Source organism: Talpa occidentalis, unplaced genomic scaffold (assembly GCF_014898055.3).
Source record: "Talpa occidentalis isolate TD23 unplaced genomic scaffold, MPIMG_talOcc4v2.1 talOcc4.8, whole genome shotgun sequence".
Classification (NCBI taxonomy): domain Eukaryota; kingdom Metazoa; phylum Chordata; class Mammalia; order Eulipotyphla; family Talpidae; genus Talpa; species Talpa occidentalis.
Window position 1 is genome coordinate 63,383,190 of NW_023605194.1, and position 142,690 is coordinate 63,525,879.

At 47.3% G+C, this 142,690-nt stretch overlaps 3 protein-coding genes across 12 annotated transcripts in view; 1 reads left to right on the top strand and 2 right to left on the bottom strand.

Moving 5' to 3' along the window:
- Window positions 1-3,303: 3,303 nt before the first annotated feature.
- RASGEF1A (RasGEF domain family member 1A) lies at window positions 3,304-35,787 on the top strand. 3 transcript variants are annotated; one of them, XM_054690304.1, is made up of 14 exons: window positions 20,147-20,439; window positions 20,704-20,941; window positions 25,508-25,708; window positions 27,909-28,031; window positions 29,789-29,926; window positions 30,646-30,867; window positions 31,414-31,488; window positions 31,806-31,898; window positions 32,308-32,410; window positions 32,501-32,580; window positions 33,285-33,476; window positions 34,230-34,353; window positions 34,784-34,856; window positions 35,116-35,787. In XM_054690304.1, the coding sequence occupies exons 3-14, from the start codon at window positions 25,514-25,516 to the stop codon at window positions 35,138-35,140; spliced, it is 1,443 nt and encodes a 480-aa protein (XP_054546279.1). In that variant the 5' UTR covers window positions 20,147-20,439; window positions 20,704-20,941; window positions 25,508-25,513; the 3' UTR covers window positions 35,141-35,787. The 3 variants fall into 3 exon arrangements, with proteins under 3 accessions (XP_037352597.1, XP_054546279.1, XP_037352598.1); XM_037496700.2 differs by lacking the exons at window positions 20,147-20,439; window positions 20,704-20,941 and adding an exon at window positions 3,304-3,395; XM_037496701.2 differs by having other exon boundaries at window positions 20,147-20,941.
- Window positions 35,788-45,604: 9,817 nt separating this feature from the next.
- CSGALNACT2 (chondroitin sulfate N-acetylgalactosaminyltransferase 2) lies at window positions 45,605-83,970 on the bottom strand. Of its 7 annotated transcripts, none has more exons than XM_037495923.2 (8): window positions 83,909-83,970; window positions 73,331-74,260; window positions 70,827-71,043; window positions 69,227-69,328; window positions 65,408-65,586; window positions 63,774-63,868; window positions 54,032-54,113; window positions 45,605-48,542 (listed from the first exon to the last, which is right to left on the bottom strand). In XM_037495923.2, the coding sequence occupies exons 2-8, from the start codon at window positions 73,989-73,991 to the stop codon at window positions 48,250-48,252; spliced, it is 1,629 nt and encodes a 542-aa protein (XP_037351820.1). In that variant the 5' UTR covers window positions 73,992-74,260; window positions 83,909-83,970; the 3' UTR covers window positions 45,605-48,249. The 7 variants fall into 7 exon arrangements, with proteins under 7 accessions (XP_037351820.1, XP_054546056.1, XP_037351822.1 ...); XM_054690081.1 differs by lacking the exon at window positions 45,605-48,542 and adding an exon at window positions 49,313-49,429; XM_037495925.2 differs by lacking the exons at window positions 45,605-48,542; window positions 65,408-65,586 and having other exon boundaries at window positions 54,036-54,113; window positions 69,223-69,328.
- Window positions 83,971-94,346: 10,376 nt separating this feature from the next.
- Window positions 94,347-142,690, bottom strand: part of RET (ret proto-oncogene) — a 53,916-nt gene continuing 5,572 nt past the window's right edge. Inside the window, exons 2-20 of one of the 2 annotated variants that reach the window (XM_037496533.2) lie at window positions 120,321-120,584; window positions 118,468-118,755; window positions 116,187-116,425; window positions 114,776-114,971; window positions 113,451-113,650; window positions 111,504-111,762; window positions 110,701-110,826; window positions 109,389-109,499; window positions 108,716-108,838; window positions 107,591-107,847; window positions 106,202-106,349; window positions 105,009-105,116; window positions 103,846-104,060; window positions 103,629-103,751; window positions 101,823-101,893; window positions 100,470-100,607; window positions 99,274-99,373; window positions 97,653-97,800; window positions 94,347-96,309 (exon numbers count right to left, since the gene is read on the bottom strand). In XM_037496533.2, coding sequence (XP_037352430.2) covers window positions 96,152-96,309; window positions 97,653-97,800; window positions 99,274-99,373; window positions 100,470-100,607; window positions 101,823-101,893; window positions 103,629-103,751; window positions 103,846-104,060; window positions 105,009-105,116; window positions 106,202-106,349; window positions 107,591-107,847; window positions 108,716-108,838; window positions 109,389-109,499; window positions 110,701-110,826; window positions 111,504-111,762; window positions 113,451-113,650; window positions 114,776-114,971; window positions 116,187-116,425; window positions 118,468-118,755; window positions 120,321-120,584 — 3,272 coding nt within the window. In that variant the 3' untranslated portion in view covers window positions 94,347-96,151. Of the gene's footprint in view, window positions 96,310-97,553; window positions 97,801-99,273; window positions 99,374-100,469; window positions 100,608-101,822; window positions 101,894-103,628; window positions 103,752-103,845; window positions 104,061-105,008; window positions 105,117-106,201; window positions 106,350-107,590; window positions 107,848-108,715; window positions 108,839-109,388; window positions 109,500-110,700; window positions 110,827-111,503; window positions 111,763-113,450; window positions 113,651-114,775; window positions 114,972-116,186; window positions 116,426-118,467; window positions 118,756-120,320; window positions 120,585-142,690 lie in introns of those variants that run through there. The other variant, XM_054690138.1, reaches the window with a different exon arrangement.

Consider the following 142,690-nt stretch of genomic DNA (forward strand, 5'->3'; position numbering starts at 1 on the left):
GGCTGCCAGCCTGTTGAATGGAGAGCTATGATGGGGCCTGGCTGCTGTGAGCAGTCACCCTTCCAGGTGTCTGTGCAGTGAGTTACCAACAGTTAGCCACACACTTGTGGTCAGTTTCACATCTGGGAGGACAGCTAGCTCTCCCCAGCTCTGTTATCATGTCAGGACTAAGGGGAGAGGGCAAGTTGAATGTGGGGAGAAGACCATGGAGCTTCCTGTCCTAATGGGGGTTGTTTATTAGGCAGTGATATGAGGGGGCACTTGAAGAGTTAGCTGTTCCCCCATTTGTTCACCACCCTTTCTGCTCCAGTGCTACCTAAAACCATCAGTGATTAATTTGCTTATAGTATTATTCTCCAAAAAGAAGCATTAATGGGAGTATTAATTCTCCAGAAGGGATTACTAACCCACCTACAGTGTTAGGTTGAATGGAGGCAGAGGCCTGGATAGGTCTCCCAGTGGTCTCCTGAGGGCAGGCATGGAGACTCCAGTCAACTTAAGCCCTGGGAATTAGAAACGGGAATTTCCAGTAATCACCAAGTGATTTGGTTTCTATCATGTCTTGCCAACCACTCTGTGAGGTAGGCATCATGGATCTAGCCTCACACCGGGAAGCTCAGAGAGGCACAGGCCTCACCCACCACCCTCAGGGTTGGAGCTGCAGTCCTGTCTGCATGGCTTCCCTGGGTGAGGAAGCACCCATGGGGTGCTCCTAGCTGGACAGTGAGTCACAGGGGCTCGGTGCAGGAAGCAGAGCCCACTGTCCTCGCTCCTGTGAGGTCCCAGAGCCCATTCATTTCCCCTTGGGTCTGCTGGCAGCCTGGTCTCCTCACCCTGGACCTAAGCCTCCGAGGGCTGCACCTCCGCAGGGTCCCTGTCATGCTCTTGCCAGAACCACCTGTGAGGACACTGGCACTCCTGCTTCCTGTGTCACCCTGCCTTAGCCCACTTTCCATCTTTCAAACCCAAAACTTTGCAGGCTCTTTCCTTTTAAAGGAGAGAGCAGGTCTGGGAAGGAGGTGAGGAGAGGGACCTGAGACACCTGGCATCCCTATAATGCTCCTTCCCCCAAGTCTTCTCTCAGGAATGGCCCACAGCTATCCTAGGACTTGGACAGCTTTGCCTGCCCTGCTGGGATATTATTTCTCTTTTTCTTTTTTTCCTCTTAACTTATTAAACATCAATTGTTTTGAAGTATAATGTTCACACAGAAAAGTGCAGGAGTCATAAATGTGTAGGGCAGGGATTTCTCCTGGGTGAATACTAAGAAACCAGCTCCTTCATCTTTGAGCTCAGCCTCCGGCCCCCTCCACAGTTTCCAGTAGTTCAACAATCTGGCAGGGGTCAGAGCTGGCACCTGGACCTCCTGTCTCCTTGGGCACCAGGGAGAATGGAGAGGTAGTCTAGCACACACACGGAGGCTGAGGCCACACCTATGAGCAAGGCGAGTACCTCCATGCCTGGGAGGACACCCCCTTGTAGAGACAGAGGGCAGAGGGGCCCTCCTTCCTCTGGGGATGCATCTACCTCATCCAAGTCCTGGAGGATGCGGGTGAAATCTGTGGGTGTGCACTCATGGGAAACAGCTCTGTGATGGGAAGGTGGCACCATGGGGCTGCATATGGGCTGCATATGAGCCACCTCCTAGGACCATAACATCTAGAAAGGCAGAGGGGTCAGCTTGCCCTGGATGGAGGTGGCAGCAAGTTGTTTACTGTACACGTGGACGTCCTGAGACAATACTGTGGCCATCTTAGGTCTAGATGTCCCACAGAGCTTTGGGACAGGGCTGAGCATAGAAGGGACAAGGGCCTGGCAGGCAGATAGGACCCCAGACCTCAACCTTCTTGGTGATTGGGAACCACCTGGTGGGCTGGAGTGACCATGCAGGCCGGGGACCCAAGAGCACAAACTTGTCCTGTTGTCACAGGTCCCCTGCAGAGGCCACTGTGAGCTTGGCAGTCTCTGGCTGACCTAAAAGGAGATACAGAAGCAGCAGGAGGACAGCGTGAAAGCTGGGTGGCTGATGTGCCAGGGGTCTGCAGTCCTCGCCATTTCTTCTGGGTTGCAGTCCTAGTAGAGATAGGGGAGCAGAGCTTCAAGAGAAGAACCCCTGCGTTCTTTTGGAGATGGGTGATTGGACCCAGCAGAGCCCTTAAATCCTCAACACAAATGGGCTCAGCCTGGTGGCTGATCTTCCTGCTGGTCAGAGAGCAAACCAAAAAGAAAGAACAGCTGGGAGGAGAGATGCTGGTCTCATGTGGCTGCTGGGCAGAGGGTGGGCATCCTGGGGCCTGCCTGGACACTCACAGGGTTACCCTCTCCCGTCTAGGACCCGGCGGCTTGTTCATTAGCTGTCGGGGGCTTATCTCACCCTCTCTCTGGACATTCCCTGTCCCTCCTTGTATGGAGGAAGCTGAGAATGTCCCGTCCCTCTGGAGCAATGACTTCCCCCAGAATTCCACTCCCGCTCGCTCTGCCTGCGCGGCTTTTTGGCTCCAGTTGCGCATATCCCCGGGAGGGCGCCCCAGAGTCAGTCCATCTTTCCCCCCAGACTCCGCGCCCGGGATGGGGGCCACCCCTGGAACCGGTTACCTAGTAGGATTCCTCCCGAGCGCGAGGGTTCCTGGGCGGAGCGCCGCCCCGCCGTGTGTGTGCCGGGCCCGCCCCACCCGAGTCTCGGAGGAGTCCTCCCGCAAGAGCAGCTGCCGTGCCGGGTCCCCCGTGCTCACGAAAGGAAATGGGAGGGCGGAGAGTTCAGTGTGATGCCGGCGGCCAGCGCCGTGCGGAGTGAGCGGCGCGTGAGGGGGAGCATTCAAGCCAAACGCCGGCCGCGCACCTGCCGCAGCTCCTTGTGGGCGTGTGCGATGAGGTGAGGGGAGGTCGGGGAGGGAAGGCAGGCTGGGGGAGCCGAGGGGGACGCAGGGACTCGCCGTCCCACGCCGACCCCCCTTTCCTCGGGGCGCGGGTTGCCGCGCGCATCCGGCACCGGCACTTGCCTGCCTCGCCCTGCGCGCCCAGCGCCCTCTCCGCGCCCCGAGCCCGGCCCCGGCCTGCCGCCCGCCCGCGGCGCCCCGCCCCGCCCCTTCGGGCCTTGCCCCGCCCCGCCCCGCGGCGTCGCTCCCCACTTGGACCCCGCCCAGGGTCGGACCCTGCTGCTTCTTCCGTCCGGCGTCCCTCGGCCCCACCCGGCCCCCAAATCGGTCCCACCCAGCCTCCCGCGCCACCCTCGTCTCGCGGCTCCGACCCGGGGCGGGGGGAAGGGGCGCGCCCGGGGCGGGCGTGGGGAAGCGGCTCCGCGCGCGCGGGCAGGAGAGGAGCGGCCGCCCGCAGGACGCCCGCGGCGTGGGGGGCAGCGCTGGGGACAGGCGGCCAGGATGTTTCTGGAGCCCCAGGTAGGGCTGCGGCGCGTGGCAGGTGTGGGGTGGCGGTCCGAAGAAGACGGTGAACGCGCAGGGTAACTCCTTGGTTGCGGCAGCGCCAGGGGGTTTCAGCGGCTCCGAGCCCGGGAAGGGGTGTTGCCCCCACAGAAAAGAACCTCTGGCCAGGCCCGGGGGATCCTACCCTGGGGAACAGCTCCGGCTGTGTTGCCCCTGGTAGGGCACTTGCTACCAGGTGGGCGGGGTCCAGGACTCCAAATAGGTGGGCGGTGGCAGGCTGCCCCTGCGCTCCCTGGCGTGGCCAAAAAGCCAGTGATCACCGTGGTGGGCTGCTCCTGCGGACTCTGTAGGGACCCCTGTGGGATGAACGTGGCCAGGGGAAGCAGGAGAAGCAGCCCCAGAGGCAGGATCACCCTGAAGGTGGCCACCACCGACAGGCACAGTCAGGTTTGTAAGAGCCGAAAGGACCCTGGATCCTTTCCCAGACTGGAAGGGCACAGAACCACCTGTTTGCCCTGGAGGAGGAGGGGCGGCAGGAGGTCTGTGAAGTGGGCATGTGGGAGGTGTGTATGTGTGCTGTGTGGGCGGGAGTGAGAGTGTGTGAAAATGCCGTGTGCTTTTGTAAGGGGTGTGTGAAAGGGAGAGGCTTGTGGGGGGCCAGGATTGTGCCTGTGTGGGTCCACAAGTGCCGGAAGGTCCAGAATGCGGGGTGCTGTAGGGGGTACTCAGCTTTTTATCTACTGGAAGGGAGAGAGCCCATCGGATTATTTCTAGACATGAGGCAGTTTTGCATTTCCATGGCTCTTTATTAAAACCTTCCTTTTGAGACCAAGCCCACAGTGTGCTTCAGCATGGAGTCCCCAGCCCAGACCCACACCGCAGGCCCTGTGCAGGTGGGGCGCCAGAGAGGCTGTCAGCTGGGGCGCCAGCCGTGGCTGTACAGAGAAGCTGGACTCATTTGTTCCTCCCTTTGCTTTCCAGCACACATTTACCGAGCGCCTGCTGTACACAGGCACTGTGGATTCAGCAGGAAAACAAATGGACCATAGTCAGGAAAAAGAGCACAATCCATAGGTAAAATATGGAATGGTGCATGACGATAAAGGCTACAGAGAAAAAGGAGAGCAGGAAAGAGGAATAGGGCACGTCCAGGGTGCCTCAGTCAGGATGGTTTAGGTTACTGTGCTGTAACAAAACAAGCCCCAGACCTAGCGGCTTATGACAGCACCATGTCATGGTCTCCTGTGTGCGTGTCTCCTGTGTGGGTCAGCTGGGCCCTGCTCCAGGCTTCCTCACTCAAGAACCAGGGCTGACAAATCCCATGGCAGAGCAGAGGAGGACACGCGGACTGACATTTTCATGCCCCAGCTCAGAGTGGCATGTGTCACTTGTACTCAAATGGCACTTGAGCCAGTGAGTCTCATGTGGAACATGGCCCCCGTCAGTCTCACAAGGAACCAGTAGTGAGAGTGTGAGAGTCTCGCTCCCCCGGCGCGCAGGGCTCTGACATGTTTGGTGCTCAGTGGACTGACTAAGTGTGCGGGTTGCATATGGGGTAGGTGGTTGGGGAGGCTCACCGTGTGTGACACATGCAGGAGGATGAGGCAGAGTTTGGGAGAGGAGCCCACCTGTGTGTCAGGGTCAGACTGGAGGCTGATGTCAGGAGCAGAGGGGGGCAGTGTGGTGGGGGAGGCAGTGAAGTGGTCATGGGCTCAGACCCATTTGGATACGTTTTGAAGGCAAAGCAGAAGTCCTTGCTGATGGCAGGTGGGTTGCTGAGATGGAGCGGAGGCCCGCTCCGGGAAGTGGGATAGCCCTCAGTAGAGATGGGGAGATGCAGGGGGAGCACGAGGTGGTGGTGGGAGGTGGGGACAGTCGATGTCTCCAGGAAGATGTCTCTTGGTAGTGGGTGGAGGGGAGGTAGTGGGTGGTGTGGAGTTTGGGAAGAGGTTGGGCCTAGAGCCCCACTTACTCCATCCTGTGTGCTCATTGCCACCTCCTGACCACACTGCCTACACCGGCCCCTGCCAGCTTGCCTGGCCCTGGACCCAGCCTGCTTCTGCCACCGTCAGTCAGAACATGGCCCCTGTCAGTCTCACAAGTGCTCCCATCTTGCTGCGCCTGCCTGTTTGGGGTCCTCTTCATGTGAACTTCTTCAGTGGAGGCAGAGAGAGTTGAGGGAGCCACAATGTCTTGTGTCTGCTGACTGCTGTGGTCTGACTGCTGTGGTCTGCAGGTCATATGCCCACCAGCCACAGAGACCATGCAGTACAGTCTTTGGGGACGGGTGGCCTGGGGAAAGTCACATGTTGGACTTAGAATGGATGGGGTTTGACTTGGGCCTGATATAGTCTGTGCTGGAACTTGTGGAAGCTGCCTGACCCCCACTCTGGGCTCCTTGGGCCTCACCCCTGGGGAAGTTCCTGTGAGAGACCAGAGGGAGACTGGGTCTGTGGGACTGCCCTGTGAGCAGGGTTCTGTTAGCTCTCTCTTCTTCCTCCTCCTAACCCCCTGGAAAACTGGTCATCATTTAAAGTCCATCTCAAAATCATCTCCTCCGGGAAGCCCTTCGTGACTACTCCCTACAGTTAGTATTCCCATACCCACTCTTCATCGCCCAGCACAGACCCCGAATCTCAGAGAGCTCACGCTGCACTGTGGGGTCTGTCTCCTATGACAAAAGTGAGGGTTAAAAGGATTAAAGGTTAAAAGGATCGTCTTCTTCTATGGCAAAAGTGAGGGATGGAAATGGCCCACAGATCCTGCCTAGTTCTGCCTTCTTGTTTAACACATGGGGAAGCAGGTCCCCAGGGGCAGTGGTGGCTGAATCAGTGAGGAGGTCAGCGGTCAGAGCTGGCTCCCAGACAAGGACGCCTCTGCTCTGCCAGGTTCTGGGCTGGCTGAGTCTTATCCTGAGCTCCAGCATAAGAGTGAGCTCAGAGGCGAACAGATCGAGGGGCCCTGGTGTGAGCAGTCAGGTGGGCGTGTATGGGTGACGGCACCGGGTATCTACCACCATCCGTAGTGCAGCCCCCATGACCTCATGGTAGCTGGCTGGTCAGCGGAGTTTCTCTGGCAAGTCTCAGCTCCCCGGAATAACCCCGCCCCCGCGTTCCCACTCACGCCTGCCAAGCCGCATTTCCCAAATGTCAATGTGGCTGTCGCGCAGGCGCCCCCTGCCCTTCAGTGGGGTGGATGTGAGTCAGAGGACCTGGGGGCAAGCCCACAGGTGCCCGATCCTTTTAACCCTCACGCGGTCGCTGTTTCCGTGACCAGGAGGCAGCAGAGGCTTCTAGGTGTAAGGCTGCGGCAGCGCCTGGAGCAGGAGGCGGGCACATGCATTCCGGGGCTGGCTCACCCCAGAGCTGGCCTTCCTGGGGGGACTGGAGCCACATGCAGCATCCTCAGAAGAGGGACAGCGTGTTCCCAGAGGAGGCTAGAAGCTGGCCGGGTCCCCCTGGCAGCGTCAGGGTGTGCGGCCAGGGGAGGGGGCTGCAGGCTGGGTGGCAGCCCCGCAGGGGACATTGTGTCCCTGGCCAGTGTCTGGGAGGCGGGAAGACCTGTGCCCTCCCGCGCACACGGATGTGCACACCCCGCCCCTCACTGCTGCTGGGGTGGGCATCGCAGCCCCTGCCCCACGTGGACCTGAAAGGATGTCTTCAGGCATGAGGATGCCTGTATCCAGGGGAGGTAGACAGGTGAGCTCATTTTTAAAAAATGAATGTTGTCAGGTGATTGGTAATTGAAGTCTTACGAGTTTGGGACAGATTTTCAGTTTGGCTTCCTGGATAACCCTCCAAATGGATCATACCTGTACATGAGGAACAGTTGACCTCTTCATTTCTAGTGTTTTCTTGTCTTACTGTGTTTTCTAAAAGATACAAACAACATTAGATAATAACAGTTGTCCTTGGCTTGATCTCCATTTTAATGAAAAAGTCTCTAATGTTTTAGTAAGTCTGAAATTGGCTCTAAATTTCAAGCAGATATTCTTCATCCTGAGCGGTACGTTTCATTCCTACATTAATTGCCAAGAGTGTTCATCAAGAAAGGATATTCAATTTCATCAAAGGCTTTCCTATATCTAGCAAAATCATCAAATTCCTTTCCTCCTTGGACCTATTAATATGTTGACTTACTAGCTTCTCTGAGCTAAATTATCCTCATGCTTCTGGAATAAATCCCACTGGACCAGGCTCAATTGTGCTTTAAAAATGCTGCTGGGTTCATTCCACTGATGTGTTGCTTAAGATATTTTTCATCTATATTCGTAGGTAAGAATTTATATATATTTTTCTATTAGGGCACACATTTGTCATATTTATAAATCATGGTTATGTTAGCGTCATAAAATGAATAGGAAAGGTTTTCAAAATGAATTGTGTAGTTGAAATAGTTTAAATATCATATAAGGTTATTTTATTCTCCAAGACTTGAAATAATTCATTTGAGGCAGCACCTCAGCCAGGACTTGCTTTTATTTTTCTCTGAGGTTCACTTGACTGTCAACTTAGGTAAAGTGTACTATGGTTATTGGTCTTTTTGGGTTTTAAACATTTTTGGTCTACCTTGGTTACTTATATTTTCTACATACTATCCCAGTTCAAACGGCTTTCAGGTGTTTTAGCAGAGATTTACATAGTTTTTAAAAGTTTCTTTTCCATATCTTTGATTATATTTCCTATTTTATTCCTGATAGCCTTGTTTTTGTGTTCCTTCCCTCCCTCCTTCCCTTGATTAGAATTGTTAAAGGTTTTTTCTTTTTAATCTGTGTTTTCAAAGATCAGCTTCTGAATTTAATTGGCAAGTTCCACTCTTTTCTCTTTCATTAAATCCACTAATGCATCTTTCAGTAATTCTTCCAGTTTGCTTTGCTGTAGGTCTGCTTTCTTTAGATGCACTTTTTAACTTTTTAAATCAAGTGTTTAGTTCAATTATTTTCATTTGTCCTTCTATATTTAAAATACGGGTATCCTCCACTTTCCAAAAGTTCGTGTTATGGCACTTCCTTTTTCTGAATGACCTACATTAGTACACCTCTTTTTGCTACCTGAAAGAAATCAAAGAGGACTTTCACTTTTACAACAAAAGCAAAAATAGTGTTCAGCTTCTATGCTCCATGTCATTCAGCTTAGGAATGTTTTCATAGACATGCTCTTTTTTTGGTCATTTTTTATTTATTTATTTATTTATTTTAAAAAAAGATTTATTTATTTATTTATACAGTCAGAAGAAGCATGGGAGAGTGAGAGAATTCACCAGAGCCAGAGGGGAGAGCAGAGCAGGCAGACTGACGAAGTACACTGTTGAGGGGAGCAGCGGGTGGCAGGAGAGGTCTGCGCCATGTGGGACCCTCGCCCGCGGCTGGGGATTGAACCGGCGCTGCGGAGGCTGCCGGAAGCTTTGCAACCCAGCGCTCAACCGCTGCGCCACCGGGGAGACCCTCATTTTTATTTATATGTCTTTACATCATTCATTTTTGTACAATGTTTGATTTTTCCTCTCAGGTGTTGTCCCCATAAAATTACCACCACCAAGGCACCCGTGAACCATCACTTTAGATTCCGTGCTCTTCCTTCCGTTTTGATCCTTTTCCCTGCCCCCCCCACCCCCCACTTGCTGAATATCTCTGATTTGTAGTTTGCCTGCTAGTTTTGTCTTTTTTTTTCCTAATCCCATTGTATGGTTTTCATATGTTCCTCCTATAAGTGAAACCATCCGATATTTTTCTTTTTCCTTCTGACTTACTTCACTGAGCATAATCCCTTCCAGCTCCATCCATGTTGCTGCGAATGGCATAAGTTTATCTTAAGTTTATCTTTTTTGATTGCTGAGTAATATTCCATTGTGTATATGTACCACATCTTCTTGATCCTGTCATCTATTTTTTTGGCATTTGGGTTGTTTCCATAGCTTAGCTATTGTAAATAGTGCTGCAGTGCACATAGAAGGGCAGGTTTCCTTTTGAATTAATGATTTTGTGTCCTTTGAGTAGATTCCTAGGAGTGGAATTCCTAGGAGTGGAGTTGCTGGGTCATAGGGTAGCTCCATTTTTAATAATTTGAGGGTCCTCCACACAGCTTTCCATAGTGGTTGGACCAGTTTGCATTCCCACCAGCAATGTAAAAGGGTTCCATTTTCTCCACATCCTCGCCAGCCTTTGTTGCTAGTTTTTTTTTAATGTGGGCCGTTTTTACTGGTGGGAGGTGATATCTCATCGTGGTTTTGATTTCCCTGATTATAAGTGATGTTGAGCATTTTTTTTTCATGTGCCTGTTGGCCCTCTGCAAGAAATGCTGTATTTTTGGATAGTGGCAGAGACCTGTGTATTGAAGCCTATGAATTTTTCTCCGAGTACAGCTTTGGCCATATCAAATTTCGTAAGTTTTCATTTTTATAAAAAAAAGGATTCAAGCTTTTATTTTCATTCTTACAAAACACTATAGAAATGAACCTAAACTAAACAGATACATACATGGAAATATGCACAAAATTTTACTTCTGGAAAAGAATCTATAAAAGTAGATGGTTAAAAAAAAAACAAACTTAAAAGGATTTAAAACCAGTGTTATGAAACTTATTTCTCAAAGTAATAGTAATTTTAAGTTCCTGTTTGTAGTTGGTCTTCTAGGCTTATTTACATATCTTATATATCTTATTGGAGTAAGATATATAAAGGAGTATTTTTTACAAGGGTTATTTTTCTGATTTGTCTGTAATTGGAGTTTTGATTGCTTCTTTAACACAGACATGATTTGGGGAAGTTTTCCTTTTTATCAAGTGGGTGAAATTTTTTGGTTCACTATTTATTAATATTTGAGTTGTGTTAAGTTGTGTAAGAGTCACTGTCACCTGTACATAGTTGTGGGGATGCTTTGTGTTTCATTGGTGATGTGTGAATAGTGTGGATGAGTGCTCTGGGTGGAAAAGTACCTTGTTTTTAGGGTATGGTAATGCATGTATTTGTCCTTTGTTTCCCTTCCCCAGTTTTGAGAGAACACACTGCAATGCAGTATTTTCATCCCTTTAGACTGGTGTCTCTGGCTATCTGTTTTTCAGGAATTATAGAAAGTTCTATCTATTCTCCTGCTTGTCTCTCTGGTTCATGAAGAGGCGCTCGCTGCACCACAGCAAGCTTGGGCGCCTGGCACAGCAGGATGTGCATGTCAGGAGCTGGCCCTTCATTTATCGCCCTTGGCAGAAAGCAGCAGCCTGCACGCAGGTGATCTGGGCTAGGCTCCCAGCTCTGCTCTGCTGAACTGTGGGGCCTCAGGTTATCCTTAGCCCCCCTGGGTTGTACCTCAGATGGAAAATACTGTGGGAATGTGTAGGCTGGCCCTGTAGGTGGAAAGCCCTCTGTGAATGTCACTCATTGTCAGGAGCCTGCTGGGTTATGTCAGCAAAAGGGCTCAGGCCTGGCTGCAGGGGCCCATGGGGATCTCAAGTACAGATGGCCCTTGAACCCTAAACTGACTCCCTGCTGGTTGTGCTCATGGGCCCACCCTGCACACTCCAAGCAGCTGCTCCTTTTGTGCCAGGCCTTGTCCATCTCCAAGGGCCCAGGCCTGTGTCTGGCACCTGCTCTCCCTTCTCCTGATTCCAAGCTGATGGCTCTGGGTTTTGTGTCAGATAGTGGTGGTCATACCAGGGTTCAAATCCTAGCTTCTCTACTTTTAGAGTTGTGAGGCCTTGGGCTGATGACAGCCTTTTGGGCTTTTGTTCCCTTGTCGGGAAAATACAATGGTGGCTTCTATTCCAGCAGGGGGATGTGTGTGGACGCATGCTGCTGTGGGGAGGGAAGGAAGTGGCTGTGCATTGCTACATCTGGGGGCTGGCTGGGTACTGACCACCAGGTTATGAGCCACCAGGTGTGTGGCAGGGGAGCTGTGTGACAGGGCATGGGGAATGGGAGACACCTTTGTTGGAGGGTCAAGACCCATGTCCTGTTCCTAGTTCCAAGAGGCTATGGTCCTTGGATAAGGCTGTGGCTGTGGATGTGTTACATGGATAAGCCCAGAGGGGAGCTGGGCACCCCTTCCTCTCCAACCTGTGACTGTTACACAGAAACCTGCTCCTGCAGCACAGTGGGGTCCCAGGGGTGCCCTTCTGGGCATCTGCCAGGAGGATGACAATTCAAGCAAAGGAAATGGATTTTTATTTGTTTTTAAACACAAAGGAATAGAGTTGCTCAGCCTAATTGGAAACTAATTTTCATTTAAAAATAAAAGAACCGTACATCCCCGCCCCCCCGCCCCCCCCACCCCTCCATATTCTTTTTTTCTATACTGACACTCCCAAGCAGCCTAGGGGTTTGGGGGCTGCCACTGAGTGCTGTAAGGCCTGAGCTGTGGCCTATCCCCCACCCTACTAGCATTCCTAGGGGCCCAGTTCCCCAGGGACCCTCTGCTCAAACCCAGCCCCCTCCTTGTTGTGCTTGCTCACGGTCATGGCTTCTGGCTAGCACAGCCAACGCAGGGGAGCCTGAGCAAGACCCTTCCTCCTAGACCCTGGGGTCTCCCTACTTGAGAGAGGGGGAACTAATAGCCAAATCAGACTCTGAGTAGCAGCAGAGTGCTTTGCCCTAGAAACCTGAAGTGGGTGCCCCAAATTGGAAGGGGACCCCAGAGGCGTGAGTTCAGTTGAGGTAGGGATGTGTACCTTACCCCCCTCCTGTCCCCTCACTGCCCGCCCCCCACCCCCGTGGCACCTGAGGGGACTCCCAGAAGTGATGGGACTGACTCCAAGTTCGTCTCAGTTTGTACACCCTCCTGTGCAACCCCCGCCTCCGGGAGAGCTACCCGCCCGCCCGTGTGCAGGATGGCTTGGTGACCCGGGTGGAATCTGCTGGCATCAACCCAAAAGGGACTCTCCCCCAGAGGAGAGGGGGAGGGGGAGGCCCAGGCGCCTGAGTGGGAGGCCCGCATGCCAGCCTCCAGTCTGCTGGGAAAGGGCAGGGATTCTCTGAATCCCACCTGCTCCACCCTTGGCTCTCAATAATGGGATGGTTCTTGGTGGACAATGTCATTTTGTCCCCCGAGCAGCTGCCAAAAGAGGCTGACTGGACAGAAAGGGAGAAAAGAAAGAGGCAAAAGAGAAGATGAAAAATCCAGACTTGGCAGAATTTGTATTTAGGAGTGTGAAGAGGAGACGGCAAGATTCTTTCGGTCCACTCAAATTGCATTTGGTAATAGGAAGGAATTCAGAATTTAAAAAAGGAAGTCTGTAACAAAGCTTTAACTACCAGTGTGGCTCCTGGGCAGGGCCTTTGTGGAGAAGGCGCTGGAGGTGCTGCTCTGCTGGGGTTCCCATGGCAGCCGCCACAGCCCTCTGCCAGGCCCGGGACTGCCCCGCCAGCCTACAGGGTCCACCCAGGTAGATATGGCCTTTCCTCCCATTTGAAAATATGACTTCTTGGAGCTTGACTTCAGTGAAAAACATCACCCCTCACCATCTGGTCCTGACGCCCATCCAGCTGGAGGATGGAGAGCGGGAGCTGCAGGGTGCTCCTCCCAAGGACTGCCCTACTGGCTGGACCACAGCGTGGGAGAAGGAAGAGGGGTGAAGACCAAAGAGGCCTATCCATAGAGGCATGTTGTCCTGCTACTCCCCACTCCAGAAGCAGCCAGCCCTAGTCTAGACCACTTCTGGGCCCCCATGCCAGGGCTGGGCAGTGCAACCAGGTCAGCGGATCTGCTTGTCTGGAAGCTGGAGGGAGTTTCTCTCCACTTCTCTTTATCTGCAGGGAGCTCCCCCAAGCAGGAAAGGGTCCTGGCTGTCCCGAGCATGGGGAGGTGAGAGGATCTAGAGCGGGATCAGGTAGAGGAAGGTAGCAGGTGACCTTCTGTGTCCTGCAGCTCTCATCGTACCCAGGCAGCAGATGCTAAGCCAGGTGGCTTCATTGCATGCACTTTACCACCTGGGATGCAGCTGCTGGAGATAGCATTACCCAGAGGAAGCCACTGACTCCCAGCTGGTGGGGTGGCAGATCCTCAGTCCCAGCCTGCTGGAACTCTAGCCCATGCTTGCAGCCAGATCCCAAATATCCTGCGTGCGTGGTCCCAGCAGATAGGACCAGGGCCTCTGGGGCTTAAGAGAAACACATTTCAGCTCCAAGATAGGAAGATCTGAGAGCTGGGGTTTGGGAAGGGGAATGATGGTCCCCCTGGAAGGGAGCTTCCTGCCTTCAAAGAACCTGAATTCAGGTTGGCTGCATGTGCCCTTCCCTTGTTGGGGATCTTTGGGGAGGGCCTTTCATCCTTAGGGATGATGGAGCTGGAGTGGGTGGGCAGCAGGACTGGGGAAGGCAGCTCCCCAGTGGCCCAGGATTAGCCCCCATCTGAGCGCAAGGCAGGCCTAGGGCTCCTGGTGAGGGGCGGGGGGTGGGGTGGGGTGCTCAAAGGCAAAGTCTGGCTCTTGAACTTCTTGTCCCTACCAGAATGTCTGGAAATAATAAAGAGTTAAACACACACTCTCAAGCAGATGTTACTCTATCTACCTGCACCCATGCAGACGACACCTAGGGGCCCCCATCTGGAGATGTGTGGACCCCAGGTCAACACAACTGGTGCTAAGCCACAGCCTGAATGCCAAGAAAACAACAGGCCTGGGAGTGGGAAGGAAGAGGGGGTGTAAAGGAGGCCATAGAGTGAGGGACACTGAGCTAGCACCCACAGCCATATTAGAAAAGTGGGGAGAGGAAGGAGGACCCAGCAGGCTCTAGGGGGCCCTTCCTAGACCCCTGGCCTATTCCAGCCTGACACCAGTGCCCTGCTGTTCCCAGTGACCCTGGGATCTCCTGTACCCAATTAGTGGGATCCAGGAAGTGGGGTGGGTTGGGTGGCCTGCCCTAGGGGCAGGACGCCAGAAGGCATGGTCCACCGCCAGCCTGGGGAACAGCAGGGTCACAAGACAGGGAAGATTAGTGAGATGCTGGGGAGACTAAGCAGGGCAGCTACCTCTGGCTGCCTCACCTGGCCTGCTTGGGGGTGAGGCCTTATTCTTGCCACCTGCAGGGGGGATGGGAGGCCCCCACATGCTGACCATGCCTTGTCCTGCAGGAAATGCAGGCACAGGCCAAGGTCACCTCTCTGGGCTGAGAATCCCTGAGATACCAGACCCTTCCCCTCACCCCTCCCAATAGGTGGTGGAGTCAGTGGTGAGGAAAGCCCGTTGGCACACACCAGACACCCAATTTCTGCTCTCCTTTTTCTTCCCTGCACCCCTCTGAGGACAGATTCTGATTTCATTTTGTCACAGAGGTCCAGAGAGTTGGGACCACCCTGATGACTTTCTCCCAGCAGTGTGGGGAGCAGGGGGAGGAGGAGGAGGACATCTTACCTCCCCCATACTGGAGGGGAGCAGGGGGCAACCTCTCACCTCCCCTGCCCTGCTTCTCTGGAGCAACACGCACTCCAGATAGTGTATCTGGGAGAGAGAGAGTATAATGCTGGACCCAAATCCTCACTGGTGCAAAGGACCCATCAAGGTTTAGCAACCGGTTTTGCATTTGCAGGAGCAATCTTGTAACTGTGGTGCCTGCTTCCCCTCCCGCTCCGTGCATTTAACAAGCATTTCATTTACAAATTTGATTTCCCTTGCAACCTCCTGATTAGCGTTCCCTGCTGTGTAAAGTGAGGGTCCCCACAGCCAGTTCCTCTTCCGGAGACTGCCCCCCACGGTGGTGACCTGCTGGATCCGGCAAAGACTGCTGAGCTTCTGGATGGACGCTTCATCCGGGACGGCTAGGGGCGCCCACCGGGAGACACGCGCCGGCGCAGACTCGGGGCGCACCGGAGGCGGGCGACCCGCCCTTTGCAGTGCCCCGCGGTGGAGGGAGGTGGCGGGCGGCGCTCCCTGCACGATCTGGCTGGAGGCGGTTATGGCCTAGGGTGGTCAGGGGCAAGCTCGCCCTCATCCAGGTTTAGCAGAGGTGACACGTAGATAATCAGGAAATATTTGTTTCGGAGTGAGTGACATGCGAGGGCGTGCTCGGGAAGACGGCAGAGCAAAAGGGATGGAAGACTCCCGGCCCTAGGGTTCAGGGGCAGCGGTGCCAGCCCTTCCCTTTGCTCACAGCTCTTCCTTTTCCAGAAGTCTCCTTCAGGTCTCACCTTCTCAGGGACACCAAACTCTCCACCTGGTTAAGGTGGCTGTCAGCTCTGCCCTGACAGCTGTCTTCTTCTAGAGCAGGGATCCCCTTCTATCAGCATGTCCCTATCTGTGGGGTTGCCCTGTGAGCCAGCCACAGCCTGCTGAGTGGGACAGCCCTGTTTGCTTCGTTGGTGCATCTCCAGTGTCTAGGCACGTCTTGTTAACACAGTGAGGAATGAGAGAAACAGCAGTGAGTAAGGGCTCTGTGGGAGCACCCTACCTCCTAACCCTTCACAGTGCATACAATTCCAGAGAATTGGAGTTCGCCCTGGAAGGGTGACTGGAGTCCATTTGGCAGCTTGGGGCGCAGGACAGGCTGCCCCAGGATCTCCAGCAGAGATGGGCTGGCATGTTGCTGACTCTGGTCCAAGCAGCCAGCTGGGTTTTTCTCTTAGTTGTGGCCCCTGAGGGCCAATGGGCCACCTGCCCTGCTCCCACGAAGGCTGGATTTTCCAGGAACTAGAGTGAAACGTAAGATGAAACAGGAGGCAATTCCATGAAGTCACCCATTCTGAGACCTCTGCCAATGGCTGCCCTCCTGGCTAAGTGGCCCTGGGGCTGGGGCCCAGGGCTGGCACCCAGCCCCCTCCAGCAGCACTTTCTCTTCCCCAGCCGGCAGAGGGGAGACTGGCAAGATGTGTAATTTTCAGTTGCTAATTGTGATGCCCTGCAGCTTGCTGAACTAAAAATAGTATCAAATTTTGTTGAGTAGGTTAAAAAATAGAAGCCCATGTGCTGCCTGAGAAAGAAGCTCCCCTTGCAAAGCCTGGCAGAGATGGCTGGCTGGTCCCCTCCTCCACCTCACGGCGGATCTCTGGGGACTCGTGCCAGATGGGCCCTAAGGGCCATTTTTGCCCCACTTTTCCAGGAAGCTGGGATTCTTAATGTGGCATCCATGGATGAGCTTCTGGGAGCCCCTCAACACCCGGGATCACATGCAGAATGCTTATGGGGGTGTGCATTTATCCACGTGTCCAGGTCGAGGGCCCTGGCCTTTCTCTGATGCTCAGAGGGTCATGACCCAGCACCCAGCTGGGCACACTGTGGAGAACTGATGGTCAGGAGCAAGGCTGGGGCAGGCCTGGGCAGGCCTGTTCACTGCTGCCCACCTGAGCAGCCTTATCCAAGGCCTGTGAACCTGGCGTCCTCATTCAAGAATTGGCATCTTGATGCTGCCTTCCTGGGTCCCCAGGTGTTCCAGGAAGTGAGTTGAGGTGTGTAGTACCACAGGACTGGGCTCCATCCAACTCATGATAAATATTTGAGGTGTAAGGTTAGTGGAAAGAAAATGTAACCCCGCTTTTGTGTCTCTTAGGAGTTCGTAGAATTGCAGATTCTAGGATCTGGAAGGGGTCCGAAAATTCCGAATGTGTCTTGGGCACCTGCCCCAGATAGTTCCTTCCTCTCAGTCTCTTCTCTGTACTCTGTGACCAGTTGTATAGGAGCTTGTCCCTTCCTGAAGCTCTTGTTTCCACTCTCAGCTGAGGCAGAGTTGGCTGTGTCTGAGGCCAGCTAGTCACTCCGGTGCTGCCTTAATGCAGTCCTCCCTCACTCCCTGTGGTACTGAGACTTGCCCTGTCCCATGCCCCAGGGCAGAGTGAGTGGACCAGCTCCCCTTCCCCAGGACATGCCCTGGAGGCAGAGTGCAGGTAGCTGGGCATTAGAGGCCTGGAAGCCCAAAGGACCAGAGTGTCCACAGGTAGGGCAGGCCATGGCCTCTCCCAGGTGACTCCTAAGGACAAGGCCCTGCCCCACCTGATGCGCTGAGTCCATTCCTGCTCTCCTTTCCCTTCTGCCTGGAGTCCAGGATGGTAAAGCCCATGTGGAATAAGACTGTGAGCTGGAGGCCCACAGGCCATGCTCCCAAGCAGGGACCCCCACCTTCTAGGGCTAGGAGGCAAGAAATGAGGGTTGTCCCCGTGAGTGGAGAACCGGGGCATGGAGATGTGCCGAGCTCCCCCAGATGGCAGCTCCACTCCTCACACTATACCGCAGTCACTGGTGTTTCCTGGTCTCAGTATCATTTCTATTCCTTTCCAGTAAACTGTTTGTGACAACTTCAGCTATGGCAGCCTTTGACAAAACCATCAGGCAGTGTCAGGCCTCCCCAAGGCCTTGCTAGATCTCCATAGAGGAAGCAGGAGAAGCAGGCATGTCAGGAAGGAATGGAATCCTTACCCTGGCCTGGGCAAATGCAAGAGTAGACGTGAAGAGGTGGCCACAGGCGTTTGGTCTCCACAGCTTGCTGGTCATTGTAGTGAGGCTGGTGTTCCTGGCCCAGAAGGATCTGGGCCTCTGTCATACCTGTAGCTCCCAGGGGCCCAGGAATCTCCTGTAGTGATGAGTGGGGCGCAACGTCTCTGGAGGCCGTCTTGGGCCCAGCTGGAGTTTGTGAGGGGAAGGACTGTGCCCAGGTCACAAAAGGTGTGAGGTGTAAACCTGCACAGCTGCCCTCCCAGGTTTTGTACACAGTGACCAGAGCAGGTGCCCTTTGCCCCTCCTTATGTGGCTTGATGAAAGGGCACGGCACCTGTAGGCCCAGGTTCCACTAGGGCCATGTTAGAAATCATGTGGCCTGAGTGGCACTCAGATCTCTAAAGTCTCTTGAAGAGACTGCAAAAGAAAATTTCATCATTTCCTCCAAAAAAGTTTTCCCAAACCTTCTTGTCCTGCCTCTCCCAGCATCTCTCCCCGCACCTGGGCTGCCTAGGGTCTCTTCCCTCACTGTCTCAGAGGGCCCCGAAGTCTCAGGCCCTCATGCCCCCACCATGCTTCCCCTTCCTCCTCCTCGGCCTGCAGGCCAGCAGCTTCCGTGTTCTTCATGCTTCGGTTCAGTGCGGCCTCAGAAGGGGGTGGAAGGGCAGCTACAAATACTCAGAAGCTCAAGCTGAGTCGCCTTTTAAAAGGGGACTGAACTATGTTGACACAGAACTCAAGACTGTACCCAGGAAAGGACTGGTGATCAAGGACCAGGTTGAAGCAGCCCCTCAGCTGGCTGAGCATAACCTGGAGAGCTGTGTTCACTGCGTGTCACACGCCAAGTGTGGCAGCACTTGTTCCCGGACGGAGGCCTCGCTCCGTGCTTCCCCCCCCTGTATTCCCACACCCACGCTGCGAAGGTCAAGGGACTGACACACCGGAGCCTGATACAGATGGAGTCACTGTCCCCAGACTGACAGTGGAGGCTCAGGTGTAGGCCCAGGTCTGCTCGGTTCCCCTCTCCTCAGCCTCCGGGCACTTGGGAGCCATCAGTGTGTGTGTTTCCAGATACGGGAGACTCACAGAAACAAGCCAGAAGCCTGCTTTTCTCTGAGCCAGCTTCTCTAGAGATCAGAGCCTGAGGCTAAAGCTTACGTGTGCAAGCTTTATCTAGGAATGTGGTCCCAGGGACGCAGGAGGGAGGGTAGGAGAGCGAATCAATAGAAGGGATGCCTTCCAACATGAGTCAGTCTCACCAGACCTCTTTGGAGAGGCTCTGAAATGCCTTTGTCCATGTGGGGAGAGCAAGGGGCCAGCGGCCCACTGATCCAAAGCTGCCCAGGGTGTTTATTGGTCCACTCTGACTCCTGGGTTGTGCACACGGGCCTAGATACATCCGGAGTCTCAGGCCTCAGCAAGAACTCACAGCCTGGGGCAGGAAATGTGGGGTGTATTAATGGCCAGGAGGTCCTCTGTCAGGAGCTGTGGGTGAGAAGCAGTAGTGGCAGCTAGAACCAGGCCACTCAGGTGCCATGGCTACAAGGCACAGATGTGGGTGGCACATCTGGCATCTGCTATGGCTCCCACATTTGCTTCCATTTTCTCATCTAACCCTCATCACAGTCCTGCAAGGGAGGTTGGGCAAGAAACCCTATACCTGATTTACAACTGAAGAAACTGAGGCTTAGAGCAGCTGAGGCTTCCCCACCCACGCCAAGATAGTATCTGTCGCCATCTGGATTCTCACCGTAGATGCAGACCCAGACCTGAAACCACAAGAAAAGACTTGGCAGGATGGATGTGATGGTCAAAGGTGGCATATGGAGAAGTAGCATTAAAGGGATGAGCTGCAGGAGGCAGGGGCTGCCCACGGCTTGTTGCCTGCGCTAGACCAGGAAGGGGGAGCAGATGGGATCCTGAAGTAGAGGTCGCTGCAGGCTCACACAGCAGCCATGTTGTATTTGGGAGCAGCAGGAGGTGGCCAGTGGATCATCTCAGCCAAGCCTGGACATCTCTGCACTCAGAGGTGGTGGGTTGGGGGTTATAGGGGAGAGGAGAGGAGAGGACAACAGCGTAGCTGCACAAAGCTCTTAGACCTCGTTGCTTTGCTCACCTCGCCCACCTCCCCCAGGGCCAGCTTGCTTCACACTGCTGGCAGCATCTCATCCAGTCAGGTAGCAAAGGGCCCCTTGGACTCAGCCCCTGCCAGGCCTGCCCTCCTGCCCACCCACCCTATCCCTCCCCCAGTCCCCACAGCCTGCCCGTGCAGTGGGTGTGGTCTTCTCACCTGGCATCCTGGCACCCTTTGGGGCTCAACCAGGAGGACTGGGGCCCAGATGCAGCCAGGACCCCCTTCCTCAACAGAGCCCCCAAAGAGCCAAATAGGATCAGATATGAAACAGACAAGTGCTGGCACATGGTCACTGCCTCGGAACTGAGAGCCAGCACCTCTGAGCAGGCAGGAGGGCCCATCCCACCTGCACCTGCCCTGCATTGGAGGAGGGAAGCTTTCAAGGTCTGGCTTCTAGAAGCCTGTGAATCATTTTCACCTGCCTTGCTGTGAACCAATTGCCACTATAATTAGAAGGTGTTTGCCTTCCTGCCTGAATAGAGGAGGAGCTGCAAGGAGACTGAGGGTCAGGCTGGGTGCAAGTCTGTCCCCCATACCTCCAAGAGGGCTGCTGCTCTGTCCAGGCCAGGCCAGCCCCAGGTGACTTGGGGGAGTCCAGGGCCCCACAGGGCCCAATCCTCTGGCCTCAAGGAAGCTGGTGCAGGCAATTGGTCTGCTTGGTGTCAGGAGCTCACTGCCAATTGTCCGCACCATTGAAATAGGCCTGGGTGCAGCCAGGAGCCGCAGAGGCAGGAGAGAGACTTCCTGCTCCTATTTTCACCTTGAAAACCTTAAAAAACGCCAGTGACCAGGCCAGTTATCAGAATAACTGGGGTGGAAGCCCTGAAAAGGTTTTTTTTTAAGACTCCCCAGGTGATTCTGGTGTGCCGACACAGCCAGGGGGCTCGGCCCTTGGTGAAGTGGGCTTTCCTCAACTGGAGGCTACAACCCTCAAAGGGACAAGCGTGTCCAGCTAAGATACTGGCCTGACCTCCCAGCCTGAGCTAGCACTCGGGGGCCTGCGTTTCAAGACGACCAGGTGGCGGCGCTGCTGCTCGGGGTCACACGGGAGCTTGGGGAGAGGATATAAAGCTCCAGACTGGTGAGTCCTCACTTGGAAGGCTCACTGCCCCAGGGCCCAGGTGGTGCTGGCGATGTGGCTCCCACACCACGCCCTTTAAGAGCAGCCATGCCCAGCTTGGCCCTCGGCGGTCATTGCCTGCGTGTCCTCTATAACCCAGTGCTTCTGTGTCTGCGTGTCCATGTGGCCTATAGGGAGCACCCAGCAGCATGTCTGTGGGAGTCGGCCCCTCAGGGGGAGGTGAGTCCCTTTGCCTTACACATAGGGCTCACTTAATTCTCCCAGGGAGTCTCTGAAGTAATGCTCCCTGAGCCCACTGCACAGATGAGGAAACTGAGGCTCTGAGAAAGCCACAGACCCAGGCCTCCCTGACGGCCGCCTCTGCTGTCCTGCCCTGCTGTGATGTGGACGTGTGACCCGCGGCATTTGCTCAGCCTGCCTGTGCCTCGTCCTCATCTGTGGCTTGTGGAGATTAACGGTTTCTCTCTTGGGGCCACTGTGAGGCTTGACGAGACAATTCAGCTCTAGCATCAATGTCACTGACCTCAGGTACCAAGTGCGCCGAGTCTTAGCTCTTGTTTTCTTGCCCTGCTTGCTTTCTTGCTGGGTTCCTTCCGGGGACAGGAGCTCAGAGTTCCCTGGCTGCTCAGCTCTGAGAGGCCCCTCCCTGAGAAGGACCAGTTGGGGGTGGTAGATGCACAGGTTCTGTTCTTGCTGGATGGCAGAGGGGGGCCCCACTTGCAAAAGCAGAGAGGACCATGGGGCCCAGTGGAGGATGATGGAAGAGGGGCCAGGCAGGGAGCTCAACAGGGGTAAGCGCATTAACAGCTGGGGAAATTTAGGCTGGCTGAGCTTGTCTGGGGTCAGGAGCTGTTCTGTTATGGAGCTGTGACTTGAACCCAAGGATGCTCTAAATTCCCAGGAGGACACACTGGGGAAACTGCTTCCTCCCTGTGGCTCAGCCTGGAGAATATCTCTGAGGTACTGGTGGCCTGGCAGTGGGTGGGCTCTGTTAGGGACTGAGGGGAGCCAAGGAAGGGGCTCTGGGAAGTCTCCAGGGCCCTAAGGGCAGGTGCACAGGTGAGCCTGGAGAGGAGGGCTTATGGGAGGACACCAGGTCAGGGAGACCCTGCCCCAGGCAGCATCTCAGTGGCCCTGTGGGCTCTGCCCATTCTCTGAGGGGGTTTTGGCTAAGCCTACCTCCCAGGTGACATGCTAGATGGAGTCCAGGGGCCTAGCCCTGGGCCTTTAGCCTCTTTAATGTGGTTTTACAAAAAGTGCTGATCTTGAAACTCAGACTCTTTGGAGTTAAAAGTTATTTTAAAAATAACAGATGTGCTGCTTAGAAAAGTTACCAAATAGTTTACAAATATGTGGAATGGAAAGTGAAAGCCTCCATTCCGTCAGCTCCCCGGAAGTCAAGTCTGTCGTCAGTACGACTGGTCACGTGTCTTCTGTGCAATGATATTGGTGCCATTTAAAATGACCAGTATGAGATCTTGTGCATCTGGGGAGTCCAGTTGTAGGGTCCTTGCCCCAAGCTGAAAGCTATTGCCTCTTGTGTACTGGCAGGATATGGGTGGGACACAAATCCCCTCATGTCATTGGGAAGCCTGGGGAAGGAACGGAGCAGTGAGTCCTGGGCTGGTCAAGGTCAGGTGGGAAGGAGTGCAGCTCTGTGGCTGCCCAGGACATGTGAGTGGGGGCCTGACCTTTTGGGATGGGTAACTGGACCCTGAGCATGTGTCCCCCACTTGGCCATGGATATAGTGAGTGCTGAGGCTACCAGGGTACAGCTGCAGGCCAATGCCCAGCACAGAGCTGGCACATCCTGCTGGCTTGCCCATCCATCGTGGGCAGCAGAGCATGAGAATGAATCTCCAGGCTCCTCTCCTCTGGTTCCTGGACAACTTCCCTGACACTGGGGCAGGTTTCCCTGCTGGCTGGGCACAGGGTGGCCTGGGCATGTGGGGGATGGGGCAAAGGCTATGAGAGTTAGTGGGAGTGTTTTGAGGCCTGCTGTGGTAGCTCCAGGCCAGAGCAGCCTGCAGCTTCTGCAGCCGGAGAGGCTAGGGGCTTGGAAAATGCCAACTCTGGTAACCAAGCACTTGAGGCCAGAAGGGCCAGCTGACAAAGGTTATCATCCTATAGTCCCCATTTGAACCCATAATTCCCTGTAGCACATGAGCCTCAGATGACCTGCTGGGACTCTGGTCCCTGTACATGTCAGTGGTTACACAGCAGTTTACCTGCAGGTGCTGAGGTACTCAGGGTACTCACCTTTGTTATTTCATCCCACAAATACTCACTGAACTGCCGTGGGCTGGAGGAATGGCCCTGTGGGTTTGGGGATTAACCCAGGAAGGCTTCCTGGAGGTGGTGACTTCCTGCTCTTGAAAATCCTAGGATTTTCTTAGTTGATTTCCTTCCTGCTGAAGCTCCATTTCATCATCTGAAAAAGGAAGGGTTTGGTCAAGTAGGGATTCTCTTATTTGAGTAGCATCAGAAACTCCAGGAGGGCCTGTTAAAGCACAGAGGACCTGCCCTGCCCTGCCATATTCCTAACGTGTTGGGGCCTGAGAATGTGCAGAGGGGAATGTTCTATGAATCCAACCCCTGGTCCTATGTGATAGAGATGGTCAACCCATAGCTGTAGGAGCACCCAGACATCCAAAAGGGAGTTCCAGATCTTTCTCCAAACCCTGCTTACTCTTTTCATGCCATCAGTTCATCAGACCCAAGACAATCTTTCACAGTCCAGAGTTGGCTGTGCACCACCTGACTCCAGCTCCCTCTCCTTGGGTTGAACCTGGGACTTTCCCATCTCAGCCTTGCCCTGGGAACTTTCCTTGAGCTCTTGCCTTTCTTGCAAAGGATTTTTGGAGAATTCTAAGGTGATTTTCAGGTGTTTGTCAGGGGAGTCTGTGTTGTTTTGGCTGGTTGCCCTTTTCCCTCCTGGAAGGCTCAGTGATGTGCTGTGGGTGAGAGTTGGCTCTGCTTGTGAAGTGTTGGCTCCAAACAAAAGTAACCACAAACAGGGCTCAATCGGAAGCAGAACAACAGAAGAGCGCAGATAGGAGAGAGCATTCACGGTGAGACCCAGGGCACTCCTGGAATCCAAAGCTAACCACCCCCGTATAACCTGTGGAGGACCCGTTCTCAGCCCCGGTGGAGCCAGAAACAGTATCTTGTCTCATGGGATATGCAAAGCTTATTGGGCCCAGTAGTTTGCTGAGGTGTGCATGCGTGGGTATTCTCTTTCTAGCCTTCTGACCTCATTTAAATAGGGTTCTGAATATTAGTGTTCAGAGAAGGAAGCCCTTGGAGAGCAAAGGCCTGGGTCCTCTCAAGGCAATAAAGGAATCACGGCTACTGTTTGCTTGGCACAATGGAAAATAGGCCTGTATGGCTCAGAGGCTCACCCCTGTCCCAGTCTGAGAGCAGACTGGGGAGGCAGGTGCCAGGGCAGTGGCCTTTGCTTGCCAGTGCCCAGAGGAGGCAGCCTGGCATGGTCCTGCCGCAGCAGGAAGACCCAGTTCCTTCATCCTGACCTCAGTTGCCTGCGCTCCAGGTGGGAAAGGTGGGCAGACCTTACCTGACCACCATGAGCACTAGCCTTGGGCTGGCCAATGTGTCCCCCTGATCCTGTCCAGTCCCTCTCAGGAGAGCTGGTTGCCTCAGGCAAAGGGGAAATGAAGCCTAGAGGGCTGCAGATTCTCTAGGTCTCGGGAAAGTATCCAGCCCAGCTGGGTGAGGTGGGAATGCTCAGCCCCTGCCACACTGCCAGGACACTTGTGGGCAGCCCCAGCTGTGGGGGCTCTGAGCCTTACATCTCCAGCTAACAGGCATTTCAAATCCAGCATATCTAAAAGCAAGTTCCAGATCTTTCCCCACATCCCACGAGCACACACACTCTTCTCTGTGCTGTCAACTCAGACCCAAACCACCCTTCCCAGGGTTCAGAGTTGCCCTGCCCCCTCCTCTGCTACTACCTGACTCTACCGTGGCTCCCTGGGTTATGCAAAACCCCTAGTTGGCTTTCAGATCCTTGCTGGGTCTCTGCACAGCACCCTGGGGACCTTCGCCCTGAGTCAGGTCACTGCTGCGCTCAGGGGCACATCACTGCACGCTGGCTCCTTGACCGGCCCTCCCTGCTCCTCTCAGGCGCGCTGGCTCAGGAGCCCGGCAAATGCCTTGTGCCTGCGGTGCTCCTCTGTCATCCCAGGGAGCTGCGTGGCTAATGCTGTTTGTTCTGGTGCATCTTAATCGCAGCTCCCTTGCTCCCTTGTGTTCTTGGTGCTCCCCCCGCACTGTTTTCCTTTATAGTTTCTCTGCTCCTACTGGGGTGTAACCCAGACAATGCTCTGTTTGTCCAGTCCCCTTGGGGGAGGCCTGCGGTACACAAACCAGGTGCTGAAGAAACTTTCACCAGGCTGCAGCTGTTGTGGGACCACAAGGAGTCCGTTCCCTCCGGCACCTCAGGGAGTCCCCCTCCCAAGCCTGCTGGGGCTCTCACAGGGCACCTGCGTGCAACATAGCCCAGGCTGCCTGATGGGGCGCCCTTGACACCTACTTCTTATCTCCCAGGAAACTATGCCCCAGACATCTGTGGTCTTCTCCAGCATCCTCGGGCCCAGCTGTAGCGGACACGTGCAGCCTGGCATGGGGGAGCGAGGCGGAGGGGCCGGCGGCACTGGGGACCTCATCTTCCAGGATGGACGCCTTGTCTCGGGGTCCCTAGAGGCCTTGATGGAGCACCTGGTCCCCAAAGTGGACTATTACCCCGATGTGAGTACTGGGGGCCTAGAGAGGGTGTGACTGCTGGAGCCATCTGGGCTCCAGGGGCGGTCACTCTGGGATGGGGATGAGGCTGACAGAGGGGACAGCGGGAGCTGAATGGGGAGCTGGACAAAGGAGCTGCCTTCCTTGCTTCCCGCTCTGCACCCCACCCCCAGCCTGCTGTGACTTTCCTGCGGCCCCCAGGCAGGGGAGAGAGAGCTCCAGTGACACAAGGAAGCAGACATTGGGGGGTCTGCATTCTGGGCAAGACCAGGGTTCTGATGAGGGTCCACCCAGCATGTGTCCTGTCTCTGAGCTGGGAAGTTCACTCTGTGCACTAACTGCAAGAGTCCAGCATGATGAGGGCAGCCCCTCACACCAGGAGGCAAGCAGACCCACGCGCAGGCCTGGCCTCAACACATCCGCACGGGCAGGCCTGGCCTCAACAGCAACTTAGTCATCCTTCATCATCTCAAGGTAACACTGGTGCATTCTTAGAACAGAGAGAAAGTTCCTTGTCGTGTGTGGATACCCTCCTGCCTGCAGCAGTGGTATGGGCAGCAGCGGTGGCCTTGGGCCCGCCTGCTTTAGCCACAGGGCAGAGCTGTTGAGGGCAGAGCTCTGCTTTGGGAGTTCGTGCAACCCCCCGCCCCCCTTGTCAGGCCTCCTCCCTCCTGGGTCTCTGTCCTCTCCTTTGTCCTTCTGTCCATCCTGTAAACCTGTCAGGTCCTGGCTGGCAGCTGAGCACCCCAGTAGCAGAGCCAGGAAGAGGGGACCCAAGACCCCTGGCCGTGACGTTCCAGGGACTGGGGCGTCCTGCCATAGCACTGGCTAATGTGGTGTTGGGAGGCGCCTCCTCAGCTGACTGTCACCCGAAACCCAGTGCCTGGAGCCTCGCCTCCTTCCCAGTAGAGAGCAAAGGGCAGGTGGGGGTGGAAAGGGGTGGCTGGAGTGTCCAGCTGGGCACCAGCTCCTGGCTTCTCCAGTCTTCCCCTCCCTGCCACCACCCTGTGTATGCAGGCAGCTGGGAACGCACACCCCAGACAGTCTCCGTGCTCCTCCTCAGAGAGGCACAGGTCCTCCCTTGGGTGCTCCTCTTGCCTCTGGTTAAGGGCTCTGCAGTGTGATGTCTGGGTGCCTTTCCTTTGAGCTGTCTGCTTAAAGGGGGGCTCCTGAGCACCCATGCTGCACAGACTGGGGACTGGGCATGGGAGTTTGTTGGGGGGCATTAGAGGAACCCCTGCTGCCCCAGGGAGAGCCTCCCCCAGGGACAGTGAGGGCCTGAGCCCTGAATGCTGCTCCATGAGACCTGTGCTCCCAGCATCCATGGCCCCACTTGCTCTGGGCTGGGGGAAGGCAGGCCTGCTTCTTTGGGCCCAGGGTTGGGGCTGAGTGTTCTGCAGCAGGTATTGGGGGCAGAGTGATGTCTGAGTGGGATAGAATCCCCAGGAGAGCCCCAAGTAGCCTCCCCAACCATAAGTGCATTCTGTCTGCAGGCAGAGGCCAATGTAGCAGGTTTCTGATCACCTCCCTGCCACCCCTCAGTCCTGATGGTGGATGGTGAGGACCTCTAGAGCCTGCACCACACAGCCTGGTGACAAGGGCATGGGACACGGAGTAGAGGGGCCTTGGTGTGGCAGGTGGGGACATGGCCCACAGTTGGCTTACAGCATCTCCTGCTGCCGGGCCCTGCCTTTCCCTGCAACCAGGCCTGACCTCATGGGGTGGCCTGACCCCCGCCATCAGCCAGGGCCCTTGGCACAATGGTGAGGATCCAGAGCAGAAACCAGCTTGGAGCCTGGCGCAGGGGGCACTGTGGGCTGGCAGTGTGGACAACAGGCTCACACAGGCCAACTGTAAGGCTGGGGTTGGCTCCTGTTGCGGGGCAGGACAGGGTGCTGAAGAACCCCAGCACGGCAGCATGGGGTGCTGGGAGCCTCTGGGGGGAGACCTCTGCCAGCTGCTGGGAATTGGGGTTTGATCTATGCCACACACGGTGGGCAGGATTTGGGGAGCAATAAGAGAGGAGGAAGGGCATTCAAGGTTCAGTCGACCATGCCGAAAGACGTGATCGCTGGATGGCGATGCTGGGCCTGGGAGGTGACTGCCCAGATGGGGCCACAGGCTGTGCGTGCATCTGCCCTTCCTCTGCCCCAGGCCTGACTGACCCCCCGCCCCCGCTTCCTTCTCTCCCTTCTCTTTTCTTCAGAGGACGTACATCTTCACGTTTCTCTTGAGCTCTCGAGTCTTCATCCCCCCTCATGACCTGCTGGCCCGTGTGGGGCAGATCTGCCTGGAGCAGAGGCAGCACCTGGAGGCTGGGCCCGAGAAGGTAAAGGCCCGCCGGCTGACGTGCACTGCCCACCTCCATGCCCCTGGCATGCTCTCTGCTTGGCGCTCATGATCAGAGGAAGCGGGCAGGACGGGGTTTAGCTCAGGCCAGCCAGGCTTGTCTGCCTCCTGGTACACCTGGGCCTGGCTCTGAGGGCCTGGAGGGGCCTGCAGAGCTGAACACGCCTCACAGGATGCTGGAAGTAACAGCTGGAGGGCGCTGCCCCTCCCTCTACAGGAGACAGCTCTCCAGCTGTCCTGTCCGTGCTCAGGCTTCCGCATGGAGGGTTTAGTCGCTGCAACTGGGGGAACAGCCAGTGGGGCTGGGTCACTGCCCGGCTAAGGAGGCTCAGGTGGCAGCATCCTCAGGCTGAGCCTGCTCACAGGATTTTCAGTGAACTGTTAAGCATGGTTGTTTCTTCTAGTTGAGCCAGTCTTTAGGCTGTCAGAAGGGTCAAGCCACAGCTAGGCAGGGGCTTGGGTGAGGCCTGTAGAAGTCCAGGGCATGGCGCTGAAGATGGGGTGGTGGCTCACTGGCCGGCCTAGTCTGGGCTTCGGCTGAGCACAGTCTGTTCCCTTTTACTGATGATCTTCCCGTCACTAGCCCAGGCCTCCTCTGCAGGTTTGCAGCAAAGGCCTAAGAGTGCCTCTTCCTCCTCAGTCTCCTTTCCAAAGGGAACCTGTCTCATGGTGCTGCTGGGCAGGGGTAGAGACAGGCCCTGGCCCAGCCGGGCTCAGGAATGGCTCCTGAGGGGATGGGTGGAAATAACCAGGGCCGGGTGGGGAGGGAGTGAGACTAGGCTGAGGCCAGCATGGAGACTAGAAGCTGGAGGAGAGCTTGAGGGGAGCCCGCCAGCATGTCTGGAGTGACAGGCACAGTGGGACATTCCCATGGGAGGAAATGTGGGGCTGGAGCTGCAGCTGAGGGTGGACCCTGTGGTCATTGAGGGAATGTCAGCAATGCCCGCTGGGACAATGCTGGGACGCCTGGCTGCTGGGGGCCAGGGGAAGGGCTGGGTGGAGGCTCCGCAAGGTTGAGGAAGCTACAACGGGGGGATCTGCTGGGGGTTTGGGGGGTGTGTGTAATCCTGCAGGCTGGAGGTAGCACAGAAGGATGCAGGGAGGGGGAGTTGGGCCCACCAGTTACCAGAATGATCCAGTTGTACAGGTGCAGGTGGGAAGACAGCTAATCAGGTCGAGGAAGAGCCCATGGCCATAGAAGGCATTTGGTGGGAGAGTGGGGGGCTGGGCATGGAGGACAGACTGGGATGCTGCAGCCGGTGCCTTCTCCCCTCCCCAGACTTGGGAGCCTGTAGATGGGGGCCACGTCCGGGTGCCCAGACCACCTTTAGTGATGCCACCGTGGGAGGGGGCCCCTTCCCAGCACTTGCCAACTTTCTTTTAACCAAAAAGTACCAGGCAAGAGCAAGAGTCTCTTGTAAACCATTAATTTTGCTTGGTTTTCACTCTGCCCTTTTTTGGGCTCCTTCTCATTACAACAAATGAAACTAGTTTTCTTTGTCATGGTGGTAATGGAGGGGGGTTAAAAATGAGAGCCAATTTAACGGGAATATGAAACAAAGCGGGTGGAACAAAACTGCAGGTGGACATGGTGAGGGCCACTGTCCAGCACAGGGTGGGGGTGCAGGTCCTGGGGGGATGCTGCCGACCTGGGTGGGGGATGGGGGGGTTGTACTGCTTCTCACCCTGTTGTCCACTCTGGAGGGGTGGATCTCACTCTCTCCCCTGCCACCCCAGGCCAAGCTAAAGTCCTTCTCAGCCAAGATCGTGCAGCTGCTGAAGGAGTGGACAGAGGCCTTCCCCTGTGACTTCCAGGATGAGAAGGCCATGGCTGAATTGAAGGCCATCACCCACCGGGTCACACAGTGTGACGAGGTGAGGCCTTTCTGGCTCCTGGCAGGTGTGTGTGGGGGGGTCAGGGGGGTTACTCTCACACGAGGTGAGTCTTTAGGGACACTCTGACTCCTTTCCCTGTCACTCCCCGATGAGGACTGGCCTGTGGGCACCTTCTCTGTGCAGGAGGCATGGGGCAGTGGAAGGAGTCCAGGCCCCCCCTTCTCCTGGGCTTTGGTGGTGGGGAGGGCACTAGACAGAAGGTATATGTGGCCTTTCCTGGCTCCCAGCTCGCTCTTGGCTTCAAGAGAGTAGGTGGGAGGGAGCCTGGCTGGCTGGGCCTCCACAGTGGCGTGCTCAGCATCTCAGCTGCCCAGAAGGTTCAGAAAGACCAGGGGGAGTTTTGTGGAGGGGAGGGAGGAATGGCTTCCCCCACACAGGAGGTGAAGGTTCCTGGCCCCGGGAGGCCCTCCCTGCTCTCCCCTGCAGGAAGGGGAAGCAGATACTGGCCACAAAGGCATGCTTTTCATACCTAGGTGCCCAGCCTGGCCCTGCCCAGCTTTAGCTCCCTTCCCTGACATCTTCTCCAGGACCCTTAGATGTCCTGCTGCCATCCAGGGCCCAGGTGCTCATGGCAGGTTTGGGGAGAGGATGTGGGCTCAAAGTCAGGCTTGTCCCTGAAGATGAAGTGGGGCCTCCAGAGAAGTGGTGGTCTGGCTAGCAGTCCATGCCCCACCTCCCTCACCCCCTGACCCCCACAGGAGAACGGCACAGTGAAGAAGGCCATTGCCCAAATGACGCAGAGCCTGCTGCTGTCCCTGGCTGCCCGGAATCAGCTTCAAGAGCTACGGGAGAAGCTTCGCTCGCCGGCCGTGGACAAAGGGCCTGTTCTCAAGGCCAAGCCGCCGGCTGCTCAGAAGGACATCCTGGGCGTGTGCTGTGACCCCCTGGTGCTGGCCCAGCAGCTGACTCATATCGAGCTGGTCAGTGCTGCATGTGCCCTGCCCAAGCGGAGCTGGGGTACACCGACCATTGCTTACCCAGGGATCCGGGACCCCCAGCGTCTTTCTCTTGCTGGTCAGATGGAGGTGTCAGCAGAAGTCTGCTTGCCAGGCCTGACTACTGTCTCTGGCCGTGTCTGCCTGAGCTGTGGGGTCTTCTGTGCTCTGATTTCCTAGGAATCAGAGGGGTTGGGGTGAGGAGAATCCCCAGGATGGAGGACTAGCCTGGGAGGAGGTGAAGGGCTCCGAGAGAGAGAACTAGCTCCCCTGCCCTGTCACCTCCTCTCTCCTGTGCCCTGGGCTGGTAAGGTCCCCTGTGCACGGTGGCCACTGCCCCAAGGCTTTTGCCTCACTGCCACACAGCTCTTCCCCCTCTCCTCCCAGAGGCCTTATCGGGTACACTGAGGGGGCCTGTGCAGGGCCTGCCCAGTGGCTGGGTGCTGTGACCAGGGAGGGACTGTGCATGAGTGTGGGACCAGCCCTGCCTGCAGGCGTATCACCCTTCCTGTGCTATCTTCCCTGTCCCAGGAGCGGGTGGGCAGCATTCACCCCGAGGACCTGATGCACATCGTCAGCCACATGGACTCGCGGGACAAGCACAGGGTGAGGGGCTGCTTCGTACTCTGGGTGGCCTTAGGGCAGACCGGGCACCTGCCCCTGTGCAGGGTGGGTGGGGGCCTCACCCAGCAGACCTGAGTGCCTCTGGAGTTAACCCTACTGCCTGGTGGAAGTGGGTCTGACCTCCTGGCGTCAGCACAGGCGCTCCGCGGACAGCCACAGGGTGGGGCGTGCAGGGAGGGGGGCCGGTTGGGCCACTCCCATCCCCCCATCGCTTTCATGGCTTCCTCCGCTGACTGCAGCTCTTACTCTTCATCTCGGGCTGGGGCTGGGGCTCCCTGTGACCTGCTGTATTCCCACAGTGCCGAGGGGACTTGACCAAGACCTATAGCCTGGAGGCCTACGACAACTGGTTCAATTGCCTTAGCATGCTGGTGGCCACCGAGGTGTGCCGGGTAAGCCTGAGTGTGTGGACACACAAGGGGTGTGATCTGAGGCTCTGATCCTGTCTCCCTCAGGTGATCCAGGTCTGAAAGTGTAGACAGGAAGGAAGCCTCTATTGCCAGGGCCTCGGAGGTGCCAACCAAGGTCCCCCCCACAAACATCAACAGTGATGTTTTGAGTTATAGCAGGTACCCCATCTGTGGGGTCTACCCTGTGCCCAGCACTGGGGGTCCCCTTCATCCCCACATCCTGCGCCACCCAGCGCGGGCAGTGCACGCCTATGGTTCCTGCCTTTGTAACTCATGGGCATCTCCCTGCCCCAGTCAGGCAGCTCTCCGGGCCCCGGGGTGGCTTCTGTCCAGACCACCCTTCCGTAACTGGGGGCGGGGGCTCATGCTGAGGCCATCGGGCTGCCTCCAGGTGGTGAAGAAGAAGCACCGGACCCGCATGCTGGAGTTCTTCATTGACGTGGCCCGGGAGTGTTTCAACATCGGGAACTTCAACTCCATGATGGCTATCATTTGTGAGTGTCCAGGCCCCAGAGCTGGCCCCCAGCTTCTGCCTGACCCACCTCCCCCTGCCTGACTCTCCCTGCTGTCCCCATCCCCTGCAGCTGGCATGAACCTCAGTCCTGTGGCGCGGCTGAAGAAAACGTGGTCCAAGGTCAAGACGGCCAAGTTTGACGTCTTGGAGGTAGGTACCCAGCCTCGTCCCGTGTGGGCTGGGGAGGGCTGGGTCTCCCATCTTGCTCTGCCCCTGCCCAGGACCCACTGCCTGCAGTGCCTCTGGTGGTGGGCACACCAAGTTGGCTGGTGTGGCTGCGCTGGCTGCCCTCTGAGGTGGGTGAGCCTGCATTCTCCTCCACTCCTGTGACTTCAGTCAGAATAGGCATCACCTGGCTCGAGTTCTAGAGAGTGAATAGTAGAGCTTGACTAAAGACAGCCCTTTAGCCCTGCACTGGGTGATGTTAAGCAGAGATTTGGCGGACTTTTCCTGGCCAGATTCCCATGGTCCTGGTTCATGGCCCAGAGGCTGGCAGGTGAGTTCACATGCAGTCTTGCTCAGATGCATTTCATCACAGAATCTGTTTGGGCAGACACGTGTCCCGTGGAGCTGGTCAGGTTTGGGAAGTGTCAGTCTAAGCACTGGGACAGAGGAAGGTTTTTAAAGGAAGTTGATGAGAATTCTCTACGGTGTTCTTGATGGCGCTCAGACCAAACCTGGAGGACTTGGCTCAGCCTCCCTGGTGCTCACTCCTGGAAAGGCCTTTTCTGTCCAGGGCTGCCCAGAGGGGACAGGCCTTCTCCACCAGTTGTTCATGTTCTGCAAAGGCATGTCCTGAGCAGGTGTGAGGGGTGCCAGGGGCGCTGCCCACACGAGCTCCCATGCACCCACAGCACCACATGGACCCATCCAGCAACTTCTGCAACTACCGCACGGCCCTGCAGGGGGCCACGCAGAGGTCCCAGATGGCCAACAGCAGCCGAGAGAAGATAGTCATCCCTGTGTTCAACCTTTTCGTTAAGGACATCTACTTCCTGCACAAAATCCACACCAACCACCTGCCCAGCGGGCATGTTAACTTCAAGGTGAGGGAGCCCCCTAGTGGTGGGGGTGGCGCTGTCCCAGCACAGGGTGAGCAGGCCTCCAGGCCTCGCCCCAGTGTAAGCGAATCTGTGCCACCACAGTGCAGGGCAGTGCCCTGTGGCAGAAGGGCCTTTAGGAGGGAAAGCTCCAGGATGGGTCCTGGGTGCCGTTTGACCCGGAGGTATGAGGGTGGCCCAGGTCCTTCTCGGTGGATGATCTGCGTACAGAGCTTGGAGCCACAGGCAATCTGTATTTTCCTAGCACTGATCGATCCTACCAGGGACACGGAAAGGACCTACCCCCACACCCACATTTGGGGAGTTTGGGAGTCAGGAAGGCTTTAGGCAAGAAGGGACTCCGGAGGCAACAGAATTCCAGATGGACGCAAAGTCATCCTGAGTGGGGGGCAAGGGCACCTGGCCAGGGCAGGCGGGTAGGACAGAGGTGATTGGGGAGGCGTAGGGGGAGCGGGACTGTGTGGGGTCCACCTCCCACAGGTAAGGGGTGGGAGGGAGCTGTGGGTTCCTACACAGGCTGCAGAGATGATGGCATGCTCTAGGTGGTGTGGTCAGTTGGGTGTGGCCTGGGAGCACCTGCAGGCTGAGATGCTGCACAAAGTGCTTCTGTGGCCAGAGTCAGCTGTGTGGGGCCACCGTTCTCTCTCTGGATAGACCAGAACCAATCACCGGGCCCAGATGAAGGATTTCAAGCTTAAGGTGACAAATGAGTATCTGGTTGGTCTTCTGCCTCTTCAGAAATTTTGGGAGATCTCCAGACAGATCCATGACTTCATGACATGGACACAGGTAGAGTGTCCGTTCGAGAAGGACAAGAAGATTCAGAGTTACTTGCTCACGGCGCCCATCTACAGCGAGGAAGGTGAGGGACTCTCTGTAGCATCTCCCCCCCACACGCTGCTTGACTCTCCCACACCCAGGGCCTTTCAGGATCATCCTGGGCGGCAGGTCAGGGAAAGCTCAGCCACAGGGGTGCGTGCATGAGTGTGGGTGGTGGGCAGATGCCAGATGAAGGAAACACAAAAAGAGATCAGGCTCTTGCCCGGAGGCCACATGAGAGCGCCAGGATGGAGTTGGGCCACTGCTGCAGAGCCAGAAACCTCAGAGTCCCCAAGGAGGAGTGCCAGGCCCTGAACCCCACATAGCAGAGACCTGTGGACCAGCCCAGGCATCACTGTCTCCTTGGTGCGGGAGTTCCTTCCTAGGAGGGAGAGTTTGAGAAGGGGTAGCTGTTGCGGTAGGCAGACTGACCAAATGCGGACATGGCTTCTGAGAGGCTTCCTGTCTCTCAGCTCTCTTCATAGCCTCCTTTGAAAGTGAAGGACCCGAGAACCACATGGAAAAAGACAGCTGGAAGACCCTCAGGTAGGAGAACTCCAGAGACACCCCCTGCCTGAGTCTACAGGGGCGGGCAAGGACTGGGGTTGGGCACGATGGAGCTGCTTCTCTGAAAGGTGGCAGAGGGCGCTTCCACGCAGCCTGGTGCAGGCTGCAGGTTAGTGGGAGGCTGGGGCCTTGGGGTGTGCACACCCCTTGATGGTGGTTTCTTGGAAACCAGACCCTCTCCTAATGACATGGGCTTGTCAGCCGCCTGATCACGTCCTTGTGGCTTGTCCACCTGTAGGACCACTCTCCTTAACAGAGCCTGAAGGCATGGATGCAGCCCGCAGACGCTGGATGAAGCACACTCGCAAACTGAGTTTTAATCTTGATTGATATGGGTTGAGATGAGGAGGCCTCACTGGTTGGGGTCCATTTTGTATATAACTTTTATGAAGAAAAAAAAAGGTAATTATTTCATGCATCAATCTTTGGCACTTACAAATGAAGTTCTTTTGTTTACTTTAAACAACAGGGCAGGGCCCTGCTTTCGGGAAGGGAGGGGAAGAGTATCATGGGAGATGGCGTCCATGATAACATCTTATTCTAATGAAATGTAGATTTTTATTTTCTACCTTTGATTATTAACATCTTACAAAAATATTTTAAAAATACCCAACCAAAATCAACGTGAGCCCTGCCTGTTTGGATGCCTTTCCAGCCAGTGTCTCTGATGTCGGGGTTAGTGCCTTAGAGGGTACTAGAGGGCCGGTCTCCCGCTCCGCTCTTCTAGCCCGCTGCCAGCCAGTGCCGCCGGGGAGGTGCCGGGAAAGCTCTGCTCTGGGCCGCACGGTGCTGCCCTCAAAGCCTAGGCCAGTGAGGTGCCAGCCAGAAGGAGGTCCGTTGCATACTGCTGGAAGTGAACCTTTGAGTATGGGCTTTCCAAAGTTTACATTTTCATTTTCCTTTATCAGGGATTTATGGGGTAGGGGAGGGGAGGGGCAGGGACATCTGGCAGCTTATTTTCTGTTGGAAGATGTCTGGCAAGTTGTTCAACTACATTTTAGGGGCAGTCGTGGGACGCTCACTTTTCCAGGCTGTAACTGACACACTTAGCTGTAATAAAGAGAATACAAAGAATGCATCAGGATGGGGACATTGAAAGCCGTTCTTGAAACCAAGCAGACAGTGAAAGCAACTCATAAACCAGTACTCTAGTGGCCTGCCTCCTGCCCTCTGGGTGGGACTCCCCTTGTGGATCTAAGACCCAGAAACTTAGCCAGGCCAGTAACCGCTGGAGCCCACTCATATAAAACCACCCAACATTCAGAGGTATCTTCCACACCCAAACTTGAGGATAAGTTCCATTTTCTGAACCTGTGGCCTAGAACGGGCACAGCCCTGCTCCCTCGGAAGCCAGGTGGACAACGTGTGCACTCTCACAGTGGCAGTGGGCTTTCGTTCTGCATGAGCAGATCTGGAACTACTCACCCTGTTTCCACATGCCTGGCTTCTGCAGGCGTCTGACGCCGAGCAGCCTGGGTGAGGATGGGTCAGTTAGTTGCTAATTCCCAAAGCTCTCAGGAGAGCCTTGAGACGAGCAGGTGAGGCCTCAGGAAAGAGGTGGCTCCGTGATCCGCTGCTGACATCACCCTCAGCCCTGGGTGGAGCAAGAATATTGACACTGTATTGTCACAGTGTGTTTGCACTTTCCAGAAGTTCTAGATAGTACATATTGTATATTGATAGTACCTATTGCTTTGTTTATGTATTTGAGATAAAGGCTTAAAACTTGAGAATATATATTTGAATACAATGTTAGAACATTTTCTGTACATGTGTTAAGGAGCTTTTACGTCAATGTGTACCTCACTGGGTCATCAGTTCTAGTACTTACCTGACAGTGTCTCCGTTTGCTACTTTATTTTCCCAATTTGATACGTACTCTATGATGTTTGGTATTTAGAGGTGAACTCTGAGTATAAACGCTGTACCATAAGGCAGGATGTCAGTTGTTGGTGTGACTGGAAGTACTTGCATCAATAAAAGAACATGTTGCTCCTCTTGCATGCTTGTGTCTGCTCTCTGTATGCAGCTGGCAAGGCTAGGTGGCTCTGCTGCTGGGGGCGGGGGAGGGGACACGGGGAGGAGGCTGAGGTGGCTGGGAATGCCTGTGCCCGTCAGAGAAGCAAGGAACACTTATCTACACAACACATTATCAAAGAAACAGTTGTACAGGCCTATTTTCCTCATATATCCAAAATGATGTCACTAAGCTACTGCACGGAAAATATTAAACAGGAAAATATTTAACAGGTTAAGAGACGTGGAGGATACAACAGGTTGAACATGTTACCAGTTATAAGAAGGAGAGAGAAGTAGGTAGAGATCATGAATATATAACAGCTGAGAATCTTTCAGAATTGATAAAAGATAATGCCCCACAAAGAAACACAGAGAATCTTAAGCAGGGTCAGTAAAAAAAATAAATCTACACAGACATATCACACTGACACAGAACAGAGATGACGAGATCTTAAAGTCAGAGAAAAGGAGGAAGGACTAGGGTCAAAATAAGGGGGGGTGCAATTGTATGGGGAATAAAACCAAAATGAAAATGCATGCATTGTGCAAAAATGAAAAATGATGTAAGAATTATATAAAATAAAATATTTTAAAAAAAAGTTGATTATCTCCAAAGGAATGGCAACTGTTTTAAGAGGAGAAATAATCCTGCTGGAAGACAGTGGATTAATAACATAAATTTACTAAAATTTCCCAACTGAGAATTCTATCAAATTCTTCAAAAAGTATTTGTGATATTTACAAACTAAAATGGAGCTTGCAATCACTAAAAGAAATTCTAAAGCATGAATCTTGACTCCTAACTGCACACTATATTCAAAGAATTTTCCAGTTACAGCACAGATCTAAATAGGAGAGGAAAGAAATATAGCATCTAAAAGAAAACATGAGGGCCTCCCTTGTGGCTCAAGGGATTAAGACACAGCACTATGACAATCTGCAACTACTGCAGCACAGTTTGATCCCCAGCCAGGGAGCTATCCACATGGCGCAGCAGACCTCTCCTGTCTCAACCCACTGCTCTACTCAGCAGTGTATTTCAATACATCTGCCTGTTCTGTTCCCCACTCTGTCTCTGGTGAATTCTCTCACCCCTGCACCTCTGGCTTTGTACCCCAGTTCTTGTATGCATAAATAATCTTAAAAAAAAAAAACATGAAAATTTCTTCTTTACTTTGGGGTGAACAAAGATTTCTTAAATTTGGACACCAAAATCACCAGTCATAAAGGAAATTGATAAAGTGGACAGTATTAAAATTAAGACCTTTTGGGATTCTACCCATCCATTGTAATAGAGAGGCTGGGATCACCTCACCTAAAAACAACTATAAAACAGCAGTATTTGCTCAAGAAGAGACTCAGAAGTTTCTCCATGGAGTCCCAGGACCTTGCTGTAGAGAAGCTGAACTAAGGCTGATGGCTGCTGAAATGAAGGATTGGGAGGGGGTGAAGGGGAGAGTGGCTGGGAGAGCAAATACCCAGGCTGGCATAATGGGTAGGGGGTTGGCCATTCAAAGCACAATGGCGCATTCCGGGGCATTGTGAATTTCCCCTGGAGAAACTTCTGCAGAAAGGAAGTGCAGTCACATATGGGCATGGGTTTGACCTTGGACACTGGAACTCAAGTGACTGGTGATAGTAAAGGAAAGCAATCCCCCCAGCCCCTATCCCAGAAGTAAGAGATCAAAGAATCGCCAGTCTGGCCAGGGTCCATTAGCAGAGAGAAGGGTAGGAGAGCTCACTAGTCCCTTGGAAAGTGTCAAGCAGATGGGGAGAGTTTGAAATCTGGGTCCCTAGGAAGCAGCACAGCTAAAGTGGAGGTGACAGTAGCTGTGGTGGCCACTGCCTGTGACCATAGCCAGACAACAGGGCGTACACCCTACCTGGGTGCCTCCTGCTAAGTCCAACTGAGTCCCAGAGTGGGAGCCTTGTGGACCAGAGCTAGCCGCCCCCCTCACCAGGAGATTCAAGCAGCAGGGAGGCAAGGTGGAAAGTTAGGAAAACTGAAGCACTAAATTAATCTTGCTGTGGAGGGAGAGGAGGCAGAGCAGACCAACCTCACTCCTTAACAAAACTGAGATTGAGAATTTAAGCTCCAGACTCCCTTCCTGCGCCCACCTCATACCACAGTAAACTAAGAAGAGAAACAACAAAGCTAAACCTCTAACTCTCTAACCACCAAAAAAGTAAATAAGGCAACACACATGCCTAGGAAGCTAGGGACATCTGAGCATGGGATGGGAATGAAAAATGAGAACAGAAGTTCTGGAACAAATATAAAGAGTACAAATATAGAGGGCCTATCAGACAAAGACTTTAAAATTATATGAAAAATGCTACATGAACTCCTGGAAGGTTAGTCAAAGGCAGAGAGGCAGGTATAAATTCTTTGAAAGGAGATCCAAGAGCAAAAACAGTTCTTCACCAAGGAGATTGAAAATATTAACACACACACATACACACACACAAGAATGAATAAAATGAAGACAAATATAGAGAGTGATTTAAATAGGATTAAAATGGCAGAAAAAAGAATTTCAGAAATAGAAGACTGATATGTACAAATCACCCAGTTAAAAAAAAGAGAAATAAGACATAGGAGAAAAAAGGAAACTATAAGGAATAGCAGACTCAGTGAGAAGAGGAAACAAAGACAATGGGTATTCCAGAAGGTGAAGAGAGAGAAGGGGGTAGAAACCCTATTCAAAGAAATCATAACTGAGAGTTCCCCAAATTTCTAAGGAATGAATGAAGTATGGATATCTAGGAAGCAGAGAGAACACTGGAATTTCTAAATGCAAAATGACCTAATCCAAGCTGTATCATTGTTAAATTATCCAAATTCAAAGATAAAGAAAACTCTTACAGGAAGCATGGACAAATAAGATAATTTACAAAGGTACCCAAATTAGGCTTTTCTTGCATATCACCCCAGCCACTCTACAGACAATGAGATTTTACACCTGCCTATCTGCCTTTGAACTTCCAGGAGTTCATTTAGCATTTTCCATATAGTCGTTTTAAAGTCTTCATCTGACAGGCCCTCTGTTTTTGTACCCTTTATATTTTTCAAGGTAATTGGGCAACTATAAAATTTATATAGGACCACAAATTGTCCTGAATAGTGAAGACACACTTCCTGACTTCAAACTATTACACAACAACAATAATCAAAACAGTATGATATTGGAACAAAAACAAACTTAGATGAATAGAACAGAAAGTCCAGAGATAAAATCACACAAATAATGGACAGTTAATCTTTGACAAAGAAGCCACAGCCATTCCAGTGAAGACAGCCTCTTTAACAAATGGTGATGGGAAACAGAGATAGCCACAGGAAAATAATTAACAAAACTACATCCATGCTTAACTCCTTACACAAAAATTGGATTAAAGATCTGGATATAACAACTGAAACCATAAACTATTTGAAAGAAAACATAGGGGATCCACCTGACACCTACCACAAAGATGTGTTTGGTCACTCAACTCCAATGGTGAGGGAAACAAAAGCAAAAGTAAACAAGCTTTTGTTCTTCAAAAGAAGCCATCACAAAAATAAAAAGCAATGGGAAAAATATATTTGCACATCACACATCTGACAAGGGGTTAATTTCCAAAATATACAAATTACTTACACAATCCAACAATAAATAAAGACAATCCAATTAAAAAATGGGCGCAAGTCCCAAATAGAAAATTTTTTAAAGGAGCCATTCAGATAGCTTACAGACATGAAAAATTGTTCAACTTCACTTATTACAAGGGAAATGTAAATCAAAACCACAATGAGAGCCTCCCTGGTGGCGCAGTGGTTGAGCGCTGGACTGCGAAGCTGTCCGCAGCCTCTGCAGTGCCGGTTCGATTCCTGGCCACCGGCGAGGGTCCCACATGGTGTGACAGACCTCTCCTGCCGCACGCTGCTCCCCTCAGCAGTGTACTTCGGTCCTTCTGCCTGCTCTGCTCCCCGCTCTGGCTCTGGTGAATTCTCTCACCCTCCTGCGCTTCTGACTGTACCCAGTGCATGTATAAATAAATAAATAAATCTTTAAAAAAAAAACAAAACACAATGAGATATCATTTCACCCCTGAAAGAATGGTCATATTGTCAAAAAGAATGGAAACAATAAAAGATGGTGAGGATATGCAGAAAAAGGAACTCATCCACTGTTGGTGGGAATGCGAGTTGGTGTAGCTTCTGTGGAAAACAGTATGGAGATTTCTTAAAATAAAAATGGAAAGCCCATGTGATCCAGCAAATACCTCTGATGGATATTTAACCTCCAAATATGAAAACTCTAATATGAAAAAATTTTTGCAGTCCTATGCTCGTGATTTCTGTTCACAATTTCCAAGTCACATACCCCATCTAAATGCCCATCCACAGACAAATGGATAAAGAAATTTTGGAATATATACTCAATGGAGTACTACACAGATAATTAAAAAAGATAAAATAATATCTTTTGGGACAAGATGGATGGACCTCGAGGTGATGATGTTAGCTAAAATAAGTCAGAAAGTGAAAGAAGATAGTGGATGATTTTATTTATCTGTGGAATATGAACAACCAAGAAAAAAACACAGGCAAAATACAGCAGGAATAAACCTTGGACCTAGTGAAAGACTGGTTATCAACGAGAATAGGATGAAGGGAGAAAAGGACAGGGGGGGTCGGGTAGATGGGGTGCTGGTGCGGGTAGTTGGGTGGAGGGTGAGTAGAGCATATTCACGTAGGGAGGAGTAAAAACATAACCCCAAAATTAAATTTAGAAAATTAAGTAGTTTATTTTTTTTAAAAAGGTGTGTTTTATTTATGCATACAAGAGCTGGGGTGTAGGCCAGAGGTATGTGTGGGGGAGAGATTTTATCTGAGATGGAGTGGGGAGCAGAACAGGGGGATTGACTGAAATACACTACTGAGGGGAGCAGCAGGAGAGACAGGAGAGGTCTGCAGTGCCATGTGGGTCAGCTCCCAGGCTGGGGATCCAACTGGTGCTGCAGTGGCCTCGGATAGCTTGATAGTGCTGAGACTTAACCCTTTGTACCACCAGAGTGGCCCAGAATTATGTGTGGCCCAGAATTTTATTAATAGTAACACTGAGAGTGAGGAAGAGGAAAAGTCCCCTGCTGAGAAGATGTTTCAATATACAAAATTGACAAAAGACTCACATCCAGAATATAAAAGTAATTCCTACAAGTCAATTAAAAAAAGATAAACATCAATTAAAAGCAGCAAAAACTTTTACAAGCATTTCACAAGACATCAAATGGGCAATAAGCCTATGAAAAGATACCTCGGTACAACATTTTCCAAAGATAAACTAAACTAAAACCAAAATGAGATAACTGCATATATACCCGAAAGAAATAAAAGAGTCTACATAAAAAACACTGTGCTGGAGGGTATGGGAAGTGACAGAATCTTTTATGTGGCTGGTAGGGGTCAAGATTTGAAAGGAATTTAAAAAATTGCCACTTTCGTAGGGCCTCCCCAGTGGCGCAGTGGTTGAGCGCTGGGTTGCGAAGCTGCCCGTGGCCTCTGCAGCGCCGGTTCGATCCCCGGCTGCTCCCCGGCCACCGGAGGAGGGTCCCCCATGGCACGCAGACCTCTCCTGCCGCCAGCTGCTCCCCTCAGCAGTGTGCTTCGGTCCTTCTGCCTGCTCTGCTCCCTGCTCTGGCTCTGGTGAATTCTCTCACCCTCCCGTGCTTCTGACTCTACCCAGTGCTTGTATAAATAAATAAATAAATCTTAAAAAAAAAAAAATTGCCACTTTCTAGCAAAGCTAATCAAGAAAAAATAAAACATATAAATAAGAATGAAACAGGCTATCATAAACTGTATCTTTATACAGATAAGAGGATTTTTTTTAAAAAAAGATTTATTTATACAAGAGCCGGGTACAGGCCAGATGCGTGGGAGGGTGAGAGGATTCACCAGAGACAGAGCAGGGAACAGAACAGCAGACTGACTGAAATACACTGCTGAGGGGAGCAGTGGGTGAGACAGGAGAGGTCTGCTCGCCATGTGGGTTGCTCTGAGGCCAGGGGGGATTGAACCGGCACTGCAGAGGCTGCAGACAGCTTCACAGCGCTGCGCTCAACCACCTGGGCCACCAGGGAGGCCCCCAGATATGAGAATATTGTACGAAACTTTTAAAACTTTCAAATTTATCAGTATAAATTCTAAGAAAATGGCAACTTACCTAAAACAATTCAATTAGACTCTAGAAAAAAATAAAAAAATTGAAGTTATACAATCATTAATTAAGCTGAACCAATGTAAGAAGTACACCTATTTAAAAAGCTCATGCCTAGGAGGCTTTCAGGTGGTTCTGTGAATATTCAAGGAAGAAATAATTCCAGTCTTACAAAACTTTTCTAGAAATACAATAGGAGAGAACACCTGTAACTTATTTTTTAAGTTCAATAACCTCAGTAGGAAAGCCCAAAGAAGACGTGATAGAAAAGTAGTTGAAAAATACCTGAAATATATACATATCCAAACACACACATGAATACATATGCATAGGTAAATGAATGTGTGCATGTATGCAAACCAAATCCAGAATGTATAATAATAACACATCATTACCTCAGAAAGCCAGGGTACTTCAGAGAATCAATTAACTCAATTGATCAATTAAGCATGTTAAAGATGGGGAAACAATTGTATGATCATTTTAACAGGTATAGTAAGAGTACTTGATAAATACTCTCAAGCATGACAAAAGCTTGCCAAGTATTAACAGGAAGGGAGCTGTTAACTTGATAAAGAGCATTTAAAAAACACCTCAAGCAAATACCATACTTAGTGATGAAACACAAAGAGTGTTTCCCTTGAGACCAGAAATTTGAGCAGGAAGCCCACTATTATCACTTCCAGATAACATTACAAGATAAATACTAATAAGCACAATAAGGCAAGACAAATTCAGTATGTAAAAATTGAGAAAGAAAACTTTCATCACTCAGTTATGTGATTGTATAAACAAAATGTGCAAAGGAAAGAAGTGCATTAAGAGGTTTTGCTAAGGTTGTGGAACACAAAAATGAACACACAAAAATCATTTCGATTTCTAAACACAAGCAACAGACAATAAAAATAAGTAAAAAGAAGTTACAGTGGCATAAAAAATGAAAATATTTTTGGAAATATTTAAAAAATATTTCCAAAGTATCTTGGAAATATTTTCAAAATAATACATGTAGGTCCACTGTGTGAAATAGAACTTAATGAAAGATACTATGGACATAAAAAGGTATGTCATGTTCCAGGATTGAAAGATTCCTTATCAGAAAGGTAAATTTTCCCCAAAGTGATCTTATTCATTGAGATTCCAATCAAATTCATAAACAAAAAGCTATAGATAGCTCTGACAATCTTTAAGAACAAGGTGAGGGGCCTCCCTGGTGGCGCAGGGGGTTGAGCGCAGTGCTGTGAAGCTGTCTGCAGCCTCTGCAGTGCCGGTTCGATCCCCACCGGCCTTGGAGCAACCTACATGGTGAACAGACCTCTCCTGTCTCACCCGCTGCTCCGCTCAGCAGTGTATTTCAGTCCTTCTGCCTGTTCTGTTTCCTGCTCTGTCTCTGGTGAATCCTCTCCCCCTCCCGCGCATCTGGCCTGTACCCTGGTTCTTGTATATATAAAAAAAAACCAGAAAAACAAGGCGAGTGGACTAGCACTCAGTGCTCTATCACATGTACAGACTACAGAATTTAGATCATGATGTAATGGCACAGTGGTAGCTGAAAAGCCTAGGCAAACAGATGAGAGAACCCATAGTCGGACATCTGATGGATAATAGATGGTTTTGTACCACATCAGTGGGTAAAATTAGGACTTCAAAGGTGATGCTGGAAAAGAGAAATGCACCCTGAAAGGACTGGTGCGGTAAAGAGAAGGAGAGCCAGGCCAGTTTCTAAGAGGCAGAAACTTTATTGCGTCCCTGGGAGCGATTCACTAACCCACAAGGGGGTCGGAGAAGTCGTGCCCATTGTGGGGGGAGATGTCCTTTTATAGTGTGAAGAAAGGTTAGGCGGGAAAACCAGGTTGGCAGGGGGGGAAACAGGTTTAGGCAGAACAAAGCTGTTTTTTGTGGAGCTGAGTTGTTTTTCTCCTGTTTATTGCTTCAGCTTCGGTTTGATGGTATCAGTGGTCCTGGTGTCAGGGCCATCTTGTTTTTTTCTATGTGGGCTTCCTCATTCCTGGCCCCTGCATCGACCTTTCACAACCCTTATGTCATTCACAAAAATCTCTCACTTAGGTTAAAAATAAAGCTATGGGCAGTAGTCCTGCCCACCTGTGACTATGCAGGTGCTTCCTTTCACCAACTCTCTCCTTCCATAAGGCAGCAGCCCTTAACCATGCTGGGACCTTTCTTCACTGACCTCCCTCAGCGGAGGCAGCTCTCCTCAAGGCCGCCCGCCCGCGACCAGGCAGGCCTCTCTCAGCAAACCTGTCCCTTGCGGGGCAGGTCTTCCTGCCCGCTGGTGTCTATGCAAGTGTCCTTTATTCTTCTGTCTCTTTCCCTAATAAACCTGTTCTTCAAATAAATATAAAGATAAATAAATAAAGCTATGTATGACATATCCAGAAAAAAAATATGGGGCAAGAGCTTTAAGACATCCTGGCCTATTTTGAGATAAGTCAATAATAAAAAGTAAAATACATAAAGAAAAATGATAAATTACATTAATTTTTATTTATCAAAACGTACCATCAAGAATGAGAAAATACACGCCACATCCTGGGAGAACATATTTTGCAAACATTCAACCAATAAGAAATGGCATCCCAAATATGTGAAGTATTCCTATAAACTGATAAAAGTGGACAAAAAAGACAACTTATAACCACAACTGCAAACTGTAACTACAACTCATGCCTAAAGTCCATCAGATTAGGAGGAATAACCTGATAAAAGCTGGCACTGCCATGGAAGCAAGTGAACTCTCTCAAACTGTTAGAGGCAGTCCACAACCAATGCTTAGCATTATTCTTCTCAAAGAAATCCTGCAGACTCGTAGAGACAGTAGAACAGTATTTATGACAACACTGCTTGTGATAGCAAAAGCAAGTATCAAAAAATTATCTTCAACCCAAGTATCTATGAACAGTAAATATTATAGTATATTCATACAGAATACTTGTAATAAAAATGAATTAACTTTGAGATTAACATGGGTGAACCTCAAAAACATATTACTGAATGAATGTTAGTGGCTATATAATGAAATTATATTCATAGAAACTCAAAACCAGGCAAAACCAATCTATTGGATAGAGAAATATATACAGTTGGGAAAACTGTGAAGAAAAACATGGGAAAATGTTTCACAAAAATCAGAATAGTGACTATTCTAAAAATTATGCATGATTTTCACCATATCAACCAATTTCTGGATCTAGCAAAAGACATAGAGCATGAGGGTATGTGGTGGAGAAGGGGCACACAGAGGCCTTTCACTGGTCATGTTTGATGTGTGAATCTGGTAGCTGGTGCACTGGTGTTTGCTTTATTATGAGACACAATTATATGCTATATACCTTTTTGCATTTATGATATTTTACCAACAGAAAAAAATTTATCACATTTTTGAAACTTCTGGTAATAAAATACTTTATTGGTACCATTTAATTGTCAAAAACAGTAATGTGTCCATTGCTTAGCTTCCATCTTTAAATTAAAAACTAATAAAGCAGAAGAAAAAGATCACTTGATTCTGTCAAGAAAACAAGATGCAACTTATTTCTGCAAACAACTTAAGTACCATAATCCATTGGTCTTCATAATAAATAATTGTATATAAAAGAAGACAATGGCCTGAATAATTTTGCAGAGAACATATTACACATCTTAAACTAATAAGCCTAAATGCTACCTATCCCAACTTAAAACTTGTAAGACTAATTAATAAGAGTTATTGAAAAACTGAATTAATATAGCACCAAGAATTTGGGATTTGGAAGATTTTGGACAATGTGATTTACTGAGCAAAAAGAACAATGATTTTTCTTTTGTGAATTGTCCGGGGTTTATATACGAGCAGAAAGACCTCAATATAGGCCCCTTTTAAAAGTCAAAGTTTCATAAACTTGTGCAAGCCTTTCATCATCTCTCTGATTTCTATACCTAGCAGTTGACCCTATGGTAAAAGATCATGTGTGATAAATAATAGAGTTCTCTCTGAATATAATTTCATATTTATCTTGTCTCATTAATATAGTTTACATCTCAATTAAAACATCATTCTATCTGCATGTAATATATTTCTCTAAAATATTCTGCAACTCAGATTTCCATTCAGACTACCTTCCCTCAAATAAGTGTAATCTTATACTATCTATACCTCATTAAATTGCTTTTCTCCTTTTAGTGAAACTCTCAACTCAAAGTATTATAGTAATGCAAATACAAATATAGCATATATTAACATATTAGAAAAAAGATAATAAATACATATGGATCCATGCTAAATGAGATAATACAAAGCAAAAATCCCACACATCACCATGCTATGCTCATCTACTCTAAAACCACCAAGAGAAAGGCCCTGATGCAGCCCTGGTTCATGTAAATGGATGTTCCCCAGATACCCCTACGTGTCCTGTATTCCAACATAATTTAAATGTTCTTTTATAAAGACATTCCATGTTTATTTCTATTTGTTCAAAATGGTCCACAGCAACTCTGACTACTACTCCTGAAGATGATAAAGTAGTGAACATTGTATTTGTAATCAAGTCACAGATTCTAACTTAAGTACTTTCTACTATTACCCTTTTGCTTAAAAACAGACATTCAGGGGGTTGAACAACGTTAAGTAAGGGGCTTTTATTTCTGCCTTCTCTTAACTGGTTGGGATTTTGGATGTGTCCATTAATTAACCTCTGCTTAATATAAAAGGTTTGTTTAAGCAACTAACTGAAGATCTTCACTTAAGAATCAAGTATGTTGATTCAGTGATCGGCAGGTGAAGAACCCTTGTCTAAACACTTGGTCTGGTTCCATGAAAAAGATGCTCCTGACCGCCATCAGCACAACACATTCCACGCCTCAGCCCAGATGCAACCAGGTCATAGTAGAATGTGGGTGCCAGGTAGAAACTATCTGAAAACTACTTTTAGGACAGGTTTTGATTTCTCAGTTCTAGTGCAGCAGTCTCAAAACAGACTTTGCATTGAAACACTTGCTCCTTCTCATCAAGTCAAACTCCTGAAGAGAAGTAATGTCAGAAAGAACACAAAAAATAACATGTCTTCCCTGAAAGAGGCACTGCATCTGGGATTGGATTAAGGCTAAATAAATAGTGCTGGTTTGTGGTTCAGACTAATGTGTAAAGGATGTTAACCAACAGTTTCACTATTTGTCCTATATGCCTGTTTGTGAAGATGCATCTCTATCTCCTCTCTGAAGACGAGCATTCCCAGGTGTGAGTGAGAGGCCTCATTCATGGCTTTGGACTGGATGCACATGCGGTACTGCTCAGGAGTCAGTTCATCAGCACAGCGCTTTTCATGCCAGAGGTGGAAAAGACCAGGAACCGGAGTCCGAATCACAATCAGATCACCATGTAAATATTTTCGATAAAGATGAACATCTTCTCCACCCCAGCCTTTTACTTCCATGTCAAATCCACCTGTAGGATCAAAAGTGACACTATAAGTAACTGCTGCCTGGCAGTCAGAGCACAGTCAAAAAATTTAAATACTCAGCTCTCTCTACAGAAATCAAAGGAGAAGGAAATATAAATCATTCATAATCTCATAACTATTAATATATTGTGTTTTTTTCCCCTATCCTTTGAAACATAAGCTTTCCTGGGTTACGGAAAACTTCCCTGAGGGGAAAACGGAAGAAATGGTCATGTTGGAGATAAAAATTTGAGAATGGGCTCACAGGTGATTTAAAACTAAAGGAATGGATGAAATTACTGAAGGAGTTTAGAAGGAAAAACGGGCCCAGGGCTAAATGCTAACAAATACCAATATCTAGATGTTAAATAGAGTCAGAAAAAGACAAGTCTTATTATAATAAGCAAAAGATAAACAAATGAAATTGAGAAATGATCCCAGAGGAAGGAAAAATGTCCAGAGAATGTGCTATCACAGTAGTCAAGTGAAGAAAGCATCTTGAAGTAGAATTGGTCAAGTGTGTGCTGCTCAATTAAGAAGTCAAAAAGAACTAAGTAGAACTGGCAACATAAATGTCACTTTTTTTTTCTTTTATTTATTTATTTATTTATTTATGCATGAACTGGGGGTACAGGCCAGATGTGCGGGAGGGTGAGAGGATTCACCAGAGACAGAGTGGGGAACAGAAGAGGCAGACTGACTGAAATACACTGCTGAGGGGAGCAGCGAGCAAGACAGGAGAGGTCTGCTCCGCCATGTGGGATACTTGCCGGCTGGCCAGGATCGAACCCACGCTGCAGAGGCTGCGGACAGCTTCACAGTGCAGCGTTCAACTGCCTGCGCCACCAGGGAGGCCCATAAATGTCACTTTTAACCTCACCTAGAACAATTTCTGTAGAATGATACAGCAGAAGGCTAATTGGAGTAGTAGACACATGAGATGGGACATAAATTTGAGACTTTTAAAATTAGTTTAAGCTCAACAACGACCTATTTCAAGAAACATGGAGAACATAAAACCATTTGGAGTTTTGAAGAGCTATTTTTTAAAAGCTAAGAAAAATTAACTCTTTACTTAATAGCTAGGTTTCCAAATTATGTTATCTGTCAAATTTTAATTCTATGCCACTTTATTTCATTCACAGGATGACAAAAATGCTAAAATCTCTGAAAAAGTATTACTTTAAACAGTCACAGTTTTACTAAATACTATGTCTGACACATCTGATTTTCTTCTTCATAGATATGAATGAGCTCTTCAAACATTAGAAATGATGCAGATACTTAAACAGGGGACTTCTGGCTTATGACCCAGAAGTCACTGTCCTAACAAGTAAAAAGCTGAACAAATTGAAAAATCAACATCTCTTCTCAGATTTCTCAGAGAAGTAAAGTCACAGGGAAAACGGTTATCCCTAAAGTTGGAGAGACAGAGGTAGACAAGAGAGAATCACAACTCATTACAACAAAACCCGAGTCAAAAATTCTGGGATGAGAGAACCCATGCCAGGGTAGGAAAATCTGAACTGTAACTGAAGAATTGCTTGCTGGAGGCTCAGGAAACAAGTCTGAGAATTAAAAACTTGACTGGGGAAGGGCCTAGTTTTGTAATTTCATCTTTAGGAGCTCTACCAGGTTCTTATAGTGAAGACTGAGTGAAGATTGGAGAAAGAATCCTTAAAAGTCCTAGGGAGAGAGGGGTAAAGTAACCATTTTGAAATATGCCAGAGCATTTTGTTCCTAAGGAGGCGCACCCTCAAGAATAACTATTTTACTACAGCCTAACCTATCCAGGGAAAGGGATTCCTATCCAGGGAAAGGGATTTAATCAATTCCAGCCCATTCTATTCATCCTGTCCTACCTAAGAAGGAGGGCAGCATCTGAGAAATACTTGTGAAGTTTATGGTCTAGATATACAGACTCACTAGACATCTGAGAGCTAACTAATCACAGGACTGATTTTTAAATTTTTTTAAATTTATTTTAATTTTATACATTTTTTTACATCATTTTTCATTTTTGCACAATGTATGGATTTTCATATTGGTTACAGTCCCCATACAATTCCCACCCTCCCCCGTTTTGATCCAATTACCATCCCCTGCCCCCACCCCCATAGTGTGTTTCTGGTTTATAGTTGCTTGTTAATTTTGACTTTTACTTTATTATAATTAGGTTTTTTCTTAGTCCCTTATTTAGGTTTTCTAAATTCCCGCTATGAGTGAGACCATCCGGTATTTTTCTTTTTCTTTCTGGCTTATTTACTATTTATCAAAGTTTCCTTTTACCCAATGCATCATGTTTAGCTTTCAAGGGAAAATTATATACACCAAAAAATGCAAAAAACACAGTTTGAAGAGACAGAGCAAGCACTAGAACCAAACTCATACATGGCAGGGATGTTGAAATGATCAGAATAGGAATTTAAAACAACTTTAGTTAGTATGCTAAGGGGTCTAATGGAAAACATGAACACCACTACAAGAACAGATGGGTAATTAAGCAAAGATCCTAAGAAAGACTCAAAAAGAAATGCAAAAGATAGATCAATGTAACAGAAATGAAGAATGCCTTCAAGACGCTCACTTGCAGGCTGGACTTGCTGGAGGAAAGAATCTCTGAGCTTGAGGACATGTCTATAGATATTTCCAAAACCATAAAAGCAAGCGAAGGGAAAGAAAACTGGAAAAACAAAAGACCAGAGCAGAATATTTAAGAACTTCAGGACAAAGGGAATACCAGAAGGAGAAGGAATAGAAGAAAGGAATACCAGAAAGGAATAGAAGCTCCAAGTAAGAGGCTAAATTCCAAATAAGTAATGCTGAGAAGGTAGAGTCTCCCTTCTCAATCAGCTCAGATTCAAAGGGTAGAGGCTCCTCCACTCCAGGTGCACTGGTTAAGAATATTGGGACCCTAGTGCCCTCACCCAGCACCCTGTTCATAAAACAGGGGTGTCATTCTGACAGAAGTATGCTACTATTGATACAGCAGTGAAATATCCATCACCTCCTGCATTGCCAAGACACTCCCTCCCTTCTCTAAGCTTAATAAACCTTGATTTCCATGTTTACTATCTTGCTTTTTCCTTGCATTCTGAAGATAAAAGGTCTTGCTGCAAAAAACTTCAAAACAAAGCCAAGGACAGAACTTTGCAAAGAAAACATCAGAACTGCAAACCACCAGAAGGTGACAAAAATAAGCTGTTGTCAACCAAGTCACCACTTATGTTACAAGAACAGGTATGCTGACCTTAAATCCCTTCTTTTATGTCCTTGTAACTCTAGTTAATACCACTACATTCTGCTAGTAAACAGGACGGTCCTCGTTCACACTCTAGTCTGCTGCCCTCCTCATTTGTCAACAAAGGGAAGTAGCATTTGTCTCAAAACTGTTCTTACTGGTGAGGGGAAGCAGTAACTTCAGTATCGCTATCTTTACCCCATGCTCTTGGTGAACAAAACAAACTACTCCAAAGCCCTTTCCAAAAGAACTGATTTTATTTTTAACAGGGTGTACAGAAGTACAAGCCAAAGGAGGCTCTTGAAAATAATGGACATTTTGGTGGTAAGCAAGTAACAAGCTAAAACACAGACCAGCTAGTTTACAAAGAGAAACAGGGTAAAGCACCTGGGTCCAAAGAAACCTCAGAGACTTGCCTCAAAACCAACCCTGCCCCGCAAAAGGGTACAATTTAAATGGGTCACAATGTGGAGCAATTTATGCCCCAGAGCTTTATCAAAACAAGAGAGCAATCAGCAAATAATGAGCAGAGCCTAATAGGTGGGAACAATACCAACTGAGGCAAGAAAAGCGACAGAGAGACCTACCAGCTTGACTATGCACAAGTGTTTAGGAGTGACATGAAAGGCTTCATGTTGCGCGGCATGGAGGGTGGGGAGATAGTATAATTCACTAAAATGTAAAGCCAAGTCAGTAAATAAACAAGCAACGTAAAACAAAAGCCCTAGAGGTGGGGAAATCAATATCCAGAAATACCACACACAATATATAACCTAAGCTGTCGAATATTAAAAAAAGTATGAGGCATGCAAATAAACAAAAATGTGTGACCCATGTACCAGGAAAAAAGAGGATAACAGAAAATGCTTCTGAGAGAGCCTAGGATGTTGGTTTTAACAAAACTTACAAAGTAGTTATTATAATAATTTTTTAAAAATGTGAAGAATTTTACAAAAATCATTCATAAAGAAGTAATAGAAGGTAAGATAACATTGTCTCATCAAATAGAAAATATTAATAACGAGACAAAAATATTTTATATACATACACATATATATGTGTCATATATATCGCGCATGCGTGTGTGTGTGTGTGTGTTTGTGTATAAAGAACCAAATGGAAATTCTGGAGTTAAAATGCCCAAGAACTCAAATTAAAAATTCATGAGAGCAGATCAACAAATTCGAGTTAACAAAAGAATGAGCAACTTGTAGATCAAATTACCCTACACAACCATAGAACAAAGAAAAGAGAAATGTGGGATACCACTGACTACCAAAATATATTTAATGGAGTTATGAGGAGAAACAATGAGAAAGGAGCAGTGAGAAACAACAGACACCAGAAGTGAGGTCCTCACTGCTTCATTATACAAGAAATTGGAGAATGGGCATTAGTTTCATTTACGTCTTTTTATTGCTACTGGTTGATTTTTAATTATTCAAGTGTTACAATGATAAAAAGAAAGATGGCAGAATTTTAAAAAATGGCTGATTTAAAAAATGAATATAAACCTATATATATAAAATATATTCTATTAAATATATATATATACACACACACATTTATGTATGTAAATGTAGTGAAATATATTCTAATATGCTATGGAAAGGTAGCAAGTGAACGAATCAGGAGACACGGAATTAGATTTCAGCCTGCTTTCTTAAATTATGCTCTGAAGCTTTATTTTTATTGGGTAAGAATGAATCTAGGGTAAGACAGGAAGTTTAGAGCAAACTCTTTATGGGGAGTGAATGACTAGGTTGTGACTCCCAAGTCTCCCACCCCAACTTCAACCAAAGTGAGAAATGATTTTTCATCTGCTTTAAATACTGGGATTTTGCATAGCAGTTAAAAGGCAGTTTCATGTCTAAATTAAAAATATGAAGAAGTCCTTGGATTAGATGATCCAAGATTACTTCTAGCTGTAATAATCTACGAGTACAACAAAGTTATGTAAGAGTACTTGAAACAACCGCAAATAATGGATAACAAAACAAGTATTTGTAAAAACTAGTGTTTTGATTTTAAAGAAACAAGAAAATATTATTTAACATTTTTAATTTATAATGTTTTTGCTATTCAAAAGTAATTATAAACTCATTTTGCCTCTCATCTCTTCAGACATGTCTTTCAGTTAATTTTATTCATAATTTAATAAGAAAACATTCAAAACTGACACCTTTAGAAAAGTGCCTTAAGGCACTACAGTAAATACCCAAGAGTCTATCCTTAGATATAAGGTAAACTTACCAATAGTTAGGAAATCTGATCGATACTGACAAGTCATTCCAAAGCCAAAATCTCTCCAAAAGCCAGAATCCTTTTTGTGAACCTTAAATTAAAAACAACTCATTTTAATTTCTTAAAAACTGGAAGTTTCTATCAATGAAACAAATTTTTTAAAAAAGATTTAAATCTCTTCTAAATAATACCTTTCTTATCATTTATGTGACTTAAGATGGATCACAATCATTTAATAAGTCCTTACAAGAACAAAAAAATCATCTTTGTGAGCCAAGGATTCTTGCCACTTTCAATTTAACTTAATTCACCTGTACAAGCTTACACCTCTACAAGTGTAAATTGTGATTACTAATAATGAGAGTGGTGTCTGACCTCAAGGAGCTTATATTCTAGGAGGATAGTACTTGCACAAATACCTATTGTCATATGCTATATTCTACAAAGTAGACTTTTTTAATGTCCTTGCAGTATCTAATTCTTTCCCCACCTTTCCGATTTTATACAGTTTTGCTCTGGTACCTGCCTCTATGCAGACTATTGCTTCTGGAAAGCTCCTTCCATCTGTAGCTGGGTGATATTTCACTCTGTAGCAGTAGGACAGTTTCAATCTACTTACTATAGGAATTGACAGACTAACAGACCTTTGACAAATTCCAGGCCAACAAGTTAAAAGGGGAGAGCTGTTGGGAACTCTGGAAAGCAAAAGTTCTCATTTCTCTGAAAGAACTACTAGGTAAGATACTTGCTCTTTTTGGATAGCATAGGGTAGGAGTCAGCAAACTATAGCCTCTGGGTTAAATCTGGCTTGCTGCCTATTTTTATAAATAATTTTACTGGAACACAGCAATGCTCATTTGTTTACAGAGCATTCATGGGTAGCTGCATGGTAGAGTGGCAGAGTTAGTAGTTGCAAAAGGCACAGGACCCACAAAGCTTAAAATGTTTTCCACGAGACTCTACAGATTGTTTGCCAATCCCTGGTGTCAGGTCCAGATGTTAAGCTTGGAACTGCTACAATCCTTTCCACTAAGGAAAAACAAGCTTTAAAATGAAGCTGTCACCACTGAAGATCAAACAGATAAAATAAAGAAAAAAGAAGTTCAGGATTTTGATGATGCTGAGCTCCCAGGATCAAGTAAGAGTTGAAACCTAATAAACTTTTATTTTATTCACATATTCAACAAGCAAGGTTAGACATGGGTCTAAGAGCTGGGGCACAGCAGTAAACAGAAGTGACAAAGTCTCTGCTATCACAGGGCCTCTGTTTTGATGGGAAAAAAGAGAAAATAATATACATCAGGTAGTGGTAGATGCTAGGAAGAGAAATATAAAAGGATAAGGAGAAAAATCAATACAGAGAGAAAACCTACTTTGAAGGTAATGGCCACAAAAGGACTCTTGGAGGAAATTATGTTTGTACAGGGACTCTAATGGAATGAGGGCATGAGTTACACAAATATCTGGAGAATATCATTCCCAGCAAAGAGGGCAACTTGTACGATGGCTCTGAGGCAGAAGTGTGTTTGGAGTGTTCAACAAACAGCAAGGAAATGACTATGGCAAGAGCAGAGAAAGCAAGGGCAAGAATAGAATGAGGCCCTAGGGTCAAAAAGAGGTTACTGGTATAGTATTTTTGTACTCTTTGGCAATTATTTAGATGGGGCATGTTAGGACAAGTGAGGCTAATGGTAAATAGTCACTGATGATAATCAAATCAATATACTGTGTTCTGATAAACTTCATTTATGGAGACTGAAATTTGAATGTCATTTAATTTTCATGTGCTATGAAATATTCTTTTAAAAAATATTTTTCAGGGCCTCTCCTGGTGGTGTAGGTGGTTGAGCGCCACACTATGAAGCTGTCCGCAGCCTCTGCAGCGCCTGTTCGATCCCGGCCGACCGGCGAGGGTCCCACATGGCGCAGCAGACCTCTCCTGTCTCGCCCACTGCTCCTCTCAGCTGTGTATTTCGTCAGTCTGCCTGTTCTGTTGCCCCCGTCTCTGGTGAACCCTCTCACCCTCCTGTGAATCTGGCCTGTACTCTGGTTCTTGTATAAATAAATAAATAAATCCTTAAAAAAAAAAATTTTTTTTTCAGGGGTCTCCCTGGTGGCGCAAGGGGTTAAGCACCGCACTATGAGGCAATCCGCAGCCTCTGTAGCAAGAGTGTGATCCCCGGCCGGCCAGCGAGAAACCCACATGGTGCAGCAGAACTCTCCTATCTCGCCCTCTGCTCCCCTCAGCAGTGCATTTCAGTAACTATGCCTGTTCTGTTCCCTACTCTGTCTCTGGTGAATCCTGTCGCCCCCCCCCCCCCACATTTTTGGCCTGTACCCCAGTTCTTGTATGCATAAATAAATCAATCTTTAAAAAAAAATATTTTTCAAACATTCTTAACTCATGGGCCATACAAAACTAGGCCGCAGGCAAGACTTGGCCTACAGACTATAGACTACTGACCCCTGACCTAGGGGAACCATAAGGCCACATCTGAGAGAATCACACATGAGTGGTCATGGGGTTTTGGCTTTATCATAATCGCTATGGGAATTCTCTGAAGAATAGAAGAATAATGTGATCAAGTGATGTTTTGGAATATCTCTCTGGCTGGAGTATAAAGAAGAGAAAAGGTGGGCCTCCGCTGGTGGCGCAGGAGGTTGAGCACAGCGCTGTGAAGCTGTTCGCAGCCTCTGCTGTGCTGGTTTGATCATGGCCAGGCAGCAAGAATCCCACATGGCACGGCAGACCTCTCCGGTCTCGCCCGCTGCTCCCCTCAGCAGTGTATTTCAGTAGATCTGCCTGTTCTGCTCCTCGCTCTGTCTCTGGTGAATCCTCTCACCCCCCTGTGCATCTGGCCCATACCCCCGTTTTTGTTTGCATGACTAAATAAATCTTTAAAAAAAAAAAAGAGAGAGAAAAGGGGCAAGAGAGGGAGGGAGGTTGGTTAAGAGGAAACATTTAGTTACACTCTGGATATGGGAAGCTGGTGGTACAGACTACTGCAGTAGTTGGATGTCTGTAAAAAAGATTTAGGACACAGACTGACAGAAGTCTGTAAGTGACCGAATGGAAGAAGGGTGTGAGGGAGAGGGAAAGTTCAACTGAAATAAGAGCAGGCTTGCTCCTGAACAACTGGTCTCAAGCCAACCCCCAAGAATGGGCTCACAGAAAAAAGGGCAGCCTGGAAAGGAATAGTGTGGAGTTGGATACAGTGGCGCTGAGTGATTTGTATGGCAGCCAAGTGGAAATTCCTGCAGATAGCAGGGATATAAGGAATATACAGGACCGTAGAAGAAGCAAATTTTGAGAAGAGTGGGGACAATCTGAAAAGGTGATGCCCAGAATCTGAGAACCAACTGGAAAACAGAATGAAATGGGCAGCACTGAGCACTTGGCTCAAGTTGGAGTTGATAAATGAGGTATGTATTTTCTTTTTCCTTATTTTTGGGGGAGGGGAGAGAGAGGTTCTTCCTCAACTGGAATATAAAGGGTGCTGAGGGCAGGACTTTTTGTTGATTGTAATCTGTGTTACATCTTTAGAACCTAGAATAATGCTAGGCTTTACATAGTAAGCTTTCAATAAATATTTGCCGAATGAATAAATTTATAGAGATGTAACTTTTGTGGCAAAACCAAGACTAGACTCTAATAATCTTATTACCTTACTCAAAATATAACCCTAGTGTAAAGTATTAAAACTCTTGACATTTTTACCCCATGCCATTTCTGATTTTACAAATATTAAGACTTCATGAATTATGGTTTTTTAAAAAGATTTATTTATGCATACAAGAAATGGGGTACAGGCCAGAGGCATGGGGGTGAGAGGATTCACCAGAGATAGAGTGGGGAGCAGAACAGACGGAATGACTGAAATACACTGCTGAGGGGAACAGTGGGCCAGTCAGGTGAGGTCTGCTGCGCAATGTGGGTAGCTCCCTGGCCGGGGATTGAATGTGTGCTGTGCTACAGTGGCTGCGGATAGCTTCATAGGTTGTGTCTTAACCCTCTGCGTCACCAGGGAGACCCTAAATTATAGTTTCTTTTAAAATTCTTCAAATATTATCACACTTGGGGAAAGGAGCCATTTTTTTTTTTTATTTTTAAAGTAACATATTTCTACTGAAGAAAGTAGAAGGAAACTCAAATTGCCCATACACCCAGATTAATATTGCATTGCATTTTAGCCAGTCCTCCTAAGCATTTGGGGGGATACAGCAATCACATATAGTCTACAGCTCCAATTCTCAGTTTAGTCAGCTCTCTCTCCAAATCAAATTCCACTCTCCTCAGAGCTGCAGTCATTTTTTCAGGTATACTGCCAAAGCCTAATTGGCTGCTTGCAGTTGGAGCCACACTCAATCTACTCCATAGAATCAAGATCCTCCCTAGGCTTTCTATTACCTGTGGCATAAAATTCCAATTCCTTATAGAAGAGTAATAAGCTCTCTCACAAATATGGCCAGATTTGCACCCCATCTCTGACCAAACACCACAGAAACCACCTAGTCATCTTCACAACTCAGTCTTTTTTTATGATCTACATGGTATTTATTAACTGATTTTATTTTTGGTCTCTTCCCACCATAATAAGATTATTGTGAAGCATAATAATAATAAAGTCTGTGTGGTTATAAGTGCTGGGTTATCTGACATAAAACCAACTCTCATTTGTTTAATTTACATAATGGAGATAGTCTGTGCAGTGGATAAGAGTGGAGACTGGAGTCATACTGGCCAGGCTCTGGCCCTACCATGACCAGCTGTTCATTTGGGCAGACATACAACATCACCTCATCTGTAAAAAATACCGGTAATAATAGCACCTATCTCAGAGACTGTTAGAATGATTAAATGAGTTACCATTTATGAAAAACAGGACAGTATCTCACACACAGAAAAGGTATATAAAATTAGTATTAACTTTAAAGATTTATTTATTTATTTATTTTTATTTATCCATACAAGAGCTGGGGTATAGGTCAGAGGTGTTGTGGGGGAGAAGATTCACCAGAGACAGAGTGGGCAGCAGAACAGGCATATCGACTGAAATACACTGCTGAGAGGAGCAGCAGGAGAGACAAGAGAAGTCTGCTGTGCCATATGTGGGTTAGCTCCCTGGCTGGGTATTGAACTCATGCTGCAGTGGCTTCAGACAGCTTCATAGTGCTGAGACTTAACCCCTTGTGCCACCAGGAAGGCCCCAAAAAATTAGTATTAACTTTAAAATACCATCTAACTTATATGTGTGTGTGTGTGTGTGTACACACACATATATAAATTTTCCATTCTAACTTTACATTTTTCTCCTCATTTACATGAATGTATTTATTTACATTTCATATATTTTTCCTCTTGGTACATATAATCACAATGTGAACTATAATTCAATTTATCATTTTATTATGAGAGTTTTGCTTGCTTTTAATGTTGTCAGAAGCATACTGCTTACTCTATATTTTTGATTATTTCCTCAGCAGAGACTTCTGGGAGTGGAAATTATAGGACCAGAGAGATGAACCTGTTTGCAAACTCCTGATTCATAAAGCTCACTGGTGTTCCTACATTGGCAGAGATGGAAGAGGCCCATTCTACCAGCTTCACTCAAATGGCCTTTTTAAAAGGCCATTTCCTGCTGTAGCTTTACAGCAGGAAAAAAGCATCGCACTGCTATTTTAATTTATTTTTAATAAGGTTGATTATTTCAATCTGTATTTTAGATCTGCTAAGAAAAGACAGGATCTAAAATTCCTAGAAGAGTAGGAAATGAGAACTTTTGATGCTTTTAGTAATCATTATATCCCTAGTGCTAACAAAATTCTTCTACCTGTTAGTCTTCAAAAAATATTTGTGAATGAGTGAATAGGGCCCTCCTAAACCAGTTGGCAGGTCCACACAGTAACCTTTTATAGTACGAGAACTAAAGGGAACACATATTTTTGAATGCCTGTTGTGCTGGAGCAAGCTTTTATCTTTTAAGCTTTTTATTTTAAGTGAGGAGACTAATGCTTAGAAAGGTTACGCAACTTGCAAGGCTGCATGGTGAAATACTGATAGACTGTAAAGTGGAAATACTTAAATTTATTTTTCTATACAGTATCTAGCATGAATTCACATTCAATCATCTTCCCCCACATCCTCCCAAACCAGTATCAGCAAGCTTTTATACTCCTCTTCACACTCATATTGACTCCATTTGGGATACTGTTTTTCAAGTAATTTTTTAAAATAAACATTTTATTCTGGACTAACTTTAGATTCACAGAATAGTTGTAAAATAGTGAGGAGAGTTACCATATACCACTCATCTAGTTTTAGCTTCCCCTAAAGGCTATTACCTTATATTGTTGGGATTTATTTGTCACAACTAAGAAATCAACACTGGCATATTACTATTAACTGAACTCCCAATTTTATTTGTATCACACCAATTTTTTTCTTTTTCTTTTTCTTTTTTTTTGATTTATTTATTCATTTATACAGCACTGGGTACAGTCAGAAGCACGGGAGGGTGAGAGAACTCACCAGAGCCAGAGCGGGGAGCAGAGCAGGCAGAAGGACCGAAGTACACTGCTGAGGGGAGCAGCGGGCGGCAGGAGAGGTCTGCGTGCCATGTGGGACCCTCCTCCGGTGGCCGGGGAGCAGCTGGGGATTGAACCGGGGCTGCAGAGGCTGCAGGCAGCTTCGGAACCCAGAGCTCAACCGCTACGCCACCAGGGAGGCCCCCAATTTTTTTCTTTAATGCTTCCCCTTTCCGTTTCAGGATCCAGGCCAGGGTACCACATTGCATTTAGTTGTTAGTTTCCTCTCAACTGTGAGTTTCTTAACATACTTATTTTTGATGATCGTGACGGTTTTAAGGAATCAGTATTCCTTAAACCAGTATTCCTAATACCTAGTATTAGGTATGATACGTAGTATTCATGGTTACGTATTCTGAAGAATGCCCCTCAATATGGACTTGTCTGAAAATCTTCTCATTATTAGGTTGGAAAGAAGAACACAGAGATGAAGTAATCTGCTTGGTACACTCTATCAGGGGAGGCATGACAACACTGGTGATGTTAACTTTCATTACTTGGCTTACGCTGATATCTGTCATATTCTCTGCTAAAAAGTTTCTCTCTCTCCGTACTCAATGCGTCATCTAGCTTTATCTTCTGGAACAGGGGGTGTCTACGTAGATTATTTAGAATTCTGTAAGGAAAATATGTCACTTCTACCCTTATCTATCCATTCATTTATTAGTATTATTTTCTACTTTTTTACTCATTTATTGACATCAGTATGAACTAACAGATGTTATTTTATGCTTGGGGTCACAATGCAATACTAGGTTATTAATTTTGTTGCTCAAATTGTTCCAGTTTTGGGAGTTCTTTCAGGCTCCTGTGTCCATGATGCCCTCCTGCCCTTTTGTCATCTGAGTACTTTCTTACCCCATGAAGTTCTAACTTTTAAAGAACAAATCTGGTTTTATTAATTTAGTGTTTTCTCAAATCTCCCTAAAATTATTTATTTTAAAATTGTTTTTTATCTATATTCATCTTCTCAATGTGTTAATTTTTCTGTTTATTAAAATCTGATGGTTCTCCTTCATAGTGTTAGTTTTTCTCAAGTGTTTGGCTTGTCATGGTTAACTGGTATTCATTTTTGCTTCAAAAATCATTACTCAAAAACCCCAAACTGTTAACTGTGAATTTCCTATTTCCAGTAAGAGTGGAGGAAGGACTAATAGCAGCTTGTCTTTGGGCTCTGAGGTTCCCCATACATCCACCCTACAACTCAGTACGGCCAGGACCCTGCCCCTGCCTCTCCGGCTCCAAGGATCACACACCCTGCTGCAGCCTTCAGACCAACCCCAGTCATTTCCGATTCTCAGTACACATCCTTATCTTCTAGGAGCTCAGAGGACGCAAAATAGCCCCATCATTAGTATTCTGAACACAATCTACACAGCCCTCTCCTCCCATCAATCCTATGCCAGCTATTGCCATATTATAGAAATTTTTCAAAATTTAGTTCTACTAGTGATACTTCTTTCATTATCAAATACTAATAGCCTTTTTTCTTTTTTAGTAATTAAGCTTTTACATGGATTTGGGGTATCAGATAAAGCAAATATGGGTGCTGATTTGCTATTTTGATCCCATTTGTATCTATACTTCTAAGTAATACTGGTCTACAGATAAGATAGAGGTATGTATCTATGTGCTTTGTGAGGTGTTAGAATGAAGATAACGCTGGCTTCATAAAATATATTAGGTAGATCATAGACATTAATAATTATGGGTTCTTTGAAAGTCTGGAACAATTCATCAGTAAAATATTATACCTATGTGCCTACAAGGTAATTTTTTGATAACTGTTCTCATTTTTTAAAATGGTTCTTAGTCTCTGCAGAGTTTTCATCTCTTTATAACACACTAACTCGAGATTTTGTAAAACTAACATGAACTTACCTTACAAATTCTCAAATCTATCCATTTAGAATTTTAAAAAGTTACATATAAAATTCATTTCTCTCAATGTTTTCTTATTCTAATTTCTAACATGTTTTTTCCCTTTTACCCAATCTAACAACTTTATGATTAAAAAATTTACTTTTCACATAAAGAATTAAGTTCCTATATTTGTCAACCTATTAATTTTGAATCATTAATTTCTGCCCTTATCTTTCTTTCCTTGGACTATTTTTCATTTTATTAACATTTTAAAGTGACTTTTAAGTTCACTTGTCTCCATTTTTCTTAATGTTACTAATAAAAGATTAGGTTGAATGAAATATAGTATCCAGGACTCAATCCTAGAACAGAAAAAGGACACTGGTAGAAAAACTGATGAAATTCTAATAAAATCTATAGCGTAGTTAACAGTCATTTACTGATGTTAATTTCTTACTTTTGACAAATATGCCATGGTTATTTATGGTATTAACATTAGGGAAAACTGGGTAAAGTACAGGACTACTTTAAATACTATCTTTCCAACATTTCTGTAAAACTAAAAAGTTTCAACATAATAGCTTTATTTGGGGAAAAAAACTTATGTAACTATAACTGTCAATAAATATATTTCTGAGATATATTATCCCTATTCTGTGACTTTCTAAGCAAAGTATAAAATTCCTTCTTAGTTATTTAACTAAGCTATATTAACAACCTCAGGGAAAAAAGTAGTTAATTTATATTCAGTAAAAGTAAATCCACAGCAATACTGTACAACTGTCACATTCTGGCACATGAGGTTTTGTTTTTTTTTTAAAGATTTTTTTAAATTTATTTATACAAGCACTGGGTATAGTCAGAAGCCAGAGCGGGGAACAGAACAGGCAGACTGACGAAGTACACTGCTGAAGGGAGCAGCGTGCACAGCAGGAGAGGCCTGCACGCCATGTGGGACCCTGGGCCTGGGGATCAAACCAGCGCTGCGGAGGCTGTGGGCAGCTTCACAGCCCAGTGCTCAACCGCTGCACTACCAGGGAGGCCCTGGAACATGAGGTTTTTCTATGTGGCCTAAACTTTTCTCCTCCTCATCGCTCCTACCACATTTGATATTTAATTCTGAAATAAGAAATTCCAAAATATTTTATGGGAGGAGGATGAAGGGACAATGAAAATAGTACATAATAACTAAAGTTTTAATTGAAACTTTGTTTTCTACTTCTAGAACAAACATCAAGAACCCCAGGAATAATCTTTGGAGCTTTCATCACTGTCAGCTTTTCAACCAACAGTTAAGTCTTACCAGCTGCTGCTCCACGGGTGGTGGTACATCCTGACTGGCATACACGATGGCGGGGTTGTAAAGACTGAACACCACAGGGTAAAATACCTTCTTACCTATAAAGTGAAATACATGTTTACATCACACAAAGTCATACAATGAAGGACTGATCTTTACTGCAATATCTATGAAGATTTTATTAAAGTCTTTCTTTGACATATGATGATTTATCAATATTCAAGCTACTGAACATGATGTTTTGATGAACATGATGATTTTATGACATCAATAACTGAGGATGTGAAACTATAACCTTGCAAAAGAACAGAGGAAAAGAAAGATTAATGGGTGTCTTGCACACATATTCCCTTTCTCTGGGTGGTGCACAAGGATATTCTCTGAGCTGTTCATTAGGTGAGCCATTCATTACTCATTATCTTAGCAATTGATTTAAGTTAATTGAATTTAAGTTAATTGGTTGACGATCACCAATTTTGAAACTTCTATGATTCTTTGAATCATAAACAGTAAATACAAATACTGTACAATGAATTGACAGAATAATTAAAAAAACAGAACTGCAGACAGACATGAACAAGATCTGGAAAAGTAGGTAGAGTTAAATATACCTGATATAATAACTGCAGACGGCCTTTTCATTAGATTAGCATTCCAAGTGATAGATAGCACTGAAGGGACCCTAAGGCTAACTAACTAGCCCACATCCCCTCAACAGAGAATCAACCCATTGCTAAGAATGGACTCAATCAGAGGTGATGAAAGGTGATGATATCAAGTGCTCAGTAATGTCTAGGACCCTGCAGGCAATGAGGCAGCCTTTCTAGTACAAGATCCTCAAGAGATTTTCATGTCACCTTCATTAAAATCCACTTAGGGATAGGGAGCTCAATTTTCCAGAGGCAAATCTATTTCTGGTTATAAAAAATTACTTTTATATTGAGCAGCTCCTTCAGCTTCCACATTTTGAACCTAAGGCTGCCTGGTATAACAAAAGTAAACCTAACTCCTATTTATTTACTCACTAAGCAGTCAGAGTTCCTAACAATTTTTCCAAAACAAACTGACTAAAAAGGTAACCGTCTGTGTGATATGAATAGTTCTAATTAAAAAATATTTGAGGTTTTTTAATAAAGAAAAATTTTTTCACATTAAAAATAAGATTTGACATATAAAAATGTCAATTGTTCATAAAATACTAAAAAAACCCACAACACAAAGTATAATAAATCATCCCCAAAATCAATCTGGGGACTAAGCACTATTTGTATCTAGTCCTCTATATGCTTGTGTGCATTAGTACATCTACCTGCAGTAGCGTGCTTCTGACTCTCACATCTCTAACAGTCTGCTTCTTTTTTTTTTTTGACAGGTGCTGCCTCCCCTTTGTTAATTTCAAGTCATTTTATTTATCTGCATTTGTTTATTTGGATTCAAATGAAGACACTGGAATTTGGCCATAAGGGAACAAGGGGTATGAATTTCAGGGGGGCAAATTTTCACTTTTCTACTTACTATTCCAGTTAAATTATGTCTAACATAACTTTAAAAACATAATTAACTTGACTGAAAATATGGGATATGCGGACACCTGTTTTAAATTCTACACTCAGCTTTTCCACCAATATTTTACGCACCTGGCTCAGCATTTAACCGGCAGCTGTTAAGGAATTCGGCTGAGAAATATATATCAACATCACAGAAAAACATCAAGACCTCTCCCTTGTCCCAAGCTCGGGCACCCACATTTAGTCCTCGTCCACGATTAAATTCTTCATTCAATGAGACCAAGGTGTAATTGTGAAAATTAGACTCACTATGAGGAAAGCACATACAACAAATGATAAGTCCTACTTAAAGTTTAACAACTCTCTTCCTTCAACATGACTTACAATTTTTTTATACTTCAGATACTTTTATGTTGATTCTACATTTATATAGGGAAAGGAATTCATCAACTTGTATGTTCATCATCAGGGAAAGATACATCCCCTAAATGTCCACATTTGAGGTAACATATAGGTAGTGTGAGGTTAAAAAGTGTTGGGAGACTGCTGCTCTTAAAGAACTTAAAACTCTGTTGGGAAGCTAATCTCTATATACACAAAAAAAGCCATAATGTGGAGGTCTCCTTGGTAGTGCAAAGGGCTATGCTGCAGCACTATGAAGCTATGGCAGCCACCGCAGCACAAGTTTAATCCTTGGCCAGGGAGCTAACCCACATGTTGCAGCAGACCTCTCCTGTCTTGCCCGCTGCTCCCCTCAGCAGTGTATTTCAGTCAGTCTGCCTGTTCTGTTCCCTCCTCTGCTCTGGTGAATCCTCTCACTCCCCCTACCCCCCACACCTCTGGCCTGTACCCCAGTTCTTGTATGCATAAATAAATATTTTTTTAAAAAAGCCATAATGTCTGGTAATAAATAATGCATTCCACACCAATGATACCAAGAACAACTCTCCAGCTCTTCGGGTCTTTGCTCAAATGGCCCCTGATCAGAGGGACCCCCTCCCCTCACTGCAGATGTGAAGCAGCCCCACTCCCTCTCTTTAATCTCTATCACCTTGTCTGGCTTTGTTTTCCTCAGCACTACCAGATGTGTTTGTTCAGTGCCTCCCTGCACTGGGAAAGTAAGCTCCATTAGAGCAGGGGTTTTTGTTGAGTACTATAAACACAATGAGCCTCATGCAGTAGAAGGTCAATAAGTACTTGCTGAGTGAATGAATGAACAGCAGTTCTGAGGGGAAAAAATCACTTTACTGGAGTAGAGAAGATGTTAGAACTGGAATTTAAGTTATGCCTGGGTTAAAATCCCGAATTCAGTGGTCATTCTAATTATTCTCAAAGGCAAAAAAGACATAAGAAAGTAGAAAGTATTTTAAAGGACAGGAATCTGACAATCAGATTGAAACAGAGGGCTCTTAAAATGGGAATAAGAACAGAGCAGAAAAGGGTCAGACTAAGGAGTATATCTTCCATGAGAAGTTAAAGAGCATGGTGAGTGTCCTAAAGGCAAGGAAGAGTCAGGGTTTTTCCACCAGGCAGTGGTTCTCCCAGGGAAGTCACCTACAGCACAGCTCCCCTAGGAACACGTCAGAAATGCAAATTCTCAGTCCTCACCCCTGACCCCTGAATGAAATGCTAGGTATGGAGCTGAACAATTATGTCTTAATAAGGCTTCTGGGTATGTTGAATAATAAAGCTGGACTAGGCTATAGCTATAGTAGGGCAGTGTTGGATTAAAAAAGGAACATTTTAGGGAGATTAATTTTACAAAATGTTATGTGCACATTTAGTATAACTGTACATTTAGTATAGAACTGGAAATGGAGAGATGGAAGCTAAAGCTCAGAGTGCACATAGTCTTAAGTGCTCTAAGAACCATGCTCCCCTTATGGGATATAAACTTCTTCCTTCTTTAGGGAAGGTGCTGATCATAACTCATATCCCCAGCGCCAGGTAGAGGTACTAATTATTGCATATCCCAACCATTACAATTCCCTACGGTGGGGGCCAGATTCAAGCTGGCCCAATAACAACTACCCCCACCACTACCATCCCACCTGGGCATAGTGACTGGCTCAAGAGTGGACAAAGTTCTTCCCTGGATTTTCTCAACTGCATCTGGGAGAAAGCTCTTTTCTTTCTGATGGCAAAGCTGAGTAGTGAGCCCAGAGTCACCAAAAGCCATATACCTCGTTTGTGGAAGAAACCAATCTGCAATCGGAGAATGAGGTGAACATGCAGAGAAAAACAAGAAGACAAGAGAATTTTGATGGAATTCAAGTCTCTAGTTATAATACACTGACATAACAAAGCTGTTGCTAGCTGTCATAATCCTTAATTTGGGGAGTTATCCTTGATTGAGTTTTGATTAATGCAGGGATAAGTTCAATGATTTCATGTGAGTGGATGGCATTCAGTAGGTGACCTGAAAATTATAAGGTGGGAGAAGGGGGAAAGAAATGGAGGGAAAGGGGAAATGGGTTGAGTGGTAGCAGCAGTAAAGAAAAGACAGGGAAGAGGTAAGCAAGAACTGATTAAATGAAGGTAAAAAATGGGTGAAAGATGCTGCTTTTAGATATCATACCTGGAGGATTATGAGAATGATCTTAGTCTGAACTGAGAGAGGGCCACCAGGAGGAGGGGTTACCATAGGAAAATGTTTTTATGCACCACAGCTGAGGGAGTCCCTCTGGGATAGGAACTGAAACTTCTGCCTCTCTGCCCAGTCCTGTTCTAACCACCCAGTCAGACTCCTGAGCAGTGTACATGGAACATAACTGGTGGGACTCAATGCATGTTAAACAACTGGAAGGGAAGGATCAGCCAAGTCCAGACTCTTAGGGAACAGCCACAACTGGCAGAAAGGAAAAGAAGCAAGTAAGGGATACAGAGTCGGTGTGTCAGAAAAGACAACCAACTTATTATCGTACATTATAACATATTTATATTTACAAAATATTTACATTTTATAAACATAAGAGGAATGGTTCAATAAAGATCACAGGTTAGGAAAAGGGATCAAGGAGGATGACAGAGAAAAAGTTGAATATGGCAGGTTAGATCATAACTTTGGGCCTATAACTTAGAGATGAAAAGGCTCAGAAGTTACAGAATTAGTAATAGAGTATTAAGGAATTATTAAATCATACCTTCAATCCTCTGAGCACCTACCATGTGCCAGGAGCTAGAGGAGTTGGTTAGAGAACCACTCTTCTGTGAGGTTTAGCTGTGAAAGGGTAGAAACCTAATAGTTGCTATGAGTGCTGTAGAGTCAGGTGGGTGTTTCTTATGGATGGGGGTTGGGGGAGTACATAAGCATCATTTGCAAGGCAAAAAGAAGAAACTTGAGAAATATGGGGAAAGGTGACAAGTAAAAGACAAGCTCAGGAGATGATTATCAAAGTGAAGAGATTAGATTTAATACAAGGGAAAGAATTCAACAGAAGGAAATAAATGGAAGCAAATATAGAGAAAATGAGTGGGCCACAGAATGAGAGAGCCCTGATATCATGCTACTGCTAAGAGGTTAAAGGAAGACAAGTAATAGAGAATACATGAGTGACCGTAGGGATGAAATGAGGACCTTACTATGATCACCTCACACGATAGGTTAACTCTTAAATAGCAGCTATTTCACTTACATGTGGGATACAGAGAAAACAAAGGGAGACAAAATCAAACCAAAACAAACCCTAGAAATCTGACTGTAGAATTGAGGCTACCAGAAGGGGAGGGGGTCCAATGGACTGTAGTGGAAGACTATGGGTGCCTTGGGGTGGGTGTGGTGTGGTAACATACATCTGAAGAGGTGTGAAGCTATACTTCTGAATCATATACAGTGTAGTAAACCAATATTACTCTATAAAAACACAGATAAACAAAATTATTAAATCATTAAATATGTGAAGTTCTCATTCTTCCATGTGGACTTCCATGTGGACATGACTCACCAACCTTGTGACAGATTCTAGGATAGACTTGACTTTAGACAATCCTTCTTTACCAAAATACACCACTGTGAGATGAATTCTCTTATCTTGATGAATACATACATTCCTAAAAGAATTGAAAAATAAAGTTCATTCAAGAAAATATAATAGGCACTGTTCATTCAGAAAGTAAGCACAAAGAAGTATTAATAAGAAAACAAACAAGGCATTACTCATTTAGAACAAAATTGCATGCAATTTTGAATAAATATGAAAGTAGTGATACTGGTGAATTATTAAGTAACACAGCAATCATATAACAACACTTATGCCTAAATGAGTACAACCCTCAGAGGACCATGTAAACAGCTGCCAATTTCTAAAACATTTTTTGAATCTTTGCTTTGGTACTGCTTTCAGAAGTAAGTAACAAGCTACTCAAGGAAATAAGTCCAATCAGTAAACAAATATTTAAATTTAGGATAAAGAGTTATTTTGTATTCAGACTAGGTAATTCCAAAAACTATACCTATCATCAAGGAATAAATATATGCCAAGACTGACTGAGATTACTTATTGTAAAGAATACAGTATCACTGAAAGTAACCCATGTAAGGTAATAGAAAAATGTTTTAGGTTATCAGATCTCAAGCAAGTTATTTCAAACAAGCAAAACTGATTTGGAAGTATGACTTCTAGATATTCTGCTACAAAGTAGTGTTAACTTTTAAATCCAACAACTTCAATATGTGAATAGAGATTGGGATTGCAAAGCATTAAAACTAGTATATTAAAGCATTTAAAATGGGACAATTGGTAAATTTATTTCAATTTTAAAATTAAAATTGCTCTCAAAGGCATCTTCTGGGGAGATAGCATGCTTCTGTATTTTGAGTGGGGAGGTTGCTACATGAATGTATACAATTGTCTAAAGTCATAAAACCTCTATCTTAAGATATGTGGATTTTATTGTATAAAAATTATGTCTCAATAAGGTTTATTTTTTATTTTTATTTATTTTTTAAAAAGATTTATCTATTTATACAAGAACTGGGTACAGGTCAGAGGCGCAGGAGGGTGAAAGGATTCTTCAGAGACAGAGTGGGGGTCAGGACAGACAGACCGAAAACACTGCTGAGGGGAGCAGCAGGTGAGGCAGGAGAGGTCTACTGCGCCATGTGGGTATCTCCCTGGCTGGCCGGGAATCAAACCTGTGCTGCAGAGGCTGCGGATAGCTTCACAGCGTGGCGCTCAACCCGCTGCACCGCCGGGGAGGCCCTAAAGTTGTTTTTTTAAAGGGAGCATTTTTATTTATTTATTTAAAATATTTATTTATTTATTTTGTAGAAGAACTGGGATCTAGGCTAGAGGTGTGGGGGGTGAGAGTATTCACCAGAGACAGAGTAGGGTGCAGAACAGGTGGATTTGCTGAAATACACTGCTAAGGGGCGCAGTTGGGTGAGACAGGAGAGGTCTGCTGTGCCATGGGGGTTAGCTCCCTGGCTGGGGAGGGAACTCGTTGCAGTGATAGTGCTGAGACTTAACTCCTAGGCCACCAGGGAGGCCCCTCAATAAAGTTTTTTTTAAGGAGCACTTAGCCAAATTGTTAAAGTCCTGAAAATTACCTGAAGTTCTGCATGAACTGTGCAAATGTTTCAGTTCTTCCAGCCAGTGGCACAATGATGTTAATAATTGATCTAGTAATGTCAATCATCTCACTCTTCACTTTCATAAGGGGTCCAAAAGGACGGAAGAGAGTCACATGTCTATATTCCATAAGGTCTGCTTTCTTGAAAAAGAGTTCATACTGTGTACCCTTATCTCTTTCGGTACGATAGTAACCTAAAGAAAAAGAGTAAAGGACAAAGATGTCTCTATGGCAAGTTTATAAATTCAGTGTGAATACTCATTTTACTCAAAGATCAAAATATAAAATCAGGCTCACAGGGTTAAAAATATGTATTTGTGAAAATATTTACCTCTGTTACACAGTCAGTAACAACTATTCCTTCAAAACAAAGGATTTTTTAAAAATTTCATTGCTATTATTATTCAATCCATAAAATATGCTTCAGATAACAATTTTTCTCTTACATGATTTTTTAGATAGTGGAGTCAATCAACAGTGACCATATGATGAAAATAAATTACTTCTAGAAATATTAAGTTCTAGACCCGATATTCAAAACTTCTACTGCTCAGCTCAGCTCAACAAAAATGAATTGAGTGCCTTTAGTCACCGGTGGTATAAAGAGGGCTATGTGGTCCCTGTTTTGAGGAAGGGTTATTTTAGTGAGACAGAAAAACAAACCCACAAATAATGGTAAATAGTAACTGGTATAGACAGACAGATATACATATATACTGAAGAGAATGAAGTCAAAGAAAAATTAATATAAACAGTGATATGAGAGGCCTTTGGGAGAAAAGTCTACTGGGGAATCCAATTTTTAAGTGTGACACTCAGGAGACAGGTTAGGTATATTAATATTTTGGTATAAAACAGTGAATGAGACAGACCTGATACTACTTCTCCTAAGGCTGAGAAACTAGCAGGAGCTGCAAATCAGGATAATGGGCAATGCCACACAGTAAGTGCTGTAAGGGGGGACACAGGTAGGTTACCAGAGTACACAAGAAGCACTGCTTAGACTTTCTTAGAGATGACTTTCTTGAAGAAGTGACATCTAAGCTGAAGTCTCAAAGAATAGGAATGATGAAGTTGTTGTCAGTAATTTTTATTATTATTATTTTTTTTGTGAGGGGAGTGGCACAGTGGAGGGAAAGTGAGGGACAAAGTATGCTTCATGCAGAGAAAAATCCTGTAAGCGACAGAATCCAAGAAGAGTTCTAAGTTAAGTAAAAGCCAAAAAATATAAAATTGGTATAGTTTTCTTTCTTTTGAGGCAGATGTGAAGACATTTTACTCCAGTTACTTAGTTATCTTACTTCCTCTGCAGTTCTCAATTCTGCCATAAACTACAAATACAGAGTGAAAAGACAAAAGACTGAGATTACAGGAAAACTAGAAGTTTTGAAACAATCCATCAAAAATAGAGGGAAGGGACAGCAGAAAAGAGGTGTCTACAGGGAGAAGGCAGCAGAAATACCATAGAAAAGCATGCTTTCCCTGATAGACTCTAAGGTAGAGTTTCAGGTAGAGCAAATAATACCCATGATTTGGGGTAAAAACCCCCAAACTACACATGTGTTATATTATTTGTGCAAATCATGCAAAGAGAACTTTTTTTTTTTTTTTAAAGATTTATTTATACAAGCACTGGGTACAGTCAGAAGTGCGGGAGGGTGAGAGAATTCACCAGAGCCAGAGCAGGGAACAGAACAGGCAGACTGATGAAATACACTGCTGAGGGGAGCAGCGGGCGCAGCAGGAGAGGTCTGTGCGCCATGTGGGAACCCCACCGGGTCGCTGGGGATTGAACCGGAGGCCCCAAAGAGAACTTTTAATAAAGATTTATATACAAAATGGCTTTAAGTCTGCAATTGAATATCAAGCGGGGTATTAAGATGGAGATGGGTAGGGATCTATAATTATTCCTATTTATAGCAATCAATAAATACCTTAAATTTATAGCAGTGTTCCTCAGTTATTTCATTCATTTTTAACTTGATATATAAAAAGCCTATGCCTTCTCTTTACTTTTCCAAATCTCAAATATGCTTTTCAAAAACTATGTATGCCTCTTTGATGTTAGGATAAGTGATTCTCTTCCCTCAAAAATACAGAATAACCACTAAGGTTGAGGTTTTTTTTCTTTATTAAATGGTTTTAAAATCTTGAGCCTTAGTTGATACATTTTTAAAAATGTGTAACAGGAACATCAAGATCAGATAAGAGTGGAATGTAAACACACGCACATGCAAATATACACACAACCCAAAGAGCCCTTCAACTTGAGTAGCATTCTCTCTGTAAGTTTAGATTTTTTTCAGTTTCCCTGATCCTTATTCTCTATTTTATTATAATCTCATTAAAACTTTCCCCCCAAAGCCATTTCAAATTCTTGGTGGAATGAAGTGGGCAAACATAAATGTTTTAATACTACGATTGGCTTACATTCTCAGCATACAATAGCATTTTGTCACACCAACACATCTTTCATATTACCTTCTATGAAGTCATTTTCGTTAAATATCAGTTTCTCTCCCAGGGGGCCATCCTCATCTTCCTGTTCATCATCTTCATCAGGATTATTAATGACCTCCAGGCCTGCTTCAATAACTTCTACCAATTCATCTCGCTTGTCTTTTCTAACTGGTTTTTCCTCAGGATGGCGAGTGAGACCCATTTCTAACTGGAATACTTTCATTAAGGTAAAACTTTCAAAGGGAATGACCCCATACTCACTAGGTAGTTTGGCCCCTATACTAACTTCAGCTTTGTCAATTTGGGAATGAAGAAATTCTAAGAGATCGCTAGGTGCTTGTTCTTTGTTGACTTGATAGTTTGCGACATTAGCTCCTATATTCTTTCTCTCTTGCAATGATCTCATCTTCTCACTCATTTCTTGCAATTCCTGCTTTAGTTGGGCAATTTGGCGTTTCAGACTGGTTGCCCTGGTTTGATAATGTTCTTCTTGCTCTTGCAGGAGGGCTTGGTAATACTCTTTACCATAATTTTCCCCAATGACACCAGGAAGAGATGCATTTCCATCAGTCTGGGGGGCACATTCCAGAAGGTACAAAAACAGTATCAAACTGCAGAGTAAAGCAAGACCCAATAGCAGCCAGTGGGTCCGGGTCTGAAGAATCAACCCTCTTCTAGGCATTCTTATTAATGTGGACTTGCCTAATGAGGTATGTTCTTTGCTTGCTCATAACTTTAGCAAAATATTATCCAAAATTAAAAACAAAATCAGATTTTCCATAAAGAGGTACCAAAATGAATTCTGCTGTAGCTTAAAAAATTTCCTTCTTCAGTAGTCAAAAACTACTTGCAGAAATAAGAAATTATGTGTACTTCCTGTATTGTTATCATGATATCCAAAATATCTGATCTATAGAATCAAATAAAATTCCATTATCAGTGGTGACTTTTCTGAAAGAAACAGAGCAGAATCAATCAGAATTTTAAGCACATCAAATTGTCAGTTTCAGTAAACTTAGTTTTGTGACTACTATGTGGAGAGCACCATGAAAGTGCTAATACAACTTAGAATATTCAGTAAATGCTGGGAAAAGACATTAAGAAAAACATCTTAAAAAACACTAAAATATATGTAACATTTTAAGCCAGAATGGCTACACATCCATAGCCTCCTCAGTGAATCTAAGAAACATAAAAATAATGTTTAGCATAGTCTATGTTACATCCTACCATTCTCGAATTAATTGAAAATTATACTGCTTATAATTTTTTAATATAATATTTCAATTATTTAATTATCTTCCCACTTACAGCATATCACCATTTTAGAGTTGAGTTTCTATAAATTGTTTTTGTTATACTGAAAATGGCTTACTAGAGAGGGATTTTCTTCCAGCTTATTCAATTCACTTTATTAATTTCTATGGCTTAACTCAGTCAATCCAAGAACCTTAAAGCTAAGTGGGGGATAAAAACAATTTCAAAAGGTCACAGACATCTGGAAAACATATTAAGAAACATTTCTACATCCCAAGTTCTGCAGTAGATTATTTGAGCATTAGATCACATAATTCTTTCCACCGTATTACACAGCAACAGATTTCCTACAAGTCTGGAAAAGTCTGGAGTCTATATAAAGAAAAAAACATGAACATTTTAGTATTTATCTGCAGGGAAAATTAAAAAAAAATTATAAATTTACAAAGTTATATGCTACTATTAATACCACAACCAATTAAGTGAGCTCTCCCATAATCTGTCTTTCTAAATCAAGATCCTTAACTTTACAAAAAGAGAAGGTTAAAACTTAGGAGACAAGATGCAGGGAGGCCTCCAGTGTAGAGAGAACTTACAGTCTAACCAAGTGTTTGTCAAAAGGATTATGTGATACTATGGCAGGGTTTTCCACAGAAGTGGTTTCTACAAGCACAGCAGAACCTAAGGAAGAAGATCACTTAGTGAACATCAGACCTAGTCACGTTCTGGGTGATTAGAAAGTCTGATAACTTCTGTGGAAAATGCCGCAACATGCAGTTTTTTTGGTGGTACATATCTGCGTAATATATAGGATACATTCAAACTTCTTACACTATTTGTTAAATCACAAACAACTGAATTAACTACTCTTAGCCACTTATTACTTTAGTTAACCCGAAGATAACCAAGAATCTTGAAAAATGTAATTCATCAAAAGGGAGTTTACTATGACAGCATCTATGTAACGGATCATAAATCTTGTATTATCTTATGTAGACCAAAAATAGGGAAAAAGTTTGGTTTTAAGAAATAACATCTTAAAAATAGAGATACAAAGCTGATATTAGTTCTAGGATCTTACTATGCCTCAAAATCATTTAATCTGAAGCATTTAATTTTGTTTTTTGGAAGCTAAAATCCAGAGGTATTTCCTCTATTTATTGAGCTACTACTGACCCCTTATCAGGGAAAAGGCTAAAACCTGAAAATATGGAGATATAACTTTGTATAAATTATTACTAGAGTTATACATATATAACTAATATATATTTATATTTATAAATATAGTTATATAAATATAATAGTATATAACCCAAGCATCTCTTTTTTCTTTTAATTTATTTATATATATTATACATCATTGTTCATTTTTAAACAATGTTTGCTTTTTCCCCCCTCCGGTGTAGTCCCCATAGAATTTCCTCCACCAATTCACCCGTGCACCATCACCACAGTCCCCTGTGCTCCTCCATCCCTCCGATCCCTCTCCCTTCCCCTCTACTGTAGGATGTTTCTGGTTTATAATTGTCTGTTTGTTTTTGTTTTGTTGTGTTTTGTATTGTTATTATTTCTTTCCTGATGTCTTATTTGGTTCCCCTATATTCCTCCTATAGGTGAAACCATCCGATATTTTTCTTTTTCCTTCTGACTCATTTCACTGAGCATAATTCCTTCTAGCTCCAGCCATGTTGCTACAAATGGCATTAATTTATCTTTTTTGACTGCTGAATATTACTCCATTGCATATATATACCACATCTTCTTGATCCAGTCATCTATTTTTGGGCATTTGGGTTGTAACTTTTTCTTTACATAGACAATGCATTTTAAACTGTGAGATATAACTGCCAAAGGTCTATGTTTCTATGAAATAAAACAGGAAAAATCAGTGTATATCAGTAGTAAATTTTATATTGCAATTCTATGTGTGTGTTCCACATAAAATATATTTTAAAAGTAGATTAAATGTGGCCCCCAAATCCTGAAAATTGCTCGTTTATAAAGTACCTTCATTCATTTCCCATTTTATCCTTTCAGAATAGTAATTATCATTTTAATTTCGTATAAGAAAAATAGACTCATAAGTAAAAAGATTTAAATAAGTTATATAACTACTAAGTAATAACATTAAGGTCTACTTTCCTCTCTCATGTAAGCAAAATAGAGGTTTTGAGATATCTTACATACTTATCATATATAACTGAATATCTTACAATCAAGTATTATCCACTGAAATGAAAGAAAAGCTGCTATAATTAGTTCACAGTACAAATGTTAGCTGCATATGTCCATAGTTGCTAAAAATAAAAAATTTCAAAGTCTTATTTGCCTACTTCCTGAAGGAAACTCTTTAGCCACATCCTAAAAGACTAGTTTATAACATTTTTCAATACATTAGGAATATTAAAGAAAACATCCATTTTTCTGCTGTTGTATCTCAATTACCATCATTCTATGTAGTATGTTTGCACCATGAATAATGTATATAAAATATACATCACAAACAGGTATGTGTTAACTCATAACCCAGAGTTAATCCCAAGCAATCATATAGGCACAAACACCAGTTAGTTCAGTGTTCTGAAGAGAGAATAGGATACTATGGACATGGGAAGATGAACTATTAAAGATATAACAACAAAATCAAAGATCTCAGAATTGAAAGAAACCATAGAAGTCATTAATTCTTACTCTCTAAACAGATTAAAAAGACTTCCTCTTATAGCCAAGATAAAGTAAACAGAGACTAGATTTACTCTTTAACACGAAACAACCAAACAAAATCTAAACAATGATGGGCCTCCCCGTGGCGCAGCGGTTGAGCGCTGGGTTGCAAAGCTGTCCGCAGCCTCTGCAGCGCCAGTTCAATCCCTGGCGGCCCCCCCCCCCCCCACCAGCCACCGGAGGAGGGTCCCACATGGCACGCAGACCTCTCTTGTGCCCGCAGCTTCCCTCAGCAGGGTACTTCCGTCCTGCCTGCTCTGCTCCCTGCTCTGGCTCTGGTGAATTCTCTCACCCTCCCGCGCTTCTGACTATACCCAGTGCTTGTAAAAATAAATAAATAAAAAAAAATAAATCTTTAAAAAAAAAAAAAGAAAACAACAAAATCTAAACAATGAAACAATGGTTTTTAAACTACAGAATATTACATAGTAAAGGTATTTAGAAAGACGTTAAGATTAAAAAAACTAAATAGAGACACAGATGACATAAAAAAGATTCATGAACTTTAGGAAACGAAAAATTCAACATCTGGGATGAAAAACACACTGGATGGGTTTAACAGCAAATCAAATAATTCAGAATAAAATACTAATGAATTGATGATACAATTGAAATTATGCAAATTATAGAAGGAAAGAAGAATGAAAAACATGAACAGAATACCTAGTAAGCTGTGTGACAAGCTCTGGCAGTTTAATATACATATACGCATATCCACACCCTCATATATACGTGTGTATATATAAATAAACACACACACACACAATTAGGGTCCCCAAAGGAGGAAGAGGGGCCCAGGAAAAATACTGACTGAAAATTTTCTGCATTTGATGAAAGCTATTAACACATAGGTCCAAGATGTTCAGTGAATCTCATCTACTAATGCCATAAAGAAAACCAAAGTACATGATAAAACAGAAAATCATAACAGTGACCACAGGAAAAATACACATCATATATAGGAAACACAGGTAGTGGAACAATATCTTTAAAAAACTGAAAAGAGAAATGTCACCCTGGAATTCTACACTCAAAAAAAATATCTTTTAAGAACAAAAACAAAATACTTGTTTAGACATTAAAAAGTTGAAAGAACTTATCAACATCAGACCTAACTAAGTTTTTTTGGCAGATAGAAATATGAATATAGAGAAAGCAGTGCAGAACACAAGAAATGTTAACTACATAGATAATTATGAGGTTTTTATTATTACTTAAATCCCCTTAAAATATAACTGAAGAAATGGCCAAATTCCTAGAAAGGTACAAAGTACTGAAATTGACTCAAGAAGAAATTAAATATGGGTTATAATGTAAGTATGATTTTATGCTGAAATAGTAATAAAAAACTACTCACAAAGAACTACTCAGATAGTGTGACTAGTGAATTTTTCAAAGTGTTTGTAAGAATTAATACCAATTTTCATAAGCTCTTCCAAAAAAACAGAATAGGAGGGAACATTTCCCAACTCACTGTATGAGGTCAATATTACTCTGATACCAAAACCAGATATAGACATCAAAAGAAAAATACAGACAAACATTTCTCATGAATATACAAATCCTCAACAAAAAGCACACTGAATCCATCAAACCATAAAAGGGATTATATACCGTGCCCAACTAAGCTGTAGCTTAGAAATGCGACAAGATTGGTTTACCACATGGAAATCAATTAGGTCAATACACCATATCAATAGGACAAAGGACAAAACCTATATGGATCATGTCACTAGACAAAGAAAAAGCATTTGACAAAACTCAACCCCCTTCCTTACAAAATCACTCAACTAACTTAGAATGAAACTTCCTCAACCTGTTAAAAGGCATATACAAAAAACCCACATATAACTTAATATTTAATGGTGAAAGAATGCATGCTTTCCTCCCTAAAATCAGGAATAAGACAAGGATGTCAGCCCTCATTACTTCTATTTAACGTATCAGAGGAGATTCTAGCCACGGAATTAGGCAAGAAAATTAAATTAAAAGACTTTCAGCTTGGAAGTGGTAAAAATATTTCTATGTGCAGATGATGTAATCTTGTACAAAAGAAATCCTAAGAATTCACTAAAAATATATTCTAATAATGAGTTTAGTCAGACTGCAGGATACAAGATCAATATACAAAAATCCACTGCATTTCTATATACCATAATATTGTTAGTCACTAGGGAAATGCAAATCAAGTTCAAACAACAATGAGACATCATTACAAATTTGTAAATGCCTAGAATTTAAAAGACTGATGTGTTGGTGGCAATGTGGAAGAACTCTAACTTTCATAGACTATTGGTGAGAATATACAAGTTAACTGTAAGCCTAAATGTGATTGAGTCATTCTGTTCCTAGATATTTATCCAAATGAAAGAATGTCCTTACAAAGACTCCTACACATGTTTATATGTAACAGCTAAAAACTATAAACAATTCAAATGCTCATTAATAGGTGGATGGACAAACAAAGTGTGGAACAGTTGTACACTGGGTTGCTGTTCAGCAATAAAAAGGAATAAGCTACTTTAAGATGGGTGAAATCTCATTACTCTTGAGTGATAAAAGCTAGACAATGAACACGTACTGTATGATTCTGTTTATATAAAATTCTAGAAATTTGTAGTGACAGAAAATAGTTGGGTTAGTGGTTGTAAGGGCAGCATGGGGATAGGGTGAGAGATAGTACCAGGAAGGAATTATAAAAGGGCACAAGGAAACTTTGGAAGTAATTTTTAAATGCCTAGAATTTAAAAGACTGATGTGATTTGGTGATGATTTCACAGGTGTATACATATGTTCAAATGATCAAACTGTATACTTTAAATAATGTAGTTTATTTTATGTTTATTATACATCAATGAAGAAATTTAAACGCAAAAACAAATCAGATTTATTTTTAGCAGAAGCACAAAGAGGCATTTTAAAGAAAATTCCATTATATTTATTAAGAAATCTCATTTGGAAAACATGATTGCTGTCAGAAAACTAAAACAATATAAAGTACACATATTTGTGGAGGGGGATTAGAACCTTTTTTTTTTCTTTGAACTGTCACTATCAATGGTTTGTATTTAGGGAAAAAAAGTACTGATTACCAGAAGGCAGCAATCATCCAACAATATCTGAATACCTAACGCATGTCAGATAATGCACTGGACTTAGACCCCCAAATTGCATGTTGAAACCCTAATCCTGAATGTGATGGCGTTAGAAGATGGGGTGTTAGGGAGGTAATTTAGACATGAGGGTTGAACTGTCTTGAATGGGATTAATGCCTTTATAAAAGAGCCCCCAGAGAACTTTGTAGTCCTCTTTCTGCCATGTAAGGATAGAAGAATTTGGTAGTCTACAACTCAGAATAGGGCCTTCACCAGAACCCAGTAAGTTCATAAATCACTTAGTCTGCAGTATTTTATTATAGCTTTCCAAAAAGCTGCCTAACTAAGACAGGCACTGTAGCACCAAATGGATCATTTTGAGAAATATATTGTCATTATTCCACATATACATTTTTAGTATAAATTTTGACATAGTACATCCTGAGGTATTCTTAGTGGATATGGGTGAAAATTACTTTGCCCCCATTTTGAATGTCTGGTTAGGAATAAGACACTAAGTTCAAAAAATGTCTGACAAGCACTTTTTAAACATGGCTCCACTGTTATCTAACATTCCATGTCCAAGATCACGTAATTCTGATTTCCATTCATTTATAGGTAACCATGTTTCTCTTCAGGAGCTTATGAGGTTGTGTTTTTTTTCCATGAAGTTTACAAATTTCATCAGAAGTATCCAGATGTCTATCATTTTAAGATTCTCAGTATGTCAACTCGTAACTCATACTTTTGTTAAAAAATTTTTCTTGTTTTCTTCCTTTGTTCCACTGACACAATGTTTTATGTTTTTATTCTACTGGAAGGTAGGAAAGGGAATTCTGGCATCCACTTAAGTTGTGAGGTTAGAAGACTGGGGAACAGGAGTTGTTAGTACAGCCAGAAACCCTTAATCTGCCACATCTTTCCACAAGCTCTCTAAAAAGATATACTTTCTGATCATTCCCACCACACAGACAAAGACGAAAGGTGGAAAGGTTGATTTATATTTGCCAGTACTTGGTCTCTAACTGAATTATCTTTCTGTTTGGCTCTGGCTACCTAAGACTGGATGCACCCACACTTTGTTATCTCTGTGGTGATTTCCCCTCTTTCACTTTCTATCCTATTAGACATACATTGGTTCTTCTGGATCTATTTTCCATGTTGCAGCTATTTTTTCCTACTTTCTAAGTTTTCAAGAACTGACGGCTTTTTTCTTCATGGCAGCCTATACATGTTCGATAGGTATGATACCTTCTCAAATCTGAGCATACTAATATTTATTCTAAGGTTTTCTTCTGTTTCTTAAATTAAGTCTATTGCTTCAGTCTTGTATTTGTTCATTCTAGAGCATCTCTTACAAGCTATTATCACTCAGAAGTATTTAATCATTTTTGTTGTCTGTTCCCATTTTAAATGTATCAGTATCTCAGTACAAAGGGGAATCACTATACTGCTAGATTAAATTCATAATTGTAACTAACTCTATAATTCAGATTTACATTTGTACTTAGTAAATGTGTAGCATGACAGTAACAATGTTAAGTTATTTGACTTGAAATCCTGTGATTCTTCAATCCATCTTTAGTCACATCCTTTTGGTGTTTCATTTCCCCTGACAACCACTAACTTGAGTAATAATTCTTAAGCATTATGTAACAAGCTTCAGAGACAGATCATCACCAGCTCTACCAGACTTGTCTAACAAACTGTTGAACAAGTAATGACTGTCTGGTAGAAGACAGTCATAGATGCATAATCCAAGGAGTAAATAATAATAATAAAATGAATCACTTAAGTCTTAAATTCATAAATGTTTTTTAACCAATCTTTAATGTTATATGTTAAAATAACAAATTTATTTTTATAAAAGGAAGACTCCATGTTGGTAGAAAATGTAATTTTCTGCCTACCTTATGATTCAGTCATTCCATAGCTGACAGAAATGCATATGGATGTTCACCAAGACAATTCTAAGAATGTTCTTTGCATTCTTCAGAAATATATTACATGCAAAAGATGGAAACACAAATATCCATCCACAGAAGAAAAGTCATATGCAGTCATACATTGCCTTAACAACTGTAATGCGTTCTGAGAAATGAGTGGTTGTGATTTTGGTGTGTGCCAATGTCACAGAGTGTACTTACAAACCTAAATAGTACAGCCTACTACACACCTAGGGTACATATAGTGACCACAACTGTATATGTTGGATTGGTCATCATGTGGTGCATGACTGTAGGCATACAACAGAATATTACACAGCAATAAAAGAAATGAACTATTGATACATGAAATATCATGGGGGAAATCTCAAAAGCAATGTGCTCAGCACACTGTGTGATTTCATTAATATAAAGCCCAAGTCAGACAAACTAAAAGATGCGAGAAATCAAAATAATAATTGTGGGAAGGAGTATAACTGATTTGGAAGAAGTAGAGGGAAACTCCTGGGAAGACGGAAATGTTATACAGGTATCATTTGATTGAGCTGGGGGTTACACACAAGTTAATAAATACATAAATATTCATTAAGGTGTACAATTAAGATTTATGCACTTGATGACTTTATATGTATTTTATAATTCAGTAAAAAAGAAAAAAATGTAATTTCCAAACTGGAACTTAAACTGGGTGGCTTTATGTCAAAATTCTCTGAGACACCACTAATGAAATTCAACATCCTTTCTACAATCTTTTAGTCACATGACAGTTTTTGAGCAAATGGCATAAAAATAATAATACAAAATTACCGTTAACATTCCCAGTCATAAAATACTTGGTTTCTCACTTCCAGGTTTGAAAGTAGTATTTCAATACAACATTAAAAGACACTGAAGGGTCACTTCCTAAGACCCTTTCAATGATGGTTAAATGGGCATCGCATTTAAATACCAAGTGCAGATTAAAGAATAAAAGCTTAAGATTTCGAAGTAAAATTTCCAATTACCAATACATAAAAGAGTCGCTATTAATTCTACAAATTATTCCTCAGCAAGTTACTCAGGAACAAGGTAATTTCCAAGATGAGATCTGAAAATGCAAAGAGCTCCCGGTCCCAGAGCCTCCTCGGCCCACTAATTCCTACACAAATGTGCATCTTTTGAAGGCGCCTGTTATCTGGCAAAACGGCGAGGCTGCTGTCAGAGAGAACTATTTTCACGGAATAAAGAGGTAACAGCTGACGACAAAGTTTATCCACTGAGAGGAGCAGAGGTGGTGGTGAGTTGGTTAAAAAAAAAAAAGTGATAAAAATAAAACACACGCAAACCAACTGCGCTGGCAGCACCCTTCTCAAAAGAAAACTCAAGCCACTCCGAAAAAACGCGGCGTTTCCTGACTCCGGAGCAGACGCCTGAGGGCTTGTCCGCGAGGCGACCCCACGGGGAAGGGCTCCCCGGAGAGCTCGCCCGTGAGGTGACCCGACCTGGCCGGAGACCCACCGCCCCGGCCCGCGCCCCCGCTCCTGCACCGCCCGGGCCTGAGCCGCGGCAGCCGCGGGCGGGTGAGAACCGGTACTCACCAAGCTCACTCGTCCGCGCAGGGCGGCGCCGGCCCGCCGCCTCCTCTCGGGCAGCGGGCACACACGGGCGGCGCCCCGCGCGCCGCGGCCGCAGCCGCCTCACCGCCCACCCTCCGGGCGCGCCGCCGCCAGACACCCGACACTTCCGGCGCGCGCGAGGAAATGAGGCCGCGGCCCCGGCGCGCTCCCGCCCCGCCCCGCCCACGCCCCGCCCCGCCCGCCCACGCCCCGCCCACACGCGCTCCCGTTCCGCTCACGCCGGATGGATGCGTGGTAAAGAGCTCATTTCTGATTTACAGCATCGATTAATCGATTATCTGTTAAAAGTGTGTGTGTGTGTGTGTGTGTGTGTGTGTGTGTGTCCGTGCCCAAAGTCAGCGTGTGGAGGCCGGGAGAGCGTTGGCGACAGGACACTGCTGCTGCCCCATCACATGTCCGCAGTGACAGGAGCGCCAGCTCGGGTTGGACGTCTGGCTCTGCAGGAAGGAAGGATTCGCCAAGGATGAAAGCGTGGTCCTGCCTGGGCCCTTTCCCGGGGGCCCAAAGGGAGCGATGCATGCCTTCGTGGGCACTGAGCTAAAGACCGGTAGGTCTCCAGAGGTGTCAGAGCAGCTTTGGAAGTGTTGGGATATGCTTGAGGCCCCAACGAGGAAAGCCTAGGATGCCAGTTCTTTCGGCCAGTCATTCCAGTTCTTTGGACCTGAATTCCCTTATATGTGAAAGGAGGGAGTTGAGTTAGACATTCTAGACAATGGCTGCTGGGTGTGACATAGTATGACTGTTGTGAGGAGGAAAAAACGTCCTTCCTGACATCCTCTCCATTCACCTGCTTATTCCAGGGACACCCCTTGTCCTGCCATGGGGAGTAATGACCTGCAATCGAGAGATTGCCAGGCAGCAACTGCCTGCTTGAGTGGATATGGTGTTGCTAAGAGTGGTTCTGCCTCCCACCAGACTCAGCTCTTTCTACCAGGTTTTCCTTGGCAGGCTCTGTAGGCTTAGCCTTTCTAAGTCTTAGTTTCCTCAATTGTGTTGTGTGGGCAACAGCAATAACATGTGTTTCCTAATATCTTGTGATTAAATGCAATTCTCTATTTGAAGTGTTGGCAAATTGGCAAGCGGATGCTCACTGTCATCAACTGTGTTAGAGCCAAAGGCTGGGGTGTCTATGGGATGCATCCTATAGCAGTGGCATTTCAGGAGACATCAGAGCTGTCTTCATTGGATGATGGTTGTTGGGATGCTTTTACTCAGATAGTCTCATATATGTGCTGTGGGAAATCCCTTAGGTAAGGTCTGGACAGCGCCTTTCTAAGCCAGGTTTACCAAAAGTCCATCGCCCAACTTTGAGGTCTCACACCTCTCTCATACCATTTCTGAATAAATATAAACCTCCAGAGTTCTAACATCTTTTCTCCCCAATCCCCAACCTTGTTAAGAGTAAATAATTCTTACTCATAGCAGGAATTTAGAAAACCTAAATAAGGGATGAGGAAAAAGACTAATTATAATAAAGTAAAAATCAAAATCAACAAGCAACTATAAACCAGAGACACACCACGTGGGGGAGGAGGGAGTAGGATCAAAATGGGGGGGCGGGGAGGGACTGTATGGGGACTATAACCAAAACAAAAATGCATACATTGTGCAAAAATGAAAAATGATGTAAAAATATATAAAATTAAAAAAATACAAAATAAAAAAAGAGTAAATAATTCTCATCTAGTCATAGATTCCATGGGTCTGTGAGTTCCTGCAGATAACGATCTGTTTCTTTTCATGTCTCAGCACTTTGCACATAGTAAGTTCTCAGTAAATATGAATTGAATTGATTAAAATCAGAACATGCAGGTTCTCTCTGGTGGCTAAGGGGTTAAGTTCTCAGCACTATCACGCTATCAGTGCTGTGTTCTGACTTCAATCTCTGGCCAGGGAGCTAACTCACATGTGGTGCAGCAGACCTCTCCTGTCTCACCCGCTGTTCCCCTCAGCAGTGTTTCAGTAGATCTGCCTCTTTTGCTCCCCTCTCTGGTGAATCCTCTCACCCTCCTGCACCTCTGGCCTATACCCCAGTTCTTGTATGCATAAATAAATAAGAATAAATCTTAAAAAAAATCAGAACATGCAAGGGCCTCTCCAATATCTGGAATCTCCGCCACTTCACCAGTCCCCAAGCAGATGGTGGCACACCTGATTAAATTTGCTGCCTGTCATAACTAAATTTTCTGTCTGGCTGGCTAGTTATGTGCTAGTGTGGAAAACAGCGTTGTGTTTCTCTCAGCATCCCTATGAAGTAGGTTACAAGTCCTCAGTTTACAGAGGAGAAAACAGAAGCTCAGAGAGGAAACCAGGATAGGATCTGGTATGACATTGAAGAAGCAACATTGAGGTTAGTTGGCATTTCTTTTAAGTATTATTTGAATCCTACATCAGAATTGCTTTTACAATAACTGAGGTTCTGCATCAATGGATTTAAATTGCCTTATTATTTCTTAATTGCCAAATAAAATACTAAGTGTACGTAACTGGGATTTTGAGAGAAGATAATGCATGATTTAAATTCTGTGACAAGGAATGGATAAAAAACTGGGGTTTATAATGATTTCCCTTGGGGAAAATACTAAACTACAGTTGAGAAATGATTAATATCAGAAGAATAGTTGTTTTTAAAAACCCTTTCCCCACCAATCTCCAGTTTTGAATAAACAGCTGTTGCCCGTTTTCATTTGAGTGATTGTTTCCAGCGTTCCTGGCGGCTTCACCAAGATAGGGTCCACTGTGCTTGATGCCTCAGACCACAGCCTTCCCTGAGGTGTGGCACCTACAGAGCCTGCTTGTGTCTGCTTGTTCTTGGCTTATCATGTCCATAGAGATGTTGTAAATCACATTGGGCCTGATCTCTGCTGTCTTTGCATTCCTTGGCAATTTATTCTCAGTTTGGTACTCAGACTTTGTTATTGATTCCCATTTGTTCAGCAACTTTGGATGGAATCAGGCCGTTCCTTTTCATCCCTTTTTTGCGCTTTTGTGTTACTATTTTGTGTTGTGCTGTCTCTAAGTGTTGTTTGTCATAAGAAGGAGAATCATGGGTAGAACAGAGGCACGGGCCCTAGAACCCTGTTGCATGAGCCTCACACACCTTAGCCTTTGACCTTCTCACCAGACTGGCACTCACCACAACAAACTTTGTCGTGAGGTCACCGATAAAACCAGATAAGGTTCTTCCATCTCGATTTTGTGTCCTGAGAGGTACACAGGTATGACATTCCTGCCCACTGTGGCCAGCTCTCATGGTATAGCCTAAGTCTAAATCCTTTCTTCCTGTTTCTTATTTTGTACTTGCTTTCAAAGTCTAATTCTTGTACCTACTTCTCAAATGGCATAACTTCACCAAGAATGAATTGGGCCTTCAGTGGCCACTCTGATGAACATTCAACGTAAACAAAGTTGTTATTTAAAGCCTGCACTAGCAAAGGAAGTAATATTTCTCAGGACCAGTGGGCAGCATTTCTTGATCAGTATTTAGAGGCCTCCACAGGAAATTCTGAGGCAAAAATTGTTTCACTAAAAGGATCTTTGACCAAAGCAAATGAACAATTTGATAATGTTAACAAATTAGACTTAATCTCCTAGGAAAACCTTCCTGTTTGTCCTCCAGTGGCCTTCCTATGTCCATCCCTCCCTCCTCCTCTTTATTCTGCTGGTCTCTCTCCTGTCACACCTCCTTCGACTCCCCCCTTCCTTTCTTTGTCCAGATGGCAGAACTATTTGCATTTACTGGAGCTTGTCAACCAAAGGCTAGAGAGTAAACATATATGTACAGATAGCAAAAATGATTAATAGTAGTACATGACTTTGAGGTGCTGGAATTCCCACCAAAATGTACAAGTTAAGCAACTTCTAGAGACACTCTTCTTCCTAGAGAGGTGACCATCATAATGCTTGAAAACAGGAGATAATGTTAATGCTAAAGGAAATGCTCTAGTAGCAAGCAAGCAGGATTGATCAAGATTACGATCCTGCCTAAACCCTCAAAGAATAAATCTCTGAAAGGACTGAAAGAGGCCATTATAAAATATCATTTAGTTCCCCGATTCAGTAAAGAAAAAGTGGGGAGAACTGTTTGAGTTTTTCATCTAGATAAGTTCTGGTGCCCCCAAGATAGTTGTTTGGTAGCACCAGATGATTTCAGATGGCTATTAGCTATATTACTCCATGAAACTACTCATAGGGTACATGAAAATTGATAACTCTCTTAAATCAACACTGGAAAACTTTAAAGAGACAGTTGAGGTTATTTTTGGGTCATATGTCACCCAACATAATCCTAGAAGAACTTTCAGGGTGGGACATGGCCAGGAACAAAAGCCTCAAGTGCCCTTTGAATACCTTCAGATGGATTTTACCCAGGGTCCACCCACCACGGGGTTTGTGTAAGTTTTAGATGTGAACATGTCATAGCTATGAAACTTTAGGCTATCCATCCTTGGGTTCACCTTTCACAACTAAATTCACAGTTCCAGATTTCCATACATTTGGAAAGCTACTCCAGTGGGGAACTTCAAGCTAAGGCTTCTTAGAGATCTTCTAAAAGCAACTATTATCAAGCAGATAGCTGACTCAAAACCTTTAGAACAGGCAGAGGACCTAGTATTATGGACCTAGGATTCTACCCAACATGTCAGACTAAGACCCCTATTTATTTCCTGTTTTGTATTCTTATCTACATTCTTCTCGTTGTCTATAGGTCTTTGGTTGTCATTTATCAACAACTGCCCTTTTCCTCTTGTCTTTTTTCTTTATTACAATTGTTAGGTCAGAACACATTAATTCTAAGGCCATTATTAGATTATCGCAAACAACAGTCACTGTCCTAGATCTAACCAATTGCTGAATTTGCCATCCATCACCAGACTCCCATGATGAAAGCTTCTGGGAAATTCTAGTCTCATCAAAGGAGACAATAGGGAATTACAGCTGATAGCAGTTCCATTTGCAGCAACATGGACAAATGACTTTAAACAAATTAGCCTGTGATTCACTAGTATCCTGCTTTCCCAGAAAAGAACCAATTATCACAATCTGCTGATCACACCCTGGGTCATTCTGAATTTGAATTCAACAACCTTCATCATAGGATGATAAGCCAAATACTTGGTACCTATGAGAGACCAACAGAGATCGAAATACATAACCCAGCTAAAGGGTCTGGTTTTCTGAATTGAACCACTTCTTTTCTTCCAGAGCTCCACTAATCCCTACCAGATACGACATCTTTTGTGGTCAAGATGTCTGGTCCTATTTGCTTCAGACTAACATCTCATGCATGATGTTATAGTTTTCTAAGACTTGTTTGTATACAGAGATCATAATTCTATAAATCACTGATGCTGAAAATTCTGACACAGGCATGAACTCCAAAACAAAATCACCTTTGATTACTCAGCACTCTACCTGAGGAAATCACTAAACTCATCGTTTATGTGGATCATTAGAGATGTGTCCCCATTGGTAATACATACACACACACACACACACACACACACGTATGATTCTAAGAAAGAGATTACTAACTCCAGCAGAATTCACTAGCAATATCATCTCTTCTCTAGATGAAATACACTTCAGTCTCAACTCACTGGCTTGAGTAGTGATGGGCATTTGCATTACTTTAGACTTCTTGTTAGGTAGTCACAGTGTGATGTTACTAATACTATATACTTGGATCAGTGAAACAGGGAAGGTGGAACAGTCTAAGCATTTGCCTTAAGGCAAAAGTTACTTGGCTCTAAGGTTGATCTGCATGCCTATATGGGATTTGTTCTTGGCTTGGGTTTGGGTTCCTGGTTCGAAGCATTTTGCAGAGATTATTTGTTGTTTCCATACAGTGGTCATGATACATCATATCTATTATATTTTATCCAAGGTCTGGAATGCTCTACACAACCATGATAATAATCATGATGATATAACAACAGAAAGGTTGAGACATCATGGAGATGACTGAACAATTGATCTCTAAGTGGTGATCTGGATTTTTAGATTTCATCAACTCTCACAGGTAGGGAAAGGGAGGACTGAGAGACTAAACATACAAACAATGACAATACTGCTTATAACCAAAGAATTCTGATCTACCACCTCAGCAGAAACCAGCTCAGAATGGTCAGGATTTAGTCAGTGACTGGCAGTTTCCTTATTTTTCACCCCCATTTCCAACTCAGGACCAACCAGAGAAAGCCAAATATGTTCCCCAAGTACTTCACAAGCTTCTAATTAACTTGCCTCCAGCTTCCCCATGCCAACAGAATGCTCCAATCACAGCATACTAGAAACCTCTCCTGTCATCATCATCACCATCGTCATCACTTCCCCATTCTATTGCCTGCCTTTGAGTCTCTGCCAAAAGCAAGTGATGTCCCTGTACTTACAGCAAGTTCAGAGCAAATAACCTCCATTTGGTCTTATTTGGGTGGTCTTTTTTTCTACAAAGCTAGCACGTATATAATTGAACAGCTCTTTTAAAATGCCATTTTCTACCACAACACTTCTACTTTTTTCAATCTTGGGAGAGACCAGAATCCTCCCATTCTCTGTGTCATTCCTCTTCTAAAAATCACTTCCTATAATTTTACTTTTCTCTCCAGACTTAAGAAGTACCCCATGTTCCTTTGAGTAATCCAAGAGCTTTAGTCTCTCGGGCCCTTTGGCCACAAAACATACAGGAAGATTTTCAAGCTCTTTAAAATGCTCAGAAGAAAGGCACAAACATGGGGCAAGTCACGCCCTGGGTGAGAGCTGCCTCCAAAGCATACAGACACTGTCTGGGCTCCTTGCCGTGCTCCAGACAAGGTCCCTTGCCTCAGGTAGCAAGAGGCAGCCTTATGTTCTTCCTTCTCCTGGGCCAAACCCTTCCTGACTCACAGGAATGACTCTCCTCCATGAGGAAAATTACAAGTGCAGAAAAGGACTAGAGAACAGTGAAGAAGGATTTTTTTTTTCAAAAAAAAAAAAACAAAACATGTCAGAAGACTGAAATAAACTTCCCTAAGGAAGACATGCAGATAGGCAACAGGCACATGAAAAAATGCTCATCATTTATTGTCAGGAAAATCCAAATCAAAACCACAATGAGATACCACCTCACATCTGGGAGATGGCCCATATCACCACCACCAGAAACAAGTGTTGGTGAGGACATGGAGAAAAAGGAACCCTCTTACCTTGTTGGTGGGAATACAGACTGGTCCGGCTCCTATGGAAAACAGTATGGAGGTTTCTCAAAATATTAAGTGGATCTACCATATGACCCAGCAAGCCCATGCCTGGTATCTACTCACAGCATACAAAAACTAATTCTAAGAGAAATATGCACTCCTGTGTTCACTGCAGCACTATTTCTAATAGCCAAGCTATGAAAACAACCTAAGTGCCCCCAAATGGGTGAGTGGAACAGGAAGATTTACATATGCACAATGAAATATTACTCAGCTATTGAAAAAGATAAATGCTTACCATTTGGGCCAACATGGATGGAATTAGACGGGATTATGTTAAGCAAATTAAGTCAGAAAAAAACAAATAATGGATGGTGTCACTTACATCTAGAATACAGAGAAACTAAACAAAGGATCAGGTAAAGCCAAACTAATAACAAAACCTAGAAATCTGACTGTAGAACTGAAGCTACTAAAAGGGGATGGGAAGGGGTGAGAACAAGTAGGGAGGGAGCTCAATAAACTGTGGTGGAGGACTATGGGTGCTATGGTGGAGGGTGTCATATAGTAACAACTGAAGGGGGAGATCCTATACTTCTTACAACAAATGTTGCAAACCGGTGCTACCTCAAAAAAATTTTTTTTAAAAAGGTTATGGTTTACCCTGATACTATTTACAAAATTGATGGAGATAAGTAAAAACATGGACACAACACAAACTTCACATTTTTATTCAAGAGATCGACAATTTGAATGGTAAATGCTGTCATTATGAAATAGCAAAGTGGTTTCTTCCTAGAAGTGAAAATGATTTCTTAAATTTTTATTTAAAAATACATTTATATATGTATAATTTATATATATGTGTATATATATATATATATATACATTTATATATATGTATATACATTGTTGCCCATTTTTGTACTGCTTGATTCCTCCTCTCAGGTGTAATCCCCATAAAATCCCTACCACCAAGTCACCAGTGAATCATCTCTTGTGCTCTTCCTTCCCTGCTTTGATCCCTCTCCCTCCCCTCCTCTATTGGATGTCTCTGATTTATAGTTTGCCTGCTAGTCCCCCCCCCCCCAATCCCTTGCTTGGTTCCACTATATTCCTCCTGTGTTTTTTTAGTTTTAAAATGCACTTACCTTACCTTGCCTGCCCACACTAATTTTGAACTTGAATTGCTCAGTGTCCTCTGAAAGGATGCAGGGTCATGGTCTCCCTGGCGTAGCATAGATTTTGTCTCAGTGGCTAGAGTGGGCTTGGGTCATGGCTCCTTCCGTGATGCCAGGCCCAGTTTACTGTGACACTGAAGCCCCTGTAGTTGCCTCTGCAAGATGGCCTCCCTGGGCTGGGCCCCAGCTGAGGTCTGCTAGCCAGGTCCTGTAATTTAGCACTTCCCAGAAACATCTGAGAATATTTTGTCATTTGACACCGCAATCAAAACCAGAGTTGCAAAGAACAGCGATTTCTTTGGAGGTGCTGTTAGTCTCCTTGCTGGACATGGCAATGTGGCCTAAATAGAAAAATTCTTTGCAACAAGTTCTGATTTTCCTGTGAGTCCCAGCTTACTAGAGATTGCTACAAAGTTCCAACAAGGCCATCAAGGCTGCTGCCCTGGGGAGGGGTTGGCTCCCCATAGCAGCCTGAGTGGAAAGAGGGGTGTCTTCTGCATGAGGCAGAGAAGACTCATGCACTTCTTTATGCTGAAGGTGTGAGGGGCGCCCACATTGCCAGATCTTTGGACACACTCTTACATCTTCTCCAGTACCATGAAGGTAAGGATTTCTTAGGCACTTTCCAAAACCACCCAGCTAAATATCCTAGATGTGGAAACACTGAGAGGAAGAAAATAGAAACCATTCAGTGCTCTACCTGGGAATGAATGCTTTGCCTTTGAATTTCCTTTTTATGCTAAATATTTGTCCTAGTCCTGATCTCAGACATTAAACTGCATTTCCAAGCTGGCCTTGTGGTGGAAAGGAATCCTTTGTGAAGGCTGGTGGAGAATTTTTTTTTTTAAAGAAAAATAAAACAAGCACACAAACACTTCTAAGAGAGGCTAAAAAGGGGGCTGTTAACTATTTTTGTATTAAACTTTTCTCTGTATAGGTTTCTAAAGACTCACAGGTAAAGGCTGTAACTGACCCTAGAAATTACATTGATTTCCAGTCCCTGTGGTCCAGATTGAAGGAGGCTGTCAACAACACACACACAGGTACTTGTAGGTCAGGAGGTGCAGCACGAGGGAATGGGGCATCCCTTGGGTGAGGTGTGTACATGCGTGTGTGTGCACGCGCAAACCTATGCAACCAACCAATGACAAAAGGCCCTCAGCATCAATGCACAAAGCAACCAAAAATCAGATTTATGTTAGTAAGAACTCAAATTTGCAACTGACTCACCTGCTCCATCAGGTATTTGACGAGCTTACAGAATATTTCCACACAGTCCCAGGAGGACATCAACAGAAGCATTTCATATTTGCAGCTTGGTTGAGTGATTCACGGCAAAAATTTCCCTCCAGCTTCCCTTCAGTTACTATGATGCATTTTGCACTCTCCCACAACTGTACAATTCTAGCTTCAAGAAATAAGCAACAAGCAAATTGCAGAGAACTGCAAATATAGCAGGTCCTCAGACAATGTCCTTTTGTTGAGAACAATTTTGGCTGATGTTGAATGAAAACCATGTTGAAGAACCTGGTTTGTTACATGTCGTTTCTCTTAAAGTTAATAGTTTCCAAGAACCTACCCACAACACGAGTGTGGTCTACATACCTGAGCTCAACTTTGGCTGTTGCTCTATTTTAGGGAAGGAGACCTGCAGGAAGGAATTCCTTAAATGATGGAATTGGCAGTTTTTAGCAATTACTGTAAATGTACCTATTCACATACACATGGTGCAAACTGAGTTCATAATATTACCACCAGCTTCCTAGTATTTTGACCACTCTTAGTTCCCCAGTGGTTACAACAGATTTCCTTGTGGCATTTTAATCTTTATAGCAAAACTTCAAAATCAAAAACTTGATGTTTCCACTAGGAAGTTAAAAAGAGAAAATAAGTTTACACATTTTATCATACATAATTTTATTTACAAACTGAAATTATTTTCTTAAGTCACCTTGATTACAAAAACAAATTAACATGGCATGTTTTAATAACCTTTCATAAATAAATTTTACAAATTTTAATGACAGATTGCTACTTAATACTCAATAATATTTAATATGTAGTAACTTCTGCATATATGTATATGAAAGTTCTGTCTGATAGGATTAGTAAGTATGAGTACTTTCATAACTCAGGAATAGACAAATAGGTTATTATTCAAGGATTAATTTCCCATCACTCACTGGGTTAGTCAATTAGACCCGAAGTTCTCATTCTGTCGAGAACGAACTAGGTGCAGCAACTCACACTTACAGAGTAGACATTGTTAATAATTTGAGAGATTTTTTTATCCTTATTTCTGCATTTAATAAGACTATCATTAAGCACATCTGAAAACCAAAAGTTTACCACAACTATATATTTGTTAAAGAAATTATCACAGTGTATTCTGAAAAAACGGCCCACACTAAAGCTACATTTAATATATCTCTAGTAAACTGTTTCTTCATCTCTCTCCTGTGTGTACACATGATGTGTGCACACACACACAGCACACTCCATGAGCCTCCAACATATACCATCTGAGCCTTCTTGGCCACACAAAATGCTATAATTTTACAGCTTTTGTGAAATGCCTTCAAAATATAGTATTTTAAAGAGACTACTGTAAGTCCTTTCACAGTGCTTTAAGTCTGAAGACCAGGCAGTTTGGTAACCGACCCCCTGCTGCAAAGTTGCCCTCTGCTGCAAAGTTGTAACAGACAGACAGAAGAGTGCAAGAACTTCCCGAAAACCACTCCCATGTGATGGGAGGAGGGCCTAGTGTCTGTGACCACAAACAAGTGGTGAAGAATAACAAGAAGCTATGAGTCACGGTCAGAATATAAGAAATAAAAACGTCTTGCTATAGCAGCATTAAGTCACAAACACAAGAGGAGTTGATACATGTACCTTTTCACATAAGCTCTATAAGAGCCGAAAACACACTTTTCCACATTAGAATTGTAATCAGAGGTGCAGAAATCCTTGGTCATTTTCAGTGCGACTTCTAACGTAACTAACTGAACTGTCCCTTCAAAAGGAGCACAAGCCCCACTCTATTCTAATGTGTGAAATGAGTCACTGTTTTTCTGGCCCTGGACATGGGGTGCACTGAGGGCTGCTGGAGATGGGAGTAGTAGCCAGGTCTCTGCTGTCGGCAGCCTTTGGACTGGAGGTCATGCTCCTGGAACACCCCTATTCTTCACACTCTTTCTCACCAGAGAGCAGCGATCTCTCAGTGATGGGGACAAATGTTTCTTGTGAACCCACTCCCTTCACATCACCCGTCTACATAGCAAATATGGCATCAGATCTCTTCATTGTGCTAAATCTAAGAATCATTGTAATCATGATAAAATCAAATGTCTTCTAAGAAAAGGTTACATGATTTTACAAAACCATTTTGAGGATCTCAGATGCTGAGCCGAGGCCTGTCCCGAGGCTGCTCCTTCCCCTCCATCCTGGCAGGACTACGACACTGCTACAAGGTCTTGCCCAGCTCCCAGGCTCTCAATTTAAACAAAAACAGGTCAATTTGGCCTTTATTTTTCCTGCTGCCTTTGTGAGTGCATGTGCGTGTGTGCATGTGTGTGTGCTTTGTGTTTAAATCTTGTTGCCTTCTCTGGTGGCAACCAGAGAAATCAAACAGTTCAGGTAGTTAGTAAGGGACCCACATAGTGGTGGTCATGGATGAACACAGACCACCCCTGGGCGCCGTCGAGGGCCAGAGAGAAGGGAAGACCTAAACACTGAACTCAGGACTCTCATCCAGTGTGCTATCTCTGCTAGGAGGGAAAATCGCCAGCCAGCGTGAAATGCAGGTTTCTTCCCCTTGTGAGTCCATTACCTTTCACAAAGAAATGTTAGCTATCAAATGCGTCCATTAATTGTGCCGCTGAGGGTGAAACCATCCAGTTAGCATATACACTATCATTTGCATATCGTGGACACCCAGTGTTGGTGCCATCGGCTCTCGTGAGTGGTACAGGACTCTCTTCAGGCCAGTTCGGGTCTGACATGCCTAAAAATGAAAACAGATCATTTGTTCTGCACTGAAGAACCAAAACTTCATGTGCAGACAGTAAGGCCTTGGCAAAACTCCCTTTGAGGATCAAACCAAACTTCTGATTTTTGTGCCAATTGTATAAATGGTTTCGTGCTTTAGGATTCCAAACACTGTACTACTAAGGGGTAATACCATCTGCTCTTTTGGTAATAGTAACTTAGCAGAAACGACCAATTTGAATGAGTTTCAAAGTCTCAAATCTGATACATGCATTTGTTGACCTGTTTAACTCTAAGGCAGCATCTCGTATCAGCCATTGCTGTACAAATGGCTACTGCAGTGGGAAGCTTCTATAAAGGGTTTTCTAACATAAAGAAGCCTACTTGACTCATCTTCCATCCAAGTCTAACACAGAGGAGAGAATCTTCCATGTCAAGGGCACACGCAGGTGAGCCCCACAGCGTCGACAGGGCAAATGGTGTACAGCACTAGACTCGAAGCCAGCAAGGAATTGTGACTCAGGAGGCATGCAAAAGGAACAATGTCGGCTGAAAAAATGCTTGCAACTCCAAGATTTTCAAACAATCAATGAAGTTAGGAAACAGGAAAAAATTTCAAGTATTTAATCGAAGACAAAAGAAGGAGTTTTGGCAAGAACCGTATTTACTGTCCATTGCAAGACCACAGCACCACGGACTACGTTCTTTCAAAAAGCATTTGCTCCAGCTTTTAGCACTGACTTTAAAAGTGACAAGTGTCACGACACTGTGTAATGCAAAGGATGTGAAAATAGTCTGCGTGTGTGTCCTCCCCAACAGGGGACATGTGGCTGTGGCCAAGGCCAGGCTTGGTGCTGCTTCCCAGCACCCGCCCCCACCCCCTCCCAGGAGCCACCCACCCACCAACCCAGACAGGATCCGGGGGCGCTGCTGGCTATGCTCTCAGTGCAGGCAGGGTGGTGCTGGCTCCTCCTTTCTAAATCCAATACCTCCCCAAATTGAGCAAATTTATCCCAGTATTAAATTAGTTCTATGACTTGATAATCACCCCCATAAGCACTTATTCATCATTGACTCAATATCCCCTGAGAGTTCTGCCCTGCTCTTCTCTATCACCTTAAATTGCTGGGCAGCATAATAGTTACACTTATTTTCACATCCTTTAAAAAAAAAAAACATAGTTGCAAAAATGCCTGAATGTAAACTGATGCAAAGTCAGACATTTACAAATAAAAAGGTTCAGGGCGGGCTTTGGCTTCATTCAGACCAGAAACACTCTTAGAAAGCATTACAGAGAGTAAGGATAGTGTAGAGAGGAACCATGTTGCTAGAATCTAGTAAAGGCATGTGAAATTCTACCATAGAGTTTGTTTTCAATCCACGTGGAGGGGAGGGTTCGAGGGAGGGGAGCATTATTACAGTCCACCAGGGGTGTCTCCTCCTCTGAGAGGCCATCATCATAAAGCAGGGAGTCAGATGGGGTAGACGCAGCCAGGTCCAAGTAGTCCTGGAAAAAAAAGAGATGGCCCGTCACCTTAGGCTGGGCCACCAGTGGACACGTCCAGGGTTCTCTATTTTTCCCCAATCCCTGCTGAGGGCAGAAGCCCTGGCCAAGCTCCTAAGTGCACCAGCCCACTGGCATCTCCTTGAGCGCCCTTCTCACACCATCCCGATACCCGAGAACCAGCACTTGATCTCCCCTCAATCCTGCCTGGCCTTGCTCATGGTCCTTATCACAGCCCTCCTAAAAGTCGCCTCATTGGGTTGCCATGATTGTCCCGGCTTTGTAGCACTGGGGAACCAGCCTACTTACAAAACCTGAGTTATCTGTAGCACCTTTATTTATTTGAGAGCCAAGATACATCTCCCACCTGCCCAACACTTCAGCTTTCCTTCAAGGTGCCCTGCTTTCTAGAATATCACGTCAGGACTTAGAAATTGGAAGTCACAGGTATGGGTTTTGCGCATGCTGCTATTGGCTTCAGCTCCCAAGCATGACAATCTTTGAATGCCGGTTACTTACACTGCTCTGTATAACTGTGTAAAGAACCGCAGGAAGCCAGTTCTCTGTGCATTGGCTCTTACTTTTTCTTAGGACAAGCCTGCATTCACAGGATTCAGCAGCTTTGCCCAAACCATATACTAATGGTAAGCTTTATTTCAAGTGGCCTAGACCAAACATTTTATTTTTTGTTTGAAGAAATGGCAACATTTAGTTAGGGATGAAACCAGGTCTGTGCCTGTCTTGTTTATTTATATCTCCAGCATCTGAGATAGAACATGGTGTGTAGCAACTGCTCAATAAATATTTGTTGAAACTTTGCTGGCTTTCTCATTTGTCCAGAGTTAGAAACAGGAAGCAGGAGGCTGAGTCTAGCCTTGCAGATGTTTTGTTTGGCCCATACACATTTTTGGTAGTTTAAATAAGTGACTAACATTAAAAACTGGGAAACTTAACAGAAGTGCCCCTTAAAGTTCAGAAGAACCTGCCATTTTGGTGCTTATAATCCTGTAGGTTACATGAGGCTACAATGAGTAGTCCTTCAGAGGGGATTACCTGCTCTGCTCCTATTTGCCACTGTCACTACCACTCCTTAGTCACCTCCCATCCTCTGATGGGCCCCTCACAGAATCTGAATTTAGGCACCCACTGCAACTTTACTTTCTTATGTTCTATTATTGAAATTAATTTTATTTAGCTTTGGAGATTTTCTTCCCATGCCTGTTTGTGGAGGACTCTTAAGCATCAAGCTAAGAATCTTGGTTTCTTCAAGATTTGAAAAGAAGCTCAAGGGACCTAACCCAAGAAGGGTCTGTGGCTGCTGCCTTCAGAGGACAGCAGGCCCATCTCCCTCTGTACAGCCCTGCTCTGACCCTCCCTCCCCTGGGAATTCCACAGACCTGGGGTGAGACTGAGTCCCACCATTGTCAAATTCAACCTGTGGGTGACTAGCCTAAGAAAGTGGCTATAGATACTTACTCTGCTCTTAACCATCATCTTCTCCAGGTCTTTGCTGATATCGGCAAACACTGGTCTCTTGTCTGGTTCCTGCTTCCAGCACTGCAGCATCAGACCGTACCTGGTGGGAAGCAGGCCGGTAATTACGATGCAGCAGGAACTACCCAATGACACCACCACCCTGGCATGTGCTCTGGCCCCAGGAACCTCTGTCCCAAGCCTCAAAGCTGTTTCTGTGTTGCTGATATCCTAATCTGAGCTGGGCCAGGGTCTGAGAGGTCACGTGGGGCCCAGGGCAGTTGGCATGGTGATCCAGCTATTAAGCTTCTCTCCTGTTGAGAGAAATTTCTTTTCATTTCCCTTTCATAAACAGTGGTGAAGAGCTGATGTGATGCCGTGCCCATGACAGTAGCTGAGGAGGAAATGCCAGTCCTTTAAAATCTTATAAAAAGTGAACTGGGTGTGGCAACAGACAAAAACTTCTGCTAATCACATCCCTGTCTTGCACCTTCCTCACCTCCCTGGTGCCCTGGCACAGCTGCCAGGCCTTCAGAGGTGCCATGTGGGTGTGTGCTAGGCTAGCTGGCTGCCAGTTCAGGCCACCCAAGGAGGCAGCACCTACTCACCCTTGCACTTCCCTTCTAACCCCAGCCCAGCAGAGGTAGGTGCACAACAAACTTTGTGGAATGAATGGACCAGCGTGTCCCTGCCTGTGAATGCCTTTCTCAACCTGCTCCCCAAAATCATCTGATATTTTGTCTCTCTGGTACGAAAGCCCAGGTTCCCCTTGCCTGGCTCTGCACCTTCACTTGGGCAATCCCTGGTATGTACCTTTTGGGTAATTCTGAATTACTTGCCTAAATGCCCTGTCCCAGGGATGGGTCTCTGGCCTTGGGCTCGAGCTGCTCCGCAGTCTGAAGCCTTTCATTCTTCTTACCACATTTCTCTGGCCCTACTCCCCCTTATCCCTGCAAGTCTCCCAGGAAGGCCATTCAGTTCCAGCAGAGCTGGGACTCCTAGCACCTGCCATCATGCCCAAGGGTGGTGTTCTGGCTTTTGCCCTGTCATGGTCTGCCCTTTCACTACCTACTGCCCAGCTCACCGCGGGCTGTCCCCATGGTTACTCTGGAGCGGGGCGGGAATGAGCACATGTCCCCTTTCCTGCAAACCCAGTGTCTGTGTCCAAGGGAGGCTGGGACAAAGCAGAGCCCGCTCACATCTCCTCACTGCAGTTGTCAGGACGCTCCATCCGGTAGCCTGTCTTCAGAAGGTTGAAGAGCCGCTCTGGAGGAATCCCAGGGTAAGGGTTGCCCCCCAGGGTGACAATCTCCCACAGCAGGACACCAAAGGACCACCTGTAGGGTGTGAGACCACCAATGAGTGACTGCACTGGGCCTGGGGTGCCCTCAGCACAGCCCGGATGTACACCCCAGCAGCTGCTGACCCATCAATGCCCAGAACAGATGCCTGAGTGCACAGATGGATGAGCATGGAGGTGGGACTAGCGGCCTGCCTACCCTGGCCCCTATGATGCCAAAGCCCGAGCTCAGAGGTGCCAAAGCCCGAGCTCAGACCCCATACCCACAAGGGTGAGTGGCTGCCCCTATGGGGCTGTGCCAAAGTATCCAAGATGGCACAGAGCAGCCATGCAAGTGCAGCAAAATGCAAGGAGGGAGTGGGGCTCCCTGCACGACTCCTTCGCTCCTGTGTGCTGGGAGATGCTCATAAGAGCTTAGTAGAAAAAAAAGTGCTGCTATAGAAAAATACTTAACTGTGGGGGAAAAAATACTGTGACGTAAACACAAAAATCAGATTACAAAATACCATTACCACAAAATTCCACTTATGGTAATAAAAGGCATATACCTGCACACCACAGAAAACACTCGAAGGCCATGCCTGTGGGGGCCAGCAGGAGTGACTTAGGGGTGCTGGGATCCAAGTGATTTTTAATGTTCTCTTTATGCTTTTCTTTGAATTTTCCAATTGTCCCACAGTAAACTTTGGCAATCAGAAAACAGTTGTTTAAAACTGTTTCAGACCTGCCTTTCCAGAGCCCACAGTAGTCAAGAATGCATGTCAGTTGATGACAGAACCCTTAGAAACAAGTTTGCTGTTTTGAAAACTATCAAGTCTTGTAATTTGACAAGCGAGTTTTGGTTCCCGTTTCTGAACATTCCAGGACTCACTCAAGGTGACCCCTGACTATGGGAGGGGACGAGTCCCAAGGGACCTGACTGTGCCTGAGCCCCTAAGAGGGGAACTCTTTGGCTGGGCCTGTGCTCACTAAGGTGCTCAGAGAGGCCAGGGGAGGGGAGAGACGGGGAAGCGATGAGAATGTGAGCAAGGTGACCTCCTGCATTGCTCTTACACATTCCATGGGGCTTTCAGAATCACTGCCTGGGCCCTGCCCATTGGATGACTTCCAGAAGTCCCCTTGGCTTGGGGAACATTGTAGATGGTTAGCATGGCCCAAGGCAGTTAGGGCCCGCACTATTCCTGACTAGATGGGTATCTTGGGCCCCTGACAGTACAACCTTCATCCCAGAGAAGATGACATGCACACTTACACGTCACTTTGGGTGGTATAGATATGATCGAAAAGGGACTCAATTGCCATCCATTTGACTGGAATCCGACCCTAAAGAAGTAAAAGAAAGGTAGTAATGTCGCTCTGACACCCTAGGTACCATGGGTGGAGGTTGTAGTGGAGATGGGGCCATGTTGGAGGAGCAGATGAATGACAATGCCTAGAGCGCACCAGGGTACAGAACCTCAGAGGGGCTGGTCCCTCAACCCTACCCTTCTATGTCCAGCAGAAACACCCAAGGGAGTCAGCGGACCTGCCCAGGACCACATGGGGTGTGACCACCGCACACCATGTCCCCGCTGAGAAGAAACACAAGGAACGGAGACCCAACCCAAATTAGGCCAATCCAGGGGCTATTATTATTAGGCCAATCCAGGTGGCACCACGGGAGGTGTCACCCAATGTGTGGTCTGTAAACACCGTCCAGCAAAATCTCCCAAGATTTCTGAAGGGGAACAAGTTTAAGGAAACTACCACCCACCATTTCCATCTTTGGGCCTTCTGTCACAAGCTAAAAGCACTTCTGAGAAACTTGAGGGAGAAATCTGTTTCCATGTCATGAAGCTGGTTTTAGCCCTTTTGTTTAGTCCCCTGACCCCTCAAGCAGCCCCAGAAAGACTGCCCTCCGTGATCGAGGCACTGGGGTCAGACCTAGTGAATCCTGTCCAGGGCAATTTTTGTCATTGCTTTTCAATAGGCGAGCCTAGAGTTTGAAATTCCTTTTTCTTAACAGAGTTCTTTAGGGATTGTGTTCTAATGAAGCGTGAAGGTTTCGGGGGTGCATGCTGGTAACACACTGCCAGAGGCCCACTCTCCCAGGGCGTCTGCGTTTGGATGCCTGCGCTGCTCTGCTCTGACACAGGACACAGGGCTTTCTTTGAGGACAGTGTGTCAACAGGAAGACTGTCCACAGCCAGCTCATGGGCTGGGGAGCAGCCCCTCTCCACTTCCCTTTCAGCAGTTCTGTGATGTGCTGTCAAAGCAGAAGCCCCAGAAGAAATGAAACATCCTCCCATGACCTTGGCAACACCAAGGGCTTCTTCCGAGCAAGGTTGAAGTGTGGGCTGTAGGGTTTTATATTTCTCTCTTCTGGGCAGCATCTATTCTGAAAGCTGGGGCAGCTGTGCCCTTTGACGGTCCTGTCTGGTCCGACATAGGTTGGCCAGGCTGCAGGAGTGGGGTTGAGAGGCCAACAGAACTAAAGGCATGAGACAAATGCCAGAGAACACCACCTCCCCAGAAAGTTCCCAACCATCTAGTTCAGAGACTTGAGAATGTTCCTAAGAACCTTCCATGGGTTCCCTGTGCATCTTCCAAACTCATCCAGCAGGCCCCATTCCAGGGAACCACACCTAAAGCAGTTCACTCCTTTCTGGAAAGAATGACTACCAAGCTTGGGGTTATGTCTCAAAAGAGCTAGAATTACACAGAAAGGAAACAGAGACCTTTCATTCTGCAGAAGCAAGAGGAACAATTGTGGAAAAAAGAACCGTTGTTTCCGTTGCATTAGCTGACCTTAAATATGAGTGATTAAAAAGCAAGATAAGTTTGAGGCCCCGGTCCCCCAGAGGGCAGCCCTGAAAGGGTGACTGCAGCACTCAGGAAAAAGGAGAAGGGGGAGGGGTGAGTCTAAAATGGGTGTCTGGGGACCCAGAAGTAGGGAAAGCTTTAGGAATGAGAGCTGGGAGACTACATTCCCAAAATGTGCTTCATCCTCCCTCGATGTTCCAAAGGCGCTGACCGCCTAGTCTGGGAGCACTGGGCCAGCACTCCCTGGGTCCAGTACCTTGCTCCTCTTCACATAGGAGTCCTCTTCATAAACATCTCGGGAGAGGCCAAAATCTGAAATCTTCATTTTCCGCCCTTCAGCTACTAAGACATTTCTGGCTGCCAAGTCCCGATGGACGAGCTGCAAGGAAGACAGCAACATGAAACCCTGAAACCCAGGCCCTGTTGAAGGTCGTTGGGGATGGGGGTTGCAGCTGGGCAGGGGCGGCACACACCTTCATCTCAGCCAGGTACTGCATCCCCCGAGAGATCTGCCAGGCGAAGGAGATGAGGTCGCCCATTGTTAGGGCCCGCTCATCTGGGTTGTCCAAGTAGCTGGAGTTGCGGCTGCCCCGGCTGCCCACGTAGCCAGGCCCTGCCTTGCGGCTTTCTCGAAGGAAGCCCCTCAGGGAACCATACTTGGCATACTCCACAATGAGGAGGAGCGGCCCTGGGGGCAGAGAAGGGGCTATAGGCTGGCTGCCTGCAGGCTAGGAAGTCAGGCCAGCTCTGGGCAATGTGCAGAGCATAGGGGGGCTGTGGGAATCCTGGGGTAGGCGCTGCACTCTAGAAGCAAGCGGGTAGACATACATAGCCCTACTTGGGTCAGTCAGTGCCTTTGTGGAAGCCTTTGTGGAAGCCCTCGTGGAAGCTGGCTCCCACGGGTCATTGTGTAGGACTCTTTCCTGGGGTACCCAAGACAGGCAGCCACTGTGCTCAGCCCGGGCCTGGAGGCAGCCCCCTGCTGCCAGAACAGCATGTCTTTCTAAGTCCTTGGTACAGACTGAAGCAGAGGGTCTGGTCGGGCACAAGACTGCTGCTCCCTGCTGCTGCTGCCTGTTGTAGGCCCAGTCCCGAGTTCTACTGGTACTGACCAGTGTTCCTGTCACCTCTCCCTGTTTCCCTCAAATCCTCAAAATATACATGCACACATTTGTGCACAGTGAACCCCCTGAGAGGCACACTGGGTTTGGAAAATCAACAGATCAGACTTGTTTCCTTTGTCCTTATGTGAGGAATCGTGACAATGCCTTTGCCATGCACGGCTGGGATTGGAGCTCCTGGAGGTCATGGCACATGTACTCCCCAGGATACAGTCCATTTCTGAAGCTCCCTGCCCTGGAGGCTCTGTCTGAAGTGGGGTGCTGACAGCTGAGATGTCAGAGACCTCTGAGCAGCCTGGCAGGCCCAAAGAATATAGCCCATGAGCCAGAGGCCTCATACGAGTGCTCCTGCAGCAGTGCCTGCCCCAGCCCCCGTCCCTGCCCCCAGCAGGATGCAAGGGCCAGACCTTCTGGAGGATGGAGGGAATGGCAAAGAGAGGGAGCAGAGAGGGGAACAAAGTAGTCAGAGCCCCTCAGCCTGTACCCCATGGCTACCTGTCCTGTGGTAGCCTTACCATCCTGGCTACAGGCTCCATACAGCTTGATGACTTGTGGATGGTTGACCTGCTTCAGCAGGTTGAACTCTGACAGTAGGTCCCGCAGCTCACTTGGGGAGGCATTCTCTGAAATGCAGGTAAACAGCAGGTTGTAAAATGATTCTTCTAGAAGGGATGATGCTATCACCTGACCCACATCTGATCTGCACAGATTTGTTATCTCCTTCACAGATGTCCCCACCCAAGTTCAAACAGGGTCTGCAAAGACCTGACTGCTCTGAGCTCCTCGCAGTTCATGGAATGGTGAACAGCATCTTTGTCTGCCTCCAAGGAATAAGAACCCCAAAGAGTAAACTTCCCCATAAGCAGGATTTCCATGAAAAGCCTCCCCAACACTGTGCTGTGTGTATAAGGGCATTTCTTTCTGCAGTCGTTATCATTCAAAGACAGTGGGTACAAGGAGACGCACCCCTCCCCTTCATTAGTTCTTCTAGGAAAGCAATGGGACCCCCTGATATCCCTAAACACCTGATAACCAAGCTCTCAAGAGTGGGGGGCAAAGTCCTGGAAAAAGGTGAAGACAACCAGACAGCACAGACGTGCCCTCTTGCCACATGGAACACATGTATTCTGAGGGCAGGCAACCCTGTGGCTCTTGCTCAGCTGTGCCACGCTACTGCCTCTAGTTGCAGACTTGTCTAGAAGAGAGGGCAGCTGGAAAATGGGTGTCAGGACCTCTTGGTGGCTGACACCAGCATGGCGGAGAGGTTAGTCCAATTGGGCCGGCAGAAGCTGTCCACAGAAATACTCAGTGTGTGCCCACTTACAGACAAACACGTGTCATGACTGGGCTTGGGGGAGGGAGGTTTCCTGGAGGTGGCCAGAGATAGGGCAAGACAGGGTCGCAGGGGACAGGGCCAGTCCTTACAGGACCCCTGCAGACACTTGGCTGAGAGGAATGAATGGGACAGACTAGGGCAGGAAGAGTGATCAATTGAAGCCAAAAGGGCTTTTAATGTTTTAAAAACTACCCAGATCTTTACCCAACATTGGTGCAGAAGTAGCACCAATCCAGAATCTTCCAGGGAGTAAAACATCTTCACCCTGTTGTTCTGGTCATCACCCCAGCCAGCTCCCTGACAGAGTGGCTTCATCCCTGGTTTCCTGAGGTGTGTGGCTGAGGCACCTGCATACACTGCTTGGACAGGTACCTTTCAGCATCTTCACGGCCACAGTTGTGTACCCAGCTTTGCCTTTCAGCCGGAAGGCTGTTGCCTGGACCACTTTTCCAAATTCACCTTCTCCCAGAGTTTTCCCAAGTATCAAATTCTTCCGAGGGAATTCCCACTTTGGATCTTCCTATAGTGGGGGTGAAGGAAAGGAGAGAAGAGAATTGGGGAGAAAGACAGTGAGGGTAAGAAAGAAGAAAGGGAGCAGACAAAACCCAAAAAGGAGTTTCTGCAGGGGAAACTCCAGTGTACAGAGAGCTAACCATCACTGAACCTGCTGGTGCTGGTCCCCACTCACTGAGGGTTGAACCCCATGGATGGGTCCTATGGTGAGGTTACATGATGGGTTCCCCTATAGAAAGACAGGTGTTGCCAGAATATGGCCTGGAACCTTGCTGGTCCCAGGTCTACTGAATGCACCCTGCACCACTCCAGGGCTGTGTTCTTGTTTTCAAATGAGGTATCACGGCTACTCACAACCACAGGTAGTGGGTGCGTCCCCTCTTCTATGGGAGTCAGGCCCAAGCCTCTCAGTGCTCTCTCTAGTTTGGACACCTGGTATAGGTGCTGATTGGTCTGCAGTCTGAGCCTTGGTCCGCCCTCTCTATTTGATCTCCAGGATGCCCAGAAGGACCAAATTGGCACCTCCCTGCCTAAGAACCTGCTTGCAAAGGCACCACCATACTCGTTGGGACCCTCTACCCCAAGTTGTCCAAGAGCCTACGCTTCCCTCAGGCCCAGCTGTTGCTCTGAACCTGCATACGCTGGCTCACCATGCTTCCGTCCACCCACCCGACCTTCCCACTGAAGTTTCATTCACATATCAGGTCACTCTAGGAAGCCTTCCCTGCTGCCATCTCCTGCTGGAATGGGACAGCACCTCTCACTGGGCTCCCACTCTGCCCCCCACCCCAGCCTTCCCAACAGAGCAGCCTTCAGAAATGGAGAGAGAACTTGGGCTCCTCTGGCAAACCCCCACTCCCAGAGGCCCCACTCTCTAAAAATAAAATCCATATCCCTCCTCAATCTCCCCAAAGCCCTTGGTCTTCTGTGCAACAGTTCCCAACATGTTGGGCTGCCAGCCTGCCGGTGATTCGCATGCCCCAAATCTCATGCATCTAACCAGCCCCGAGTCTGCAACCCATGAACTGTCCTCCCACCCTTGCTGGGAGGCAGCTTGGTGAACGCAGGGGGCTGTAAGAACATCCAGAGCATCTTCCAGTGGGCAGCACATCAGCTGCCACGGCCAGGACACAGAGCAGGGAGTCTTACAGGCCCCTTCCCCCCTCACTCCCTATTGTCCCCATGACCTGCAGGGTCTCCAAAAAGGGCTGCCTGCCTCCCCGTCCCTGTGGCCCTCTGGCACCTCACCGGAATCTTGAAGGCGTCCACTGAGACCTGGTTCTCCATGGAGTCCAGTGAGGGTCGGCGGGCGCCGGAGGAGGAGTAGCTGACTGGGAAGGCCTGGGTGGGCCGGCGGAAGGTCATCTCAGCCGAGGCGATGGGCGCCTTGTGGGCGTTCTTGTGGTAACGGTGAATGCAGAAGGTGGACAGCAGGACAGACACGATGAAGGAAAAGAGCACAGCCGCCGCGATCACAGTGCGACAGAGCTCATCGCACAGGGGGTCTGTGGGCAGGGGTGCCCATGAGGGCCAGCACTCCAGAAGGCACCCCTGAACACCAACAGCAGCCAGCAAACACAATCCTCCAGCCCACTATGCCCATGGCAGCTGGGAAGTGGCCACTGGGACAAACTGAGCAGCCTGGCCAGTGCAGCTGGCATGAGAGTGTGAGTGACTCATACCCCACAGTGCTGACAGACATTGCTGGGTACACTTTTGCTCTTGGAGATGGTTATCATCTTTCTTTCAGAAGGAACAAGAGGCACAGAGGGATTAAGCAGATGTACAAGGTCACATAGCAGAAGCTGTGAACCCACTGAAGCCAGAGACCCTGGAGGGCTGGCAGCGAAGTTAAGCTTCTCCTATTTCCAACATCTCCTGTATTTTTCTTTATATAAAAAGGGTCAAAGAAAGAGTTGCTCAAGACCTAGGGCCACACAGGAACAATTCAAAATATCAGACAACTGTCCCATCTGCTCAGTGGGGCCCGTGCTGCCCACCACACCTGTTGCTCCAGGAGGAGGCCCTGGGGGTTCTGGTGGGGAGGGAGGGGTCCCAGCTAGCTGGTGCTATGGGCCCTGCAAAGGGACAGTTGAGCAGATGAGAAGGTGCTTGGTAGAAGAACTGACTTTCTGGCCCAATTTTTTATTATAAAAATTTGGTCCAGAAAGCACTCGGTAGTGTCCTTGACCCACATTCCTGCCTGCACATATAGGGGAACTGAGGCTCAGAGGTAAGGAAAAGTGGGTGTCTTCTGGGTTTCACTCATCTTTCTGCAATTGTCCCTCTTGCCCCCCTTGCTGGGCTTTGGGAGGTTTGGGGAGCCCTGCTTGCCTGAGTGGCCCCAGGTGGCCAGTCTCCCCACCCACTCACCCTGGCTGTCTTCCGGTTCGCAGAAACACTTCTTATCCTTGGGGAAGCAGTTGCAGATGCCGTAGCCGGCTTTAATGCCCCGGCGTTCCCCAGGCTCGTGCCCACCGATGATGTTGCCACCCCCTGGAAACAGAAGCAACCCCTTTAGCCTCCTGGCATGATCTGCAAGCCAGGACCACACAGATGGGCCCATCCCCACCTGACAGCAACATACTCAGCTCCAGAGAGGGCAGGGGGCTCAGAAATCTAGGTCACCCGGGCAGTCTCAACTACTGACCTGTACTTCTGGCCACAGTAGATGGAAGGAAGAGCCCCCAGACCACCCAGGGCTCCTGCAAGGTTCCATACAGTTACTTTTCAGAATCAGGGAAAGGGCAGCAGGGGCAGCTGGGAGTCAGAAGTAGGGGGCAAGGAGCTGCACCTCCAGGAATTGGCCAGAGTGACATTGGTGAGGGTAGGTCAGGACGTTTTTGTTTTTTTTCCCCCGGGGGGAAGGGAGGCAGAATTATTTATTCAAATGAAATGTCAGAGCAAAGCTTAGCACATAAAACCCAGGAAGCTGGCATGTCTGGCTGAAGAGCGGGTGGGAGTCCAATACTCTTCCACTCACTCCCCCAGCTACCCAGGGCCCTGTTCCATCTCAGGTTGCACACAGACCCAGCAGGCTGCTTACGGAGGCAGTCCTGGGGGCAGATGTTGGCATCTCTGCTCTCCACGGCATCACAGTGGCCATCAGGACATGTCTTGATGCTGGGGGAGCAGGTGGAGAAGTTCCTGGTAATTCCTATGAGACACAGAAGGCTGGTCACCCCCATGTGGGAGTACTCTCTGGGCAGACTGCGAAAGTTAGGAGGGCAGCACCCACAACATCCGAGTTGATTCTGCTCCTCCAAGGAACAGCAACATGAGGCATTAAAAGAGGAAAATGGCACCCAGCAGTGTCATCACAGAGGAGCACGTGGGCAGTCCTTAGTGCACAGGGCAGCCTGGGTAATAAAGGGCTGGAGGGGCCAGGCAGGGCCAGGGCTTTAGTTAAGGGGGTCAGATGAGACTAGGACCTTTCAAGGCCGCACCATGAGCAGGATCCTCACAGTGATGGGTGAACCATGGAGCTGGCTACTGCCCACTCCCAAGCTGGCTCAGGTCCTTCCTGCTCCAGGCCTCACCCTTGGGCCTGGCACCTCCCAGGAAGAGTCTCTATGTCCCCTGCACAGCCCAACTTTGACCTGAACCCTGCACTCCTGCCTATCCTCTCCCTGTATTAGGAACCATGATGGGGGACAACGTGCTGGGGTACAGGCTTGGAGCAGGGGGAGCCACTACAGAGGCTGCAGGGCCTACAGGAATCCTGTCTCCACTTGGCCACTGTAATTGAGGTTAAATGGTAAAATTGCTTTCACACCCTTGGGAGCAAAACAAAAAGACTTCTCTAACTTTTTCTTTTTGAGGTTTGTACTCACAGATATAGCTTATTTACAGATGACCCAGTCTGAGCAAGAAGTGACTAATCTTGAGCTGAGCTCCAAGGTCAGCCAGAGGGAAGAAACTGCAAACACAGGGGGTGGGGGTGGGGTGGGGGAGCGTAGTACCCAGAGACAAGGGTCCCACCAACAGAAATTCAAATCTTCAGATTCAGAAAAATAACCTCTTCATACTCTCCAAGTATGAAGTGCCCTGGGATCAGCCAATGAACTTCCGCCAGTGAACTTTGCCCCTAACTTGCTTTTCAGCCAATAAAATTAGATTCCTTTGTTCTCCATCCTAGTCCCCACAACCTATGTAATCTCATTCCCTTTCTTAACTGGAGAAGCAGATTTGAATGTATTAACTGTCCCCTTGTCAATCAACTCACAATAAAGCTTCTTTCTTTTTTCAAACACTGATATCACGGTATTGGCTTCTATGCACATTGGGGAACAAGCCCACTGCTTGGTACCACCACCTTGGCTTGCAATCTTGATGGCCTGGTTGTGCACGGGGCCTACCTTTGCCATCTCCCTGTCTCCACTCGCACCTGCCTGTCAGAGAGCCCAGGCCACCGCACTCCTCACACTCAGGTCGCCTCTTGCTGACTGCACAGGATGTGGGGCAGCCCGGCTCCTCAGCTATGTCTGTGGTGACAAAAAAAAAAGAGGAGGATCAGTTTGAGCCCAGTGTCCAGTCAGCACCCTGGGATAGCAAGGAACACTGGCTGAGCTGTCCCTGTAAGTCAAGCCCTGAGAAGGTAGGGGTGACTCAGTGCCAGGATGCAGGGCAGTGATGAGGTGGGTATGTGGGGAAGGTGGTGGGCAGCGCTACAGTCATGAGGCAGGGGGGTGATGGTTTAAGTACAGAAGGAGGATATGAGGTCAGGGCCAGGTAAATCTGAATTCCAGATAAGTGGCTAATCCCTGCTGTGTGTAAGCATCTCCCTAACAATGCATTTGCATCTAAGAGACACTGAGTACATGGGATACGAACTCAAAACTGCTTGTCTTCTACCTGAAGCTCAAAATTAACCAGGGTCCTGTATTTCAGTTGGCAGCCCGAAAGCAAGTGCACAGGCAGGGTGTGTTGATGGTGGCGATGTGGAGGAGTGACCATTTACTATAGGCCCTCTGGTCTAAGCCATCTCTCTGTCCCCTGCTGGTCCTTCCAGCTCAGCTCAGCAATGCACACTGCTCTTCTCATTTACGGGGAAGGAGACCTGGGGCACCACTAAGAGTGAGAGGTACAGGAGCAAACCCCTGTGTGTGGGAATCCTCGACACTTCCACACCCATCCCGACCATCCAGAGCCCAGTACTCACATGTCCCCTCCACGGTCACCAGCAGTGGGGCCTGGGCCTGCCTGCGGGTGGGCCGGTCGGCAGCCACCACTGTGTATTGGAGCTGGGCACACTCGGGCCGCCGCAGAGCCTCTGTGTCATTCACGAACAGAATCCCCGTGGTGTCCTCAGTGGAAGTGACCACCCCCAGGACGCTGCAGTTGGCGCTGGGGAGCTGCAGCTTGTACTGCACGTGGATGCCACTGAACTCCTGGCAGTTTTCCACACAGACTTTTCCAATCTAGGTGTGGGCACAGGGAATGACTCAGCGGGATGGCAGGAGCCACCTGCCAAGGTGGCTGGAAAGGTTCATGCCCTAATCGCACGGCAGTCCCCGACTCAGCCCGGAGAATGACCCTCCCTCATTCTTGATGCCCCCGGAAGCTGCAGACCCATCCACCTGTTTGTTTCTGCCCAGCCCATAACCACCATCACCCCGTTCCTGGGAGTTGGGGTAAAAGCTACATGGGATACAGGTTTGCTTTAATAGCTTGTCCTCCAGGGAAGGGCTCAAAGGCTGACTGGATCCTCCCTTCTCTCCACCCCCACGACCCTCAGCTTAGCTCCTTCTGGCCAGGTCAACTTTGCTCTGGGAACCACCAGTTCTACCCTTAACTGACATGGCTGGGGTGGTCCAGATACCTGCCCGGTCAGTGAGAACACTGCATTGGACTACATGATTCAGGTCTGTCCCTCACAACACAGGGGACCTTCTTGGGACTTTGGCTAAAATCCCTTGGAAAAAGGAGCTGCTTCTGCAGGGGATGCCAGGGCTGGCAGCTGCCAGGCCTGGAGTTGGGGAGTTGAACTCTCCTATTCATCTCTTTACCACTTGAGCTAAGAGTTAAGGTTGCAGCGTCTTGAGACCAAGAGTTCACACAAGTTAAGGCCAGGGGCTGAGGGGTGTGAGTGCTGATGTGGGGACTCTGCCTCAGCCACAAAGCAGGTCCAAGGCACAGTCGGGTGCTTCCAAGCCTGTGCCTGATGCTACAACAAAACTCACCTCCTGGGTCTCCCAGACCTTCCCTGGACAAAGTGTGTTCACTTCTACTCTCACCTGACGCTCAGAGTTGCATGAGATCACTATCCTCAACTTAAAATCATAAAACCTGTGTAAGAGGAACGACACCACAGCAAGACTGAGGTGGTCTGGGACAGGGTCCCAAGATCACCTGAGTCTGCTGCTGCAGGTGACCTCCTTCAGCGATGCCTGCTCCGGCTCAGCCCCCGCTGGAGGCTTCGAACCCTCAGCCTTGTCACCCCCACCATTCCTGACCTCCACCTTCATGAAAGGCCAGAGATGTGGGGCAGGAGGGGTGCTACATGGACTGGACCCAGTGGCTGCCAGGATTGGAGGGGACACGGAAATTGACCCCAGAAACTGGCCAAATAACTGGGACAATAGGTGAAGCCCTAGACATGACCTACTGAAGTGGACCAAGTAATATATTGAATCACATGCACTCTGTAATTGCAAATAGGCTTGGAAAAGTGCTTAAGAGAAATATTCAAGAAAGAAGTTTGCCAAAATGAGAAACACTGGTATGGGGAAAAGGGATCACGCCTCTCTATTTCTCATCTTTCACGAATACCTGTCGCTTTTATTTTCTTCATTTCCAATCACTATTTTCTAACGACGAATACAAGATGTGTTCTAGTCAACGCACTGGCAGAAAGTAAGACTCTGCCTTTCCCCACAGAGGGCACCACTGCTAATTGCGGCTGGCATTTACACACTTGCAAATTCCTAACAATGGAAATTTGTTTTTGAACAAAGAAGTCATGTACTGTCCCACTCTCTCAAAGCCCAGCCCCCTGGCCTGAGCCCATGGCTCTGCCCCATGCTCACCCCCACCCCAGCCTTGCTCTTAATCTAGTAAAAGGAAGGGTGGCCAGGGATCCTCAAGTGGCAGGCAGCAGCAGGCTCACCTGGGCAAACTGGTGGGCCTGCCTGCTCACGGCGAAGGAGTAGGAGCTGGGCAAGCGCAGGCTGACGGGCAGCACAGACACATTGAAGTGGAGGAGGAGGACGCCCTCGCCTGGGCCCTGGAAGTCCGAATCGTTGACCAGCACAGTCAGCTGCAGGGCCCGGCTCTCCGAAATGGGCAGGCTGCGGTTGAGAACCAGCCCTGCAGGTGGGGGTGCCAGCGTGACTGCTAGTCACTGGGGTCTGGAGCACGCCCCCACGCCACCGTACACCTCTTCCCAAACATGCTGCACATATACACAGGTGTGCAAGACAAGTGCTCGCACAGGTAACATCCCTCATGGTGGGCACTAGAATTAAAATCACTTTTAAACACTGGCTGTTGTGTTGAGCCCAGAGAAACCCGTGTGTGAGTGTGAGTGTGTGTGTGTGTGTGTGGGGGGCACATACAAGACAAAGACCCACCACCAGAGACTTCCAGACAGCTTTCCCAGAGAACTCTCAACTGCAGCAGCCCCTGGCCTCAAGTACCCAGGGGGCTGCATGCTTGTGCACTTGCTGAGTTGAGGTTGGGATTCTAGTTTAGCAGAGACAGAGAATAGGGGTGTACACAGAATGCTGGGGCCAGGATTCCTTCCTTCCATGGACAGGAGGCCTTCCAAGACTTGGGGGAACAGGCAGTAGATGAGAAACAAGCAGGATCAAGTCAGGCACAAAGGGCTAAGAGCACCAGTGAGTCTGGGAACCCCACAGGCAGACTCCAAAGCAAGGATTCAAGTGCAAGTGGTGTATTTGGAAGGTGATTCTGAGAAACATGGGCAGGAGGTAGGCAAGGCAGCTGAGGAAGATGCCAGCCCATCTATAGAGGAGCTGTGTGGGCACCAAGGACCACGCAGGACAATCATCTCAGAATCGTCCAACTATTCAAAGGTAGGGAGCTGTCACTGTACACCAACCTGTTAACAGAGAGCTGGAGAGAAGTGCACCTCGAGGATGGCAAAACAGGTGCCAGGGCCCAGAGAAAGGCCTCAGGTCATAACATACATGATTGCTGTGGGGAGCAAGTTCCGGTGTGGTGGGTGGGAGGGTGGGGGGGATACGGTGGGGACTGCCAAGGGCAGCCACAGAGTATTTCAGGCAGAGGACAGACTGTGAAAACCCACCAACGTGGTCAAGCTGAGCCCAGCAGACAAGGAAGGACTGACAAGGGCAGCAGCCTGGAATCAGAGGCCAGGACAGGTGTCTTTGTGTGAAGGGCGCCGCTGTGGTCAAGGGGAGTGGGCCACCAGTTCCCTGGGGACCCAGCCAGACACACCCAGCCCCTTACTGTAGTCATGCACAGTTGCTCGCACGAGGCTGCCGTTGGCCTGGACCAAGGTCTCATTGGGGGAGTGTTCCACTCGAAAGGTCTGCTGGATCCAGGGGTCCCCAGTGAGCAGCGCGCTTGTGTACCGCCTCAGGAGCTCCCCAGATGCGGGCACCACATCTGCATCAAAGACACGTAGCGTGGCCAACACAGTGCCCTGCCAACAACAGGGGGCACCAGTCAGAGCCAGTGAAAGGTACTCCTTAGAGCCCTTGCAGAGACCTCAGTGTCTCAGTGTGCGCTGTCAGAGCCAGCTCTAGAGAAAAACCAGTCTGGCTGTGAGTACCCCTGGGACCACCTGCCAGCCTGATACAGCACAATTTTTGGGCCATTGCACCTCACCTGTGCAAAAGGTGTTACAGGTATCCACACAGTTTGGGTAAGGATGGAGGCAGCAGATGCCCTGGGGTCTGCTGAAAGGCCTCATCCAAAGAGCAGAGTGAGCACCCCCACTCTGCCCTGAGGAAGCTGGGCCCATAGGGTAGAGGGGCTAGCTCATGTCACACAGAGCAATAGGTGACAGAGCCTGGGTCCAAGTCCACGTGTACACCAGATGCTCTTACAGCAGGCTGGAAGAGGCCATAAGGAGGGTTCTGAACACAGTGTGTAATTTGACAAGAACATCCAAGTATTTCTGACAGTCTGATTTAGATTTCTGCTCTGTGTGATTCCCTCCCGAGTGTGTAGCACTGTCTTTGCTCTGTTAGCCAGGTGGCTCCCTGACGTCACCCCAGGGTGCCTATGAGGCTCATGCTACTATCCTCACAAGATGAATTTTCCTCCTGCCTGTGGGTCTACCAAACCTGCACCTCGCCGGCACAGAGACACAGGAAAAAGACATCACCCTACACTCCACCCTTCCACGGCCCGGCTGACTACCGAGTGCAGGACGCCCCTCTGTCCAGCAGGTGGCAGTCATGCTCCACGGGTGCTGATCCCAGAGGCGGGGCGGGATGGGAGGGGCCGCCTGGTCAGATGTTGCTGGATGCGCTAGTGGCTTTTTCTGCGCTCCCAGGCTGCCAGAAGTGTTTCTCCAGTGAGGGCAAGGCAGCCGGTGGAGGGGAGTGCACAGCGGCACAGGTGTGCACTGTGGGCCAGGCAGGCCTGTTCAGACACGAGCTGGGTATCCAGCGACGCCCGGCCGGACCGTCCAGGGGCCAGATGGTTGCAGCGGGCTGGCCTCTCCCCTCGGCTGCCCAAGAAGCAGACTCCAGGTCCCTCCCAACAGACAGATGAACGGAGACATGAAAGAGGAATAGCTAGCTGGGATGGTAAGGCTACATGGCTGGACAGACAGATGGACAGCTGAATGAAATAAGTGGCAGGAGGAGAGACATGGAAGAGACAGACATGCACAAGGGTGGACAGTCACCTCCTTCCTCTTGAACTCCACCACAGCACTGGCGGTGTCAACGCCGCCCAGGAAGGTGGGCGCCGAGTCGTCCTCGTCATACACGGTCACCAGGAAGGGCACCATCAGCTCCTCCTCGCGCGCGCCCACCCGCACGGTGCACGAAGCTACCAGGTCGTACTTTTCCTGCCGCTCGCGATCCAGGGCCCAGCGCGTGCTCACCTCCAAGCTGTCCGGGTTGCAGGGGAAGGGACTCTCACCTGTGCACCAAGTAGACCAGGAATCCCGGCATGACCCCGGGGCTGGGGACAGGCTGGTGGCCTTCCACCAGTTGTGCTGTGGGAGGGGGCTGTGCACAGTAAGAGCTGGGGCCTGCTCCAGGGGGGTAGCAGAATGATACTGTGCAATGAATTTCGCTGTTTTTGCAGACTTTACTGTTGCTGATGGGGGCGATCTGGGATCAAGCCCTGCAGCCAGTCCTCATCCTGAATCACCTAGGGAGGGCTGGGTATACACCCCTTCGCCCACCTTGCATCCACTCTGGAGTGGGCCTGTGTGGGGAGAGGTGGTACCAGCTCATCTAGGGAAAAGGGCCAGAGCACCAGCTCCCAACATTTGCTGGCTTTAAAATAAGATGAGGAAATAAAAAAAATATTTTAGCAATATGTGCTCATTTCAGAGAAATATGAGAAGTAAAGCCACAATTTCACCATTTGAAAAGAGTGGATATTTGTACAATTTGACACAAACACACACTATTTCCCATTGGGGGTTTCCATCCCTGCTCTATAACACCTGGCTGTGTGACCTGAGGCTGTTTGCACTACCTCTCTGTGCCTCAGTTTCCTCACCAGAGGATGGGCTGGTAAAGGTTAAGGTGCCTGCTGCCCAGCAAGCACTGCAAACCACTCAGGGACTCCTGTCTGTTCCCACAACCCCATGAGGGGAGGACCCACGACAACATTGCTCTTCATTCCAAGGCTGTCCTGGAATTCATCCTCCAGAAGTAACCCAGAAAAGGGAAAATGATGAAGGCTTGAAGGCAACACTGACCACCCCCCAGAGGAGGGTGAGGGAGGGCTACTTCCCTCAGTCAACTCCCCATGGTGGGGAATCACAGGCCTCTCACATCAGCCCCCCCACCATGTGAATTACACCTGCAGGAAATGCTTATCATATAAATGTTTCCATTGTCTGTGGTTACAAAACACATGCTCCACAAAATTTAATTATGTAATACTTAGTAAGAAAGGGCAGCAAGCTATACCATGCTTTGCTGACAACCTTACACAAAAGCATCTGTCCTGATCCCAGCAAACAAAAGAATGCTTGGGAATGCACTGCTCACTCCACTGAGATTTTAAGTGTCACGGAGCACACAGCTAGAAACCTTTTGGGAATCCAGCTTCCACTCACTAGCAGTCCAGCCTCTGCTTGTGTATGTCCCAGTTTCTTGACTTTCAGTGGTCCATGGCCTTTCTGCTGCTCTTTTCCATGGGGCCCCAACTCCACCTCTCCCCCACCCCCTCCCCTACCCCTGGCACTGGCTGCCTCAGGGCAATCTTGCTGTGCTAGAAGCAGCTCAGGCAGAACTCGAGAACTATGCTTTTCTCCCCCTTCTTTCCCTCAACACCTTACTGGTCCAACTCTTCAGGAAGTCCTGCTGGATGGATCTTCCTTCACAATGTGTCCAGAAGCTACTACTTCCACCCTCCTCCGATAGCCTCCTAGCTGTTGCCCTGCTTCTACTCTAAGCTGCCACACCCCCAAATCATCTCTAACAGCTGTTAGACTAGACCTTTAAAAATAAGTCAGGTCTTGTAACTGCCCAGCCCATGTGGGAAGTTTTGCCCCCTTCCCAGCAACTTCCCTGCCCCCACCAGCCTTCACCCTCCCGTCCCTTGCTGTTCTCCTACTACATGGGGTCCCACTTCGGCCTCCACCCTCTTTGAAGCAGCTCGCCCGGCATGCTCCTGCTTTGCTCCAGTGACCCCACCCCTACCTTACAATGTAAGACAGTGTTTGGCACCATTCTTCATCCCTCCTGGCTCCTTCCAGAGGCCCCCCAGTTTCCTAGCATGGCCTCCCTCAGGAATGGTAGCTCTAAGCTCCAGGCAGCCAGGATTTCAGCCTGCTCTATTCGCTGTCACATCCTGAGCCCCTAGCACAGTGCCACAGCAGGCACACAAGAGCTATTTCGGGAATATGAAGTGAATGGGTGGTGCAGTGGTGAAGAGCAAACCAAATGGCTTCTGCAAGGGCAATGCCTGGCACACACTTGCCCCTCGAGGCTAGCACTCACCTTCCACAAACTTGTAGGTCACACTGATGTTGGGGCAGAGGAACTGCACGGGCAGCAGGCGGAACTGGTGGAAGGTGCCAGGAGGCTTGTTTTCCCGAATGCGGAAGGAGAGGCCTTTGTCTGGGAAGCAGATCTCCTGGGATTTGAGTGAGCCACAAGCAGGAAAAGAGGTATTGCTGAAGGAGAAGTACACGCGGGCACAGCCAGGCCATTGGCACTCGCCCTCTCGCACGGACGTGGGCAACAGGAAGACCTGGAGGTAGACAGTGAGCAGGGGGAAGCGGCCATCTGCAGAAAGAGAGATCAGGCCCAGCGGGGCATCAGCCATACCTGCCAGGGGCGGGGGCAGGAGCCCAGGGTTGGTGTAAAGCCCGGGCTTCACAGTGGTGTCTGGACCCTCCGCCCAGCCTATTATATCTTCCTTCTCTCATCTGCTTGGACCTAGGGTCTGTCTCTGCCTCCGGGCCAGTGGTTCTGCCCCCTCTGCCTGGAGGTGCCTCACAGCATGCCCTCCACTCCCTATCATTCAGGTCTCAGTTCAAATTCCCCTCCCCTGGAGGGGGACCCTGAGTGCCAGGTCTAATGCACCTTGTATCTGCCCTATCACTTCGCTGGCCCCATAGAGTGTGCCCTGAGCCTGGGGTGAATTCCAAGTGGGAGTTTCTCCTCTCCACACCTTCCCCCACGCGGTTTCCTCTTGGAGTGCCTCTGCTAGGGGTACAGGCTCCTTCTGGGCCTGCTCTCTCAGACCTAGGTGGCAGCTCCTCCCTCACTGACTCTTCTCTGCTTCTTACCAACCCATCTATGGCTGCACCAACCCCCTATTGTTCTTAGTTATTCTTTAAAAAAACTTCTCTGTCAAATTCCTGTGTGGTTTCTCTCCTGAATGGACCCAACAGGTGCAGGCGGCTGTTCTCTGATCATGAGCAGGACTCCTACAAAATATGGACCCTCAGCAAACGCTACTCTGGTCTCCACCCCAGCAGCCCTAGTTCTTCAAGTTCCTCAGTAGGGTTCAGGATGAGGAGGGAAGCAACTGAGTGTGTGTGTAAACAAAACCCACCTCAAAAGCCCTTTCCTCCAGGGACCATCTGGGGGGCCCTAGTGTGGCGCTTATCTCATGACCTTGGCTTACTTGGCACAGTGTTGCCCACTGTGTTCCCAGGCCTGCAGCCTCTCTCTGGCCTACACCAGGGGGCTCAGGATTAGTCTGAGGTCCTGTGATGCTGTGTCTCTGGAGGAGGGAGTGAATGGGTGTGCCATCACCATTTCATGCTGAAAGGCTGGCTCAGCATCCCACCCAGATTGGGGTTGGGGCCCCAAGTAGCCTTCACTCCCTCTCTGATTCCCATTCTAAAGAGTCAACCAGGTCTTCCTCTGCTCCACTCTTGCTGGCACCAGGCCCAAGGGCAAGGTACACCAAGGAAAGCTTGCTTGCTGCTGATGGGACGAGAGATTTCCTGTGGAAACAGATTTTTCTCCAGCAAATTCCAGGTCACTTGCTAAATCAAAACCTTGGGATTTTCCTAGCCCCTTTGAACTCCTCTCTCACTCTCAAATATAGTTAACCCAACTGGAAGAGGTGTCTGGGTTCAGCATGGAGAGAGCCCCAAGTCCTCCAAATGGGTTCTCCTAAACCCTAACAACCTCAGAAGGCCCCAGGGTCATCAGCAGCCTCCAAACTCCTCCTGGCTCCCTTGCCAGGCTGTATGCAGAGGCAGACTAGTCCCATCACGCCCTCGCCCTCTGACACAGCAGGAGTTGCAGGGGTAGCCTGGTGTGACATGGACTTGGGGGAAGGGGTAGAGACTACAGGGTGATTGGCAGGAGTGTGGCACAGGGCTGCTCCTTACTGCTGATGCTGAGTTTCTCCCAGGAGCTGTGGTCCAGGCTTTGGTTCAGGTAGAGGAGGCCCGTGTCCTCCTGGATGCGGATCCAGATGTTCTCATGTAGCCGAGTGCGATAGGCGCCATACAGGTGCTGACCCAGCCTGAAGCTGGGCACTTCCTCGGGGATGTCTCTCAGGGCGTGGACATAGAGCAAGGGCATGCCAGCTGGCTGGTCCACAAACAGCTTCTCCCAGTAAGTATCCCGGGAAAAGTAGAGTCCAAGCGGGGCTGCAGGAAGTGGGGGAGCACGTGAGGGAGAGGCTTTATCTCACCCTTGGATAAAAGCTTCTTTACAGACAAAGAAATCCACCAAGTTAATTTTCTGATCTTAGAACTTTATCTGTAAAAGAATATTATCACAAGTATGTGTGTAGCGTAACACAAGCTGGAAATGCATTGCTTTAAAACAGGATGGAGGTAGTGCTCGCTTCGGCAGCACATATACTAAAAAAAAAAAAAAAAACAGGATGGAGGTAGAGGAGGCAAGTTAAGATCAGTCTCAATTACTCAGGTTTGATTGATAAGCAGGTGAACTACGCGGGAGAAGGGGGAGAGTTCACACTGGCTTCTCAACAAATCACCTGGAGCAGGAATTTCCAAGTGTCCAAGAGGCTGCCAGAAAGCAGGGCAGTCAAGAGCTCCCCAAACCAAATAGGGACTTTTTAAGACAGTAACAAATCTTTATCTAAAGTTAAACATGCTTCTACCATATGACCCAGGCATTTCACTCCATTTATCCAAGAGAAATGAAAACACATGCCCATCAAATGACTTATCCACAAATGGCAGCGTTATTCACACAGTCTACAACTGGAAACATCCCAGATGCCCTTCGGCAGTGGTTACCAGAGCACGGAGTCCTGGCCAACAGGATAAAGGGCTCAACTTGATACATACAGAAACCTGGATGGACTCACTGACATCATGCAGAGTAGAAGGAGCCAGGCACTAAAGAATACACAGGGCATGACACTAGAAGGACTTTTGGTGATAGAAATCAGACTGGCTCTGTTTGGGGGCAGAATGGGGGGGGCATAAGACTGGGAGAGAATGTTCGAAGGCAAGTAAATGTTCCATCTGATAGCAGCCTGGGTCACTGGGACACACTCACTGCCAACCAAGTACAGTTAAGATTTCTCTATTTCAACCTATGTAAATTTCACCTACAAAACTGCTCACCATGGGTACTGTTGGCAGAATGGAAGATGCCTTCAAGTGGAAGGATGGGGGCCACGCTTACTGGGTGCGCCCAGGCAGGCACTCATCCTAGCGTTCTACTGTGTGTTCAACATTTTCCATAAAATTGTTTTAAAAAGTTAGAATTTTAAAAAGATACATAAATAGGCTAACTACTGAAGAAATGTTAGAACCTAAAATACATTCTACAACGCACAAAAAAATACTGACACACAAAGCAAACTCCAAAAATACCATACTTGTGTGTAACCTATTTCTCTTTCAAAGAGCTGGCTTCCACCTACGTTCCACATCCCTCGCATCAGGCAGGGAGTACTGGTCTAGTCTGCACCAGCCGATGCCATAGCTCCCCCAGGACACACCTGGCTCCCCCGGGGCACACCTGGCTCCCCTGGGACACACCTGGCTCCCCCAGGACACACCTGGCTCCCCCGGGACACACCTGGCTCCCCCAGGACACACCTGGCTCCCCCAGGACACACCTGGCTGTGGGAATCAGTCACATGTCAAGTGGGGTCAGGTGAAGAGAACAGGTGAGGCCTCGGGGACCCCACAGTGGTAAAACAGCCAGAAGACTAGAAGGCCATTTGCCATGTGGAAAGTCCCTCAAGGATGACCTCAAGAGGCAGCCAGGCTGGGAATGCCAACCTAGAGGGAGTGTGTGTTTGGTCCCGCCTGTGCCTGGGTGGCAGGGCCACAGAGGATAGAGAGGTGAGGAGGAAGAGAGAGGGGAGGAGAGAAAGAGAAAGAAGGGAGGAGGAGAGGGAGAGGGGAAGAGAGCTGGATAAGGAGAAAAGGGGAGAGAAAGGGAATGGGAGGACCCCTTCCCAGGTGCTCTGGCCAGAACCAAAGGCCTGACCCTGTACACCCCACACTAAATTTGGGGATGGAGAGGAGGGGTCACACGCATTGTGCTGATCTCACAAGCCTTTCAGAAAGGCCCTCCCTGAGAGCTGTCCCTAGAATTATAGGGTCCTGCGGGTGCTATTCAGGGAGGGGCAGGCTGGGACCTCCAAGTTGCTGGCCCTGCTCCTGACTCTATGCCATGGTCTCTCTGGCCTGAGGCCATTGGGGAGTGATACACCCAGACTGCCCATTATCAGATGAGGCTGTAGCTAAGGCAGCCCCATGAAAAAACACCCACGGGGGAGGGCCACGGGGACCACGCCGGTGCCACTGGCAGGGCCGCAGGCAGGAGCTGCCTTTGTGTGGCTGAACACCCACCTCTCCCCTGCTTGTCTAACCTCCCCACCAGCCGGGACCAGGGGAGCTTCCCCACAGAAGGTGACACACTCAGGGCTGGTCTCTTTGGGACTCGTAGATCCTCTAGCAGGGCAGGGACTGCAGGCAGATTAGAGGCCTGTGTCATCCTCAAATTGCCACCAGGGCAGCCTCTTGCTGCTCCTACTGAAGGGCCGTAAAGGGCACCTGGCTCAGAGCAGGTCTGGGGCAAGCTGGGCTGAGTGACAGCCACAACTGGGCCTTGGCACAACTGGGGTCCACTCTAGAGGCTTGCACTTCTGGGAGAATCACCCACACTCCTCACAGTTTGGGGGGTGAAGAGGACCCTAATGACGCTGCTCATCTAGGCTCTTGAGACAAAGATAGGAGTGTGGTTGGACAGCTCTGGGAGGCGCCTGCCTCCATTACAGTGCAAGACCAGCCTCCTACCCTGCTCTCCTTACCTACTTCCACCCCCCACATCCCCAGGTGGAGGCAGCACCTGGGACTACCACTTTACAAGCTCAAGAGGCACAAAGAATACATCTGTTTGCTCAAGGGCACATACAGGAAAAGAGGAACTTTTAGTCTTTCCAGGGGCCCACCTTTCACTACTAGCCCTCTCAGCCTGTGTTACAGCGGGTCTGGATGCCCAAAGTGGCCCAGCCCTCAACTGGGTCCACATGCCTGCAGAAAAGGTTGTGTCTACCAGGAGAGGTTGCCCCCACCAAGCCCTGAGCAGGGACCCAAGTTAGTAACCAGTTCAGTGGAAGACAGTTCCTGAAGACTCGCCATTTCTGGGCAAGCTTGTATTTCTAGTCACAGAAAGGCGACACTCTCAGTGGCCTCACAGCGTGGTGGCTCATGGGCAACCCCTGCTCAAGACATCCCATAAAGTAGGGACGGAGCTCAGGTAGGGCCAGCACCCCCAGCATCCTCTCACACGGGCAGAGGGATGTGCAGCCACCATGAGTGACTGGAGATGCTGCCATTGGGCCACAAGTCCCAGGGCTGAAGGGAACCCTACAAGGGGGGAGGGTGTCCTAGGTTGACATGAGCCCCCTGGATGGCACATAGACTAGGGCAGCCTACATCTTCCAGAACCTACCAGCTCATCTGACTGTGTCTGATCCCTCCACAGAGAAGCAGGGTCTGTGCTCTCGCTCCCAGAGCACCAGCGAGGGGGCACTGTGTGACATAAGGTGACATCAGGAGCATGGCTTCTGTAAGCTCCTGCTCTTGGGACGCACGAGCCTAGTCCTGGTCAGCTGTGGTGAGAGCCGACTGTCTTTGAAGCTATTCAGTGGGGAGGACCCTGTAAGTGGGGGGCTCTGGTGATGCCTGGGTGCTCCAGGAGAGCAGGCAGATCTGCTTAAGGGTGTGTGATCCACCAGAGTCCCCACCTGCAAGGTGGCTACGAGATCCAGAATAGGGCTCCCCCTCTGCAGGCCCCTTTGAGCACTAATTTAGATGGTCCAATGGCTGGGGGGTGGGATAGGTCAAGCTCCCCTTAGCCCCTGTTCCAAGCTGGTCTAGTCCCTGTCACGCAGTCCTCACGTGCACAGGAGAACTGCTTTGCCTAGTCTGGACTCAAAGCTCATCCAGCCCCACAGGATCCACGTGGGGCCTGTCTGTTGCTGCCAAAAGCGATTTTTGGGTCAGGCAATGATTGTGAGCAGAAACAGACTTGAATGCACTTAAAATGCCTCCCAGGTGGTCCCTGCAGCAGGGCCCGGCCACCTTAGTGCTACTCTTGTCATAGACACTTCTAGATGGGAAAAGACATGTACCCAGGAGGGGAAATGAAGAGGTGGGTGCAGGGCTGGCCACTGAGGTACAGTCTGAGCTGTCCCTAAGGGCGCCCTTCTCCAATTGCTGTCACTGTCTTGCAATTCTCTCTAATTCTAGGACAGGGGTCCCTATCTTCATTCTATGCTGATGAAGCCAATTTTACTGGTTGAGAAGGAGAATCTGTAACAGGCTACTGGTGTCCAGTTTCACCTGGCTGCACAGCTTCTACAAAGTGCTTGTCTCCTCTGAGCCTCAGTTTCTCTAACTCTGAACCAGAGCAGAGCATGCTGGGGAGAAGAGAGCAGCCAGTGCAGGTGCAGACAGGCCCCACCTCTGCACAAGTGTTTATTGGGAGAACTTCACTTCAAATTCACAACTGCTGTGTGCATCGCCCACTTCATAGGTAGGAACACTGAGGCTGGCAGGTGGGAAGCCCTACCATCCCGCACAACAGGTGGAGGGTCTTCACACCAGGTTTGATATGTTGGCAGAGGTTAGGGAAAGGACAGACACGAACCCACCAGAAACCCAGGGCCATACTGGCTCACCACCCCTCACCACTGGCACCTTTCTGTTGGTAGAGCCGCCTAGGCTGTGGACTCAGACCTGCGCCTGGTGACAGCTGCCCCTCTCACTTTGGCCAGATCAACTCGGCAGGACTTGCAGAGCTTTCTAGCCCATGCCTTCCACCTCTACATGCCTCAGGCATAGACTCCTCCCTTAATATCAGGATTTTGCCTCCACAGGCTTGGCCTGCATGTTCCCACCCCACCCATATCCCCAAGGCATACAGTGAGTTCTTGGCACCTTGCAGTCCACGCCCAAACCCTATGGCCACCTTCTTGCACACCCTCAGAAACAGACTCTTTCTTGTGCCTGCCCACAGCCTTGGTGCCCTGTGCTCTGGTCACCTCCCGCCAGGCCCTCAGCTCTGGGCCATTCCCAGCCAACTTCTCCAAGCACAGTGGGCTGCAACTCAGCCCCTCAGAGCACGGTGGACTCTGACCCCAGTCTGGGTTGGGGCTCCCTCCCTGGGTGCCCTCACCTTCAGAGCTTTCCTACACTTCACTGTTGTTCTCTAGAACAGCTTATTCTTAGGTTACCTCCTGTTTCCACTGCTGTGTGCTTATTATCTCCTGATTGAACTCAAACTGATAGACACATCTCTCTCTCTCTCTCTCTCTCTCTCTCTCTCTCTCTCTCTCTCTCTCTCTCTCACACACACACACACACATACACACAGAGCCACTCACCCTCACACTCGAAATTACACTATCACAATATTCTGACATGGTCACTTATTACCCGCCACACATCTTCTCTCACTGTTACACATCCACTACCTCCCAGGACACATATTTTTCCTGGTTGCACACTCATCTTCCCACGCTAGTGTGGAGGCACTGAACCCACCCTGGCACTCCAGGGTCTTGGCCAGCCTTGGGCATCAGGAGGTGCCTCTGACCTCCTTACCACCCCGAGAGGGATGGGCTGCCACCATCCTTGCCAGTCCAGACTTAGCCCAGAGCCTGTGGCTTCTCACCTGCCTCTGGGCCTGTCTTCCCCACCACTCTGAGCACCCGGGAATCATGGTCACTGTGGCACATGGTCAGCCTGCCAAGGAAACTCAGAGACCCATTTTGGAGCATCAAGAAACAAAAAGCATAGAGCATGATCCAGGAGGTCTCAGTACCCACCTCTGTGGGCAGGGCAGGCCCTTCTGCAGGATCCACTCATTGGCGCCGGGTTCCAGCCGTGACGAGCACCAGACTGCGCCGATGACAGTTTTATTAGAGCCAGCACAATCTCCTTAACAGACAATTTCCTAATGCCATCATCTGTGCTGGGAATGGGAAACAGATCCCACTGCCTCCTCCCCAGGGGGGCCTTTACTAAGGGGGCCCCTCCCCTACAGGTCAGCTGTCCCCGTGGGGGAGTCCTTCCAGTCCCAAGCACAGCGCCCAGACTCCTGTGTTCCACACCAGCAGCGGTGGCATCTCTTCTCAGATCTCAGTCACCTTTTCTCTTTCTTTTAGTTAAATGTTGATACATACAAAGAATACATGTTGCAGAACATTTATGCTGAAAGTCAATATAAACACAAATACCCAGGAGCCCATGATCAACCCAAGGGGGTACTTAGCAAAGCACCTGTCCCTCCAATCCCTTTTCACCCACTCATAGCAAACAAAACAGAGAGCTGGGTTTTGCATTTTTCTTGCTTTTTTTTTGTTTGTTTTGTTTTGCCTCATTCTTGGAAGGAACTTTAGCTGGGTAGAAATTTCTGCAGGACCGTTATTTTCTCTCTGCCACACTGTTTCTGTTTTTGTTTTTTTGCATCTGTGGCTGCTGCTCAGAAAACTATGCTCATTCTAGTTGTCACTCCTTGGTATTCTCTTTACTTTCTGGAAGCTTTTAGGACCTATTATCTTTAGTGCTCTCCCTGTTTCACTGGGATTAGCCAGCTTGTTCGCCTTCAGGGTTGGTTCTCCTCACCCTCAGCTGATCAAAAGATGTTGGGAGCTCCCTGTTCTCCCTCCTGACCCTCCCAGGGCAAACAGCAGCCAGTCCCTTCGCTTCTCATCACCAGCCCAGACCCTGTCTCCAAGCACCAGAGGCACATCTCCACTGCCTGCTCCATCCGCTCCCCTCTAGATCTAGAGAAGGATCCAGTTCCAATCCCGTGTGCTCCTCACCCCAGTCAAGACGTCACCCATCTCAGGCTCACCTTGAGCTTTTCCCTCTTCCACCCTTCACACCAGCCCCCAGACTGCCCTCAGTACCCCCAACCCAAGAGCCATGCTCCTAACCTCCCTCACCTAGATGACACACATGACTCAACCATCTCCTGGGCCACTTCTGACCCCCATGAGTGAGACCCAGAGCAGCCAGGGTCAGCTGGGTCATGTTACCCTTTGCCTGAAGTTCTGTATTCACTGTCCACTGCTGGCAGAGCACAATCTACTCTGTCAGGTAGAGATTTCTGATGCCTCCAGTTCATCTCCCCCAACTCTCCAGTGTATCCACCCTCCAGCTAGTGAATAAGTAAGTGAAGCAATGGAAGAACAAACTAATGAATAAATGGCTTCATGAACAGGGATGGGCAATGCCTGGGCACTTTTGGGGATGATTAGAATGTGGGATAGGAGACCTGGAGTGTGAAAGCAGAGGGGTTGATGCTGGGGACGACAGGTGAGATCAGACTATTAAGACAATCTGGTTGCTCTGAGGTGCATTGGGTGCCATGGGTAGATGGCCGGCAGCAGTATGAGCTTGGCATTGCTTTGTGGATGCCCCTCCTGTGCTCACAACACTTGTAAAGGACTGTAATGTCATCTAGTGCCCTGGTCACCTTGGTGATAGCCAATAGCTGTCAGGCTGAGAACAAAACCACTGACCCCAGATCAGGAAATGACTAATTGTGTTATAGGACAGGGAGAGGGGCAGCCCAAACCCCGCAAACCTGCCCATTCTAATTGGGTTCTGCCATCCGCCGCATCAACACAAAACACATGAGACTAATGGGAAGGATCTTTAATAAAACTAGGAAACAATACAGGTAAGGCAAAGAGTCTACTTTCTAAATGAAGCACCCAAAGTTACCCGTCCCCTCGTGGGTAAAAGTCCATCCATATGGGAATGGTCCAGAGTGAGGCCCCAAAGCCTGCCACAAGTCTAAAGCATCTTCCAGTGGGGACCCACAGAAAAGGGTCAGAAACCACCAGACAAGCCCGGAAGGAAAAGAGCAAAATCAACATCAAGATAAAAGCTGCCATTGTCACCTCCCCACGGGTCTCACCCACATCTGTGTCACCCAGTCCAAGACCAAAAGACAAGCACAGTTTCTTCACATGTCTCTAGGATCCACGCGCCTCCTCCAGGTCTCCTGGCTCCATCCTGCTTCCTTCCTCAGTCTCTTCTGCAGCTTCTCCTCTTCCTGCTCAGCTCCACCCTCCCTTGGGTGGGGCAGGGAACCTCCCCCTTTCCTGGGGACCACCCTGTTACAATGCCCCCTTTTAATTTTTATTCCACCATATCTATGGTGGCACAGATCTCATGGTGTAATATTAGGAGACCGTCTTTTTTCAGGGTTACAATGTAAGAGAAGTAACAATTAGCAGCATTGTCCATGAATGTCCAGTATGAAAGTTTCATTCTGAAAAATAGTCCATTATGCAAGCCAAAAGAAAAAAAATCTGGCGCATTGGCTAAAACAAGACAGCAAATATATTAAAACCACAGGAAAAAAATCTTAAAATTGTTCAACTGATGTAAAACACAAATTTTCTCAACCTTGATCCCAAACTTTTAACAGCATAGCAAAAGTTTGCAAACTAAATCTACTTTTAAACCATTTTTCCTATTTTTGCATAAAATCACAGGGTAGAAAATAACTAACAGCAATTTTTAGCTGGCTTTGTTGAAATACTCCATACAGGATCAGAGCGAACTGGTGGCATCCAGTCGATGTAGGCTTCAGGTATGAAGTTGGTCTCATCAGACTCCACCTGGGCTTTCCTCTTCTCGAGGGTACCAGGGCATTTTCGTTGGCCGGGTTGTCCAGTCCTGCCAATGGAGGCAAGCTTCCTCACCTTCTTTGGAGGTCTCTGGAACCCTACAAACAAGGCAAACAGGTTCTCCTCTTCTTGGTTCAGCTCTTTTTCAACTTTTTGGAAGAACTCCACACAAAGCCACACAATCAAACTCACGTCCATTTTTTTTTTTTTTTTTTTGTTTAAGCAGACAAAATCCCTATGGAAGTTATGCAAAAACAGACTGAGATAAGTAGCAAAAATTACTACCACTATTTGTATGCTGTATTGGTATCAAGGGGAGAGAAAATGTGACAAGTTAGCTTTGCTGGAAAAAAATTGCAACCTTGATGCAGATCCTGGTTACTCAAAACAAAACAAAACAAAACAAAACAAAACAAAACTTTGTGGATTCAGGACAAAATGCATAAAAAAATTACCAGTATTATGTCAAAGAAAACTTGTAAATGTCAGGTGTATTTCCAGGTCTATTCAGACTGAGGAACACTGCCAATTGGAAGGTGTTAGTCAAAATGTGTGTGCTCTTGTGTGCACATGCACGCGCGTGCACACACACACACAGAGGGTCACACTGCACTATGCTTCACATACTGCAGTTGTGCTCTGTCCCAGTTGGAGGATGTTTTTACAAGGGATTATAATGTAATCTTATTTTCAGGGAAAAAAAAGTACAGTTTAGGGAAGGCTGTACTGCAAATGAAAAACTGGGAGAAGTGTATAAAGGAGATAGAGCTTTAAAAATGAATTGTGGTCAAATACAACACAAATTTTTAATCATTTTTATATGTACAGGTCAGTGGTATTAAATGTATTCACATCGTTCAGTAATGATCTCCACTACCCACAGCCAGAACTCTTTTATCTTGAATAATTAAAAGTACATACCCATTCAACACTAACTCCCATGTTCCCCCTCCCACCAGCTCCTGGCAAACACCACTCAACACCATTCTGTCTCTGGGGAACTGAATGCTTTAGGTATTGCATATGAATGGACTCAGTATGTTTTGTCACTGGCTTGATTTCACTTAGCAAAATGGTCTTCCCTTTTCAGGTTGAATAATATCCCATTGTATGGACATACCACATTTTGTTTATCCATTCACTCGTATATCAGTGAACCCTTGAGTTGCTCTACCTTTTGGCTATTTCAAATAAGGCTGCTTTTGAAGCAGGAAGTTTCCCAAGCCTGCTGTTTGGGGGAGTCTGATGCTTAGTTTCTGTTGCTTTCCCAAACCTGCTTCTCGGGGGAGTCTACCACTTTGATTCTGTTGTTGCTGGAGCAGAGAAGTTGCTGGGTGTACTGCACTGCTTGTTCACAGTGGTAGTCATGACTACCTTGAACCCCTTTCTCCAACAATAAAGAATCTTATGCTATGAGGGATGAGATAGTAAGTTTCCTCATACAAACTGTATAAAACCCTGCCATTTTTACTCCTGGATGCTCAGCCCTTTGGGAAGCAATCCCACTGAGCCCACCAGTGTGACAAGTAAAGCTCTCTCTCTCTCCACGTCTCTAGTGTCATCTGATTTCTCTGGGAAATTGCCATAACACTATGAAATGTAGGCATACAAGTACAGCATCTTTTTAGAACCCTGATTTTAATTCTTTTGAGTATATACCACCCAGAAGTAGAACTGTTGGATCATACAGGATTTTAATTTTTGGGGGGGACACTTTCATATTGTCTGCACTATTTTATCCTTCTACCAGCAGTGTTCAAGGGCTCCAGTTTCTCCATCTCTTCATCAACACTCATAATTTTTTTTAAGGAGACAGTCATCCCAATAGGCAAGAGTTTTATCTCACTGTGGCTTTGATTTGCATTTTCCTAATGATTCCTGACGCTGAACATATTTTCATGTGTTTTTCAGCTATTTGTATATCTTGGAGACCTATCTATCCAAGTCCTTAGCCCAGTTTTGAAATGGTCTGTTATTAAGTTGTAGTTTTTTTTTTTAAAAAGATTTATTTATTTATTTATTTATTTATTTATTTATTTATTTATTTATTTATTTATTTATACATACAAGAACTGGGGTACAGGCCAGATGCGCGGGAGGGAGAGAGGATTCACCAGAGACAGAGTGGGGAACAGAATAGGCAGACTGACGAAATACACTGCTGAGGGGAGCAGCGGGCGTCTTGCCCGGTCGGCAGGGATCGAACCAGCGCTGCAGAGGCTGCGGACAGCTTCACAGTGTTGTGCTCAACCACCTGCGCCACCAGGGGAGGCCCAAGTTGTAGTTCTTTATGTATTCTGGGTATTTGCCATTTTCAGACATATAATTTACAAACATTTTCTCTAGTCTATAGGTTGCTTTTTACTTTATTTGCTCCTTTAAATTTTTTAATTTTGATATAATCCGATTCATCTGTTACTCCTTTTTTGCCTGTGTTTTTGGTGTCATATAGGGGGATCCTCAGTATTAAAGACGTACCCATAGATCTATCTTTAGCCAGAACCAGGGTCAAACAGAACAGAAACCTAAGTTCTTTGCCCCACGTGGCATCCCACCAATTCTGGCCCGGCTGTCTGTCACAGACCAGGGAAATACATGGTCACTGCTGGTTTCTGCCTGGTTCTGTCCTCAGCTACTGGTCACTCATAGAGCCATAGCGCCCTGGCAAGGGGAGACCTGGATGGCTGGGAGGTTGCCATTCGGTGGGTAAGGGCTCACACATGGGCCAACCCTGGGTGCCAGGGTCCCAGGGGCCTCTAGGCACTGACACTCTAGCCTGGCTGTATGCTCCTCACAAGGTCAACACCTCCTGCAGGGACTGTGGGCACAGAGTCTGGGTCTTTTTTAGTTTTAATGTATTTTAAAATCAAAAGCATTTGATTTTAATGGCAAATAATTTTTTAAAAAGCTGAAAGGAAGCCAGAAATATAATAATGAGGAATATATAATAATAAGGTGGCCTGGAATATACTTGTCTTTATTTATTTATTAATTACTATTGTATTACTTTTTTTTTTTATTTCTATATTCCCCATACAATTGCAACCCCCTTATTTTGAACCCAATCCCTCCTTTCCCCGCCCCCCACCCCCCATAGTGTGTCTCTGGTTCATAGTTGTTTGTTGATTTTGATATTTTCTTTCTTATAGTTAGTCTTTTTCCTGGTCCCTTATTTAAGTTTTCTAGATTCCTGCTATGAGTGAGACCATGCGGTATTTTTCTTTCTCTTTCTGGCTTATTTCGCTGAGCATGATCCCTTCCAGCACCATCCATGTTGCTGCAAATTGCATGTGTTTATCTTTTTTGAATGCTGAGTATGGAATATACTTGTCTTTATGCTAACACAGTTGGAAAATGTAATTTTACTTTTCTAAGGGAAAAGGGTCAACAGAGGTCACAGAGCCTGGCCCCACAGTAGCCGTGACATCCTCTGGCTCGAGAGCCCCCACAGAGAAGGGCACCCAGGCAATCCAGTTCTGACACAGAGCCCTTCCCTCTGCCCATGCGCCATACGTCCTCCCCTCACATGCCAGGTGCCAAGCCCAGGAGCCCCAGGAGACCACTCATTATACCCTACTTTGTCTCACTTGATTCCTCACACCCAGGGTGGTGGTTCAGTGGTTCCCTGGCCTCCTACCTTCCCTGGGCAGCAACACATACCTGTTCCCAAGTATCTCTCTGAGTCTGTAGCTGGACCTCCTCCCCACCCCACCCCCCAGCTTGATGCCTTTCGGCCTGCAGTTCCCACAGCAGACCCCTGCTCTTGGCCTGGTGCTCACTTCGTTCAGGTGCCCATGGCCTGCTCAGTCCTTCCCCCACACCCCAAGCTTTCTGGTCTCACTCCCTTATTCTCAAGAGCATTTGCCTGATGCTGCAGAAGCAGAGACTGATGCTCCTCAGCACCAGTCACCCCTCCTGAAGGTGCCTGCCTCACTGCACCATCACAATATCTTGGGGAGCTAGTCTCATCAGCCCAATTTCAGAGGTGAGGAAGCTGAGACTAGAGAGCTCAGGGACCTGGCTGGGCTCTGTGGTGGGAGCAGCAGGCAGACTCCTGCTTAGGTGACAGTCATGGGCAGAGGCTGCTTCTTTGTTGTCCACATGCACAGAGGAGGGTCCCACCAGGGGCCCCACTGGAGCTGCCAGGAAGCCACCTTTCACAGCTGAGGGCCTGGTACATCGCAGGAGCACCTCGTGCAGCACCCCCTGCCCCGGCTCTGCCTACTGACAACACCCCTTAGGATCATAGGGAGCAATTTACCAAAAGCAAAGGCCCTCATTCCCACTAACCCCTTCTTGTCTTGGGAGAAGTGACCTGAATGTGTCCTGTACTGGCCAACTTTCTCGGGCCACTCATGGTGCAGGGCTCACAGCCTACATGGCCCCCTCCTTACAAATAATCTGGGCTTTTTGACACACAAGCCAATTTGATCTTGAGGTTGTGACAGTGAGATGCTCACTACTCTTCTGGCAGAAATGTCAGGAAGTCAACTCTGGGGGTGGGGGGGCGGTGAGTGTGCCCCAACCCAGGGACACAGGGGCAGCAGGGGTGAGCCCGGTCGCTGTGGGTCAGCAGGGTGGGGTCTGCACTGCCACACAGCCTTCTGCCAAGCAGATGCAGCTGGTCTGTCTGAAAGGGCCCCTGTGCTCAATGAGATGTCCTCCCTGGGGGGAGGCCAGGGCCTGAGGTGGGAGTGCTTAGGATGAGAGAGAATCACCATCGCCTGCGAGGGCACAGGGATGCCTCCCAGAAGCATCCTCCCAAGCAGGCTGTGGCTGGGGCTGGCAGGGCACAGAGGGCGGTGAAGATGGTCTGAGAAGCCATGCCCACCCATGCGTGGGACACTCAGGGAGAGCAGTGTGTGTGGGAAGTGTGTGTTGCGCATGCGCCTGTGGTGTGTATGCCTGTGGGGTGTGCGGTGGGTCCTCCTCCAGGTGCCCCATTCCCTACCTAGTTGATTCCATATGGCAGCACTGTCTGTGTTTATTAGCTCCTGTGGCACAGCGTAAAAATAATCTTATCCCTCAGGGGCTTGGGCAGACACAGAAACAGCCCCTTCTGAAAAAATACCTGGATGAGATGGGGAGTCTGGTGGGAGGCCTGGGTCGAAGCTGGATGCTGCAGATGGGTACACAAAGGCCAGGGGGAGAAGGGACAGTCCTCAGGGGCCAGTGAGCAGGAGACGGTACCCTGGCAGGATAGGGACATGAGAGGAGGTTTGGGGGCACTGGTGGGGCAGGTTGGGTTTGGTCTTGAGGCAAGAGGACAGTGAAAGCAATGGCAGCTCTGGCAAGGAGCTGGAGGGGGCTGGCTGGAGATGGGAAGTCCAGCTCTGCAGAGAGAAGGGGTCGTGAACTTGGAAAACATGGTGAAGAGAGGTTGAGCCAGCTTGTGAATGTCAGGGGAGACTGTGGAGTTGATCCAGGGGCAAGAGAGAGCATGGGCTAATTATGGTGGGCAGTGCAGGGATATCAGCCCGGCTAAGTGACATAAGTTTGTTTTCGTTTTCTCCTCAATATTTCACAAGAGTAAAAATCCCTACACTTCACAGGGGTGCTTGCTGCACAGTTAAAGGGAGTTAATGCACATCACATGAAGTACTCAGAGTAGTGGCTGGTGCCTACTGAATGCTCGGCGAAGGTGGCTACACCACTACAACCATCACATCACCACTCTCCAGCCCCAGTCCCTACCACCAACACCCTACCCACCGCCACCAGCTCCCCCGACACCATCACCTGTGCTGATCACCACCTCTACCATCATCACCCATCATCACCTTCTCTCCATCCCCGCTATCATCACCTTCACCACCACTCCCACTATCATTACTTTGTCAGCCGTCCTGAGGCTTCCAAATGAAAGCAGCTTCGCCAATTTGACCACCGCAAGATAGGGAGGAAAGCTGAGTTGTAAAGATCCACAGGGCCAGCACTGGGCCTGTTTTACTGTTTCTTCTAGAGTCTTGCCTGCTTCCTGGCAGAGAGAAGGTGTAAAGGGAAGGCCCGGGAGGGGCTTGAGTCATTTGATGGTCCACAGGCACCTCACCCTGAGTGGCCTCTGTGCATGGGTCCTTGGTTCGGCTCAGCCCTGCTCGCTCGCCAGTCAGTGCCTCCTGCAGAGGAAACCTGACCTCTTGTCCCAATTCTGATGTCCGGAGAACTTGTCTGCAAAACGACTGAAAACGCTCTGGTGTCAGCAGGATGAACAGTACCTACAGCAGGCGCTCAAATTCCAAGGCCGGTGGAGGACCAGTCACCAGCGCAGTCTCAGTTCCAATCTTAAATTCCTTCTTCCCAAAATGCTGCCAGCAGCCCTCAAGGGGCAGCGTGTGCTACCACAACCACAAGCTGAGTGGACCTTCCTAGTCTGGGCTGGACACAGAATAGGGGCAAATGGATGGGGTCTTGTAGGGTAAATGGTTGTCAGGCTTTTCCGCCCTCCTGCCATTAGATTAAATGCATGCCTGATGGCGGACACCTGGAGTAGGGTATGGGCATGCATAGGTGGGTACATCTGGGCTGAGAAACTGGGCTTATAAGGGCGGCGTCATGGGGACACCAGCAGAGCGAAAAGAACGAGAGTGAAATAAAGGCAGAGGCCAACAGAGAAGGCCGGAGAGCCCAGAAAGAGTGAAGACTTGCCGGGGGCTGGGAGGCCTGCCAGCCTCCCGGCCCCCCAGGACCCCTGCCTGCCATGTACTTGGTAAACTCAATAAAGCCTGAAAAAGCCACTGAGGGCTCCAGGACTCTCTCCTTCACCTGCCTGCTCCAGTCACAGAGACCCTGCACTATGTCATCCTGCCACTACAGTTGATATAAGTCGGCAAGATAATCTGATGCAGACAGGTATGGAGCCCTCTGAAGACTTCAGGAGGGACTCAGGAGTAGCAGACTGAGCCTGTGACAATGCTGGAGGCAGCACAAGAGGTGGGCAAGGTCCAGGAGCTGCGGGACAAGACCTCACCTGGAGGAGGAGACACCCGAGAGGACCAGCCCATGACCCCTGAGGCAGCAGAATTGTCGGGGAAGAAAGGACCACAATTCGGAGCTCACCAGTGCAGACAAATGGAAAAGTCAATGGATTTGGACTGATGGACTTGGACTGACAATCTCTCAGAACACGGAGGAACCTTGGCAGGTTGATCTTATGGTTTGGGGATCCTGGGGAGGATGGTATAGTTTGTAAACCCCAGGAAATGAAAATCCAGGCATGGTCAGGTGGGACTCAGTGGCCAAAAGCAGCCTGTGAACTGCCCAGTAGAGGAAGGGGCAGGCATGAGAAGAGCCCAAGATTGGCTGAAGGAGGAAGCCCTTACCAAGTTCTCTGTAGCCAGCCAAAGGAGCTGTATCAAAAAAGCCAAGTTAGAAAGGCAAAAGCTGGTGCTGAGATTGGGAGGCCCTGAGAGGCTGTTAAGCAGCTTAAGTATGTTAAAGAAGGCCAGTGAGTCTCTTAAAATCACCTGTGGGTGATGCCCTGCTCTTTGTTGAGTGAGGGTGGGGAGCTGAGGAACCTGTCCTTGGGGGACGGGTGGGGAACGTGGCTTGTGGTGAAGCCCACAGCTGAAGAGGGGACCCAAGAGAGGCCACATGTGGAGCTTGTATCCCTGGATCCCTGACCCATGTGCATGTACAAAGGGTTGGCCTGAGTGCAGGGGTCTGCATGTTGCATTGGTGGCTATGAAAGCTGAGTATCGGAATGACCGCAGACAGAAATCCTGAGGGTTGGTCGATTACCCCCAAAGAGTACAGAATCGCCAATCCAAGAGTGAGCGCATCCTGGAGATGGGTGTGGTGTGTGGCTTGTGGCCGAGACCACAGCTAGAGAAGGCCAGGAAGCCTGATGGCTCCTTGTGTGTGATGGCAGATGCCTGAGTGGTTGTCCCCTCGAATGAACAGTGCTGTTGACAGCAGAAGTGGTGGATCAATTATTGCTGATGCCAATAATCTTGCCTTTTGCCACTAGGTTGGTGCCCTGCCTGGACTAATTTGTATTTTGTTATATTGTTATATTGTGATGTATACTGTTTACTTTTGTGGGCCATGGCTGCAGTGTTTAGGGAAATTTGTATTTAACTTGTATATAGACTGATATAGGCTATATGGCAGAAAACCCTGAGGGGTGGATTGTAGGGTATATGGTTGTCAGGCTTTTCTGCCCTCCTGCCATTAGATTAAATGCATGCCTGATGGTGGACATCTGCATGCATAGGCGGGTACACCTGGGCTGAGAGACTGGACTTATAAGAGGAGCCTCACAGGCACGCCAGCAGAGTGAAAGAGAGGCAGAGGCCACGAGAAAACACCGGAGAGCCCAGAAAGAGTGAAGACTTGCTGGAGGCTAGGAGGCCTGCCAGCCTCCTGGCGTCCCGGCACCCCTGCCTGGTAAACTCAACAAAAGCCTGAAAAAGCCACTGAGGGCTCCAGGACTCTCCTTCACCCGTCTGCTTGAATCATAGAGATCCTGCTCTGTGCCTTCCTGCAGCTACAGGTCAGCATATGGGAAGGTACGGGGGCATTCTGGCAAGCACTGGGTGCCTGGGCTTCTCCAGGGCTCTCCACGCTCGGGAAGGTTCTGTCTATCAGAGCCCAGGCTCCTACCCACATGCCTGGGAGGGCTTATCCCACAGCCCAGCTCTTAAGACTCTCCACCACTATCCCTCTAACTTAAACCCCCACTGGATGGTCCACAGTGGGAAAGGGCAGGGGACCCAGAGTAGGGTGCAGTGTTTTCCCAAACATCTGTCTTGGGTCTTCTGCTCCAAGGGGCCCAGGCCCCAGGCTGTACCCAGCAAGCACCAGTGGCCACCACCCATACTTCCACACCCACCCAGACCAGCTGCAGTGGCTTTGCTGAGATGAGGCACTCCTGCCCAAATGTGATTTCCCAGCTGCCACTGAGTTAATCACCAGCCTCACTGGCAGTTCCTTCCGGCTTCTATGCAAAGGAAACTGCCAATTAGGTTACAATTAATTTCTTACCCAGGGCAAGGCCTGGCTCGGAAAAAGAATGGCCACCCAAGTGGCCTGCTGATGACTGTGTGCTGGTCATCAAGTACCCTCTGCTCTAGGGCTCTCATGCCTGAGGTCACAGGTGGGGGTGGGTGCGGTGTGTGGCTTGTGGCTGAGACCACAATTTAACCGAATTTAACCCTGTGCTCCCCCCCAAGGTAATTGCTCCCCTCACACAGGGTACAGTGACTCAAACTTAAATGAATCTGTCCCTCACCTACCTAGAGCTCCTCAAATAGGGAGGTCCTTCCCATTTTTACCCCCTAGCACATGTTCGGCTGGTGTGTGTGGCCACAGGCTCCTCTGCTCAGTGGCAGCCATACGCACACAGCCCCAGGAAGGGGCTTGACATGCCCCTCCCCACTGGATGCAGAAGTGAGCCTCAAGCGCTCCTGTCTAGTCCCTACCCTGCTGGGTCCTGTACCAGCCAACACAAGGTGGATCCGGTGGGGTCCGGCACAGACCAGGCTTCTGCACGAGAACGATGATCCATGACTTGCACCTCCTGGGGAAAGGGGGTACTGGAGTAGCCCTGGAAGAGCAGCACCCACACAGGTCACCACACAGTGACTAAGACAAAGGTGTCCCATGAGCCCTCAGCAGCCTGGTAAGAGTTGGGCCTCACCGAGGTCACGGCAACTTGAGGCAGGAGGTGGAGGGGGGCTGGAGGTCATGCTATGGTATGACCAAACCTTCTCATCAAGTCTGGAAGAATAGAGGGGGATGGAGCTGGCCTCCTTCTCCTGGGCTACAGGACTCCCATCCAGTTGTCCTGCTCTCCTGCCCTCCACATCTCCCTCCTTCACAGGGTAGGTTGGGAGGGGTGTCACAGTGCTCCAGCGGACAGCTCCTCCTCCAGGCCCCTTTCACAGCTTCAGGCTGTTGTCAGCGCTTCTCGCTGGTCTTGCTGTGAACTCAGGGGGTGCAACCAGGGTGGAATACAGAGAGGAGACTCTGGCAGGGATACCTCAGTTGCTGGAGAAGAGTGGGACCCTTCCTGGGATTGTGGGTGGCCCCAAAGAAGGCCCATGATATTGCTCTGCTGGGAGGGTAGACAGAAGAGAGCTGGGAAGGGCTCTGAGAGTGGTTTTTGACCTCACTGCCCATGGGGAAGTCCTCAACTTCAAGAGAAAAAGGAACCCACTTCAGAGCTGGCACAGCAGTACAGAAAAGGGATAGTGGCAACCAAGTCCTAATGCCTGCCTTCAGGCTTCCGTTTCCCTGTCCGTGGAATGACAGGGTTACACCTGGTCTGAGGCTCCCTGAACTCAAACTCTGATTTACCTCCATGCAGAAGCAGTCACTGCATGGACTTCCCAATCAGAAGACAAGAGGCTGGATGGTGAGCACCATGTAAATTGGGGTGGGCTTTGGGCTAGGTGGCCCCTGTTGGCAAAGGATAGGTAGCTGGAATAGGACAAAGATCACATATGTCCTAGGCCACTGATGAGGCAGGAAGACACAAGATGAACCCAAAGGAGAGGTTTCAGCAGAGCAGGAAGAAGCAGAAACACTAGGCAGAGCCAGGTTCAAGCCCACACTCCTTTATCCCCTCCAGCACAGCATCAGCCTCACAGGGTCTGTTTACCGGCTGTGAACAGGGACAGGAACGTCCCCCCACCCCAGGAGTGCTGCTGGGACAGCTCAGGCACAGAACACCCTCCAAGTGAAGCCAGTGTTTCCTTCTTCCTCCCCCACTCTGGAACCAGATCTGCCTGGGCCCACAAAGGGTTCCCAATAGCCTTCAGTCAAGGCCTTCCTGCTCCATGCTGGCTCCTGGTGCTTGCACAGCTTCTGGGTGCAGTGATGGGGCACTGCCTTGGCACGCACTGCAGTTCCAAGAAACTACGACTTCAAGGAACTGGCAGCATGACCTCACACAGCTGCAATTACGGTAATCAACTTATACCCCATCTGCCTGGCTATTTTTAGAGTCTGGATTGAGGTTTAACAAGACAGGGCAGCTCTGGGGTCCTCTGCTGCTTAGTCCCACCTTGACTGGTGGACTGGGTGGGTCGCTGGTCCCAGAGCTACATCTCCTCCCTCACAGGGAGTCCCTGGGTCTCAGCATCTCACACACAAGTTGCCATGCCATTGTTCCAGGCTATTTGAGTTCAATGTGGCTTTAGAGGGTCCAAGTCTTTGGAGAATGTCTCAGGGTCCCAGTGGATTCTGGGTGACTCAGCTTCCCTAGGAGGACATTGGATGAACTCATTCCTCCTTAAAAAAGTCTGGGCCCAGAAACTGACAGAAATGCTACTGAAAAAAAGCACATCTCGGCAACACTTAGAAGCTTTTTTTTTTCTTTTTAAAGATTGATTTATTTATGCATAGAAGAACTGGACTGTAAGCCAGAGGTATGGGTGTGTGTGTGAGAGAGAGGATTCACCAGTGACAGAGGGGAGCAAAACATGCGGATTTACTGAAATACACTGCCAAGGGGAGCAGCAGGCGAGACAGGAAAGGTCTGTTGCGCCATATGTGGGTTAGCTCCCTGGATGGGGATTGAACACAAGCCACAGTAGACATAGCGAAGAGACTTAACCCCTACACCACCAAGGAGGCCACGACACTTGGAGACTTGATAAAGCAAACAGCAAAAGGCCAAGACACCGTATTAAAACATGGGTAATGGACCTGAGTAGGTATTTCTCCAAAGAAGATAAAAATGACCAAAGAGCATATGAAAAGATGCTCACCATCATTTATCATTAGGGAAATAAATGCAAATCAAAACCACGAAGGGATCCCACTTTGTACCCACTGGATGCTTATAATTAAAACAAAACAGAAAATAGCAAGTGTTAGTGAGGATGTGGCAAAACCCATACTCTGCTGGTGGGACTGCTGGTTTTCCACAGCTGCTTTGGAAAGTTGGTTTGTCAATTCCTCAAAAAATGATACTTAGAATTACCAACATGGCCCAACAATTTCACTCCTCAAAATATGCTTAAGAGAACTGAAGACAGGGATGCAGACAGGTTAACTGCCAGTGCTTACTGACAGCAGACTATTTACAAGCACCCAAATGTGGAAACAACCCAAATGTTCAACAGATGAATGGGAAATAAATGTGGTATATCATACAGTGGAGTATCACTTTCCCTTAAAAAGAAATGACATGCTGCTACATGTTACAACATGGATGCAACTCAAAACCATTTATATGAAACATGCAAATGGACAAATCCAGAGAGACAGATGCAGAGTTCCCAGGGGCTGTGGATCGGGGGGATTGGAGAGCAATGGCTAATGGGTATGGGGTTTCCTTCTGGTGTGATGACATTGTTTTGAAACAACATCAAGGTAATACCTTCACAACTGTGAATGTACTGAATATTCACTTTGATATGGATGGTTTCACGTCATGTGAATTTCACCTCAATTTTTAAAAGGTTATGTACCACCCCATCTTTTCCCATGTCCCCAGCTGCTAGGCCAGCCACAGGTTCCTGCTGTGTTGACCTGGAGAAGTTAATCTGGAAGAGTTGGGGAGCAGGGGTGTAAATCTGGACAGGGTGGTCCAGGGGCACGTGCCAGGCATTTGCTCTCCCCCACCCCCCATGTGCTTTTCTTTGAAGGCCACAGGAGAGGATTTCAGTCCAGGGAATAAGCCTGCGTTCTTCCTTCCCTGCACGTGGCTAGGAGGTGCCCTGGGTAGAAGACAATCAATTGTAGGGGTCTCGTACCAAGCCCAGTCTCCCCTGCCCTTGCAGATACAGGTGAGTGGGAGACTGGGTATGCAAGAGGACGCAGGTAGGCCCTCAGTCAAGGCTTTGCAAGGACTCATGTCTGTGATCCTGTCATCCAGCAAAGATCACCTGTAGGCCAGCCACCTGAGGGAGTGTGCTCATCCAGTCTGCACCGGGGAGCAGCCAGAGCTGGGCCTCCCAGAGCTGCCTCATGGCTAAGTGGTGGCTGGGATGGTGTCCTACTCCCCAGGTGCACCTTTTCTTCTCCCCAGAAAGAAGAAAAGCAGGAGACACCTCACAGCCAATATTTAAAGACAGGAAGGAGTGCAGGCAAAGTTGTGTTACCCGGGACCAGCCACTGCCCCCCCAACCCCCGACTCTTGTGCCCAAGTCTTTGCCTATTTTACCAGCAAAAAAGTTTGAGGAAGAAACTCAATAAACCCTGTTCCTCCACCACAAGCCCCAGCTCCCCCCACACCCTCCGTCCTGGCACTCAATGTGCACATATTCTCTAGCATTTTCTAAGCCATTAGACAAATTCTAGGGAATCACATTTTTTCTCTTTCCCTTTCTAGAAGAGTGAGAATCATCAGATACTGGTAATCACACAGGCACATGAGGAGGAACTAAAATGAATGAATTTTGACAACTAAAATGAATTTTGACAACTATATTTTTTCTGGCTTGTTTTGGAAGGGAGTCCTCACCTAACAGCATACAGCAGAGAAGTGGGGGGAGGCTCTGAGTTGCCTCTCCTGCCACAGTCCCCTCTGGATTTCTCTGGAGCCCAGGTCCTGTAGAACAAGGGTAACAGTATTCCATGTTACAAAGCTGTGAAGGCCTACAAGAGCAGCTGCCAGCACCCCAATATGGGAGAAGGAATAGGCATCTCCCTGAGTAGGTC

Coding starts and splice junctions, on each gene's coding strand:
- RASGEF1A (XM_037496700.2), top strand. Junction 28,032..29,788: donor TGGAGGCTGGGCCCGAGAAG/GTAAAGGCCCGC, acceptor CTGCCACCCCAG/GCCAAGCTAAAGTCCTTCTC. Junction 29,927..30,645: donor GGGTCACACAGTGTGACGAG/GTGAGGCCTTTC, acceptor TGACCCCCACAG/GAGAACGGCACAGTGAAGAA.
- CSGALNACT2 (XM_037495923.2), bottom strand. CDS start 73,991: ATGCCTAGAAGAGGGTTGATTCTTCAGACCCGGACCCACTGGCTGCTA. Junction 71,044..73,330: donor CGAAAATGACTTCATAGAAG/GTAATATGAAAG, acceptor CTTTTTCTTTAG/GTTACTATCGTACCGAAAGA. Junction 69,329..70,826: donor CAGTTCATGCAGAACTTCAG/GTAATTTTCAGG, acceptor CAATTCTTTTAG/GAATGTATGTATTCATCAAG.